Raw genomic sequence first — 121,896 nt, 5'->3', positions numbered from 1 at the left:
TGGAATACTTCTGACCTAGTTTACTTAGTTTGTGACAGCTTATTCCCAACACATTACATTTTGAGTAGAGATGAGCGAAGTTACAGTGATTCGATTAGTCACGAACTTCTCGGCTCGGCAGTTGCTGACATTAGCCTGCATAAATTAGTTCAGCTTTCAGGTGCTCCGGTGGGCTGGAAAAGGTGGATACAGTCCTAAGAGACTCTCCTAGGACTGTATCCACCTTTTCCAGCCCGCCGGAGCACCTGAAAGCTGAACTAATTTATGCAGGCTAAAGTCAGCAACTGCCGAGCTGCGAGGTTCGTGACGAATCGAATCACTGTAACTTCGCTCATCTCTAATTTTGAGTAACCTTCAGTTGAATATTTGCAAATCCAAGTCTGGTAGCATTTTCTCCAAAATGAAACCGCATTGAGTAATCGAAGTTCAATTGGTAAAATTATCAGTTATCCAGAGTGTTTCAGGAATCATGTTTCTAATTCTAAAGATCACCCAAAAAAAGAAACCTGTACAATGCAAAAAAATTATTTAAAAGTAGGAGGAGGTGCTGCGAATATAGAAGAATGTGTAACGAACCCAGAGCCAGGTTAAAGAATAAGTAACCAATGATTAGTTATAAATATTGCTAGTAATTAGGTTTATCACCTAAACAGATATACAAGAGGTTTTCATACATACTGACACAATTGGGCCACACTGCGGATGTTGGAAACAGAGTCAGATAATATCTACATTGCTTTTGTTTCATAGATTTTCTTGAGGTTTTTATATTATACATATGCTCATATATTTACAGAAATTAGATATTTTTCTATTAGTTATTTTATCATGAGTCAACCTTTAGATTAATCGTTGTGCAAAAAGTCTATTATCATAAGAAGAATTTTTCAGCTGCTGGAGTTTCTGCTCTTCTTGAACAGCTTCATTAACTGCCGGAACCTCTCTTCCACCTGAAAATATATATAAAAAAAATGTTATTTTGTCTGTACTGTGATGTAGTATGGCTAGGTGCATTACAAGTACAAAAACATTTCAGCATATATTTTTTAATTCATAGGCTGCATCAGTGTACAGTGATAGTCACAAGAGTTTTAACCGCTTATAACCGCTTAACCGCAATAGACAAATATACGTCCTGGTGCCTTGGTACCTATACACACACCAGAACATACATTTACGTCTTTGTACATGAAGACAATGCAAGATCTGTACTCTCTTCATGCACGGCAGACCCTGGCTGTTATCAGTAGTTGTAAACCCGCTAATAATGGAGGACATCAGTGATCACGCCGATGCCAACTATTTACCCTTTAGATGCCTCGATCAATACTGGCATCTGTAGCATATCAGGGGCTTTGTAAGACACGTCAGACCACCTGCAGCAAAACTGGAGGTTTCCTCACCTGCTCCAAACCGCTCTTCTGCAGTCTTCTTCTCTGGTCTGCCTTCTGGCTGGCCAGAGAAGTAGATCACAGAGAATACTGATAAGTGCTATGCTGAACAGTATTAGCAATTAAGTAATTTCTATAAATAGTCCGCTACAAGGGACATAAAAAAAAAAAAGTTTTAAAAAGTGTGCATATGCATCTCCCCGATAAAAATTTCAACTACCACTTTTTTTCCATTTTAGAAAAAAAAAAAAAATTTAACATTTGGTATCAGCGTACGGGTAAATGTCCAAACTATTTAAACAGGAAAAAAATTGCTGCTTTTTGGTCACATCACATTCCAACAAAAATTTTATAAAATGTCCCATACACTAATAAAAAACAAAAACAAACTACAGATCACAGTGAAAAAAATTAACCCTCATACATGGAAAAATTAGAAAATTATAGGGGTCAGAATAGGGCAATGAGTTTATATATAATATATATATAAAACTCAATGTGTGAGAGAGTGTGTGTGTGTGTGTGTTAAAAAGTTAAAATGATACCCTACTTATATAGGTTGGATATTGTCGTACTTCGGAAAAAAATCATAACAACATGCAGGAAAATATATATGTTAAAAATTCTCATCTTCTAACCCCTATAATTTTTATTTTTCCGTGTACGGGCCGGTATGAGGACTCATTTTTTGCGCTGTGTTCTGAAGTTTTTATCGGTACCATTTTTGTATTGATCGGACTTTTTGATCGCTTTTTATTCATTTTTTCATGATATATTTTTATAGTTCGGACATTTCCGCACGTGGCGATACCACATGTTTATTTTTATTTACAGTTTTTTTTTTTTATGGGAAAAGAGGGGTGATTCAAACCTTTAGTGAAAGGGTTAAACGACCTTTGTTAACTATTTTTTTTTCCACTTTTTTTTGCAGGACTATAGCTCCCATAGGGTCCTATAACACTACACACACTGATCTTTTACCCTGATCCCTGCAAAGCCATAGCTTTGCATGGATCAGTGACATAGGGGCTCGATTGCTCAAGCCTGTAGCTCAGGCTTGGGACAATCAAACCCAGATCTGAAGCGGCGGAGACAGGTAAGGGGACTTCCGCTCGCGTCCTAGCTGAGCGGGACATCGCGATGTCCCGATCAGCCCGACTGATCTGCCAGGAAGCGTTTACTTTCACTTTCAGACGCGGCGGTCAACTTTGATCGCCGCGTCTGAAGGGTTAATAGCGCGTGGCACAACGACCGATGCCGCGCGCTGTTAGCCCAGGGTCCCGGCTATGAATAGCAGCCGGGACCGACCCGGTGTGATGCGGGGTCACGGTGTGACCCCGTTTTATACACCGGGACATTGTGACCCGACATCTGCCATTGAATGTGAAATAAACAAGAACTCCTGTGCCACCAGCCTCTGACCACCTTGCTACATCCCTGACCACGCTCCTGTGCCGCCAGCCCTGACCTTTTGCCTGTCCTAACTATGAACTTGCCTTATCTTTCCTGTGCCATGCTACACCTCGGCAGCCTGTGTGGACGAGTCATATCAGGGGTAGCGACCTGGGTGACTCTGCTCCCTGGTACGGCCCCCGCCATCATCCACACAGGTCCAGTGGATCCACTTCCCCATCACCAGCCGTTACAGTAAGATCCGGCTATGGATCCCGCCAAGGTGTCTTTGCCTAGTGTCACAGACCTCTCTACAATTGTTGCTCAGCAGTCTCGACAGTTGGTGAAGCAGGCCCAACAACTGAACCAATTGTCTGCCATGATGGAGCAGCGTACGGGTACGCCCTACGTCCTTAAGAAGTTAAGCATTAATAACTCTGGGATGCTTTTACCTATCATTCTAATTCAGAGAGAAAATTCAAAATCTTCATTTTTTTACACTGGCATGTTCTTGTAGACCCAGTTATTGAATTTTTACAAGGGGTAAAAGGAGAGAAATCTTCCTAAAATGTGTAACCCAATTTCTCTCGAGTAAGAAAACACCTCATATGTGTATGTCAAGTGTTCGACGGGCGCAGTAGAGGGCTCAGAAGTGAAGGAGTGACAGTGGGATTTTGGAGAGTGAGTTTTTCTGAAATGGTTTTTGGGGGGCATGTCACATTTAGGAAGCCCCTATGGTGCAAGAACAGCAAAAAAAAAAAAAACCCACATGGCATACTATTTTGGAAACTACACCCCTCAAGGCACGTAAAAAAAGGGTCCAGTGAGCCTTAACACCCCACAGGTGTTTGATGACTTTTCGTTAAAGTTGGATGTGTAAATTATTTATTAATTTTTTTCACTAAAATGCTAGTTTTCCCTCAAATTAAACATTTTTACAAGGGAAAATAGGACAAAATGCCCCCCAAAATTTGTACCCCATCTCCATGTTAGGATGTAAAATACTCTGCAGGCGAACTACAATGCTCAGAAGAGAAGGAGTCACATTTGGCTTTTGAAAAGCAAATTTTGATGAAATGGTTTTTGAGGGGCATGTCCCATTTAGGAAGCCCCAATGTTGCCAGGACAACAAAAAAAAAACCCACATGGCATGCTATTTTGGAAACTACACTCCTAAAGGAACGTAACAAGGGATACAGTGAGCCTTAACACCCCACAGGTGTTTGACAACTTTTAGTTAAATTTGGATGTGTAAATGATTTTTTTTTCTCCCTCACTAAAATACAGTTTTTTGCTCAAATTTTACATTTCTACAAGGGTTAATAGGAGAAAATGCCCTCCAAAATTTGTGACCCCATTTCTTCTGAGTATGGAAATACCCCATGTGTCGAAGTCAAGTGCTCTGCTGGCGCATTACAATGCTCAGAAGAGAAGGAGCGCCATTGAGATTATGGAGAGAGAATTTGGTTGGAATAGAGGTCGGGGGGCTTGTGCATTTACAAAGCCCCCCGTGGCGCCAGAACAGTGGACCCCCACATGTGACCCCATTTTGGAAACTACACCCCTCCACAGAATTTAATAAGGGGTGCAGTGAGTATGTACACCCCACTGGCATTTGACAGATCTTTGGAACAGTGGGCTGTGCAAACGAAAAATTAAATTTTTCATTTTCACGGACCATTGTTCCAAAAATCTGTCAGACACCTGTGTGGGGGGGGGAGGTAAATGCTCACTGCACCCCTTATTACATTCCGTGAGGGGTGTAGTTTCCAAAATGGGGTCACATGTGGGGGGGGTCCATTGTTCTGGCACTATGGGGGCTTTGTAAACACACATGGCCTGCAATTCCAGACAAATTTTCTCTTCACAATCCCAATGGCGCTCCTTCTCTTCTGAGCATTGTAGTTCGCCCGCAGAGCACTTTACATCCACATATGGGGTATGTTCTTACTCAGAAGAAATGGAGTTACAAATTTTGGGGGGCTTTTTTCCTATTTTCCCTTGTGAAAATGAAAAATTTAGGGTAACACCAGCATTTGAGTAAAAAAAACAAAGTTTTCATTTTCCCATCCAAATTTAACGAAAATTCGTCAAACACCTGTGGGATGTTAAAGCTAATTATACCCCTTGTTATGTTCCGCGAGGGGTGTCGTTTCCAAAATGGGGTCACGTGGGTATTTATTTTTTTGCGTTTATGTCAGAACCGCTGTAAAATCAGCCACCCCTGTGCAAATCACCAATTTAGGCCTCAAATGTACATAGTGCGCTCTCACTCCTGAGCCTTGCTGTGTGTCTGCAGAAAATTTTATTCCACATATGGAGTATTTCCGTACTCAGGAGAAATTGCGTTACAAATTTTGGGGGTCTATTTTTCCTTTTACCTCTTGTGAAAATAAAAATTATGGGGCAACACCAGCATGTTAGTGTAAAAAAAAAAAAAAAAAAAAAAAATTATATTATATATATATATATATATATTTTATATATATATATATATATATATATATATATATATATATATATATATATATATATAATATAATATAATTTTTTTTTTTTTTTTCACACTAACCGGCTGATGTAGACCCCAACTTTTCCTTTTCATAAGGGGTAAAAGGAGAAAAAGTAGTGCAATTTCTCCCGAGTACGGAAATACCCCTATGTGGCCCTAAACTGTTTCCTTTAAATACGACAGGGCTCCGAAGTGAGAGCGCGCCATGCGCATTTGAGGACTAAAATAGGGATTGCATAGGGGTGGACATAGGGGTATTCTACGCCAGTGATTCCCAAACAGGGTGCCTCTAGCTGTTGCTAAACTCCCAGCATGCCTGGACAGTCGGTGGCTGTCCAGAAATGCTGGGAGTTGCTGTTTTGCAACAGCTGGAGGCTCTGATTTGGAAACACTGCCGTACGATTTTTTTTTTTTTTTTGGGGGGGGGGGGGGGGGGGGGACAGTGTAAGGGGGTGTATATGTAGTGTTTTACCCTTTATTATGTGTTCGTGTAGTATAGTGTTTTTAAGGTACATTTGCACTGGCGCAGGTTTACAGTGAGTTTACCGCTAGGAGTTTGCGCTGCGGCAGAAAATTTGCCACGGCTCACACTTGAAGCAGGAAACTGTAAACCTGCCTGTGTGAATGTACCCTGTACGTTCACAGTGGGGGGCAAACTTCCAGCTGTTGCAAAACTACTTTTGCAACAGCTGGAGGCACACTGGTTGGAAAACCTTCAGTTCTGTTACCTAACTCAGTATTTTCCAACCAGGGTGCCTCCAGCTGTTGCAAAACTACAACTCCCAGCATGTACTGATCACCGAAGTGCATGCTGTGTTGTGCAACAGATGTAGTTGTGCAACAGTTGTAGGTACGCAACTACAACTCCCAGAATGGCGAGACAGCTGTTTGGGCATGCTGGGATTTGCAGTTTTGCAACATCTGGAGGGCTACAGTTCAGAGAACACTGCACAGTGATCTCCAAACTGTGGTCCTCCAGATTTGCAAAACAACAAATCACAGCATGCCCAGACAGCAAACTGCTGTGTGGGCATGCTGGGAGTTATAGTTTTGCAAGATCTGGAGGACTACAGTTTATAGATCACTGCAAAGTGATCTCCAAACTGCAGCCCTCTAAATCTTGCAAAACTATAAATCCCAGAATGCCCAAACAGCTGTCTGGGCATGCTGGGAGTTGTAGATTTGCAACATCTGGGGGGCTAGTGTTTAGACAGCACTGTATAGTGGTCTCGAAACTTTAGCCCCTACCCCCCACTACTCATTGGCTTCCGTAGTATTCACCAGGGAGCCACACGTCATCGCCGCAGCACAGGTAAGGGAACATGACCTCCGCCGGTCACGCTACAGTTCCCCCGCTTTGCCCGGAGTACCGTCGGTGGGCCGAACCGGGGAACCGAACTTTAAACACCCCCCCCCCCCCCCCCCCGCGATCTGCTATTGGTCATCGCTTCTTGACGACCAATAGCAGGGATAGGAGGGGTGGCACCCCTGCCACTTAACTCCTATCCCTTTAGGGGGACCGGGGGTGTCTTGGACACCCCCCCGATTCCCCTGATTTTCCGGGTCACCGGACACCGGTATGACCTGGATCCGAAAATCGTCGGTCTGAATTAACAGTCGATTGCCGGCATGGGGGGGGGGTTGGGTCAGGACCTCCCTGGGCATATGCACAGGATGCCTGCTGATAGATATCAGCAGTCATCCCGGTCCAGTCCCTGACCGACTAACGGCAGGGACCGGAATTTCCGTGGGCGTATCCATACACCCTCCGTCCTTAAGGACTCAGGATGCGTCCTGAAGAGGTTAATAACTCTGAGATGCTTTTACCTTTCATTCTGATTCCAAGATAGTTTTTTCGCGACATATTCTACTTTATGTTCGTGGTAAAAAAATGTTGATACTTGCATGCATTTCTGCTTATGAGGAAAATGAATATTCCAAAAAAAATTATATATTGATTCACATATACAATATGTCTACTTCATGTTTGCATCATAAAATTGACATGTTTTTCCTTTTGGAAGACAGAGGGCTTCAAAGTATAGCAGCAATTTCCAAAATCAAAATTTTTCAGGGACCAGTTCAGTTTTGAAGTGGATTTGAAGAGCTTCTTATTAGAAATACCCCATAAATTACCCCATTATAAAAACTGCACCCCTCAAAGTATCCAAAATGACATTCAAAAGGTTTGTTAACCATTTAGGTGTTTCACAGGAATAGCAGCAAATTGAAGGAGAAAATTAAAAATCTTGAATGTTCTTGTAGACCCAGTTTTTGAATTTTTACAAGGGGTCATAGGAGAGAAATCTTCCTAAAATGTGTAACCCAATTTCTCTTGAGTAAGGAAATACCTCATGTGTATGTCAAGTGCTCTGTGGGTGCACTAGAGGGTTCAGAAGGGAAGGAGCGACAGTGGGATTTTGTCGCATTTAAGAAGCCCCTATGGTGCAAGAACAGCAAAAAAAAAAACACATGGCATACTATTTTGCAAACTACCCCCTGAAGGAACGTAACAAGGGGTACAGTGAGCCTTAACACCCCACAGGTGTTTGACGACTTTTCGTTCAAGTTGGATGTGTAAATGATTATTTTTATTTTTTTTTCACTAAAATGCTAGTTTTCCCCAGTTTTTGCTCAAATTTTACATTTCTACAAGGGGTAATAGAAGAGATGAAGTTACAAATCTTGGTGGGCATTTTCTCCTGAGTATGGAAATACCCCATGTGTGGAGGTCAAGAGCTCTGCTGGCGCACTACAATGCTCAGAAGAGAAGGAATCACATTTGGCTTTTGGAAAGCAAATTTTGCTGAAATGGTTTTTGGGGGGCATGTCGTATTTAGGAAGCCCCTATGGTGCCAGAACAGCAAACTAAAAAACCTACATGGCATACTATTTTGGAAACTACACCCCTCAAGGAACGTAACAAGGGGTACAGTGAGCTTTAACACCCCACAGGTGTTTGACGACTTTGTTAGTTGGATGTGTAAATGGAAAAAAAAAAAAAAAAAATTCCACTAAAATGCAGTTTTTTCCCCAAATATGACATTTTTACAAGGGGTAATAGAAGAAATAGGGATACAAATTTTGGGGGTCATTTTCTACTGAGTATGGAAATAGCCCATGTGTGGACGTCAAGTGCTCTGCTGGCGAACTACAAAGGAGAAGCGCCATTGAGCTTTTGGACAGTGAATTTGTTTGGAATGGAAGTCAGGGGCCATGTGCGTTTACAAAGCCCCCCGTGGTGCCCCCGCACGACCCAATTTTGGAAACTACATCCCTCACAGAAATTAATAAGGGGTGCAGTGAGTATTTACACCCCACTGGCGTTTGACAGATCTTTGGAACAGTGGGCTGTGCAAATGAAAATTTAAATTTTTCATAGAACACTGTTCCAAAAATCTGTCAGACACCTGTGGGGCGTAAATGCTCACTGTATCCCTTATTACATTACATAAGGGGTGTAGTTTCCAAAATGGCGTCAAAATGGGGGGGGGCATTGTTCTGGCACTTTGTAAACACACGTGGCCTTCAATTCCAGACAAATTTTCTCTTCAAAAGTCCAATGACGCTCCTTCTCTTCTGGGCATTGTAGTTCGCCCGCAGAGCACTTTACATCCACATATGGGGTATGTTCTTACTCAGAAGAAATGGAGTTACAAATTTTGGGAGGCTTATTTTGTCATTTTTAGCAGCTTCCGTTTCTACGCAGTGCACTTTTCGGTAAAAATTATGCCTTATCTTTATTCTATAGGTCCATACGATCACAAGGATACCCAATTTATGTAGGTTTTATTTTACTACTTTTACTACTACATGCACCAACATTTGTATGTTTAAAATTGTCATCTTCTGACCCCTATAACTTATTTTTTTGCATACGGGGCTATATGTAGTTTTGATAGGACTTTTTGATCGCTTTTTTATACTTTTTTTAGGGTATACAAAATGACCAAAATACGCAATATTGGACTTTGGTATTTTTTTACGTATACGCCATTGACTGTGCAGTTTAATTAACGTTATATTTTTTTTTTATTGTTTGGACATTTACGCACACGCTGTTATACCACGTTTATTTTTATTTACATATTTTTTTTAAATGGGAAAAAGGGGCGATTCACATTAATTTGTTGTTTTTACACTTTTTTTTTAGTCCCCCTTTGATTGCATATACTGTTCAATGGTATGCCATAGCATAGCATTGATCAGTGGTATCTGCGCTCGATTGCTTCAGCTGCCTGGAGAAACGAGGGACAGATCGAACGGCAAGGAAGCAGGTACGGGCCTTCCCGCCGTCCTCTCAGCTGATCGGGACCTCCGCAGAGCTGCCGGGAATGTTATTTATTTATTTATTTTTTTATTTAATTGAATTTTTTTAAATTTATTTTTCCACATTTTAGATGCTGTGATCAACTTTGATTGCGGTGTCTAATGGGTTAATGCCAGGTATCACTGCCAAAAGTGATGTCCGGCATTAGACACGTGTCCCGGCCGTTGATCACCTCGTTATGACGCAGAGTCAGCTCATGCGTCCTTAACAGGTTAAGGAGCAAGTTAAAAGGAGATTTTTTTTGTAGTCTTTTTTTGTAGACTTCATTGGGGGACACAGAGACCATGGGTATTATGCTGCTGTGCTCTAGGAGGCGGACACTAGGGGAAAAAAAAAATAGATGTCGCCTCCCAGCAGGATATACCCGCCCACAGGCACTGAGCTAATCAGTTGTGTCACAAAGCAGTAGGAGAAGCCAAACCACAAAAAGGAGAAAATGTCCGAAGGACATCAAAAGTCACGGAAATCGTAAAATGGGTGGGTGCTGTGTCACCCGTCCTGGCATGAGAGCAGAAAACACCTCTGATGAAGACATAGGATCACCGAGGCCTGGCTAAAACACGGAACAGAGAGATAAGGAAACCCCTAATACAGAGATTTGTCTAAAAGGCAAACATGGCGAGGAAACGACACTTCCAGAAGAGAAACGCGCCGGAGAGGCTTAAAGGGAGAGCCTTGACACAAGGCCAACTACAACCATAGGACAGAGGCTGAGGCGAGAGAACCACAAAAAAAAATAAAAAAAAATAAAAAAAAATAAAAACACAGCTGAGCACGCCCAGCAAGAAGGCAAGACTCAGAAGGTGGAAACCAGAGCCGCTAGAACAGACAAAGAGAGAAATCAAGACTCATGTACTGTCCTGAGCACACGAAGAAACCGGCCAGGAAGAAGGCTAGGGTAAGATGCACCCACCGACAACCTGAACCGAAAGGTCCAGACCCAAATTCTCAATCCTAAGGCCACCTCGTGAAAAACTGGGTGGAAGAGAGAACCTAAGAGTACGCTGCCTAGCAAGAGAGTGGGAAAGAACACATGACAAGGTGGACCACGCCAGTCGGCGACATGCGAAATGGCCAGACTGGGCAACCAGGACAACCAGCAGACCCTCTTCCCAAAGATCCTACTATCCGGGCCCCTACCACTCTGTAGGGAGAAGGAAGAATGCGAACAGATCGTAGAGAAGGAGCAGAGCTATCCGGAACACCACCCAGAGAAACAGAGGATCCCAGATCCAGGAAGAAATGGAGGGACCCTAGAGTCCCAAACCAGGAGAGGCGGAGAACCTCAAGCAGGGAGTGAACACTCCGGCTGATGAGCACCTAGGCCAGGGCAGGATATGGAGCAAAAAACAAAGACCGCCTCTGCAGAGAAACGGCAGAGAAGAGCGGGACCGGAAACCCTGCCAAGGCCGTAGACAAGAACCTCCGGAATGGTGTAAGCATCAGGAAAAACCATCCGGAGCCCAAGGCATGGAAGGGCCACCTGAAAGAGAGCCCAAGGCAAGGAGAGCCTGAAAAGGCAAAATACAGAGGGAGAGGGACCTGAATGACTCTGGGGCTGCCAGGGAAGAGTGACCTACCCTAGGGGAGGATAACGGCCAAGAGAAAAAGGCACTGCTACCCCTAAGGTCACTATGCCGCCCGGCACTCGCAGACGCAAGAGACTAGGGGATAGACAAGGCTGATCAAGCTGGGGATTCCAATGGTCGGAATGGACCGTATGACCGAGAGAGTAACATCCCAGAATGACCGTCTCTAAGAGGAAGACAAAGGGGAACAAGCGAGACATCGACCCACCAAAGCAACAAGGCGAGGTTAAGAAGACATGACCAGGGCCCGGGAAGGCGCCCACCTAGACTGGCGGGCAAGCCCGGTACAACTGATACACTCCAAAAAAGGAGAAGTGACTTTCCACAGCCGAGAATGTCCAGGAACCCTGGAGGCATCCTAAACAGAAAGGCCTCAAGAGGAAGGCCTAGAGACACTAAGCAGAAAGATCGCTGGAGAGTAAGAGCAGAGAACAACAGAGCCTTCACATCCAGAAGGAAGTACAAGGACAAGAAAGAGATACCCTGACCGGGAGAGAGAGGGGGCAGCGTAAGAAGCCAGGGTATGGACCTGGCAAGAACCGACAGAATCCCACCCAAACCAAGAGGGGAAAAAACAGGAACTGCCCCGGCAGGACCAACAAGTGCCCCAAAGAGGGTCATTGCGAAAGCAAGGACGGCAACAGCGGGACAGCAACAGTTGCACCAAATGCAGCAGTACTCCACCAAAAAAGGGGGCAGGAGCGAAATAAAGAAACCTCCAATACTGGGAGATCGAGGGACAACAGCTGCAAAAGCAAAAACAGGAACCGTTCAAGGACCACAAACCTCTTAGAAGAAGAGGAAGCTCGATGGCTGAACCCCAATAGGAGACCCCCCACTAAGCTACCCCCAAGCCTTTAGCGGAAGGGTTCAACAAGATGGCTGAACCAGCCACAGGAGGAAGTATAGAAGTCTGCATTTCTCCTCCTCTTTCAGGCAGAGTGCTGTCAAGCTGTCAAAGACTGCCCATGAAAAAGTGGAAACCCAAGAAACCTCGACATGAATGTCCCTCAGCAATGGCAGAGACACTGCAAACAACTCCACCCATAAGGAAGGAAAAGAAATGGCTGTACTGGCCAGAGCAGGCTCCCTGCCACTGACCCTGTGCTGTGAAAGCTACAGCAGGAAACACTGGCACTGAAAGGCCAATGATATCCCCCCCACCAAGGGGGGGAAAAGGCGGATGCCATTATCATAGAGCACTGGAGGAATAAGCAGGGTCACCTGCTGGATCCCTCGTACTAGAAACCGATCCTACTTCAAACCAATGGGATATCACCCATGTAAGCGGATGCAGCTGCCATAGAAGGGCCATTGCACCTGCAGGGACACAGATAGGTTGTCTCCCACCTGCAGCGGGGGTCGGAAGCACGCTCCCATGGATGCTGGGGAACCTGGGTGCATGGAGGGACACCCACCCCACAACACCCACATGCCGTGGTGCACTAGGACTTCAGCAGTGGATGCGGCAGACATCATGTCCTTCATGGGCATTGCAGAGGGTTTAAAAACAGTCAAGTCTGACATATAGCAGGGTAGCAGGGTACCGAAGCAGCAACCACGGATGTGGGAGATGTCGCAACCTCTATGGATGGTGTAGAGGGTCCATTGTACAGCGGAGTACCGCAACAGCAGCTATGGCAGACTAACGCCCTCCATTTGCGTTGGAGAGGACTACGACCAACCACGAGGAGTCCGCAGAGACTCTGCCCCCTTTAGTCACTTAACCCAGGAAGTGTGACATCGGGACTGCAGTCGAGGACCAGGCAGACGCTGTAAGAGTGGCCGGTGGAGAATGGAACAGGCTGAATGTGACTCCCTGTGCAAACAAGCATCACAGTAGATGTTGTCCATGGTGGGATCTGAACTCAGGACCCCAGCATTGCAAGGCAACAGTGTTAACCACCAAGCCACCGCAGCCCCTCGCGAGCAATGCTGGTTACAGTCCCCAAGTCTGAACCTCCGGCATAACTGCATATGCAAGGGAAAGCGGGGAAAACAAAGGCTACTGTGGAACAGGGGCTAAACGCACCAAGTGCGGACTCTAGGTCTGTGGCTTATGTGAGCATAATGGTACAATGCACAAGGGCTTGTGCTGCAATACACTGATCAAAGGCCAGATATTCCAATATGTGGGGTACACTGAACCTGCAGAAACCGACCAAGGGCGACGGAAGCAAGCTTCAAAATCAGCCCCTGTTCTGAAAAATCCTTTCAATATAAGGTTTCCAGATAGGGGACATATCAGATATTAAACTGATAAGAATAGATACTACACTTGATCTTCGCCAACAATCTGGGGGAAAAAAAAAAAAAGTCGCTGTAATAACTACTTTGGTCACTAGAGGGTAGCCTAACACTTTCAAAGAGAGAGAACAGTACTGAAGGCAATGGAGCCAGTCACAGGAGGGCACAGAGGGTCCGAGAGAAGCCTCTTTTTGCAGCGGTAGGGAGGTAGAGAGTAGGGAGGAATTGCTGGAGGGGAATAATGACTCCTCCAACTAGCAGACAAGGAGCCCGCCAGCTACATGGGGGAGCGGAGACCTGCTGCCGAGTCTCCTGTCAGCATTTAGGAAAAACAAAGTGCGGCAAGGGTATATTGCCGGGAGGGTTGGGGGATTGACAGTCCACCAGACTGTGCCCTCGACAGGGCACCAGGGACCATGAGGGTACCGGCCCAGCACAGCCACTTGTAACGTAAGGTCCCTTACCGTGTAAGGTAAGGTCCCTTACCAAAAGCTGGGGGGCAATCCTCCTTTGAGTGCGGCGGTTGAGATCCTGCTACTGACTGAAGCCAGGAGATTTTTTGCCTAGCAATATCTGGAGGGCAACAGTTTACAGTGGTCTCTAATCTTTAGCCCGCCAGATGTTGCAAAACTACAACTCTCAGCATGCCCAGACAGCCGTTTGCTGTTTGGGCATGCTGAGATTTGTAGTTATGCAAGATCTGGAGGGCCACAGTTTGGAGATCACCGTGCAGTGGTTTCTAAACGGTGGCCCTCCAAATCTTGCATAACTACAACTCCCAGCATGCCCTTTGGCAATCAGTATGGGCTGGGAGTTGTTTTGCAACAGCTGGAGGCACACTGGTTGGAAAATACCGAGTTATGTAACAGAACCTAACTCAAGGTTTTCACACCAGAGGTCCTAACTGTTGCCCCCCATGTGAACGTACAGGGTACATTCACACACGCAGGAGTTTACAGTGAGATTCCTGCTTCAAGTTTGAGCTGCGGCAAATTTTCTGCCGCAGCTCAAACTCCTAGTGGGAAACCCCCGCCAGTGCGAATGTACCCTAACACTACCCTACACAAAATAAAGGGTAAAACACTACATATACACACCAGTACACTGTCCCACCCCCCAATAAAAATGAAGAACATCTCGTACGGCAGTGTTTCCAAAATGGAGCCTCCAGCTGTTGCAAAACAACAACTGACTGTCCAGGCATGCTGGGAGTTTAGCAACAGCTGGAGGCACCCTGTTTGGGAATCACTGGCGTAGAATATTTTTGGTAGCGGAGGCAATTGTAATGCTTGCATCTGGGTCCACCCCTATGCAAATCCCTAATTTAGGCCTTAAATGCACATGGCGCTCTCTCACTTCGGAGCCCTGTCGTATTTCTAGGAAACAGTTTAGAGCCACATATGGGGTATTTCCGTACTCTGGAGCAATTGCGTTTTTGGCTTTTTCTCCTTTTACCTCGTATGAAAAGGAAAAAAATTGCGTTCTACACCAGCCTATTAGTGTAGAAAAATAAATATTTTTACACTAACATGCTGGTGTTGCCCCATACTTTTCATTTTCACAAGAGGTAAAAGGAAAAAAAAAAAAAAAGAAAAAAAAAAAAAAAAGACTCCCAAAATTTTTACGCAATTTCTCCTGAGTAAGGAAATACCCTAATATGTGGGTGTAAAATGCTCTGCCGGCGCACAACAGGGCTCAGGAGTGCACTATGTACATTTGAGGCCTAAACTGGTGATTTGCACAGGGGTGGCTGCTGGTTACAGTGGTTCTGACAAACGCAAAAAAATAAATACCCACGTGTGACCCCATTTTGGAAACTACACCCCTCACGGAACGTAGCAAGGGGTATAGTGAGCCTTAACACCCCACAGGTATTTAACACATTTTCGATACATTTGGACGTGAAAATTTAAAAATTAATTTTCACTAAAATGCTGGTGGTACCCTAAATTTCTCATTTTCACAAGGGAAAATAGGAAAAAAGCCCCCCAAAATTTGTAACCCCATTTCTTCTGAGTATGGAAATACCCCAAATATGGATTTAAAGTGCTCTATGGTGCACTACAATGCTCAGAAGAGAAGGAGCTCCATTGGGCTTTTGGAGAGAGAATTTGTCCAGAATTGAAGGCAATGTGTGTTTACAAAGACCCCCATGGTGCCAGAACAGTGGATCCCACCATATGTGATCCCATTTTGGAAACTACACCCCTCATGGAATGTAATAAGAGGTGCAAGTGAGCATTTACACCCCACAGGTGTCTGACAGATTTTTGAAACAGTGACCCATGAAAACTTTCTGAATGTCATTTTGAACACTTTGAGGGGTGCCGTTTTCATAATGGGGTATTTCTAACAAAGACTTTAAAATTCACTTCAAAACTAAACTGGTCCCTGAATTGACATTTTTGTGGAAAAATAAGAAAACTGCTCCTAAACTATATAAATAAGCCCTCTATGTTTGCATCATAAAATGTATATGTTTGAAAACATTAAAGTAGACATATTGTATATGTGAATCAATATATAATTTACATGGCATGCCCATTTTCCTTACAAGCAGAGAGCTTCAAAGTTAGAAATATGCAAAATTTTTCCATGAAATTTTTTAATTCTTGAATGATGCAAGTATCAACGAAAATTTACCACCAAAGTAGAATATGTCACGAAAAAAAAAAACCTCTCTCTGAATCAAATTCATAAGTTAAAGCATCCTAGAGTTATTAACGCTTAAAGTGACAGTGGTCAGATTTGCAAAAAATGCTCTGGTCCTCTGGTGAAAATGGGCTTGGTCCTTAAGAGGTTAATATTGTTGTTGACCACAAATAATTATTAAGTTATGATATTATTATATCTTCTGACAAAATGGAGGCCTTAGGGAGAGAATATCTTCAAGTCCGGCCCTAGTGTCGAAGATATTCCCAGACAATATAGCCATTTCTCCTCATATAGTCATCGCCTCCCCCTCACATAGCCATTCCATCTCATATAGCCACCCCCCCTTCATATAGCCATTCCCCTGCTCACATAGTTATGTACTGTGTAAGCAGGAGCGCTGAGGACGTCTGATGCACTGGGCCAAATATCACCCATAACAGTCTTGAACTGCAGCCTGTCTTCCCCAGGGCTCAGGAGTGTAAGTGGCTCCGCCCATTACCACTACGACATGAGTGCCCTTTTATTCTCCTTTTGCTGCTGCCGCTACTGTCCTAGCCTAAGCGCCACCACTGTCTTAGCCTGAGCCACTGCAAGAGCCTGACCCGCCGCCGCTGCTGCCTGAGCGGATAAATTATTTAATTTTGACAAGGGCAAAATTAAAATACTGCAATCAGCAATCGCGCTTCGATTGCGATATATCATGCAGGCCTATAAAGGATGTCAACACGTGTTGGAATATCTCCCTTAGAGCAAATAGAATGATTATACAAAACTAAACTATCAATGAGGAAAGTTATACAATAAAGTATCAAATGAGCCTCAATAAGGGCTAAGTCTGGAGTAATACATACCTGATGTGGATATTTATTCATAGATGAAGATAAAAAGAGAAATGTCTTTTTAGAGGGACCAAGCTTTTGACACTCCATGAGAATTGCACGGTCTTCATCTCTGTAATATATACAAGAAATAAGGCTACACAATCACACAAATGCAAAATGACCATTCTAGACAATAGCCTCTGTTGTTCCACTACTGTCTCATGTGAATTGGATATAGATGTTCAAGGCTGCAGGATGCTCCACCAATTGGTGCATTGATAGGATCCTACAACTTAAACTGATTAAAGAGTACATGTCATTTGGAAAAACACGTTCTATTGTTCAGACCTCCGCCGACCAGGAGAACAAGCTAGGAATAGTCTGCACTGCAGCATGCTCCTCTCCCTCTGTGCCACATGATCGAGACACGTAACATAGACTTACATTGCGAGCTTGTCTTGACCATGTGACACGGAGCCTAGAGAGACTACTCTGAGCACAAACTTCTCCCGACTCATTCTCCTGAGCAGTGGAGGTCTGAACACTCCCCTCCCTGATCCAAACTTTCGAAATGTCGCTAGGACATGTTACGTTTTTTCAAACGACAGTGGACATTTAAAAAAAAATTAAATAAAAAAATAAAAGATCTAAAAAGGCCTGAAGCTTAAAAAGAAAAAAAAACTTATTTGTGATGCATAGTCTCACCGAAAAGATTTTTGTCCTTTATGTGAACCTCTCTGGCTTGCAATATTACAGAGAAAAGTGGTATCATCACTACACAAAGGCTTGATACGGTTTCTATATTAGAAAGCTTGAAGCCTTTGAGTGCCGGATCTTTTTTATAAAGCCCGGCCTCAACTCAGCTGACTTGTAGCGCTACTAAATGTTAATTGTTGAGTGACAGCAGCAGTGCAAAAGTTTGTATACAACTTTCCATTTGAGGTTTAAATTCTGAGTGCTAATTCTTCTCAACAAGTGTTGCATAGAGATCAATGTGCATCAATTCTATACAGAGAAATACAGCTCCAAGTATGAGAAAGCTGCATTTAAGGATAACATTTTTTAAACTGTCAGAAACGTACTCAAACTACAAATGTTACAAAAGATTGTAACTTTTTCATAATTTGCTCAAATGCAATTTAACCCCTTAACGACGCAGGACGTAAATGTACGCCCTGGTGAGGTGGTATTTAACGCACCAGGACGTATATATTCATACATCCTATACATAACCGCGAGCATTGGAGTGATGCTCGGATTATGCCCGGCAGGTCTCGGCTGCTTAAAGCAGCCAGCGACCCGCCGGTAATGGCCGACATCCGCGATCGCACAGATGTCCGCCATTAACCCCTCAGATGCCGTGATCAATACAGATCACGGCATCTGCAGCGTTGCGGTCACTAAAATGGATGATCGGATCACTGCTTTTTTATTCCCCAAAAAAATTTGATACATTTATTAAAACGTTTTATTTAAGCAAATATGGTATCAATAAAAAGTATAGATCACGACGCAAAAAATTAACCTTCATACCGCCGCTTATACGGAAAAATGAAAAAAAGTTAAAGATCTTGCGCTTTTTTTTATTTATTTTTTTTAAGCGCAACAGTAATAGAAAAGTATGTTATCATGGGTATCATTTTAATCCCATTGACCCAAGGAATAAAGAACACGTCATTTTTACCCTAAATTGTACAGCGTGAAAACGAAACCTTCCAAAATTTGCAAAATTGCGGTTTTCTGTTTAAATTTCCCCACACAAATAGTATTTTTTGGTTGCGCCATACATTTCAGGGGTGTGGAAATTAAAAAAAAAACTACTTGTCCAAGGGACTAAAGCGGAATACAATTACTTGTCCCTCAAGAAAATCCACTTGTCCTGGTAGATAAAATAATTTCAACCAAAATAGTACGACCCCCCCCGCCCCCCCACTAGACCACCAGAGATAGATATAAGATTCCTTTAGACACTGCTGTCAACTTTAACAGCGGTGATCTAATGGTTTAATAGCGGCCACAGTGATCGCAGTATGCCAGGCTATTAGCGGCGGGAGAGCTGTAGCTAGCTCCTTTTACACCCGAGGCAAGCCCCCCATCTGACCCCTATAATGCCAATTTTTCCATATACAGGGATGAGGGTAATCTTGTGTGACATGATCTGTAGTTTTTATCGGAACTTCACATATATACGCACTTCTTAAAATATTTGAATCACTATTTTTCAGTCTTCATAGGGACTTATATATGGAGTCTTTTGACTGGAAACCACTAAACAGCGCTGTGTTACTGGGGGGGGGGGGTTTGGTTCTGCTTCTCCAGTTTTCGGTGCATTTTATTTACTCTAATTATGTGTCAGAAAATGCTGGAAGTTGCATTTAGTTACTAGATAACTACAACACCCAGCATGCCCTATTACAGCCTATGGTTGTGTGGGTGTTGCAGCATGTTGCACTCTATAGTAGTACAGTTAAGGTTATTGTGTAACATTCTGGGAGTTGTAGTTTTGGTTCGGGTCAGCTGCAGAGCCATAGGCTGTGTCAAGGAATACTGGGAATTACAGTTAGGAACTACAACACCCAGCATGCCCTGATACAGCCTATGGTTGTGTGGGTGTTGCAGCATGTTGCACTGTATAGTAGTACAGTTAAGGTTATTGTGTAACATTCTGGGAGTTGTAGTTTTGGTTCGGGTCAGCTGTAGAGCCATAGGCTGTGTCAAGGAATACTGGGAATTGCAGTTCGTAACTACAACACCCAGCATGCCCTGATGCAGCCTATGGCCCTGCAGCTGACGCGAACCAAAACTACAACTCCCAGCATATTACCCTTTATAGTTCTACAGTTATGGTGCAACATGCTGGAAGTTGTAGTTTTGGTCCGGACGTGTTTGCGTGCATCCGTGGGGCTCTTGATTGGCGGGTGAGTATGAAGGTGGTGGGATTCTGGGGGTGCAATTTAGTGCGGGTGGCCAGAAGCCACTAAAAATAAATAAAATTAGATGGCACAACTGGCAGCAGCACTTGTCAGTCCGCCCCTGAACAAAACATACATGTATACACATATCATACATATACATACACCGGCCACTGCCCCCTATATCATACATTACATACACCATACACACCATATATACACATACACTCACACCATAAATATACACCATACATATGCACCCATCATACATACATCTGCCGCTGCCCCCTAGATCATACATTACATACACGCATCACACATACACCATACACACATCAAACATACACTCACACCATACATATGTACAAATCATACATACACCTGCCGCTGCCCCCTATATTATACATTACATACACACATCACACATACACAGACACCATACACACATCATATATACACATGACACATTATACATACACCCGCCGCTGATACACCCCCCTAATCATACATTACATACACACATCATATATACACACACATGACACATACACCATACATATGCACACATTATACATACACCAGCTGCTGATACACCCCACATCATTCACACATCACACATACACGGACACCATACACACATCATATATACACATGACACATACATATGCACACATTATACATACACCCGCCGCTGATACACCCCCCTAATCATACATTACATACACACATCATATATACACACACATGACAAATACACCATACATATGCACACACATACACCAGCTGCTGATACACCCCACATCATTCACACATCACACATACACGGACACCATACACATATACACTTCATATATACACATGACACATACACCATACATATGAACACATCATACATATGCACACATCATACATATACCCCCCATATCATACATTTACATACATATCCAACCACCCTTCCCCCCGCCTGCATGCTCGGCCTCCTCACCTGAGCCGGTGTGAGGTGCAATCCCCAGCCCATGCAGTGCAGTCTCCTCACACACGTCCTCTCCCAGCTCTGTATTTTCCACCGTGAATACTTGAAACCTCCCCGTGATAAATGAAGTCCAGTGTAGACAGAGCAGGGGGAAGGGAGAGGCTGTGTGTGAGGGAGGGAGGAGCTGTGGACGTCCTCATTCTCACAGTCTTCCTGTATTATCATCCTCCGGGAGGGAGGAGGAGGAGGGGGCGTGGCTTAATAATCTCCTGCAGACGTGCGACCTCGGGTTCTGCCCTCGCTCCTGAGATCCCTTCACACCGGCTGGGGTTCTCTGAGCAGCGGCCCCCGGCTACTGAAATCAGCTGAGGGCCGCCACTGCCCCTCCATACACCCTGAGCGCCGGTGTGAGGTGCAGACTTGCATAGGCTCCTGCACCTCACACCGGCATTAAAGAAAAATAAGGGAGAAGTCTGTCTGTCCCTGCTTGACCGATACAGGGCTAAATCTATAAAATAAATCACGTGCCCGGCGCCCAAAACTACTTGTCCTGGGCGTCAGGATTTCCACATCCCTTCTTTTTATGGTAAAGTGAGTGATGGCATTACAAAGGACAACTGGTCACGCAAAAAACAAGTCCTCATACTAGCCTGTGGATGAAAATATAAAAAAAAAGTTATGATTTCTTGAAGGCGAGGAGGGAAAAAAACTAAAACATTAAAATAAAATTGTCGGAGTCCATAAGGCCCAAATGGGTCCTTAAGGGGTTAATAATACACGGCCCACTGACTGACCAGAAATCAGGGAGAATTATCTAGAAGGTAGATGACAGCTCAATATTCATGAGCAGAGCACATGCAGAAAGCTGATGAGTACCAGTCTGTGAAAAGCAACATAAACATCCCTTAGGCAACTTCTACTGTGCAGCCCAGTAACATGCAGCCATTCTGTTATTTCCTGTGGTGTTCTATAGTACACAAAGAACCTAGGATACCTGCATTGGAAGTCTGAGTAAAATGATTAAATAGCCCTGGTTAGTTAAAATATAGAGGATTTGGAGTTCCCTTGGAAATATGTTCTAAATTAGCAGAGCCTTATCTGTGTATATGTAGGTTGTTTGATTGCCGATGCCAATCCATTCATTTTTTTTTTTTATTAAACCCTTAAGGACCGACCGTTTTTCTGTTTTTACACTTTTGTTTTTTCCTCCTTACCTTATAAAAATCATAACCCTTTCAATTCTGCACCTAAAAATCCACGATGGCTTATTTTTTTGCGCCAACAATTCTACTTTGTAATGACATCAGTCATTTTACCCAAAAATTGATTAAATTCAATAACTGGCTTAGTTGTTGAGAAATCCTGTTATTGAATAATTGCCCAATTCATTGTCCGCGGTCAGGAGGCTGAGGCTCTCCGCTCAACCCTCCGATCAGTGTTACCAGTTAGGGGGCTGATGCTCCTCCTAACTGTCTCCTCCCCTGCTGCCATTTTACCTATATTTCCCCCACTAAGCCCATGAGGATCAGTGACCCTCCATTTTCTGCCGCCGTCCGCCGCCACCTCCAGTACTGACACTAGGATGCCATGCTCTACACATACCCCCGTGTGTGTATAGCAGTGTGTGTGTGTGTGTGTATACTACATACACACTGCTATACAAATGGTAGTCTGTGCAGAGCATTGCATCCTAGTCTGTACTACAGACACAAGGGTGCAATGCTCTGTACATACCCCCATGGGTATAGCGGTGTGTATGTATTACATATACACTGCTATTAACATGGGGGTGTGTGCAGAGCATTTGCACCTTAGTATTTGTAGTACTACAGAGTCTGTACTACAGACATGGGTCAGGTGCAATGCTCTAAAGTCTGCACATACCCCCATGTGTATAGGAGTGCTATATAAAAGAGTAAAGTTAAAAAAAAAATAAAAAAAAAGTTAATTACCGTAACTGCTCTCCCAATAAATATTAGCTCCCCCTTTTCCTATTGCTATACAAAAAAAAATATATATATATATAAAATATATATAAAATATATATATAAAATATATATAAAATATATATATAAAATATATATTTTTTTTATTTTTATTTTTTTTACACATATCTGATGCTGCCGCATGGCTAATTGTCTAAACTATTGAAATATTATGAATCTAACATTTTATTTTAATAGTTCAGACAGTTACCCAAATTTACACTGCTTTCTGTACAGGATCATAGATGATGATCCTGTACGGCACCCGGCATAAACGTAAAAATAAAAAATTATAATTTGCTGCTGTTTGGTCACATCACATCCTAGAAACTCTTAATATGGCCATTGTACATCATTTTTCAAGTAGAATCAGCTGAACTCCTTTTTTAGGAATTTTGAAACTTTTTCCGATTAATCGAAAAAATTGATAATTTATAGATTATTAAGAATAGTTAGCTGCAGCCCTACTACTTATATAGGTTTGGATTTGTATTACTTCTGAAAAAAAATCCTAACTACATGCAGGAAAACAAACATTTAAAATTGTCCTATTCTGACCTCTATAACTTAATTTTTCCACGTACGGGGCGGTTTGAGGGCTCATATTTTGTGCCGTGATGTGAAGTTTTTATTGGTAACATTTTTGTTTTGATCTGACTTTTTGATCGCTCTTTATAAAACATTTTTATGGTATAAAGTGACCAAAAATATGCTATTTTGGACTTTGGAATTTTTTTTTGCGCGTATGCCATGGACCGTGCGGTTTAACCAGGGCTGTGGAGTCGGAGTCGAGGAGTTGGACGAAATTTTGGGTACCTGGAGTCGGAGTCGGCAAACAATGCACCGACCCAGACTCCTACTAAATTTAGATTGGAATAAAAAAAAAAAAAAAAAAAAAGCAAGCTTAAATGTCCCGGGACCCCCGGGATTGCCGCTGCGGCACCGCGCTCTCATTACTGCACAGAGCGAGTTCGCTCTGTGCGTAATGACGGGCGATACAGGGGTTGGAGCACCGTTACGTCATGGCTCTGCCCCTCGTGATGTCACGGCCAGCCCCCTCAATACAAGTCTATGGGAGGGGGCGTGGCGGTCTTCACGACCCCTGCCATAGACTTGCATTAAGGGGGCGGGCCGTGATGTCACGAGGGGCGGAGCTATGACATTACGCTGCTCCGTCCACTGTATCGCTCTGTATCCGTCCCCCGAACTCGCTCTGCGCAGTAATGAAAGCGCGGTGCCGCAGCGGCGATCCCGGGGGTAGCCAGCAGTGGGACCCCAGGGATAAGATGTCTAGGGGCGGAGTACCCCTTTAAACATGACTATGGGATTCTACTAGGGAAATCATGTTTTATAATAAATGCCCCTTCATTGATCCTCCCACTGCCCTATCTTCAGCAGCAGATCAGCACATAAACTGTTCAATACAGTAGACTGTTGGCTTTCCACCCAGTACTCCTGTGGTAATGACATGTATGTTACCTTTCTTTCCTTCAAGGAATGTATAAAATACATTCGCATATTAATACAGAGGAGTCGGAGTCAGGGAGTCTGTGTCGGAGTTGGAAGTACAGAAAACTCCGGAGCCGGAACATTTATCTACCGACTCCACAGCCCTGGGTTTAACTATATATTTTTATAGTTCGGACATTTACACACGCGGCGATACCACTTTTTTTTTTTTTTTTTTATGGGAAGTGGGGGGGGGGGGGGAATTCAGCGTTTTATTAGGGAAGGTGTTAAATGACATTATTAACTTTTTTTTTTTTTTCTACACTTTTTTTGCAATGTTATAGCCCCCATAGGGGAATTTAAAGGGGTTATCCAGGAAAAAAAACAGATATCTATCTATCCATCTATCTATCTCAACTGGCGCCAGAAAGATTTGTAAATTACTTCTATTAAAAAGTCTTAATTCTTTCAGTACTTATGAGCTGCTGAAGTTGAATTGTTCTTTTCTAAGTGCTCTCTAATGACACGTGTTTTGGGAGCTGTCCAGAGTATTAGCAAATCCCCATAGGAACTGCACAGAGCAGAATAGGTTTGCTATGGGAATTTGCTTCTATGCTGGACAGCTCCCGAGACACGTGTCATCAGAGAGCACTTGGACAGAAAAGAACAATGCAACTTCAACAACTTTTGATAATTATTGGAAGGATTAAGATTTTATAATAGAAGTCATTTACAAATCTGTTTAACTTTCTGGAGCCAGTTGAGCTTAAAAAAAAAAAAAAAAAAAAAAAAAAAAAAATTAAAAAATTTCGCCACATCGGTCCCAAACAGCTCAACTGAGCTAGACGGTATTTATTTCTCCCGTTTTGGACACCGTGATCAACTTTGATTGTGGCATCTAAAGGGTTAATACCATACATCAGCCCTATCGGCGATGTCCGGTATTCGCAGAGAGTCCCGGTTGCTGATAGCAACCAGGACCCCGCAGATATGAAGCGCACTTCACAGATTGGGAGCTGGCCACGGACGTAGATATATGTTCGTGGTTGTTAAGGTGTTAAAGAACAATTGTGAGCATGCACAGACCGCAATGTACTTGTAAGTTAACTAAATTGTGCAGCATAAAAAGAGAAGTCATATTGCATTTCTGATCGATAAGCTTATACAAAATTCAAGTTTTGAATAAACAAAAAGAAACCCACAGATCTGGCAAGGAACATTTACCTGGTCCAAGAAACAACAACTTCTCCTTTCTTTTTTATGACGTTCTTTGCAGACAAACTAGTTGGAGACACTCTGGAGGAATGAAAGTCTATAGCCCCATCGCTAACAGTTCTTTTGTGTTTCTTTTTGTTGGGATTCTCTAGTTGTAAGTGTTCAGTTTTATTATACTTTGTACCTTTATCCTTATCAGGAGATATTTTTTTACGTTTGGCTAATGGTTTCTCCTCTACTGATTTCCTTTTCTTTGAATTTAGGTTTACAGTATTGACATCAAAGGTTTTCATTGGTAATATGTCAGCAGCAGGAACTGGGCTGCATGTTTCTTCGATATAATGTGTTACATTTTGTTCACAGTCTACATGAGCATGTTCTACAATGTCAGCAGGTAATTTCAATTCAGCTGGGATTTCTCTACTAGGAGGTAACTTAAATACAGATTTGTTTTCTTGGACTGTGAGTTGGGCCTCCTCGGGACTCTTGCTATTAATCACCAAACTCTCTGTAAAACTTGTTAAATCTTTGTGATCTGGATGGAGCAGTATGCAGATATTCTGTGCTTCTGATTGTGTGTCCAGACTTGAATCTAGATTGAGTTTTCTACCTTCCTCTGCGTTTACAGATTTTGAGGCAGCATTACCAGTCCCTTCTGGTGAGCAGTCAGAAACTGGAGAGCTAGAAGACACAGCACGCCTTATTTTAACAATAAAGTGGTCATTCGATTTTTCCATTATAACTGCCTGCATGGGTTCACTTGGATGGTACTGAAAGCTACCTGCTTCCCCAGTATCTTCTAAAGATCCAATGCTTGAGTTATCAGAATCCAAAGTTAGATGGATGTCTTGTTCTGTTGCATCTTCTTCATCCAATACTGACCCCTCACAACACTTTACATCAACTTCTGATATAGACTCTGCATCACAAACTGGCCTAAGGAAACTAAGATGAGAATCTGATTTCAAAGGGGAAGGAACCGTCAAAGACACAGCCAGATCTTCCATAAGAATTGAAGAAAATGATTTGAGGCGATCATCAGAGCCACTTAAGGACTTGCTGGAAGAGGCACTGGTAGGAATCTCTAACAAACAGCTTTCATCAAAGACATCAGGGTTTAGGACAGTCTCAATACAAGGGAAAGTTTGCACATGTGGAGGAGAGACTGAGAACCAGGGAAAAGACGCTTTGGATGGGGTTTTATTGTCAGACAGGGAATCCACACCATCAAATTTCTGACTAAAAGAAACAGTTTTTTCTGGAGTTCCTAATAGCCATATGCTTTCTGGCATGTTAAGTGACAAGTTATCAGGATTGTGAAGTAAGCTCTTAAAAATGTCTCCCATGTGATCATCACTTACCAAATTAAAGGATAAGCCTGAAGAGTTTTGTTGACTTTTGGAACATTGTTCATTAGACATAGAAGTCTTCACAGGTGATAGATGAGGTTGCTTTGGCGTTGGATTGAAATTGCTAGAAGGGATGTCCACATTCTTAGAGTTCAAACCAATTCCTGTTATCTCTTTTACAAGTTGTTTTTGCATAGCCTTATTGTCATTTTGAGGCTTCATTTTTGATTTTCTTGTTTCACTTTGGAACGCAAGCCGTCTTAAACAGGAGATTGGCTTTGAAGGCGAACGTTCTTTATCCTTACATTTGCTTTTATCATTTTGAGAATGTTTCACAGGATCAGATTTCTGAGTACTGATACAAGCTACTGTATTTTTTTCTCCTTCAATCTTGTCACAAAGTTTCATCATCACTGCTTTAAGGATGTCAAACAAAGAATCAAGTTGCTCCTCCACAAATTTCCAAAGTCTTTTTTTCATATCAATGAGGTGTTGTTCAAAAATCCTGTCTACAATTCCATTCTTTTTTAACTTTTTCAATCTGGTTTCAATGTGCCTACAAAGTTTTTTCTGCAATCTTTCTGGTGATGAACATAAGGTATTCCAGTCTAGACTTCTTATCAGTGTAATAAAACATAATGCCGCTACTTCTAGTACCCGATGGAACTGGGTAAGCGAAAACTGAATCTTAAATTTCATGTATTTCTTTCTTATATGTTTTCTTATTATTCGCAACATCTGTAGAATGTCCTGTACATTTGATGGGATAACTATTTTTAAAATCCCATCAAGGCAGGAGTCTGCACTAAGCTTTCGTCCTTTACTAGTTGGACATGCTGATGCCTTTGGTTGTGTGTCAATTTTAGATTTTTTACTCACAGATTTTTCTGTTGGCAAAATTTGTGTGTCAGGTTTGGACAAAGGCAGTAGTTCATCATCCTTTCCAGACGGGCTTTTAGTCACACTTGTCACTTGGTCAGAAACCAGTTGGCTAGGAATACTTGTAGGCTGGACTGATTGCTTACATATTTGCTCATCTTCACTTAAAATCTCCCCTTCTTCAACTTCATCAGGAGTAGCCACTTTACAGCCAAAGTTTGACTGGTTATCTGGATGACAGTTTTCCTTGTTCAATTCTTCAGATACCAATAAACAGGTGGTTTTGGTGTCTGTCTCTGGCAGCAATTCTATAGTAAAAATGACAGCAATATTAGCATATTGTAACTACAAAACAGACCCTAACTTTTTTTTTCTCTCAAACAATTGGAAACATTTGGGCCCTGATTTAATCAAAATGTTGGAAAAACTAGAGAGATTTTACCTATTACAACCAATCACAGCTCAGCTTTCCTACGGTAACTGGCTCTAGTGAAATGAAAGTTGCGCTGTCATTGGTTACTGTAGGGAAAAATCCCTCACACATTTTTGATATATCAGGGCCACTACACTAAAGTGGATCAATTAATTAAACGGGAAAGCATTTCATTAAGCAAGTAGAGCTGAGTAGAGTGACAAGGTTTTAAAAGAAATTATTCAGTTTAAATCATTACTCTGAGCTTATGACCTGGATGTCAAATCAGTTAGAGGAGTGTTGCCTGGTATATAAAACAAGAATCAAAACAAAAACAGTGGACAATGAGACATCTGGTAGCTCATTCGACATGGTTGGGGGGTCCTCTCTTTGCATTTTCCAAAGTGGATGGCAATGCCCCCTAGAGGTCGCTGGAATAATCCAGGAAAGCAGTAGTGGCATTTGGTGCAATTGGGGGACATCTTATTTTTTTTCCAAAAACACATTTTGCGCAGACATCTGCACAACAATGTGATCAGTCACATGCTTGGGAGAAGTCAGAACAAATAGAACTAAAGAATAGGTACTTGTATTTATGAAACACAACATGTGTGTCACGGAGCTGTGTGTGTGTAATGTAATGTATGTGGTTTAATTCAGTGTGTACAGATAAGTTTGGGAACCTCTGTTCTATCTGATCAGTAGGTATGATTATGACTCCCAGAAATCAACTGTTCGTAGATGATAACCCTGCTGTGGCCGCTGAAAGAAATATAGTATTATAGGACATTCTTTTACATGAAGGGCAATCACACAATGCCTTAAAGTTTGAAACTCCACACCTACAAGGGATTCCAGGAATTGCTTCTTTTAGGTAACATTGGGGGAGATTTAGCAAAGCTGTCTATGTCCTGCATCAATATAGACCAAACTACAGAGGGTCAGGCTGGTCTATTGTGAGCCTAATTTATCAAAAGGTCGCACGGCTCTTGATAAATTCTGTGCACAGACTTCGGGATCTATGCTTTAGCCTGTATTTAAACCTGCTCCAGCATGGTCTGACATTTCAGTGTACCTTCAGCCTATGAGACTTGTCACTGAAAAGTCACTTTCGATAAATTCAGCACCAATGTATTTTTCTGTCTAAAATAGACTAGAATGCATCATGCACTAAAAATCCTCTGAAGCAAAAGTCGAAGAAAAGTCGCACATATTTATAACGACTTTCTGTGCAAAAAATTTAGACCGGAAAAACCAGTCTAAATCCTTTGATAAATATCCCCCATTGTATCTATGTATTTGTGCAGGTCTATTGTTTACTCCTCTCACTTTCAAAAGGAAGTTTTCAACCAGTGCGTTTTTAGGGTACATTCCCTTGTGCCGCATTTTCTTTCTTTCTCATTGAAGTCAATGGGTAGCAAACTCAGCTGCGTATTTTGTTAGCCATTGATTTCAATGGGAAATAATATACGCAGCAGCTAATACTGCATTATTTTATTAACAGTCTTATTATTGGGTATGCTTTCTTAAAAATGTACTAGGCTCACTAAAAATGTGTGGCATGCTCATGGCAGATCTGGGAGCCCCTGGCTACCATATGTGAACATCAGCCTACTGTGATCTTTCTCGCCAATGAGCACTATTCCTCTAACATCTTAGATGCTATGGTCACTATTCACTGCAGCACCTTGGGGTTAATTGGTCTTAACTCTCCTGACAACCAAGACTGCTAGCAGCAGCCTGGGCAGCAGGTGCAAAAGTGATAGCAAAAAAAAAAAAATACAGCAATTCTATTTTAAATACCCTAGAAAGAGTTAATACAGGTCAGTAAAATTATATGTACCCTAACAATAGTGTCACTGAAAAAAAATATATAACTTGGTCCATAAAGGGAGTCTGTCAGTAGTTCTGAACCATTAAAACTACTGACATCCGTATATGACAGTGGTTGTAGTTTGTGGTTAACTACCCCATGCTTTAATTTGATGGATGACATTTTTTACATTTACTATAACAAACATATTGGAAAAGCTAGCATCCTTCTGAAAAGGAATATTTTTGTACACTGCTCAAAAAAAATAAAGGGAACACTTAAACAACACAATGTAACTTTAAGTCAATCACTCTTCTGTGATATCATACTGTCCACTCAGGAAGCAACACTGATTGACAATCAATTTCACATGCTGTTGTGCAAATGGAACAGACAACAGGTGGAAATTATAGGCAATTAGCAAGACACCCCCAATAAAGGAGTGGTTCTGCAGGTGGTGACCACAGACCACTACTCAGTTCCTATGCTTCCTGGCTGATGATTTGGTTACTTTTGAATGCTGGCGGTGCCTTCACTCTAGTGGTAGCGTGAGACGGAGTCTACAACCCACACAAGTGGCTCAGGTAGTGCAGCTCATCCAGGATGGCACATCAATGCGAGTTATGGCAAGAATGTTTGCTGTGTCTGTTAGCGTAGTGTCCAGAGTATGGAGGCGCTACCAGGAGACAGGCCAGTACATCAGGAGACGTGAAGGAGGCCGTAGGAGGGCAAAAACCCAGCAGCAGGACCGCTCCCTCCGCCTTTGTGAAAGGAGCACTGCCATAGCCATGCAAAATGACCTCCAGCAGGCCACAAATGTGCATGTGTACACTCAAACGGTCAGAAACAATCTCCATGAGGGTGGTATGAGGGCCAAACGTCCACAGGTGGGTGTTGTGCATACAGCCCAACACCGTGCAGGATGTTTGGCATTTGCCAGAGAACACCAAGACTGGCAAATTCCCCACTGGCCCCCTGTGCTCTTCACAGATGAAAGCAAGTTCACACTGATCACATGTGACAGAGTCTGGAGATGCAGTGGAGAACGTTCTGCTGCCTGCAAATCCTCCAGCATGACTGGTTGGCGGTGGGTCAGAAATGGTGCGGGGTGGCACTTCTTTGGGGGGGGCCGCACAGCCCTCCATGTGCTTGCCAGAGATAGCCTGACTGTCATTAGGTACCGAAATGAGATCCTCAGACCTCTTGCGAGACCATATGCTGGTGCGGTTGGCCCTTGGTTCCTCCTAATGCAAGACAATGCTAGACCTCATTTGGCTGGAGTGTGTCAGCAGTTCCTGCAAGAGGAAGGCATTGATGCTATGGACTGGCCCGCCCGTTCCCCAGACCTGAATCCGATTGAGCACATCAGGGACATCTCGTCTCACTCCATCCACCAACGACACATTGCACCACACACTGTCCAGGAGCATGCCCAGGCATTGTAGTGAGGTCATATGGGCACGTGGAGGCCACACACACTACTGAGCCTCATTTTGACTTGTTTTAAGGACATTACATCAAAGTTGGGTCAGGCTGTAGTGTGGTTTTCCACTTTGATTTTGAGTGTGACTCCATATCTAGACCTCCATGGGATGATAAAATTTGATTTCCATTGATAATTTGTGTGATTTTGTTGTCAGCACATTCAACTATGTAAAGACAAAAGTATTTCATTCGCATAGTTCATTCATTTAGATCTAGGATGTGTTCTCTTAGTGTTCCTTCTATTTTTTTTGAGCAGTGTACATATATCTTTTTTAACACTTTATTGATATTTGTGCTCGGGGCTTCACACTCGTGCTCGTTATTATGATACATACCTACGATAGGATGTGTTATCTTAGTGTTCCCTTTATTTATTTTGAGCAGTGTATTAAAAAAAAATCATGTGAAAACTGAATTTTGACAACATAGCAGTGTGAGTCCTTGTCATAAAACCACTACCCAGGCATGAAGTCAAAGCTTTAGCAAACAATCTAAGTATACAATTCTAGGGCAGAGTGGGCATAAAAACAAAAATTAAGGAGTGTTGAACACATGCTGGCATGCAAAACTACAGCTAATTCTACAATTAAATAATATTCTACAGTCGTGAATACCTTTATGTAAAATGCTCACTACAGAAGCTTTAGCTGTGCGCTCAAGTGTATGCAGATGAGCTTTAGGCCGGATTGGGCTTTTCAATGGGCTGAGGACTTCTGGAATATGTCTTATAAAGTTTAAGTCAATGGAGCCTTCATCATAGAAACAAGGCTTATTCTCAATTCCTTTTGTGCTTACATTCACAAGGTCAGTATCTGATGATTCACATATACCTTTTGGGATTTCAGTCACATTTGATTTCAGTGGGATTGCTTTGTTGTCTGCATCTTCACTTTGCTCTGTGATACGGCCATCATCTTGAATCGGCTCAGCAGTAATGGACACATTAGGAGTTTCAGAAGTAGGACTTCCGCTGCATCTGTCAATTTCTATAAATGAATCAAGATCAATAAAATCTGAACCATCTGCAAGACTGTGTGTGTCCAACTCTTCCAAACTCACTTTATCCAAATCCGTACAAACAACCTGCTTATTTTCTACAGTCAATTTAGTCAGTAACTCGCTGCTCTCATCAACAGATGATTTTGGTGGCTCTTCATTTAAACCCACTGTTGTGTCTGCAACAGGTTCAGGATGAGACACCAGTCTGGAATCTTCTATAGTTAAAGCTTTTGTTGTAACATCATCCACTGATGCAAATTCACTGTGTCTCAGGTCAGTGTTCAGAGGATGGAGAGTGTCAGTATTGTTTTCAATCACACATAGCTGGGAAGAGCCTTCAGCTACATTTCCCTCAACCTTGCCTTTCATACTAGAGGCATGGGAGAGCACTAGTGTGTCATCAGATGTTTTTTTAGCAGGAGAAAGTGTTAAATTAAGGGTCTCCATAAATGACAATTTAAAGTCCTTTTGGTTGCCAACTACTTCTTTCGTTTTTTCGCTTTTTTTGCTCTTATCGCTTTCTTTAGAATGCAAGCCTTTTTCTTTGCTTGATGACTTAATTATGTCTTTTTCTTTCCCTGGTTGCTCTTTATCCTTTCGGTCATGTCTACTTCTATCTTGTTCATCTCTAGATCTTTTCTTCTCTCTTCTATCACAATCAGACCTTTCGGTTTTGTGTTCATGAGTTGGCTTATTTCTTGTTGAATTTTCAGACTTGCTTGGTTTTGACTCTTTATTTCCATGTTTTGATTCACTGTACTCTGAGGAACGCTTTTCCCTTCTTCCAGAATCAGTACTTTTTTTGGCATCGCTCAGCTCCAGTAACTTATGGGAACCATCATCCTTTGGGGTTGAAAAATGTGTTCTTTTTGACCTTCTTGGCTCTTCATTTTTCTCAGCTGTTCTATGCATTGATTCTGCATTTTTCTCTTTTCCATATGTTCTGGACTCCCTTCTGTGTGGTGATGTGTCATATTTTTTTACTTGTTTTTCTTTAGAATAATCAAGCTCTTTCAACTGAGTTTTTTCTTTATTGGAACCTGAATGGTATTTACGATTCTCTGTCTCACGGCCAACCTCAGACTGTGAATTTCTGTTCTCTTGTGAGGATTCATTTTTTCCACATTTTACAAGTGACTGACATGCCTTTTCTTTTACATCAGAGTTTACTAAATTGGCAAAGTTGGATTTGGATTTTTCCTTTGTTCGATTTCTCTCAGTGTCCTTATTCTGGCTTTCCAAAACCTTTTCCTTTTTATTCTTATTTAGTTCTAAGCAAAGCGGCTCTAACACTTGTGCCTGTAAACAGTGTACTGTGCTCTCCTTACACTTCTTAGCAATCAGGTTTGTTGAAGTACAAGTTTGGCTGTTTTCCATACAAGTCTTCTCCTTATCACAGAGGTTTTTAGAATAGCGATTTATATCTTTAGATTGCAAATTCATGTCTTTTTTTGGCACTCTTTCTGTGTTTCTTCTGTTTTTTGAGAGGTCATCAGTATTAGATTTTGATTTATTTATACTCAATAATGGTAGTGGGTTGGGTATGAAACTGTGGTTCCTTCCTGGAGCACCCAGCCTGTTAAAGATAAACATTATTTAAATGCCATTATTAAAAAATAAAAATAAAATAAAAAAAAGTTAAAAACTTATTGCTAAACACTTTTTAAAAGGAAGCAAAAACCCAAAGTTACCAAATTATAAAGATATACTGAAAGTGGTCTGTCATTTTTATAGCCGGAGTGAGAAACAACGAGACAGATAAAAAAGCAACTAGGAAAAACCTGTTTTGTTGCCCAAAGAAAATATTCACAAGCTAAGCTTTCATTTATTTCAGAGCAGTTTAAAGGGGTACTCCGGCAGAAATTTATTTTTTAAATCAACTGGTGCCAGAAAGTTTAACAGATTTGTAAAATTACTTCTATTAAAAAATTCTTAATTCTTCCAGTACTTATTAGCTGCTGAATACTACAAAGAAAATTATTTTCTTTTTGGAACACAGTGCTCTCTGCTGACATCACGAGCACAGTTCTCTCTGCTGACATCTCTGTCCATTTTAGGAACTGTCCAGAGCAGCATATGTTTGCTATGGGGATTTTCTTCTCTACAGTTCTTAAAAAGGACAGAGATGTCAGCAGAGAGCACTGTGCTCGTAATTCAGCAGAGAGCTCTGTGTTCCAAAAAGAAAGTTTCATCTGTAGTATTCAGCAGCTAAGAAGTACTGGAAGGATTAAGATTTTTCAATAGAAGTAATTTACAAATCTGGTGCCAGAAAGTTAAACAGATTTGTAAATTACCCCATTATAAAAACCCCTCAAAGTATTCAAAATGACATTCAAAAGGGTTGTTATCCCTTTAGGTGTTTCACAGGAATAGCAGCAAATTGAAAGAGAAAATTTAAAATCTTCATATTTTACACTGGCATGTTCTTGTAGACCCAGTTATTGAATTTTTACAAGGGGTAAAAGGAGAGAAATCTTCCTAAAATGTGTAACCCAATTTCTCTCGAGTAAGAAAATATCTCATATGTGTATGTCAAGTGCTATGTGGGCGCACTAGAGGTCTCAGAAGGGAAGGAGCGACAGTGGGATTTTGGAGTTTTTCAGCAAAAAAAAAAAAAAAACACATGGCATACTATTTTGGAAACTGCACCCTTCAAGGAACATGACAAGGGATATATATGGACATTTATCAACGGGTTTAGTCAGGTTTTCTTTACTATAATTGTCGCAACTGCGACTATGCGATTTTTCGTGCGACATTTTGACTGGAAAGCGAGAAAAAGTTTTCCAAAAATTAACTACGTAGTAATAATTTTAAAATGGACTACGGGTAGTCAGGTATTTATTAACTGCGACAGTCGCAACTGCGCAAAAAAAGTCGCAACAGGGTTAAAAATTGTCTAAATTTACTCCAGCTCAAACATGGAGCAGAAAAAGCTACTACCAAAGTAAAAAAGGAAAAACTGCTTACGTGAAAGAAAATGATCAAGAGGCTGAAACCAGTTGATAAATAAGTCACACATAAGCAAAAAAAAAAAGTAAGGAGAAAATTACTAAAAAAAAAAAAAAAAAAAGAATACATAAGCAAACATTGATAAATGTTCCTCATAGTGAGCCTTAACACCCCACAGGTGTTGGATGTGTAAACAAATAAAAAATTCCCACTAAAATGCTAGTTTCCCCCAAAATTTTTTAAAGTGGTAATAGGAGAAAATGTTCCCCAGAATTTGTAACCCATTTCTTCTGAGTATGGAAATACCCCATGTGTGGACGTCAAGTGCTCTGCTGGCGCACTACAATGCTCAGAAGAGGAGGGGCGCCATTGAGCTTTTGGAAAGAGAATTTGCTTGGAATGGAAGTCAGGGGCCATGTGTGTTTGCAAAGTCCTCCGTAGTGGCAGAACAGTGGACCCCCCCACATTTGACTCCATTTTGGAAACTACACCCCTCACAGAATGTAATAAGGGGTGCAGTGAGTATTTACACCCCACTGGCGTTTGACAGATCTTTGGAACAGTGGGCTGTGCAAATGAAAAATTACATTTTTCATTTTCACGGACCACTGTTCCAAAAATCTGTTAGACACCTGTGGGGCGTAAATGCTCACTGTACCCCTTATTACATTACATGAGGGGTGTAGTTTCCAAAACGGGGTCACATGTGGGGGCCCCATAGTTCTGGCACTATGGGGCTTTGTAAACACACGTGGCCTTCAATTCCAGACAAATTTTCTCTTCAAAAGCACAATGGCGCTCCTTCTCTTCTGAGGATTGAAGTTCACCTGCAGAGCACTTTATATCCACATATGGGGTATGTTCTTATTTAGAAGAAATGGGGTTACAAATTTTTGGGGGCTTTTTTTTTCCTATTTTCCCTTGTGAAAAATGAAAAATTTAGGGTAACACCAGCATTTTAGTGAAAAATGTATTTTCTTAATTTTCCCATCCAACTTTGATGAAAATTCGTCAAACACCTGTGAGGTGTTAAGGCTCACTATACCTCTTGTTGGGGTCACATGTGGGTATTTATTTTTTTGCGTTTATGTCAGAACCGCTGTTAAATCAGCCACCCCTGTGCAAGTCACCAATTTAGGCCTCAAATGTACATAGTGCACTCCTGAGTCTTGTGCGTCCGCAGAGCACTTTACGCCCCACATGTGGGGTATTTCCGTACTCAGGAGAAATTGTGTTACAAATTTTGGGGGTCTTTTTTTCCTTATACCGCTTGTGAAAATAAAAAGTATGGGGCAACACCAGCATGTTATTGTTAAATTTTTCATTTTTTTAAACTAACAGGCTGGTGTAGCCCCCAACTTTTCCTTTTCATAAGGGGTAAAAGGAGCAAAAGTCCCTGAGACCCGGAATTGCTGCAAATCGCCGGTGTGAATTCACCGGCGATTTGCGGTGATCGCCAACATGGGGGGAGGGGGGTTGGGGGTTAGTCCGATGACCCCCCCTGGGTATTTGCGATATCAGCAGTCACCCCGGTCCAGCGTAAACCCTGGGTTCTTAACTATCTTTCAGTACAGTTTCAGAAATGCTTGCACATTTGAAATTATTTAATTTCACATACTGCATCAGTAAGTTTTTTTTCTTAAAATGGGACAAATCCTTTCACATATATGAACATTTACTAAACTTAATTTGATGCCAAATAAAAAACAAAATAAAAAAAAGTTTACAGCATGTGAATAAGATTTGTAAATGCTCATTCATGTGCTGTTATCCGAGTATTTGACCTACTCAAAAACTAGGTAAAAACCCAAGTTTTTCAATCTTGTGAGCACTGGCATTACATAGAGGATACTTTCATTTAAAAGAAATCTCTCCCCACGTTTATTTCCTTATTTAAGAAAAAAAATAAAATAAAATAAAAAGTCCTGAACAATTCCTAAAATAAGAAACAAATTTGAAATGTTTACCTCTGATTTAGCTGGTTGATCTCCTCTTCCTTACGTGTAATTTCTACTCTTGCCGTTTTAATAAGGGCAGAAATATTCTTTTTTAAACACTGATTTTCATTTTGCAGACTAGAGTTCTAAAAATGAAAGAAAAAAAAATATATTGTTGTTTAGCACAAGGCAGTATGGTATAAACACCTTATTTCTTTCTTAACCTCACGGGTTTGTCGACACAGCCAATTTAAAATTTTTACGTTTTCATTCTTTTTTCCTTCCTTTTAGGATGCATGGCTCGGGCTCCTGACTCCATACCAAGCCCCCCCAGCTGATTTCAGTAGAAATTAGGTGCTGATAACACTGATCAATGCTGAACTATGGCACAGTATTGACCAGTGTACGAAACTCAAACTTTTATAATAATTCCCTATGGGAGACTTAAAAATAATAAAGTGTAAAAAAAAAAAAAGTTAAGAATTAACCCGTCTTAATAAAAAGTTCGAGACACCCACCTTTTCCCATTTAAAAAAATAAATAAAATAATGTAAACAATAGTTATCATGAACTAAAATTTTTGAACTCTAATTTCAATGTGATATACGTAAAATACCTACAGGGATGTGAAAATGCTATCGCCCAACGCCCAGGACATGTAGTTCCGGGCGCAAGGCAGGGCCGTATCGACTTTATTTTTATAACGCCAGTGTGAGGGGCAGACAGACGGGAGGAGCGGGCGCAGACTTGTATGGGACGCAAGTCTGCACCTCACACCGGCGCTCAGGGTGTATGGATTGGGCTCCTGACCCGAGCCCGCTCCATACCCAACGGCCCCTGGCTGATTTCATATGCCGGGGGCCACCGCTAATAGCCCGGCATGCGGCACTACCTGCAGCCGGCTATTAACCTTTTAGATCACCGCTGTCAAAGTTGACAGCGGAGTCTAAAGGTTTCTTATAACCATCCCTGGTGGATCACCCACCCCCGCAGCGTGATCGTGGGGGTGGGCTAATCCACTATGGAGGTAGCCGGAGGGCTTACCTCTGCATTCATGGCTGCATCCTTAGATCTGCATTTAATTGAGCCTGCTTTGAGCAGGCTCAACCAAATAAACACAGATCAATGGAGTTCAATAGAACTGCACTGATCTGGAGGAATCTAATGATTCCTCCTAATAAAGTGTATTTAAAAAAATAAAAAAAAAAGTTTAATAAAAAAGTTTTAAAAAACACCCATTAACCCCTTCCATATTAAAAGTTCATATCACCCCCCTTTTCCCATTTTCCATATAAAAAAATACGTAAAACATAAAAATAAACATTTTGTATTGGTGTGTGCGTAATTGTCCGATTTATTAAAAAAAATAAACATTTTAGTTCCCCTACGATCTATGGAGTTAATGTAAAAAAGAAAAAAAAAAATATCACAATTGAGTTTTTTTTATGTTTATAGCATCATATACCAGAAAAAAATGAAGTGTTAAAAAAAATCCGATCAATACCAAAATGGTACCTATACATACAGCAGATTATGGCTCAAAAATGTAGCCCTTATACAGCCCAGTATACGGAAAAATAAAAATGTTATAGGGGTCAGGAATTTAATTTTTTTTTTTTTTAAAGAAGAAAAAAAATATTTGGTATTGGTATAATCAGGCCGACCGAAAGTATTAAAATAATGTGTAAGTTTGACCACAAGGTGAATGGCGAAAAAAGAAAACCCCCCAAATTTACGTACTATTTTGATTGAAATTATTTTGTCTACCAGGATAAGTGGATTTTCATGAGGGACAAGTAGATTGTTTTAGTCCCTTGGAAAAGTATTTTTTTTTTTTTTTTTTTTTTCCCACACCCCTGACCTAAGTCCAGAATTGTGTATTGTTGGTCACTTCATAAACCATAGAAAAAAAAATGTATGAAAAGAGATTTAAAAAAAAAAAAAAAAAAAAAGTCTCAAAAAATAAAATAGTTTCCAACAAAAACTAAAGATCATGGCGTTTTTCAGGGGAAAAATGCTGCAGCCAGATGTTAGGAGGGAGTAAATAAGGAAACTCAAAACGCCAAACCCGCTTTTCTTTGTTTTTGGGTTTGGAGTCTTTTTCCTGACCCTGACGTTTTGCTGCAATCTGGCAGTTTTGCCAAAATTGCAGCATGCTGAGATCAGGGCATTTTTTTTTTAAGCAAAAACACCATTGTTTCAGCACCCTCGGAGGGAAGTAGTGATGCATGGCAACACTACTTCTCTCCACATCATTTTCCAGCGCAGCATAGATTTCGCTGAAAAATTTCCCTGAATTGGTCAGGATTCAGCTGTGCTGCGGCTACAGAGCTGGAAACACAGCTGATGCTAAGCAGTAGATATACGTTGTATATTTTTTTATATATAATTATTTTTTCAATGTGTCGTGTTTATTTATTTTATTTTCAGGCTTAGTAGTGGAAGCAGTCTTCTAGACGGAATCCATTACTAAGCTGGGGCTTAGGGTTAGCCCCAAAACACAGCTGGCGCTAACCCCCAAATACTACCCCGGTACCCACCGCCACAGGGGTAACGGAAAGAACCGGTACCAACAACAGGCCCGAAGTATCAAAAATGGGGCTCCTGGGCCTAGGCGGCAACAGGCTAGCATTGTTTAGGCCTGGGAGGGACAGTAAAAGTAACACAAACAAACCAAACAGAGTTCCTTGTATTTTTATTCTCAGCCAGATACCAACCAAGCAGCAACAGAATGACGTTACCAGGGAGGGCGAGGACCATTGCTACTGGCCTTCCCCAGCCTAAATAACACCAGCATGTTACCGCCTAGGCCCATTAGCCCTATTTTTGACATTCCAGGCCTGATGGTACTGGTAATATTTGGAGGTTAGCACTAGCTGTTTTTGGGGCTGACGCTAATCCCAAGCTTAAAAATGGATTCTGTCTATAAGATGGCTTCCACTACTAAGCCTGAAAATTTTATTTAAAAAAAACGCAACACATTGGAAACATTTTATAAGGAAAAAAATAAAAAATAAAAAACACTCCCACAGCCCTAGTTAGCCATTTTATAAAAAAAATATATATAATAATAATAATAATAATTATTATTATTATTATTATTTATTATTATTATTATTATTATAATACAGTTCATCGTTGTAGTCCAAGGAATCGTCTGCATCCATGGATCTAAAACGAGAAGGAAAAAAAAATTTAAAACAAACAAAAAATGGGTTAGTACATTTTTGGCAATCTCCACTGGGAAGAGCACCCATAATGCGATGTCTTTCCAAACAGGGAGATTCCAATTGTTGCAAAACTACTACTCCCAACATGCCCTGAAAGCCTTTGGCTGTCCGGTATGCTGGAAGTTTTAGTTCAGCAACAGCTGAAATCTCCGTTTGCTAAGACATTGCCAGAAAGGTCTGTTCACATTACACAAAACGTACAATGTGAACAGAGCCTCAGATTAACCACCCCTTGTGCCCGTCTGTAGCTACGCCCCCTAATGACATCATCATTAAGGAGCAGACCTACATGGACTCGGCCGGGACAGGAGCCAGGGAGGTAAGTGGACATCTGCTTCTTTACAGACTACATACAGACATCTATAGATGACTTTATATAGTGTATAGCCACTGCCAGTCTAGTGACGGGATTTCTGGCTCCTGTATATAGTATACTATGCACCCCTGTATACTATTCAACCGAGAGAGGCAAGTAGTGATGCTGTACATCACTCCTCACCTCCTTAAACTCTGTGGTCCGGGCGCTCTGCATCCAACCCATGGAGGGGTACTCTGAAGGCAGTAAAAAACTGCCTCAGGGTGAAAAATTGTCTCTTTCCACACACCAGCAAAAACGCCAGAAAAACTGACAAAACAGGAAAAAGCTGTGAGAGTTTTACTGTTTTTTTTCAGGTGTTTAAAAAAATAAAAATAAAATTTTTTTACAGGGTTTTATTTGGAAAATGGGAATAGGGGGTGATTACAATTTTTATTATGGGCCTATTATAAGCTATTCTTGCATCAATATAATGGTACTGCAAATAGCAGTGGCTATCTGCTGATTATTGTGCGGATCCAACTACCTCCCCACCCCATGACGTGCATTTAAGTCACGGGTTGGAAAAGGGTTAGGATAAAAAAAAACACAATTGAAAAAGACTTAAAAATATATATTACTTTACCATGGACTGCATTTCCTTCAGCTTTGCAATAAGTTGTTTCATTTGTCTCTGGCACTTCTCATACTCAGCACTTAGCTGTAAAAAAAAAAAAAAAAAAAAAAAAAAAAAAGTTACCAAGAATTATTCCAATTGATGCAGTTTACAACACTGGCATAATAAACAGCATTAATTGATTATGGAAGGCCCTGTCTCAAGAGGCTTTCCTACAAAGCTCAGTGACTGCATTTGCATCTAGTGGTGACAACAGGGCCATAACAGGCTGATGGCAAAGAAAAAATACTTAATTATGACAACATAGGGGGAAAATTTATCAAAGCCTGTGCAAAGGAAAAGTTTCTCAGTTTCTCATAGCAACCAATCAGATTGCTTCTTTCATTTTGCAGAGGTCTTGTTTAAAATGAAAGAAGTGATCTGATTGGTTGCTATTGGCAACTTTTCCTCTGGACAGGTTTTGATAAATCTCCCCCATAGTGTGATAATTTTCATACACTTCTCATTTTATTTTATATAAGTCTTATTATTACACCACATATAGTTAAACTAAAAATAAAGCAATACATCAGTACATGGCTACATGCTTTCATTTTTTTATGCCAAATTCTGACAGTCATCTGAACGTTCCAGCTGAAATAGACACTCATCAGACCAGGCAACGCTTTACCATTGTCCAATTTTGGCGAGCCTGTGAGAACTGTAGTTTCACTTCCCTGTACTTAGCAAACAGGAGTTGCACCCAGTGTGGTCTTCTGCTGATGTAGCTCATCTGCTTCAAGGTTGGAAATATTGTGCATTCAGAGATTGTACCATGCATACCTTGGTGATAGCAAGTGGTTATTTGAGATACTGTTGCCTACCATATCGAACCAGTCTGCCCATTCTCCTCTGACCTCAACAAGGCATTTTTATCCGCACAGTGCTGCTCACTGAATATTTTCACTTTTTCCAACCATTCTCTGTAACCCTAGAGATGTTTGTGCACTGCTATCCAGGTAGATCAGGAGTTACTGAAATACTGGAGATTTTGCTGTCTTGCCTAACAAGCAATTGAAAAAGTATATTGAATACAATGGTCAGTGAGTGTAAATGAGGAGGATAAAAACTAAGTATTTACATTTCTGTAACTGCCCTACAAGTTTAACTACATTAGATGAATGGAATACCCCTTTAATTATGTTTGCCTGTGGTTTAGGACATGGATTTAGACCAATCCCTCATATATTATACATCTTTTAAAGCGAAATTTAATACATACATCATTGAATGAAGCTTCCTTAGCAGTTCCTTCCTCTGTTAAGATTTCCTCATAAAGGTCCAAACAATTTCTTGAAGGACTGCTTTTTTCAGCTGCTTGCTCTAAAAGAAAAAAAAAGAAAACATGTTTCTATAAAAGGGGAAACAGGTAGCCTTGTTGTAGACCTATATAAAAATGACATCAGTATGTGTCATGTAATCAAATTTATATGAAATAAATCTATACACACACCATTTACATCAGATCGAAGTGGGTCCAATACCTGCAGTGTTCATGCTAGGGGTCAGACCCCCACCAATCTAGTATTGATGGCCCATATAAATAGGATATACAATTTGTATGTATGACGATTCAATATATGTATTTTACAATTTAACCACCTGTAATTAAGTATTTTGCTGTGTCTATTTTGTGTTACAGAAATGTCCTTGCATGTAATTATTTTGCTTGAAAAAAAAAAAAAAAAGCCCTAATGCAAATAGTGCTGGGACATTTTATAACGATAAATAAATAGAAATGTAGTATAAAAATATAAAACAAAATTTATATATATATATATATATATATATATATATATATATATATATATATATATATATATATACACACATATACGGTATATACACACACACACACACACACACACACACACCCCAATATAAGCAGTCATATAAAAAACAGTTACCTGGTAGAGTTACCATGTCTAATCCATCATATATATCAACCGAACTTGCATCACTTTTTGCAGGAGATGCTGTAATGAACAATTGCATTTCAATAAGAAGCAGACTAACAATGTTAGATCATTAAGGATTAAATTAGTGCGTTACCAGTATTGCGTCTGTAGTACTAATGGGTTGTCTTCGAGGTAAAAAAGAATTAAATAACAGTAATTTTGAAAAATATATGCAAAAACAATTACATGGGGTACACATTGATATGTTAACACTCTTCATAGACTTATTGGTATTTTCCAACCAGAAATAAGAATAAAATACTTCATATTTCAAACAGCTGTGGTTTGTCCATATTGTGTCAGAGGACTCAGGGGCTGCTGTAGTGACCATCCTTCTTGGGGGCTCATTGTTGAGAGAGGACAAAGAGCATGTGGAGGAAAGTGGGGTAATCATCTTGTGGATAGGGGATAAGTTGTTTTCCCCAGAGTACCCTTTAAAGTTAATTCCACACACAGCAATACCAAATATTTTATTTTTATTTATTTAGTTTATTTATTTTTATGGAAAAAGGGGGTGATTCAACCTTCTAATATGGAAAGAGGATAATTTATTAGGGGTTAAAGGGAACCAATCATCCGATTTTACCCTATATAACGCTCGGCAAAGCGTTATATAGGGTAAAATCTTTATTTTCACCATTCCCGGGGGATGCTGATGCCCCCAGGGATGGTGAAGATATGAAGTTATAAACTAGTCGTCGTAAGTAGTCACCTGGGCGGGGAGCTCTTCTCATCTACTCCCGTTCTTCGGCCGGGAGCGACGCCCCCTCCGCTTGATTGATGGGCAGCGTCATCGCTCTGCTCCATCTGTTCAGTGAGCGGAACAATGACGCGGCCCATCAATCAAGCGGAGGGGGCGTCGCTCCCGGCCGAAGAACGGGAGTAGATGAGAAGAGCTCCCCGCCCTGGTGACTACTTACGGCGGCAGTGGTGACTAGTTTATAACTTCATATCTTCACCATCCCTGGAAGCAGGAGCGTCCCCCGGGGATGGTGAGGACAACAATTTTACCCTATATAACGCTTTGCCAAGCATTATATAGGGTAAAATCTAATGATTGGTTCCCTTTAATATAAAGGGAACACTTAAACAACACAATGTAACTCCAAGTCAATCACACTTCTGTGAAATCACACTGTCCACTCAGGAAGCAACACTGATTGACATTCAATTTCACATTCTGTTGTGCAAATGGAAAAGAAAACAGGTGGAAATTAGAGGCAATTAGCAAGACACCCCCAATAAAGGAGTGGTTCTGCAGGTTGGGACCACAGACCACTTCTCAGTTCCTATGCTTCCTTGCTGATTTTTTGGTCACTTTTGAATGCTGACGATGCTTTTACTCTAGTGGTAGCATGAGATGGAGTCTACAACCCACACAAGTGGCTCAGGTAGTGCAGCTCATCCAGGATGGCACATCAATGTGAGCTGTGGCAAGGAGGTTTGCTGTGTCTGTTAGCATAGTGTCCAGAGCATGAAGGTGCTACCAGGAGACAGGCCACATCAGGGGACGTGAAGGAGGGCAACAACCCAGCAGCAGGACCGCCACCTCTGCCTTTGTGCAAGGAGGAGCAGGAGGAGCCCTGCCAGAGCCCTGCAACATGACCTCCAGCAGGCCACAAATGTGCATGTGTCCACTCAAAAAGTCAGAAACAAACTCCATGAGACTGGTATAGGGGCCAGACGTTCACAGGTGGGGGTTGTGCTTACAGCCCAACACTGTGCATGATGTTTGGCATTTGTCAGAGAACACCAAGATTGGCAAATTCGCCACTGGCACCCTGTTCACAGATGAAAGCAGGTTCACACTGAGCACATGTGACAGACTTGAGTCTGGAGATGCCGTGGAGAACGTTCTTCTGCTTGAAACATCCTCCAGCATGACCAGTTTAGCGGTGGGTAAGTAATGGCGTGAGGTGGCATTTCTTTTGGGGCCGCACAGCCCTCCATATGCTTGCCATAGGTAGCCTGACTACCATTGGGTACCGAGATGAGATCCTCAGACCTCTTGTGAGACCATATACTGGTGCGGTTGGCCTTGGTTCCTCCAAATGCAAGACAATGCTAGACCTCATGTGGCTGGAGTGTGTCGGCAGTTCCTGCAAGAGAAAGGCATTGATGCTATGGACTGGCTCGCCCGTTCCCCAGACCTGAATCCGATGTCTTGCTCCATCTACCACAGACTGTCCAGGAGTTGGCAGATGCTTTAGTCCAGGTCTGGGAGAACATCTCTCAGGAGACCGCCACCTCATCAGGAGCATGCCCAGGCATTTTAGGAAGGTCATACGGGCCCGTGGAGGCCACACACACACTACTGAGCCTCAGTTTAACTTGTTTTAAAAAAGGACATTACATCAAAGTTGGATCAGCCTGTAGTGTGGTTTTCCACTTTGATTTTGAGTGTGACTCCATATCCAGACCTCCATGGATAAAATTTGATTTCCATTGATTCCATTATTGTGAGATTTTGTTAGCACAGTCAACTACGTAAAGACGAAAGTATTTCATTCGATTAGTTCATTCATTCAGATCTAGGATGTGTTATCTTAGTGTTCCCTTTATTTTTTTGAGTAGTGTACATATATTTTTCTTTTTTAACACTTTATTGATATTTGTGCTCGGGGCTTCACACTCGTGCTAGTTATTACAATACATACCTACCTGTATGGAAGACATTAAACTTAAAGCGGTCAGATTTGTGCCCCTAACCGCGACGGAGGGCACGCCTTTAGTGGACATACCCTGTAATGGATGAATTGAATAAATGGTTCATATGTATGTATAGTATGACTGGTACCGGCATGTACAGAATAACTACTGGCGTAAGTACAGTATGAAGCTACGAGCATATGTACGTTAAAACCACGAGCGCATTCAAAGTATGAATGCAACTAGCGTCTATACTGTGTGTTTTTTTTTTTTGTCATGAGAAATACTAGTGCAGCATGTGCACATATAACTAAGATGAAGCGCATGCATGGCACCATCGTAATGTGGCGTGTTATTGACACATCTGAGTTTAACTCTGAAAGGTGCAACTGTGTAGTGGCATATGCGTGATACAACTGTTATGGCGTATGTAAGAGCTCACTACATAATATGCATGAGACTTATGTGACATACAAAGTAGCAACATATGCCTGTCGGAGGTGACACTCTAAAGTATGAAAGATGTGGGAATAGTATGTACTGTATCCCCATATGCAAGCATGTACTGAGAGGGCTCCACCTGGTAAACGGTCAGGTAACTGGGAACAATCACAAATCTAAATGTATAACGGTTTTCGCTAACCAAAGCAGTTGCCATAAGCAAAAACACCTTAACACGTCTCCCTCTTCGTTACTACAGACAAGCAATGCTAAAGAAGACATCCACTTTGTGTTATGTTCCCTCTGCTGTACCCTCCCAGACCGGGACAGGAAGTAACATGTGAGCCACAGGGGCACTCCCGAACTAGTACACACAGGGGCCCGGCGGGATTTTCCAACAATTCACCTTCTTGGCTGTCTTCACATCCGCAAAACATCACATACGCCCCACCAGTAGGTGCAGGGGCGCAATATACCTCCGCCCCCAACTCCTTAACGCTCTGCCTAGAAGTGCAGGGGACGGAAATTCTTACGCCGCTCGCACGAATACAGCCTAATAGACTTAATACTTATAAGCAATCTATTGATCTAACAAAGAACCTGAGCGCCACCATCATCTATTTTTATATCCATTGAGATGCCCCTGTCAGTTTGATCTAAAAGGTTAAAAAAAATTATCTAGGAATACAAAAACAGAGTGTGGGGCTGTTTTTGAAATCTTTGACAATTCCCTTTAATAGCCGTCATGCCGGGTATTAGCAGCAGCCCCCAGCTACTAAAATCATCATGAAAAGCTCTTATAAAGCTAGTCCATAATTACTTGGGCAGGAAGGTGTTAATATTTGACTTTAAATATGGGATCATAGGATACTTGTACCGACTTTGGCCTTTTTATTTAATTATTCCTGTGGTAGAGAACAGTAAAGCCATTTTGGATATGTGATATATGGATACACAAAACATCTCTGAGAAAAACACTCAATACAGGTATTAGAGCTGTGAATACTAATCTGGTGGACATAACATTGCGTTTCTATGTGTTTACCTACCTTGCGCTCTTATGTACTTCTATATATTGTATACCATCTCAATTAGCTGCAGACAGGCCGGTTTAATTCAATATTTTTAAACTATGATTTTTCTGAAAGCACAGATGTTTCAGAGTAAAATAAGTTCAGGGAGACCTGTCCAGAGGAAAAGTTGCCGAGTTGCCCATAGTAACCAATCAGATCGCTTCTTTCATTTTTCAGAGGCCTTTTCAAAAAATGAAAAGGCCTCTGAAAAATGAAAGAAGCGATCTGATTGGTTGCTATGGGCAACTCAGCAACTTTTCCTCTGGAAAGGATTTGATAAATCTCCACCAATGTGTCTAGATTGCACTGCCTGCACCAGTTTTAAGCAGCCTGTGGTTTAGCCAACAAATAATTGGTGACAGGTTCCCTTTAAAGGGGTATTTAGTAGCATAGGGTGAGATTTATCAACACCTGTTTAGAGGAAGAGTGGTGCAGTTACCCAATCAAATCGCTCCTTTTATTTTTCAGAGGCCTTTTTGGAAATTAAAAATAATCTGCACAGGCTTTGATAAAGTTCCCCATTGAGTTTATGTTTAGGAGTGGTCAGGGCTCTATGAAGAAGAATACAAAAATAAAGAAAATAAAAATGAAAGAAAAAAAAAAGCTTGTTCTTCTCTGCCTCCTATTTACCGATGGTAAAGGTCCCATGTAAATGCGCTTATTGCTCTCCTCTTGAAACATAGAACATGCGCTAATACTCCAAATTTAAGAAGTTTGTGGTAGTCATATGTTGTTGCCTGATATTTCTTAGAATTCCTGTATCACTTACCATAAAGATCCTGAAAATCCATCATATCCTCATCAAAATTCTCTTTATTTATAGACATCTTATGTCTATCCATCTGCAGAAAGGAATAGATGAATATTTTTGTTTAAATTAACAGTAACACTTTAAAAAGAATCTTTTCAGCATCACCAGCACTAACTTGTTGTATAGGCTTGCATAGGCTTGGGTGAAACTGTTCCCCACACCATACCTCTGTTCTGCTGCATTCTTGGATCCTCAGGTAAATGAAAATTACCTGCTTGGTGCACAGGGGGGCATCTTGGCGTTCGGCCTGACTCTTCATAGTAATAACTCCTCCCCTCTACTAAGCCTCTGCAGAGTTGTGCTTCATTCTGCAGCAGAGGAAGAGTTGTCATGGGAAGCTTAAGAACACCCCCACTGCACCAATCAGGTCTTTTGCAAGTACTGAAAAACCGGAATTGTGGAGGAACGGAGCGGGGATTGGTAAGTATGATTGTAACCTGCACTACAAGCCTGTACAAAAGGTCAGTGATACAAGGGGTTTCCTGTAAGAACATCACCACAGAAAACACACAATACCATTCCCGCTTTTCTTGTATCCCCCTCTAGTGTCTAAGATCAATTCAGAAAGTTATATACAAGGATAGGGTGGAAAAATTGTGGTCACTGTTGTGCAAAGTCCTGCTGTGACTGAGGAGAGGGAAAAGTTCTGCTGCTGTTTTGTTGCTAATACTGGGGGAGTAGGGGGTTGGAAGCAGTTGTTTTATGACTGCCTGCTTAGCAAGGGGTTGGTTAGAATATAGTTACTATTGGAAGAGGAGTGCCTGATATGACTACTGAGCGGTGGTAATGTTTCATGAGCCAAACAGTCTACTAGCGACTACATTTGGCCCTTTTCCAAACATGCTTTTATTTTGCTGGACTCAAAAGTTCTAACTGGTGAATAGCTTAGTAATGGGATTTAAAGCATGACTGTCATTAAAAACAACTTCTGACATTTCGATCAGACATGTCAAAAGTTGTTGGTTTCACCAGGTCTCCCTACTGAAGCCCGCTGCGATTGTGAGTTATTAGCCTAGGAAGCATTACACTCAGATTCCTGACTGCTCAAGAGATCAGTCCATTTTTCTGCATAGAAGTCTATGCAGAGAAATGTACGAATCTCTTGGTAAGCCGAGAATAGGTGCGCAATGCAGTCCGTGCCCACAGCTAATAACTTTTGACATGTCTAATCATGTCTTTAATGAAAGAAACTCTTTAAAGGGGATGTCTGTAGGGAACAAAAATAAACCAGCAACACTTACCTTTCCCAATTCCCCTCTGATCACTGCTCCTTACTGGTACCTGTGATTGGCTCAGTAGGCAGTCCCTACAGCAGAAGGAAGTCACAGAAACCAGGAAAAAAAAAAAAAAGTGACCAGCAGAGGACCAGCTCTGCAGCTGGAGGGGACAGGGAGAGGAGAGTATAGCTTGTTTATTATTTTCAACCCCCCCACCCTTGTAGAATATTGTTTGTACCCCAACACTTCCTTTAAAGTGTACCCGTCAGATCCAACAACTTTTTTTTATATATCACTCAGTACCTAATCCTGACCATATACATCTAATTTTTATTACACTTTTAAATTAGCTCACTAGTCTGAAATCCTCTCAAAGGGAGGGGGCGTGGCCTCACTGTGCAGGTCTCCGCCCCCTCCCTCAGTATGCTGTCTGCTCACATCTCCCCTAGCATTAGTAAAACTACAACTCCCAGCTTGTCCTCACTGACAGTAGCGGGACACAAGCTGACAGTGGGAGGATTTTTCCTCCAGCTGTGAGCCCTGCACTCACAGCTGTCAATCAAGGATGTGTGTCCATGACACCTGGACACAGCAGGACAAGTATGTGTCCAAGCAGACAGGGGGGGGGGGGGGGGGGCAGTTGTTTGACTCGGCCGGTGATAGGCTGAAGCTCCGTGTGACGTGCCGGGCTAACAGGAAGTAAGAAGAATACAGCCCGGGAACCGAACACCTGTACCGGAGTGTACCGGAGCTCCGGGGGCTCGTTGGCAGGTAAGAGAAAGTTTGTTTTCTTTTATTTTGCAGCCCGGACGGGATAAAATTAGAAAAGTGCATGCTGGACTACTCCTTTAAGCATTAATAACTCTGGGATGCTTTTACCGATTATTCTGATTCAGAGATTGTTTTTTCCTGACATTCTACTTTATGTTGGTGGTAAATTTTCATCGTTACTTGCATCCTTTCTTGGTGAAAAATCCCCAAATTTCATGAAAAGTTTGATAATTGTGCATTTTTCTAACTTTGAAACTCTGCTTGTAAGGAAAATGGATATTCCAAATAAATTATATATTGATTCACATATACATTATGTGATTATTTATATTTGCATCATAAAGTTGACATGTTTTTACTTTTCGAAGACATCAGAGGGCAATTTTCCAATTTTTCACAACATTTTCAAAATCAGAATTTTTCAGGGACCAGCTCAGTTTTGAAGTGGATTTGAGGGGGGTCTTCATATTAGAAATACCCCATAAATTACCCCATTATAAAAACTGCACCCACCAAAGTATTCAAAATGACATTCAGAAAGTGTGTTAACCCTTTAGGTGTTTCATAGGAATAGAAGTAAATTGAAGGAGAAAATTCAAAATCTTCATTTTTTACACTCATTTTCTTGTAGACCCAGTTTTAGAAATTTTACAAGGGGTAAAAGGAGTAAAAGCCACCCAAAATTTTGTACCCAATTTCTCTCAAGTAAGGAAATACCTCATAAGTGGATGTCAAGTGCTCTGTGGGTGCACTACAAGGCTCAGAAGGGAAGGAGGGACAATGGGATTTTGGAGAGTAAGTTTTTCTGAAATTGTTTTTGGGGGGCATGTCACATTAACCTCTTAAGGACGCAGGGCGTATCCATACGCCCGTGGGAATTCCGGTCCCCACCGCTAGCCGGTTGGGGACCGGAGCCGGATGCCTGCTGAAATTGTTCAGCAGGCATCCCTGCATATCGCCCAGGGGGGGTCATTATGCCCCCCCCATGTCAGCGATCGCCGCAGATCGCTGGACAATTCAGTCCAGCGATCTGCGGCGATTCCGGGTCAATCGGGTCTCCAGTGACCTGGTGACCCGGAATTACTGGCTGTTCGGGACCGTCTCTGGCGGCCCCGAACAGCCAGAGCCTGCAGGGGTGAGGTGGCACTGGTGCCACCTCACGATCGCCCTGATTCGTCGGCCGGATTACCGGCCGACCAATCAGGGCGCCTGCTGCGGGTGTCACTCCCGCACCCGCTCCGCCCCTCTTCCGGAGGGCGTGAGCGGGTGCGGGAAGACGACCCCGGGTGCTGGGGACCCCGATCACCGGCGTCAATGTTGGGATCGGGGCCCCAGGAGCGACGGCGGCGGCGAGGGACAGCCTGCGATGCAGCAGCAGCAGGAGGTGAGTTACAGCCTCCTGCTGTTGCTTAGCAACAGCTCCCAGCATGCAAAAAGGGCATGCTGGGAGCTGTAGTTATGCAACAGCAGGAGGCAGACCACCACAACTCCCAGCATTCCCTTATGGGCATGCTGGGACTTATGGTTTTGCAACAGCAGGAGGCACATTTTTTCTATGGAAAAGTGTACCTTCAGCTGTTGTATAACTACAACTCCCTGCTTGCACAAACAGCTAAAGTGCATGCTGGGAGTTGTAGTGGTGCATCTGCTGGTTGCATAACTACAACTCCCAGCATGCCCGTTGGCTGTCGGTGACTGCTGATAGTTGTAGTTTTGCAACAGCTGAAGGCACACTGGTTGTGAAACACTGAGTAAGGTCACAAATTCCGTGATACATAACCAGTGTGCCTACAGCTGTTGCAAAACTAAAACTCTCAGCATGTACAGTCTGTCAGCGCATGCTGGGAGTTGTAGTTTTGCAACAGCTGGATGTCCCCCCCAATGTGAATGTACAGGGTACACTCACATGGGCGGAGGCTTACAGTAAGTATCGGGCTGCAAGTTTGAGCTGCAGCAAATTTTCTGCAACAGCTCAAACTGCCAGCGAGAAACTACTGTGAACCCCCGCCCGTGCGACTGTACCCTAAAAACACTACACTACACTACCACAAAAAATAAAATAAAAAGTAAAAAAACACTACATATACACATACCCCTACACAGCCCCCCTCCCCTCCCCAATAAAAATGAAAAACGTCTGGTACGCCACGGTTTCCAAAACGGAGCCTACAGCTGTTGCAAAACAACAACTCCCAGTATTGTCGGACAGCCGTTGACTGTCCAGGCATGCTGGGAGTTTTGCAACAGCTGGAGGCACCCCGTTTGGGAATCACTGGCGTAGAATACCCCTATGTCCACCCCTATGCAATCCCTAATTTAGGCCTCAAATGCGCATGGCGCTCTCACTTTGGAGCCCTGTCGTATTTCAAGGCAACAGTTAAGGGTCACATATGGGGTATCGCCGTACTCGGGAGAAATTGGGCTTCAAATTTTACCCTTTTTAAAAATGTAAAGTTTTTGGGAAAAGAAGCATTTTAGGTAAAAAATTTTATTTATTTTTTTTACATATGCAATAGTCGTGAGGTATTAAGGTTCACTTAACCCCTTGTTACATTCCCCGAGGGCTCTAGTTTCCAAAATGGTATGCCATGTGGGCTTTTTTGTGGTCCTGGCACCATAGGGGCTTCCTAAATGCGGCATGCCCCCAGAGCAAAATTTCCTTCAAAAAAGCCAAATGTGACTCCTTCTCTTCTGAGACCTGTAGTGTGCCAGCAGAGCACTTTTCACCCCCATATGGGGTGTTTTCTGAATCGGGAGAAATTGGGCTTCAAATTTTGGGGGGTATTTTCTGCTATTACCCTTTTTAAAAATGTAAAACTTTAGGGAAACCAAGCATTTTAGGTAAAAAAATATATATATTTTTTTACATATGCAAAAGTCGTGAATCACCTGTGGGGTATTAAGGTTCACATTACCCCTTGTTACGTTCCCCGAGGGGTCTAGTTTCCAAAATGGTATGCCATGTGGGGGGGTTTTGCTGTTCTGGCACCATAGGGGCTTCCTAAAGGTGACATGCCCCCCAAAAACCATTTGACGCTCCTTCCCTTCTGAGCCCTCTACTGCGCCCGCCGAACACTTTACATAGACATATGAGGTATGTGCTTACTCGAGAGAAATTGGGTTTCAAATACAAGTAAAATTTTTCTCCTTTTTACCCCTTGCAAAAATTCAAAAATTGGGTCTACAAGAACATGCGAGTGTAAAAAATGAAGATTGTGAATTTTCTCCTTCACTTTGCTGCTATTCCTGTGAAACCCGTAAAGGGTTAAAACGCTGACTGAATGTCATTTTGAATACTTTGGGGGGTGCAGTTTTTATAATGGGGTCATTTATGGGGTATTTCTAATATGAAGACCCTTCAAATCCACTTCAAACCTGAACTGGTCCCTGAAAAAAAGCGAGTTTCAAAATTTTGTGAAAAATTGGAAAATTGCTGCGGAACTTTGAAGCCCTCTGGTGTCTTCCAAAACTAAAAACTCATCAATTTTATGATGCAAATATAAAGTAGACATATTGTATATGTGAATAAAAAAAAATTATTTGGAATATACATTTTCCTTACAAGCAGAGAGCTTCAAAGTTAGAAAAATGCAAAGTTTTCTAATTTTTCATCAAATTTTGGGATTTTTCACCAAGAAAGGATGCAAGTTACCAAAATATTTTACCACTACGTTAAAGTAGAATATGTCACGAAAAAACAAACTGAATCAGAATGATAACTAAAAGCATTCCAGAGTTATTAATGTTTAAAGTGACAGTGGTCAGATTTGCAAAAAATGGCCGAGTCCTTAAGGTGAAAAAGGGCTCAGTCCTTAAGGGGTTAAGGAAGACCCTTTGGTGCCAGAACAGCAAACAAACAACAACATGGCATACTACTTTGGATACTACACCCCTCAAGGAACGTAACAAGGGGTCCAGTGAGCCTTAACACTTCACAGGTTTTTGACGACTTTTCGCTAAAGTCGGATGAGTAAATTAATTAATTTTTTTTTTCACTAAAATGCTGGTTTTCCCCCAAATTTTACATTTTTGTAAGGGGTTATAGGAGAAAATGCCACCCAAAATTTGTAACCCCATCTCTTCTGAGTATGGAAATACCCCATATGTGGAAGTCAAGTGCACTGCGGGCGCACTACAATGCTCAGAAGAGAAGAAGTCACATTTGGCTTTTGGAAAGCAAAATTGTGCTTAAATGGTTTTTGGGGGGCATGTCGCATTTAGGAAGCTCCTATGGTGCCAGAACAGCAAACAAGCAAACCAAAAAAAAAAATAATTGCATACTATTTTGGAAACTACACCCCTCAAGGAATGTAACAAGGGGTACAATGAGCCTTAACACCCCACAGGTGTTTGACAAATTTCCGCTAAAGTTGAACAGGAAAATGAAAAATTTGATTTTTTACACTAAAATGCTGATGTTACCCCGAATTTATCATTTTCACAAGGGGTAATTGGAGAAAAAGCCTCCCAAAATGTGTAACCCCATTTCTTCTGAGCATGGAAATACCCCATATGTGGATGTAAAGTGCTCTGCAGGCAAACTACAATGCTCAGAAGAGAAGGAGCGCCACTGAGCGTTTGGTGAGAGAAGTTGGAATAGAAGTTGGGGGCCATGTGCGTTTACAAAGCCCCCCGTTGTGCCAGAACAATGGACCCCTCCACATGTGACCCCATTTTGGAAACTACACCCCTTACAGAATTTAATAAGGGGTGCAGTGAACATTTACACCCCACTGGAGTTTGACAGATCTTTTGAACAGTGGGCTGTGCAAATGAAAAATTTTATTTTTCATTTTCACAGACCACTGTTCCAAAAATCTGTCAGACACATGTGGGGTTTAAATGCTCACTGTACCCCTTATAACATTACGTGAAGGGTGTAGTTTCCAAAATGAGTGCCCCTAAGCCAAAAATTGAGTGCCCCTAAGCCTCTTGACAAAGCCGCGTCTTGCGGCGAAACATGTCGAGGGGGGCATAGGATAGGTTTTTTAATATACAGTGTAGACTCCTCCACTAACCGTGTGTACACTGCAGGTACACACAGGTAGATAATAGGTGATGCCTGGCTGGCACAGATAATTAATAATACAGGAGGAGAGATACACTGCAAATTTTAACTCCTTTTTTGTTGGTGTTTTGAAATTAATAAAGATTATACCTTTCAACAAATATATGGGAAATATAGGGAATTAGTGGATCACTTCGGTGATCTTTTGGTGAATTGGTTTAAATAACCCTCCATATATTGGTCCGCAGTTGGATCATATAGTTTCCAAAATGGGGTCACATGTGGGGGGTCCACTGTTCTGGCACTATGGGGACTTTGTAAACACATATGGCCTGCAATTCCAGACAAATTTTCTCTTCAAAATCCCAATGGCGCTCCTTCTCTTCTGAGCACTGTAGTGCGCCAGCAGAGCAATTTACATCCACATATGGGGTATGTTCTTACTTAGAAGAAATGGGGTTACAAATTTTGGGGGGCTTTTTTCCTATTCTCCCTTGATGAAAATGAAATATGTAGGGTAACACCAGCATTTTAGTGAAAAAAATTTTCAATTAATTTTCACATCCAACTTTAGCGAAAATTTGTCAAACACCTGTAGGGTGTTAAAGGGGTACTCCGGTGAAAACTTTTTTTCTTTTAAATCAACTGGTGGCAGAAAGTTAAACATATTTGTCAATTACTTCTATTAAAAAATCTTAATCCTTCCAGTACTTATTAGCTGCTGAATGCTACAGAGGAAATTCCTTTCTTTTTGGAACACTGATGACATCACGAGCACAGTGCTCTCTGCTGACATCTCTGTCCATTTTAGCAACCATGCATAGCAAATGTGTGCTAAGGGCAGCATGGTGGCTCAGGGGTTAGCACTGCTGCCTTGCAGTGCTGGGGACTTGGGTTCAAATCCCACTAAGGACAACAATAAATAAAGCGTTATTATTATAATAACGTCAGCAGAGAGAACTGTGCTCGTGATGTCATCAGAGAGCATTCCAAAAAGAAAACAATTTCCTCTGCAGCTAATAAGTACAGGAAGGATTAAGATTTTTTAATAGAAGTAATTTACAAATATGTTTAACTTTCTGCCACCAGTTGATTTAAAAGAAAAAAGGTTTTCACCGGAGTACCCCTTTAAGGCTCACTATACGCCTTGTTACGTTCCGTGAGGGGTGTAGTTTCCAAAATGGGGTCACATCTGGGTATTTATTGTTTTGCGTTTATGTCAGAACCGCTGTAAAAATCAGCCACCCCTGTGAAAATCAACAATTTAGACCTCAAATGTACATGGTGCGCTCTCACTTCTGAGCCTTGTTGTGCGTCCGCAGAACATTTTACGCCCACATATGGGGTATTTCCGTACTGAGGAGAAATTGTGTTACAAACTTTGGGGGTCTTTATTTTTTTCCTTTTACCGCTTGTGAAAATTAAAAGTATGGGGGCAACACCAGCATGTTAGTGTAAAAATTAGGGATCGACCAATATAGTTTTTTTAGGGCCGATAATTTATACCGATATTCCGCTATAAGTTATCGGCTATTTATTCCCCCCGCGACACCGCTGCAGATCATTGATTTAAAGCGGGCGCTTTAAATCAATGCACTGCAGTGGCTTTTGCGGTGCCATAGGCCGCCACCCGCTTCTCTCCCCCTGCCTGTCCGGGGGTCCTCCCGAGTCCTATCACCGCCACGACAGGGCTCCAAAGCGAGAGAGCGCCATGCGCATTTGAGGCCTAAATTGGGGATTTGAATCCGCCACAAAAATACCCCACGGCAGTGTTTCCCAAACAGGGTGTCTCCAGCTGTTGCAAAACTCCCAGCATGCCTGGACAGTCAGTGGCTGTCCGGCAATACTGGGAGTTGTTTTTCAACAGCTGGAGGCTCTGTTTTGGAAACAGTGCCGTACAAGAGTTTTTTTTTTTTTTATTGAGGTGGGGGGGGGGGGGACTGTGTAGGGGTATGTGTATATGTAGTCTTTTACTTTTTATTTTGTGTAAGTGTAGTGTAGTGTTTTTAGGATACATTCACACGGTTGGGTTTACAGCGAGTTTGAGCTGCGGCTGAAAATTTGCCGCATCTCAAACTTGCAGCCGAAAACTCGCTGTAAACCCACCCGTGTGAACGTAACCTGTACATTCACATGGGGGGGGGGGGCAAACCTCCAGCTGTTGCATAACTACAACCCCCAGCATGCACAGACTACCAAAGGGCATGCTGGGAGTTGTAGTTGGAACTCCAGCTGTTGCAAAACTACAACAAACTACAACTCCCAGCATGCCCTTTGGTAGGAGGTGAACAGGACTCACCTTCTGCTGTATCCTGCCACCGGGACCGATCCTGCTGCTCCTGTTACCGCCACTGATCCTGAGGTGACCCCTGCCGGACCAGGGCAAGGTAGGAGACCCCCGTCGGTGCCGATCTCCGCTCCGATCGCCGTCCTGATGACCGCCCAGCAGGTCCGTGAGTGGTCGGTCTTTCCGACCGATCAATCACGTGATTGTGAAGCAGCACCCATGCCACCTCATTCCTGCTGGGTATGGCTGTCCGAGACAGCCCCATTCACCCTAATTTTTCGGGTCACAAGAGACCCGATTGATCCGGAATCGCAGGTCTGAATTGACCGGCGATTTGCCGCGATCGACGACATTGGGGGGACCCCCCTGGGCGATATGCCGGGATGGCTGCTGATAGATATCAGCAGTCATTCCGTTCTGATCACCGCGTTCAGAGACGCGGTGATCAAGGAAAGCTGCGGCGTAAATGTACGGCGCTGTGCACTACGTACTTCTTAGCAGCGCCGTACATTTACGGCGCATGTCCTTAAGGGGTTAAAGCATTTTTTGGGGGCCTAGGGCTCTTTTCACACAACTTTTTAGTGCGTTTGGCGGGGGGTATATGTCAAGGTACTCCCGTATAGCTATGTCACATTAAAGTGGTGTAGAAAGAGCTTTAATATTTAATGGACAATCTTCAGCGTATACTGATTATGAAGCGTTACTTGCTGTCAAGTAGGTCACAACAATATAAACAAGGCCTGAATGGTGGAGTGCTGACACCCGGCAGCAGCGTTATTATTGTTGACTAATCATTTTCATCATAGGTAGTCAACAACACTTTTTCAGTGACTAAAACTAAATAAAAACTAAGTTATGATGACTAAAACAATAACTAAAATGTATCAACATTTAGTCAACTGACTAAAATTAGTCAGCCTTTTGGCCCTGGTCTTTCAGCTGTTGGTGCATGACAAGTCACACTCTCAGCTAATCGCTGGCCAATGCGATATCCCACCCCGGTTGGAGATAGGCTGAGTGGCAGTGTGTTATAATGGGTCCAGGGCACCAGGGAAAAGGCTGGGCCCATTACAAGACACTTTTGCTCAGCATATCATAGTTTAGGAAGGACATCACTGTGGCCTGGCGATTAGTTGAGCGCAATGTGACATGTCTTGTACCAAAGGCCCGAAGAAGACCATGGCTGGAGGATGGGAGAGCGATTCCAGCTGCACAAGGAGAGCGGCAGATGGTAAGTCAAAGTTTACAGTGGGGGAAAAAAAAAAGTATTTAGTCAGCCACCAATTGTAGAAGTTCTCCCACTCAAAAAGTTTATAGAGGCCTGTAATTTTCATCATAGGTATACCTCAACTGTTGGAGAAACTGCTCATTAAAACATCTTCCTATATCTCTGGGTAATGCCCTACGAGCGCGGTCTGGGATTTTTTTTTAAATTGTTTTCCTTATAGCAGTGTAAAATTCTGAAACTAAAAAGCCAGTCACAATAATATAATATAGTAATAATACTAGCAGAGTTGCTAGTATTACATTGCCCGGTCTTCCTACCTAAATCTTGTGGAAAAGGAAAGGCTACAATGATGTTCTTTTCTTCATACCCCATCCTTATTTCCTGACCTTTATATCCTGTGGTCATATCCAGTATTCATATTCAGTCCTGATATCCCGACCTCACAGCTAAACCTTATACCTTGACCTCACACCCTGTAATCATATCACATTCTCATATGCTGTCCTCATATCTTGACCTCACATTCGGTCATCACATGCCGTTCTCATACAGTGGGGCAAAAAATTTGTTAGCCACCAATTGTGCAAGTTTTCCCACTTAAAAAGATGAGAGAGGCCTGTAATTTTCATCATAGGTATACCTCAACTATGAGAGACATAATGAGAAAAAAAATCCATAAAATCACATTGTCTGATTTTTAAAAAAATTGATTTGCAAATTATGGTGGAAAATAAGCATTTGGTCACCTACAAACTAGAAAGATTTCTGTCTCTCACAGACTTGTAACTTCTTTAAGAGTCCCCTCTGTCCTCCACTTGTTACCTGTATTAATGGCACCTGTTTAAACTTGTTATCAGTATAAAAGACACCTGTCCACAACCTCAAACAGTCACACTCCAAACTCCACTATGGCCAAGACCAAAGAGCTGTCAAAGGACACCAGAATCAAAATTGTAGACCTGCAAGTGGTGTCTAAATGATCACAAGTACGGTGAACCACACGGGGGGGACCTGCAGAGAGCTGGGACAAAAGTAACAAAGGCTACCATCAGTAACACACTACGCCGCCAGGGACTCAAATTATGCAGTGCCAGACGTGCCAGTACATGTCCGGGCTCGTCTGAAGTTTGCTAGACAGCATTTGGATGATCCAGAAGAGGATTGGGAGAATTTCATATGGTCAGATGAAACCAAAGTAGACCGTTTTGGTAAAAACTCAACTCGTCGTGTTTGGAAGAGAAAGAATGCTGAGTTGCATCCAAAGAATACCATACCTACTATGAAGCATGGGGGTTGAAACATGCTTTGGGGCTAGTTTTCAGCAAAGGGAACAGGACGACTGATCCGTGTAAATGAAAGAATGAATGGGGCCATGTTTCATGAGATTTTGAGTGAAAACATCCTTCCATCAGCGAGGGAATGGAAGATGAAATATGGCTGTGTCTTTTAGCATGACTGGGCAACAAAGGAGTGGCTTTGTAAGAAGAATTTCAAGGTCCAGGAGTGGCCTAGCCAGTCTCCAGATTTCAACCCCATAGAAAACCTTTAGAGGAAGATGAAAGTCTGTGTTGCCCAGCGACAGCCCCAAAACATCACTACTCTAGTGGAGATCGGCATGGAAGAATGGGCCAAAATATCAGCAACAGTGTGAAAACCTTGTGAAGACTTCCAGAAAACGTTTGACCTCTGTCATTTGCAACAAAGGGTGTATAACAAAGTATTGAGATTAACTTTTGTTATTGACCAAATACTTATTTTCCAATTTGAAATTTTTTTTTTTTTTTTTTTTAAATCAAACAATGGGATTTTATGGATTTTTTTCCTCATTATGTCTCTCATAGTTGAGGTATATCTATGATGAAAATTACAGGCCTCATCTTTTTAAGCGAGAGTACTTGCACAATTGGTGGCTGACTAAATACTTTTTTCCCCCCACTGTATGATTTTTATTCCGGCAGCCCGAACATATAGGAGAAATAAACATTTTCACTGGCGTTCGTATTTCATAGCTAGATTTTGTTGGTTGGCTAAAATGACAAACTAAATGTCATTTTAGAAAAGCCTTTGACTAAAACTAAATAAAAATTTGCTGTCAAAATGAACACTGCCTGGCATTCTGTATACTGTGTAGTAGCCATGCTATGTTCAGCACCTTAGCTCCCATTCACATCAATGGAGTATCACAAAACTCAGGAGATACAGTATTTGCCTCTAGTGTTATTGTACTATATAGACATATGTAAACAACCTTCTAAACTTCACAGAACAGACCATATTGTGACAATTCATACCAGTCTATAATAAACAAGAGTCCGAGAGTAGGGAACACTGGGAGATGTAGTTCCACCACAGATGAGGAACCCCATCAGTGCCCAATCGCGTAGCTGCTTCTAGCCTAAAAGCTGGGACCTGATTGGTTACTCTGCTTCCATTTTAATAAACCCTTACTTCGTATCTAGTAATAGGACACACATACTGGTGTAGTAATATTATACGGAGACATTCCATCTATTTACCAATACAGTGCGAGCAGGAAACAGTTATTTACATGTCTACACAATGCTTACGGCCTGCAGGCTACACTCACCCTGTTTCAAGTCCCCTCAACCACAGCAGGTGGAGGCCCTCTTTCTCCTCCCGTCATCGGTCAGCTGTCCACCGTTCACCCTCCCAAGTCTTCAGACCCGCATACAGCAACTTCGCCCCCCCCCCCCCTCCCGGCAAAACCGGCCTCCCCCCCTTCGCAACCCCACACTCGGGCATCCAATCAGAGAGCACGTAATGACGTTGTCAAAGCGACGTACCTTAGTCGCGCCCACTGTGTACAGTTTCTTTGGCGGGAAGGCTTGTCTCAGTCACAGAGGCAGCGATTACTGTGTGCTGAGCACGCCTCCGTACTGTAAGCGAGCTGTCAGCTGACTGTTCATACCTGGCAGCTCAATATTCACTGTAATACAGGAGAGCACGTGGAAATAGGTTTTGCAATCTGTGGCAGCACAATTATGTTCACATTCAGAAACCTTGCATGTGATGTTACCTCAGGGTGAGCTCACATACCCAAGCTGCGTTTTAATGTCTTTGTGGAGGCAAACCCTGCCCCGATAATACTCACTGCTTCATAGGGATCAATGATGTACCAACACTACAGCTGTGTGAACAAGGCCTAAAAGCGCAGAATAAGGATGCTTTTATGGCCTGTAGGAAGAAGCCCCCTATAAATGTGTTTAGTGGTTTTCTGACTATTCATGACTCCTGAGGTCAGAAGTCTCCCGAAAGAAAACAACATATATTGAGGGACATTTATGGTTGTTTGCTTTGGTAAGCGAGTTCTTTAGTCATTTTTTTTTTGCTTTAGTTTTGCTTATGTGAGACATTTATAATACCAACACAGGGGGTTGATAATTATGGCTCACATAAGTAAAAACCAATAAATAACCAATTTGTAACCCTACCTCGAGTTGCAGCTGTGAATAAAATGTGCAATATATATATATATATATATATATATATGTATGTTTGTAAAAACAAAAATTTTTACCACTTTTTTTTCCCCTAAATGTACTAACCCATTTTTGGTTTGTTTTTTTCTTCTCATTTCAGATCCGTGTATGCAGAGGACTACTTTGGATTCAGTGGACTACAATGACCAGCTTTGGTTTAATATTAAAGGGGTACTCCGGCCCTAATACATCTTATCCCCTATCCAAAGGATAGGGGATAAGATGTTTGATCGTGGGGATCCCACACCTGGGGACCCCTGCAATCGGTCATTCAGCACCCACCTTTGCGAGCTCTCTGCAGCGCTGGCTCCGAGTGTGCAGCGTGACGACCACGGGGCCGAAGTATCGTGATGTCACGACTCCACCCTGTGTGACGTCATGCCCCGCCCCCTCAATGCAAGTATATGGGAGGGTGCGTGATGGCCTGAGAATAAAAACAGGGGGAACCACACAAATTTTTCATAAATACTTAAATAATAATTTTAAAAAAACGCATAGGGTTTCCCCTATTTTTATTCTCAGCCAGATACCAACCAAGCAGCAACAGCCTGGGCAAAGACCATTGTTACTGGCCTTCTTCAGCCTTAATAACACCAGTCTGTTACCGCCTAGGCCCAGGAGCCCCATTTTTGACGCTCCAGGCCTGTTGGTACCGGCACCCCTGTGGCGATGGTACCAGGGTATTAATTGGGGGGTTAGCGCTAGCTATTTTGGGGCTAACGCTAAGCCCCGGCTTAGAAATGGAATCCTCCTAAAGGAGGGCTACTAAGCCTGTAAAGAAAAAAAAACATGTTTAAAAAGCTTTTATTCCAAAAAATCCCCCCCCCCCCACAAGCCCTTGTTAACCATTTTATTAACATTAAACAAAAAATAAAAAAACACTGGTCATCGACATATTCCACCGAATCCTAAGTAGTCCACAGGATACACTGATCTGAAATGAGATGGAAAAAAAAAAAAACACAAAAAAATATTGTCACCCGCCTGCACATCTTCCGCCTGTGAAGCACGACTTCAACTCCCAGCATGTCCTCACTGTAAGGGCATGTTGGGAGTTGTAGTACTGCAATAGCTAGCGGTGGTAGATGCAGGCAGGTGGCCAGGGAGCGGAGCTGCTCAAAAAGTCGCTCTAAAGTCTGCTTGCTTTTTGTGCGACTTTCTAAAAAACGCTGTGAAAGGCAAGTTTGTAAACCAGGTCTGACCTGGCTTAGACTTGCGACTTTTTAAGGGGGTTTGCAACTTTTTTTTTTTTTTTTTTTTTTTTTTTTTTTCTTCTTCTTCCTACGTGCGACTTTTGCACTTGATAAGTTCCTGACCACTGCAAAGTGAAAGCTGAATATAACTTAGGTAGGGCTGATTGGTACTTTATGCTTACCCACAAAAATCGCACAGAAGATTGCTTAGGCGCACATGCAACTTTTGTTAAAAAAAACAAAAAAACTCTAAATCCTTTCTTAAATCTCCCTCATAGAAACTCATGGCGTACCACTTACGCAATGGCCAAGTCTCTCTAACCTCTCAGTTTACAGTCACTTCCACAGCAAATAGCCCTCAATGGCCTACAGTTAGGCTTTGTTCACATGCTGTATTTGTAAGTGTATTTTGAAGCGTATAATATTCTCCATATAACTGTATGTATTACTTTTCAAAATGTACCTATTTTATATACCATGACAAAAAAATAAAAAAAATTGAGATAGAAATTAGTGATTTCTGCAAAACCCCGCATGCAGTTATGTCTATGGCAGGCATGTAAATGATTACAGGTGTGGTCTGATTAGACACTGGGTATTTCCACCAGATAGCTTAAAGTGCTTCCCCTGCTGTCCTAAAATAAGGCTCTTAACTCCTTAAGGATCAAGCCCATTTTCACCTTATTTTTGCGTTTTCATTTTTTCCTCCTTGCCTTCTAAAATCCATAACTCTTTTATATTTCCATCTACAGACCCATATAAAGGCTTGTTTTTTGCGTGACCAATTGTACTTTGTAATGAAACCTCATTTTACCATAAACTGTACGGCGAACCCAAAAAAATATTTTTTTAGGGAGGAAATTTAAATGAAAACCACAATTTTGCACATTTTGGAGGGTTTCATTTTCACACTGTACAATTTACGGTAAAATTGACAAGTTCTTTATTCTGTGGATCAATACGATTAAAATGATACCCATGGCTAGATACTTTTATATTTTTGTACCGCTTAAAAAAATCAAAAACTTTTTGTACAAAATCAGTAATCTAAAATCGCCCTATTTTGACCACCTTTAACGTTTTCATTTTTCCATATATAGGGCGGTATGAGGGCTCATTTTTTGCTCCGTCATCTGTAGTTTTTTCGATATCACATTTGCATATATAAAACTTTTATATAATTTTGTATTAATTTTTTGGGAATAAAATGTGACAAAAAAGCAGCATTTTTTGCCTTTAAAATTTTTTTTACGTTTACGCCGTTAACTGTACAGGATCATTAACATATTTTGATAGTTCGGACATTTATGCACGCGGCCATACCAAATATGTTTATGAAAAAACATTTTTACGCTTTTTGGGGGGAAAATGGGAAAAACTGACAAGCATTCAGAACAAAAAAATGATTTTTTTTCAACTTTTTATTTTTAAATTTTTTCAACTTTTTTTTTTTACACTTTTTATGTCCCCATAGGGGACTATCTATAGTAATCATTTGATTGCTAATATTGTTTAGTGCTATGCATAGGACATAGCACTGATCAGTATTATTGGCTATCTTCTGTTCTGGTCTGCTCGATCTCAGACCAGAGCAGGAGATGACGGGAGATGGACGGAGGCAGGTGAGGGGACCTCCGTCTGCCATTACAGATGATCGGATCACCGCGGCAGCGTACAGATGTACTGATCACGGCATCTGAGGGTTTAATGGCGGACATCCGCACGATAGCGGATGTCGGCCATTACCGGTGGGTCCCAGGCTGCTGATAGCAGCTGAAACCTGCCGTGTATGACGCGAACACCGCTCCGATGCTCGCAGTCATACACAGGATGTAAATGTACGTCCTGGTGCGCGAAGTACCGCCAAACCAGGACGTACATTTACGTCCATGGTCGTTAAGGGGTTAAAGCCTTCGTTTGGGCAGTGTACCTAGCTCTAGAGATACACAAGCATTGTACTCCGTTATCTCCAATGCTCCCATAAAGAATGGAAGAAGTGTATCCAACTGTACGAAGAGATACATTAAAAGGGTACTCAACTAGAAAACATTGTTTTTAAAAATCAACTGTTGTCATTAAGGCTTCTTTCACACTACAAAATCCTCCGTTTTTAAACATCCGTAGGAAGATCCGTGTGAAAATCAGCTGAATACGGCAGTAACAAAATTCTATACGTCCGTTAGAAAATCCCATTATAGTCTATGGGATTTTCTAATATCCGTATGAATCCGTTATAGTCAGTTATTGATAACGGACGTTAGTTTGTTACGGAAGATAGTTACGGAAGGAATAGTTCATGAACCATTTCAGGAACTATCTTCCGTAACAAACTAACGTCCGTTATCAATAACGGACTATAACGGATTCATACGGATATTAGAAAATCCCATAGACTATAAAGGGATTTTCTAACGGACATATAGAATTTTGTTACTGCCGTTTTCAGCTGATTTTCACACGGATCTTCCTACGGATGTTTGATTTTGTAGTGTGAAAGCAGCCTAAGTTAAACAGATTTGTAAATTACTTCTATTAAAAAATTGTTATCCTTTCAGTACTTATCAGCAGCTGTATGATCCACAGCAAGTTCTTTTCTTTTTGAATATCTTTTCTGTTTTACCACAGTGCTCTCTGCTGACACCTCTCTCCATGTCAGGAACTGTACAGAGCAGGAGAGGTTTGCAATGGGGATTTGCTTCTACCCTGGACAGTTTCTAAAATGGACAGAGGTGTCAGCAGAGAGCATTGTGGTCAGACAAAATGTTTTCCAGTGGAGTGCCCCTTTAAGCACTCACCATACTCTTCTTTGTTGCTGTCATCAGTTTATTGATACCATATTTTCTGGCGTATAAGACGACTGGGAGTATAAGACGACCACCAACTTTTACAGATAATGTCAGAACCTATAGGGTTAAAAGGTTCTGACAGGTTCTTTGTTTATTTTGTTGCCAGGTTACACCTAGCTGTCTAGCTGGTCAGCTGACCGCTTGATGAGAGAACTGCTGGGTTAGGGTGCGTTCACACGCTCTTTGTTTTTGTGGGGTTTCCGCTGTGTATTTGAAAGGGGCGGGCTCTTCTCGGCTGTCCATAGCAGATTGGCCGCGGCGGAATTTATGCTGCGGAAAATCCGCCACAGTCCCTACTGACTTCAATGGGGCTTGCGGCGGATTTTCCGCAGGGTAAATTCCTCCGTGGAAAATCTGCTACGGATAGCCTAGAAGAGCCCGCACCTTTTTTGCGTAAAACCGGCAAAAACAATAAGCATGTGAACGCACCCTTAAATAGGCAACCCGCAGGTGCTCTCATCAAACGGTCAGCTGACCAGCTAGACAGTAAGTTGTAACCCGGCAACAAAATAAATAAAGAACCTGTAAGAACCTTTTAACCCTATAGGTTCTGACAGTTAAAATATAGAGTTTGAGATATACTCGCCGTATAAGACTACCCCTCTACCACGGTGTATGTTAACTTACCAGTGATTGGCTGGTTGTTGTATACAAAGCCTGCTTGGATTGGCCTGCCCTCCCTGTCTCCAAGACTATCAGAGCGGTACATGCGGTACATACACCCATCTGGCCCACCCTTGTATCCTATTAGCGTACCTCCTTCTCTGTCTCTCAGATCTCGCACATGCGCCACCCTTGTATCCCATTATCATACCTCCTTCTCCGCCTCTCTGATCTCGCAAATGCCCATCAGCACTGCCTGTCAGATTTTGCACATTCACACCTGCGCCACCTCAGATCTCGCACATGCGCCGCTTCACTGCAGTCCTCAGGAGCGAGATCTGAGAGGCAGAGAAAGAGATATGGTAATAGGATACATACAAGGGCGGGCCCGGATGGGTGAAAGATGCATGTAGTATTGTGCAGTGGTCGACATGCCCCCTCAATGCAAGTCTATGGGAGGGGGCATGTCGACCACTGCAAGATACTACATGCATGTGACATCACAAGGGGTGTGGCTGTGATGTCACAACCCCCCCCCCCCCAGCCACAAAATGTTCTGAATGCTGGGGCAGTGGAGTACCCCTTTAAGTACACAGCATTGTTCCCCCACACTAGGTAGGCAGCATAGTTCCGCCACACTAGGTAGGCAGCATAGTTCCCCCACACTAGGTAGGCAGCATAGTTCCCCCACATTAGGTTGTCAGCATAGTTCCTCCCCCCCCCCCCACACTAGGTTGTCAGCATAGTTCCCCCACATTAGATTGTCAGCATAGTTCCCCAATATTAGGTTGGCAGTATAGTTCCCCCACATTAGGTTGGCAGTATAGTTCCCCCACATTAGTTTGCCCTATAGTTCCTCCCACATTACGTTGGCAGTATAGTTCCCCCAATATTAGGTTGGCAGTATAGTTTCTCCCACATTACGTTGTCAGCATAGTCGCCCCCCCCCCCCATTTTATGATGGCAGTATAGTTCCCCAGCATTAGGTTGACAGTATAGTTCCCCCACATTAGGTTTTAGTTCCCCCACATTAGGTAGGCAATGGACGCCACAGACATACAGCCTTCAGCCATATACAGTGTATGGCTTGAGGCCGTATGCTTGTGTACTGCCCCACTCCAGTGCTCCTCCGGTCAGGGGTCATAGCAGTAGGTCCCGGGACCTGAGGAACGGTGGTCAGAGCAACAAAGATGATGTGCCGCTGGTAATTTACCATGCGCACGTCCTCCTCCTAGCTGCTCCGCTCTGCTGTGTTTCTATGGGCGCACGCATGGGACGTCAGTGACGTCCCTCCATGCGCTACCTCCCAGCGGCCCCTGCGTTTTTTAACCCCTTAAGGTCTCAGGGTTTTTCCGTTTTTGCACTTTCGTTTTTTCCTCCTTACCTTTTAAAAATCATAACCCTTTCAATTTTCCACCTAAAAATCCATATTATGGCTTATTTTTTGCGTCGCCAATTCTACTTTGCATTGACATTAGTCATTTTACCCAAAAATGCACGGCGAAATGGAAAAAAAAAATCATTGTGCGACAAAATTGAAGAAAAAATGCCATTTTGTAACTTTTGGGGGCTTCCGTTTCTACGCAGTGCATAGTTCGGTAAAAATAACACCTTATCATTATTCTGTAGGTCCATACGGTTAAAATGATACCCTACTTATATAGGTTTGATTTTGTCGCACTTCTGGAAAAAATCATAACTACATGCAGGAAAATTTATACGTTTAAAAATGTCATCTTCTGACCCCTATAACTTTTTTTATTTTTCCACGTACAGGGTGGTATGAGGACGCATTTTTTGCGCCGTGATCTGAAGTTTTTATCGGTATGATTTTTGTTTTGATCGGACTTTTTGATCACTTTTTATTCATTTTTTAATGGTATAAAAAGTGACCAAAAATGCGCTTTTTTTGACTTTGGAATTTTTTTGCGCGTACGCCGTTGACCGTACGGTTTAATTAATGATATATTTTTATAGTTCGGACATTTACGCATGCGGCGATACCACATATGTTTATTTTATTTTTTTTTACACTGTTTTATTTTTTTTATGGGAAGGGGGGTGATTCAAACTTTTATTAGGGAAGGGGTTAAATGACCTTTATTAACACTTTTTTTTAAAAAATTTTTTTTTGCAGTGTTATAGGTCCCAAAGGGACCTATAACACTGCACACACTGATCTTTTACACAGATCACAGGCGTGTATTAACACGCCTGTGATCAGTGTTATCGGCGCTTGACTGCTCCTGCCTGGATCTCAGGCACGGAGCAGTCATTTGCCAATCGGACACCGAGGAGGCAGGTAAGGGCCCTCCCGGTGTCCTGCCAGCTGTTCGGGACACCGCGATTTCACCGCGGCGGTCCCGAACAGCCCGACTGAGCAGCCGGGTCACTTTCACTTTCGCTTTAGAAGCGGCGGTCATCTTTGACCGCCGCTTCTAAAGGGTTAATACCGCACATCGCCGCGATCGGCGATGTGTGGTATTAGCCGCAGGTCCCGGCCGTTGATGAGCGCCGGAACCGACGCGATATGATGCGGGATCGCGGCTCGATCCCGCTTCATATCGCGGGAGCCGACGCAGGACGTAAATATACGTCCTGCGCCGTTAAGGGGTTAAGTTAACGCGGGGCCGCAGAAAGGTAACCGGGACATCCTTGTGTCCTGAAAAGATCTTTTGGGACACAGGGATGTCCCGAATGTGACGGGGGAAATTAATCTCAGCCGGGACGCACAGGGTATGGATAATCCATATCCCAGGCATCCGGCTGACTGCAACACATGCCCTATAAGACGACTCCCGACTTTTAGAACATTTTCCTGGGTAAAAGTCATCTTATATGCCGGAAAATATGGTACTTGCTTCTGGTACACTTCAGCTAGATTGCAGAACAATTGCAGCGAAGGGGAGAGGGACATCAGACTATTTCACGTCGGAACGATGCTAGAACCTAGTTAAAGGAGTACATATGGGTCTGTAGATGGAAAAGAGTTATGGCAAAAATCTAAATTAGCTGTGTCCTCAAGGGGTTAAAATCTTAAATCACCCCCCACAATATCTGTTACTGTTTCCACTCTTGGTAGGCAGTGATATATGTGCTGTAATTGAATATTTTAAACCCCCCTCTCCCGCCATACTTTCACCTATTACTGTCTCCTGTCTTTATTCATAGTACAGAGCCCATACACAGCTCAGACTTACTATGGATCTTAAAAGACCTGCGATGACATCGTCAGGAGTCCTAGCCTATAGGAGTCATCGCAGGTCCTAGCAGGTCAAAGGTAAGTCTGTGTGATGTCTATGTACTCTCTGCAGCCTGGACAGCTTTAGTACTATAATCACACTACTGTATTTTGCCGCGATTTGCTCAAAATTGCAAAAGTTTTACCGCGATTTTGCGCAAATTACAGCAAAATGCAGTAGCGTTAGTATTGTCCTAAAGCTTTTCAGGGGGCCCCCTTTTCGATGGGGGCCCTGGGCAACTGGCCAGCCCTGGATATAATGAAAAATTCTATTTTAGATTACACCAACTCACATCCTAAACATGTTCAAGGAGCCATACCATACAGCCAATACCTCCGCTTGAAGAGAATTAATAATGATATTTCAGTTTATATACAACATGGTAAAAAAAAAAAAAAAACCTGAAAGAAGATTTGTGTTTGCATTCCACAACACCCCTATGAATAATGCCATAAAATCTGCCATATAGAAAAATTGGTTCATGTTGGAATATGATAAAGATATACAAGATACAGCAATATTAAAACCAATCATAACTTTCAAAAGAACAACAACGATAGGTTTTATTAAAAACAGAATTAGACAAAATAAGAGAAAACAAAAAACATGATTAGATAGTACAGCACCACAAAGTAATTATTCTTGTAAAAACTGTACATTCTGAGAGCAAAACTTAGCTACCGTATATACTCGAGTATAAGCCGACCCGAGTATAAGCCGAGACCCCTAATTTCAACCCAAAATCCCTGGAAAAGTTATTGACTTGAGTCTAAGCCTAGGGTGGGAAATACATCATCCCCCCCTGTCATCATTCAAACCCCCGTCATTAACATCCTCATCATCATCACCGCCTGTCATCATCCAGACCCTCATCATCATCACCTGTCATCATCCCACACCCCCCCCTTCATCATCCCCACCCCCTTCATCATCATCCCACACACCCCCCTTCATCATCCCCACCCCCCTTCATCATCCCCTTGTCATCATCCCACACCCCCCCTTCATCATCCCCTTGTCATCATCCCACACCCCCCCCCCCTTCATCATCCCACACACCCCCCTTCATCATCCCACACCCCCCCTTCATCATCCCACACCCCCCCCCCTTCATCATCCTCTTGTCATCATCCGCCCGCAGTGGTCTTCAACCTGCGGACCTCCAGAGGTTTCAAAACTACAACTCCCAGCAAGCCCGGGCAGCCATCGGCTGTCCGGGCTTGCTGGGAGTTGTAGTTTTGAAACCTCCGGAGGTCCGCAGGTTGAAGACCACTGCGGCCTTCGACATCATCCAGCCCCCTCTCGCCCCCCTTTAGTTCCGTACAGTACTCACCTCCGCTCGGCGCTGGTCCGGTCCTGCAGGACTGTCCGGTGAGGAGGTGGTCCGGTGGCATAGTGGTTCCGGGCTGCTATCTTCACTGGGGGCGCCTCTTCTCCGCGCTTCCGGCCCGGAATAGAGGCGTTGCCTTGACAATGACGCAGAAGTACGTTGGCAATGAACGTACCTCTGCGTCGTTGTCAAGGCAACGTGACTATTCTGGGGCCAAGCCCGAAGCGCTTAGAAGAGGCCTCCCCGGTGAAGATAGCAGCCCGGAACCACTATCCCACCGGACCACCTCCTCTCCGGACAGTCCTGCGGCACCGGACCAGCGCCGAGCGGAGGTGAGTACTGTACAGAACTAAAGGGGGTGAGAGGGGGCTGGATGATGTCGAAGGCCGCAGTGGTCTTCAACCTGCGGACCTCCGGAGGTTTCAAAACTACAACTCCCAGCAAGCCCGGACAGCCGATGGCTGCCCGGGCTTGCTGGGAGTTGTAGTTTTGAAACCTCTGGAGGTCCGCAGGTTGAAGACCACTGCGGGTGGAGAGTTCACTCGAGTATAAGCCGAGGGGGGTGTTTTCAGCACGAAAAATCGTGCTGAAAAACTCTGCTTATACTCGAGTATATACGGTAATAAGGTATTCACACTAGGCTGTTTTGATATAAAACATGTCATATATTGCATTGTCTGTCCGTGCGGCCTGTTTTTTATAGGGAAAACTATTAGAAATGTATTTAACCTTAAGGACACAGACCATTTTGGCCTTAAGAACACAACCAATTTTATTTTTGCTGTTTCGTTTTTTCCTCCTCGCCTTCTGAAATCCATAACTCTTTTATATTTCCATTCACAGACCCATATGAGGGCTTGTTTTTTGCATGACCAGTCGTATTGACATTCATTTTATCCTAAAATGTTTGGTAAACTGAAAATAAATATTTTTTTGTGAAAGGAAATTTAAACGGAAATCACAATTTTGCAAACTTGGGGTTTCGTTTTCATGCTGTACACTTTACGGTAAAAATGACATTGTTACAAACTGCGCTCCGGCCGCAAGCACCGGCCGTGAGCACAGTGTCCCCGACCACCGGCGGGGCCGGGATTTGCATCGCGGGACGCACCTGCATGCGAATCCCGGCCCGTCACTCACCTCGTCCCACTCCTGCAGCTCTCTCACTCTCTCCGCTCCATCGCTGAGGGTGGAGCTTTGAAATTTAAAGGGCCAGTATGCCCATAATTAGTAAAAGCACCTGACAGTGAGTTGTTGCACCTCCCAGACCCCTGCCGGATCTTCAATGCCTATTGCCTGAGAGAAAGCATTCCCTATTGCCTGTTTTGCCATACCCGTGTATCCAGACCTTCCTGCTACTTTTTTTGACTACGAACCTTTGCCGCCTGCCTTGACCTTCTGCTACATTGACTACGCTAGAGCCTCCTCCTTCGGTACCTCGCCTTGCCCAGTTACCTGTGAGGTCGAGCCGTGTCGGGGGTAGCGACCTGGGTGTCGCCTGCCACAGCAAGCCCATCCTGCCTTCCGGCGGGCTCTGGTGAAGAGCAGTGGCACCTTAGACTCCGCTCCCAATACAGTCTGAATCATCAGCCACACAGGTAGAGGATCCACATCCAGTTCCGTTACAGTAAGATCCAGCCATGGATCCCACTGGGGTTCCTCTGCCTGACAACACGGATCTTGCTTCTATCGTGGCACTTCAGTCACAGCAGTTGGCCCAGCAAGCACAGCAGCTTAACCAGCTATCCGCCATGATACAGCAGTTGCTATCTGCTCAGCAGCAACCGCCACAGCCTCCTCCAGCTCCAGTACAGCCTCCCGCTGCTGCAGTCTCCTCCGGAACCAAACTCTGTTTTTCTCTTCCAGAGAAGTTTAAGGGGGATCCCAAGTCCTGTCGTGGTTTTGTGACGCATTGCTCCATGCACATTGAACTCATGGAGGACCAGTTCTCCACGGAATGAGCAAAGGTAACCTTCATCATCAGTCTCCTATCTGGTAGGGCCTTGGCCTGGGCAACTCCGCTGTGAGATCGCAGTAATGCTATCACTACCAATCTCCAGGCATTCCTGATGGAATTTCGCACTGTCTTTGAAGAACCTGCCCGAGCTTCCTCCGCTGAGACGGATTTGCTGAGTCTTTCCCAGGGCAACTCCACTGTGGGCGAGTATGCCATCCACTTCCGGACCCTGACGTCGGAGTTGTCTTGGAATAATGAAGCTCTCTACTCTACTTTCAAGAGAGGATTATCAAGTCAAATTTAGGATGTCCTCATTGCCTGGGAATTGCCATCTAACCTGAATGAACTTATACAATTGGCATCCCAAATTGATATCCTTTTCTCTGAGCGATGAGAGGAACTACGACAAGAAAGGGAATCTGCACGACCTCGGCGTTTTCCTCTTCTAGCACCAGTTTTCCAGCAACCACCGCAACCTTCTATGTTGCCTCCTGCAGAGGAGGCTATGCAGGTGGATCGGTCTTGCCTGACCCTGCAGGAAAGAACTCGCTGACGAACCGAAAATCTATGCCTATACTGCGCCAGTGCAGACCACTTCCTTAAGGATTGTCCTCTGCGTCCACAGCCACAGGGAAACGCTCGCACCTAGGGTTTGTGGGAGAGGCCTCCCTAGGTGTGAGTTCCACCTCTCCACGCTTAAATCTGACAGTTCAGCATCTTCTGCCTTCTAAAGAGATCATCTCCGTTCTGGCTTTCCTTGACTCTGGCTAAGCGGGAAACTTTATTGATGCCTCCCTAGTCCATAGGTATCATCTGCCGGTGTCCCGCCTCTTAAAACCACTGTATATCTCTATGGTCAATGGAGAAAACTGGACTGTACCGTGCTATATCGCACAGAACCATTATCTATGCAAGTCGGAGTCTCCCATAGGGAGAACTTGTCTTTCTACGTTCTCCCACATTGTACTTCTCCTCTATTGCTTGGCCTGCCGTGGTTGCAACTCCATCCTCTGCAGCTTGATTGGAAAACTGGAGAAGTTCTTCACTGGGGCCCGTACTGCAACCACCACTGTATACATATACGTGTGACCAAGTTGAAATCTTCGTCTAGTCCTCTGCCAGGTTTACCTTCGTTCCTCCAGGACTTTGCTGATATCTTCAGTGAAAAGCAAGCTGAAGTCTTGCCTCCACATCGTCCTTATGCTTGGCGTCCCAGGCCAAGTCAACTTACATCCAGGAGAATCTTCAGAAGGGGTTAATCAGGAAATCCTCTTCTCCTGCCGGAGCCGGGTTCTTCTACGTGGAAAAAAAAGATGGGTTGATGCGTCCTTGCATCGACTACCGAGGACTGCTAAAATAACACTAAAAAAAATCGTTATCCCCTTCCTTTAATCTCGGAGTTGTTTGATCGGCTACGAGGTTCCAGGATTTTCCCCAAACTGGATCTTAGTGGTGCCTATAATTTGATTCATAGAAGGGGACAAGTGGAAGACTGCATTTAATACTCGAGATGAACATTTTGAGTACCTTGTAATGCCATTCGGACTATGTAATGCTCCAGCAGTCTTCTAGGAGTTTGTCAAAGACATTTTGCGGGACCTTCTCTACTCCTTTGTGTCGTTGTCTATTTGGATGACATTCTCATCTATTCGCCCAATCTCCACACTCATCGTCTCCATCTCTGTTAAGTTTTACAGTGTCTCCGAGACAACCAACTCTATGCAAAACTTGAAAAGTGTACTTTTGAAAAGACCAGTCTACCGTTTCTGGTGTATATTGTTACGAGTCAAGGACTACAAATGGATCCTAACAAATTATCTGCTGTACTGGAGTGGCCTCAACCTTCTGGTCTGAAAGCGATTCAGGGCTTCCTTGGCTTTGCCAATTATTACCAGCAGTTTATTCCCCACTATTCCACCTTGGTTGCCCCCATCGTGTCTCTCGCCAAGAAAACTGCCAATCCGAAGGTCTGGACTCCAGAGGCCGAGGAAGCCTTCAAGCACTTAAAGTCTGCCTTTGCTTCTGTTCCGGTGTTGTGAAGACCGGATCCGGACAAGCCGTTTACTTTGGAGGTGGATGCATCTTCAGTTGGTGCAGGAGCAGTCTTGACACAAAGCTCTTCCAAGGGTAGGACTGTGACTTGCGGATTTTTCTCTAAGACTTTCTCTCCAGCGGAGAGAAATTATACTATAGGAGATCGTAAGCTTCTGGCTATTAAGTTGGCCTTGGAAGAATGGCGACATCTCTTAGAGAGCTCAGTGCATCCAATAACCATCTACACGGATCACAAGAATTTACTCTATCTTCAGTCTGCTCACCGTCTAAACCCTCGACAGGCTTGCTGGTCCCTATTCTTCTCCAGGTTTAACTTTTTTATTCATTTCCGTCCAGCAGAGAAGAATCTTTGGGCTGACGCTCTATCAAGATCTTCTGAAGTACAAGACCTGGAATAACACCTTCAACATATTGTTCCTCCTGATCGTCTTATTTCTGCAGCACCAGCAAGTATTCAGCATCTGCCCCCTGGGAAGACTTATGTATTGTCACGATGCCGGCTGGCAGGAGGTGGATCCTCTGTGCCAGAGAGGGATTGGCGTGGACCGTGCTAGTGGACCGGTTCTAAGTCACTACTGGTTTTCACCAGAGCCCGCCGCAAAGCGGGATGGTCTTGCTGCGGCGGTAGTGACCAGGTCGTATCCACTAGCAACGGCTCAACCTCTCTGGCTGCTGACGATAGGCGCGGTACAAGGGAGTAGACAGAAGCAAGGTCGGACGTAGCAGAAGGTCGGGGGCAGGCGGCAAGGTTCGTAGTCAGGGTGGATAGCAGAAGTTCTGGTACACAGGCTTAGGACACACAAAACGCTTTCACTGGCACAAGGCAACAAGATCCGGCAAGGGAGTGCATGGGAGGAGGTCAGATATAGTCAGGGACCAGGTGGAAGCCAATGAAGCTAATTGGGCCAGGCACCAATCATTGGTGCACTGGCCCTTTAAGTCTCAGGGAGCTGGCGCGCGCGCGCCCTAGAGAGCGGAGCCGCGCGCGCCAGCACATGACAGCAGGGGACGGGAACGGGTAAGTGACCTGGGATGCGATTCGCGAGCGGGCGCGTCCCGCTGTGCGAATCGCATCCCCGACGGCCATGACAGTACAGCGCTCCCGGTCAGCGGGACCGACCGGGGCGCTGCGGAGAGAGAGACGCCGTACGCGCTCCGGGGAGGAGCGGGGACCCGGAGCGCTAGGCGTAACATGTATCTCCTCGTCTGAGACTCTGAATCTTGAAATGGGGTCATTCCTCTCTGTTGGCTGGTCATGCCTGTATCCATAAATCCTTGCAACTAATATCCAGACAATATTGGTGGCCCACTCTGAAACGGGATGTCATAGACTTTGTTAGTTCCTGCTCATTCTGTGCCCGGGTAAAAAAAAACACGTGCCAAGCCAGCCGGTCTTCTACATCCTTTACCTGTTCCTGTCTTGTGTTCAGTGTTAATTGTGTTCTATAAATATATCCTGTGTATCTGGCATTCCTATTACCTGTCCATGGGACTTCATGTCTACTGGAGGTTTTGCATAGGGAATGCGTATATTCCCGATTAGCGACAGATCCCTGTCTCTGGTATATTGGGACTTTGTGTCTTCTGGATGTTCTGGGGGATTATGCTATATTCCTGTCTGTCCCTAAAGTCTGTTTACTTATCCATTTTCCTATCTGGTGTTTTGAACTCTGTTTATTATTATTTATTCTTGATTTCAGATCTTTGGAGTTCTGTACATGACTACTGATCTATAGTGTCCTCCGTTCACGAGCACAGATGTTACGCCGAGCGCTCCGGGTCCCTGCTCCTCCCCGAAGCGCTCGCAGCGTTTCTCTCCCTGCAGCGCCCCGGTCAGACCCGCTGACCGGGAGCGCTGCACTGACATTGCCAGCGGGGATGCTATTCCCATAGCGGGACGCGCCCGCTCGCGAATCGCATCCCAAGTCACTCACCTGTCCCAGTCCCCGGCTGTCATGCTCTGGCGCGCGCGGCTTCGCTCTCTAGGGCGCGCGCGCCAGCTCTCTGAGATTTTAAGGGCCAGTGCACCAATGATTGGTGCCTGGCCCAATCACCCTAATTAGTTTCCACCTGCTCCCTGGCTATATTACCTCACTTCCCCTGCACTTCCTTGCCGGATCTTGTTGCCTTAGTGCCTAGAGAAAGCTACTACTGTGTTTACCATTACTGTGTTCCTGACCTCCTGCTATTACCATTGACTACGAACCTTGCCGCCTGCCCCGACCTTCTGCTACGTCTGACCTTGGTCTTGTCTACCCCCTTGTACCGCGCTTATCTCAGCAGTCAGAGAGGTTGAGCCGTTGCCAGTGGATACGACCTGGTTGCTACCGACGCTGCAAGACCATCCCGCTTTGCGGCGGGCTCTGGTGAAAACCAGTAGCAACTTAGAACCAGTCCACCGACACGGTCCACGCCAATCCCTCTCTGGCACAGAGGATCCACCTCCAGCCTGCCGAATCGTGACAGTAGATCCGGCCATGGATCCTGCTGAGGTCCCCCTGCCAGTTGTCGCTGACCTCACCACGGTGGTCGCCCAGCAATCCCGACAGATCGCCTATCTAAGTCACCAGCTGTCGCAAGTGTCCACCATGTTACAGCAACTTCAGTCGCAGCTACAGCAGCTGCAACAGCAGCCACCATCTCCTGCACCTCCTCCGCAGCGAGTGGCCGCTCCTAACCTCCGCTTGTCCCTGCCGGACAAATTTCATTGGGGACTCTAGACTCTGCCATGGTTTCCTGTCACAATGTTCCCTACATTTGGAGATGTTGTCGGACCAATTTCCTACAGAACGGTCGAAGGTGGCTTTCGTGGTTAGTCTCCTGTCTGGGAAGGCTTTGTCTTGGGCCACACTGCTCTGGGACTGCGATGATCCTGTCACCGCCACTGTACACTCCTTCTTCTCTGAGGTTCGCAGTGTCTTCGAGGAACCAGCCCGAGCTTCTTCTGCCGAAACTGCCTTGTTAAACCTGGTCCAGGGTAGTTCTTCTGTAGGCGAATACGCCATCCAATTTCGTACCCTCTCCTCTGAATTATCCTGGAACAACGAGGCTCTCTGCGCGACCTATAAAAAAGGCCTATCCAGTAACATCAAAGATGTGCTGGCCGCACGAGAAATTCCTGCCAACCTGCATGAACTTATCCATTTGGCCACCCGCATTGACATGCGTTTTTCTGAAAGACACCAGGAACTCCGCCAGGAAAAAGACCTTAATCCCTGGGCACCTCTCTCACGTTATCCCTTGCAATCTACCCCTGTGCCTCCCGCCGAGGAGGCTATGCAAGTGGATCGGTCTCGCCTGACTCTTGAAGAGAGGTCTCGCCTGACTCTTGAAGAGAGGTCTCGCCGTAGGGATAAAAATCTATGTCTGTACTGCGCTAGTACCGAACATTTCTTGGTGGATTGCCCTATTCGTCCTCCACGTCTGGAAAACGCACGCACGCACCCAGCTCACGTGGGTCTGACGTCTCTTGGTACGAAGTCTGCTGCTCCATGTCTCACTGTGCCCGTGCGGATTTCTCCTTCTGCCAACTCCTCCTTCTCTGCCGTGGCCGTCTTGGACTCTGGTTCTTCTGGAAATTTTATTCTGGCCTCTTTGCTTGATAGGTACTGCATCCCGGTGACCCGTCTCATCAAGCCGCTCTACATTTCTTCGGTCAACGGAGTCAAGTTGCACTGCACTGTGCGTTACCGCACAGAGCCCCTGCTTATGAACATTGGACTGCATCACGAGAAAATTGAATTTTGGTTCTGCTCATCTGCACCTCTGAAGTCCTCCTCGGTCTGCCATGGCTCCAGCATCATTCTCCCACTCTTGACTGGACCACCGGGGAGATCAAGAATTGGGGTCCTGCTTGCCGCAAGAAATGCCTCACGTCTGCTCCCAGCCCCGTCTGTCGAGCCTCAGTGTCTCCTCCTGTGCCTGGTCTCCCCAAGGTCTCCTCATAGCCCCCGTCCTGGTGACACTCTGCCTCGTGCCAAGCCTCACCCTCTGCCCCCCCTCCCCATTCCCACTCCTTCTGAACTGTCTGCCGTTCATGAGTATACCCAGGACTTCACTGTCCCCCAGAAGGAGACTCTACTATCGCTCCCAATGTCCTCGTCCCATGTGGAGCAACACCCCGACAAAAAGAGGGGGAGACCTGGGGGGGGGGTACTGTTACGCCGAGCGACGTTTCTCTCCCTGCAGCGCCCCGGTCAGACCGGCTGACCGGGAGCGCTGCACTGACATTGCCGGCGGGGATGCGATTCGCATAGCGGGACGCGCCCGCGAATCGCATCCCAAGTCACTCACCTGTCCCGGTCCCCGGCTGTCATGCTCTGGCACGCGCGGCTCCGCTCTCTAGGGCGCGCGCGCCAGCTCTCTGAGATTTAAAGGGCCAGTGCACCAATGATTGCCTGCCCCGACCTTCTGCTACGTTTGACCTTGCTCTTGTCTACTCCCTTGTACCTCGCTTATCTCAGCAGTCAGAGAGGTTGAGCCGTTGCCAGTGGATATGACCTGGTTGCTACCGCCGCTGCAAGACCATCCCGCTTTGCGGCGGGCTCTGGTGAAAACCAGTAGCAACTTAGAACCGGTCCACCGACACGGTCCACGCCAATCCCTCTCTGGCACAGAGGATCCACCTCCAGCCTGCCGAATCGTGACAACAGATCTATAGTGTCCTCTGTTCACGACCACTGAGTCCTCTGTTCATGTCCGATGATCTATAGTGTCCTCTGTTCATGTCTGCTGATGGTGTCCTCTGTGCTGCTCACTGATCTGTGTCCTCTGAACTTAATCTGTAATAGAGTTCTATGTTACTGTTATGTTTCTGGTTTGTAACCGACTATTTATTAGTATGTGTTTTTATCTTCTACATCCTTTACCTGTTCCTGACCTGCCCTGGACTAACATTGCAATGGACTTTATTACAGACCTTCCTCCTCCTAGCGGCAATACAGTCATCTGGGTAGTTGTGGACCGATTTTCTAAGATGGCTCACTTTGTGCCCTTGCCTTGTTTACCATCTGCACCACAAGTCGCTAAATGGTTCCTTTCCCATATCTTCCATCTCCATGGATTACCGACACATATTGTTTCTGACCGGGGAGTCCAGTTCGTTTCTAAATTCTGGAGGGCACTCTGCTCACATCTTCAAGTTAAGCTGGATTTCTCCTCTGCCTATCATCCCCAATCTCACAGTCAAGTTGAGGGGGTGAATTAGGTTTCGGGAGATTGCCTTTGCCACTTTGTTTCTGCCCGCCAAGACGACTGGGCCAATCTACTACCCTGGGCAGAGTTTTCGTACAACCATATGGAGACAGAATCCTCAGGAACTTCACCCTTCTTTGTAGTCTATGGACTTCATCCTTGTCCACCTTTATCCTTGTCCTCACCCTCCGGTGTCCCTATGGCTGATGAACTTGTACGGAACTTCTGCTCCATCTGGAAGAAGACTCGTCTCTCCCTTCTTCGTGCCATGACCCGTATGAAATTTCAAGCGGACAAGAAAAGGCGTCCTCCTCCCTAATACTCACCCGGGGACAAAGTGTGGTTATCATCTAATTGCATCCGCTTCAAAGTACCCTGTTACAAACAGGGTCCACGCTATTTGGGTCCTTACAAAATCAAGAAACACCTAAATCCAGTGGCTTATTCTCTTCATCTCCCTTCCTCCCTTCGGATCCCAAATTCTTTTCACGTCTCCTTCTTGAAACCCGTCATCTATAACCCCTTCTCTAAAAAGGACGTTTCTCCTACTCCCATCTCGGGGACCTCAGATGTATATTCAGTCAAAGAAATTCTGGACTCCAAACTCATCAGAGGAAAACATTTCTTTCTTGTAGATTGGGATGGGTTCGGAACAGAGGAGAGGTCTTGGGAACTACAGGATAACATCCTAGATCAGGATCTTCTCAAAAGGTTCTTGAGCCGTAAAAAGAGGGGGAGACCAAAAAGAGGGGGGTGGGGGTAATGTTACACACTGTGCTCTGGCCGAAAGCACAGGCCGTGAGCGCAGTGTCCCCATGTCCCCGACAGCCGGAGGGGCCGGAATTCGCAGCTCCGGCGCGTGTCCCCATCCCCTAGGACACGCGCACGCCGGAGCTTTGAAATTTAAAGGCCCAGTACGCCCATAATTAGTAAAAGCACCTGACAGCACATTATAAGTTGTTGCACCTCCCACACCCCCCTGCCGGATCTTCAGTGCCTATTGCCTGAGAGAAAGCGTTCCCTATTGCCTGTTTTGCCATACCAGTGTATCCAGACCTTCCTGCTACGTTTTTTGACTACGAATCTTTGCCGCCTGCCTTGACCTTCTGCTACGTTGACTATGCTACAGCCTCCTCCTTCGGTACCTCACCTTGCCCAGTTACCTGTGTGGTCGAGCCATGTCGGGGGGTAGCGACCTGGGTGTCACCTGCCGCATCAAGCCCATCCTGCCTTGTGGTGGGCTCTGGTGAAGACCAGCGGCACCTTAGACTCCGCTCCCCGATACGGTCCGAGCCATCAGCCACACATGTAGAGGATCCACATCCAGTTCCGTTACAGACATGTTTAAAATGATACCCATGGTTACATATTTTTCTATTATTGTACTGTTTTAAAAAAAAAAAAATCTCAACTTGTTTTTACAAAACCAGTACGTTTAAAATTGCCCTATTTTGACTACCTCTAACATTAAAATTTTTCCATAAACGGGGATGTGTGAGGGCTTATTTTTTGCGCCATGACCTGTATTTTTTTAGTACCACTTTTGCATATATGTGACTTTTTGATCACTTTTTATACATTTTTTTGCAACATGATGTGACCAAAAAGCAGAAATGTTGGACTTTTTTTTTTTTTTTACGTTTACGCTGTTCACCATAGGGGATCATTAACATTATATTTTAATAGTTCAAACATTTACGCAAGCTACCAAACATGTTTATTATTTATAATTTTTTACACTTTTTTATTAAAATAGGGAAAGGGGGTGATTTCAATCTTTATTGGGGGAGGGGATTTTTCAAATTTTTTTAAAAACTTTTTTTTTACATTTATTTTACACTTTTTTAGACCCCATAGGGGACTATTTATAGCAATCACTAGATTGCTTATACTGTTTAGTACTATGCATAGGCATAGAACTGATCAGTATTATCAGCGATCTTCTTCTCTGGTCTGCTGGAAGGCAGATCAGAGCAGAAGACACCGGGAGGCAGACGGAGGCAGGTGAGGGGACCTCCATCCGCCATCTTGACTGATCTGATCCCCGAGGCAGTGTTGCGGGGGCGATCAGATCAACCATTTTAAGTGCCGCACTGTATTGATCACGGCATCTGAGAGGTTAATGGCGGATATCAGCGTGATCGCTGATGTCCCCATTACCGGCAGGTCCGCAGCTGCTGACAGCAGCCGGGACCCGCCATGAATGAAGCGAGTGCAGCTCCTGCGCTCACTTCATAGCCGCGCCGTAAATGAACGGCACTGTGCGAGAAGTACCTCGCTGCAGCTTCTTACATTTATGGCACATAATCAGAGAAAACTGCTATTCCCTTAAAACAGGCATAGGTGCCACTAGATTTATCAAACATATGCAAGAAGTATATGCTGCTAATCCGGCATTAGTAAAATTTGCCGGATTAGAACATTTGATAACGGTGGATAAAGGAATTGATCATGATACACTCTTATTAAGGAAAGAAGCTGCAAGGATCAGCCACCAAAATACACTAGGCTCACTTGGCCTCAATGAGCATAACAATCTCTCCTTTTGTCTATAAAACAGGTCATAATGTGATTTTTAGTGTTCACTTTTATATTTTTCCACACCCCTCACCATTATGCATATAAGCACTAATCACCTGTTGGAACTTTAGACCGGAAGAAGCGTAATTTCGACGTGAAAGTACTGGAGTACATTAGAACGGGAGAAAATCCCTATAGCAAACATCTCCAGCTTGGAAAGTCTGTGGTCACACTGTGACTTCTGTGGTCACACTGGAAAGAACTACTCAACTTCCTCTGGAGCATACAGCAGCTAATATGTACTAGAAGAGTTGACATTTTTAAATAGACATAATTTAATATCTGTGTAATCATTGAATTGATGTTTTCTCCAGAGTACCCCCTTTTCTCGTAAGGTGCCCCAGTGTCTAAAACAGATAATAGTCCAGATTTATCAATCTGTCTAAAACCAAAGGTGTCTGGTTTTGCCCACAACAGCCAATCACAAATCAGGTTTATACCTAATGAGCTCAGGTAACATCAAAGCTGACCTGTGATTGGTTGCTATGGGCAAAACTAGGCAGTTTTAGTTTCAGACTGATAAATCTCAGCCAATAAATGTGTTTTAGATAAAGGCTTGCTGCTCTGCAACAAAAGTTTGGTACAATTTAAGCCAAAATATAAAACAATCTAGACTGATAAATCTGAGCCCAAATTTGTTTTAAATGTAAATAGGCATTGCCTAGTATGTGGATATCATCATCCTGTTCTGCAAGCTGGTTTGGGAAAAGCCAGCGAAAGGTGGATCCCGGTATCAAGTAGTAATGCTGGCAGTTGGCAACTGCCAGCATTCTCACTCCCAGCACTTACATTTGCCAGGGCCCGGTCCGTGCTTCTGTCATGTCTGTATTGGACTGTGTTCACACACAGCTATTGGATTTGCTGTGTGTAAACAGTTTTATGTTTCCCAGCCAGGGAATAGTTAACGTCTCTGGCTTTTTCAGCCTCTGTTAGCCAATAGCCTTTAGGGTATGTCTATTTAAAGGACATCTATAGTGCAAAATAACTTCCGAAGGACAGGCGATAAGTTATAGATCGCGGGGGGTCCGAGTTCTGGGGCCCACCCGCGATCTTCGGTACGGGGCCGCGGCAATATACAGGATAGGGGGCGTTTCGTCCCCGCATGACGCGGCGGCCGACATGCCCCCTCCAAGAATCCCATAGAGATACATGAAGGGGGAGTGTTTGCCGCGGCTTTCTGCTGGGGACTAAACTTCACTTCCGGCAGACTGCCGCGGCCCCGTCCAGGAGATCCCGGGGGGGCCCCAGCGTTCGGACCCCCCACAATCTATAACTTATCCCCTATCCTTTGGATAGGGGATAAGTTATTTTGCGCTGGAGTACTCCTTTAATGTCAGCCCAGTCTAGCCTCTGGGCTGGTTATTGAGACCATGTCTTCATTTCATCCTGACTTCATTTACTAATGGACTTTCTGATGTCTAGCTGCTAACATGCTGCTAATGGACGCTGGGTGAAACACTTCTTATTTGAGCTTTTAATCTACTATCTCTGTTTTAGATTGTACTTTGCATTTTCTGGTTTTAGCCATGTTAGGTGGCATGCTCTGAGTGGATTTTAAGCTGTGTTTGTTTAGTCGGTTTTAGGATGTGTTGTTTATCCTTTCTGCTATGTGTCTGTTCACACTGTGTTTTCTCTTGTATCCGTTAATGTGAAGTTCTGTGTTTTATATTTCTGGTTTCCTACTGGGCCAGCATTCTGACCACACTGTGGAGTGTGCCGCTCGCCAGTAGTCTATTTGGATTTATTATTAATGGCTACATTGTTAGTGGAGTGGAGTGTCCAGTTTGTGTGTCCAGTGTGAACAGTGTCCCATGTTAGGCATCCCTGTTTATGCTCCATGGGGACATACTTGTCTATTGGAGGTGTTCGGAAGGGATTGCGATTTATCCTGTCTTGTGTTCAGTGTTAATTGTGTTCTATAAATATATCCTGTGTATCTATCATTCCTATTACATGTCCATGGGGACTTCGTGTCTACTGGAGGTTTTGCATAGGGAATGCGTATATGCCTGATTAGCGACAGATCCCTGTCTCTAGTCCATGGGGACTTTGTGTCTTCTGGATGTTCTGGGGGATTATGCTATATTTCTGTCTGTCCCTAAAGTCTGGTTACTTATCCATTTTCCTATCTGGTGTTTTGAACTCTGTTTATTATTATTTATTCTTTATTTCAGATCTTTGGAGTTCTGTACATGACTACTGATCTATAGTGTCCTCTGTTCACGACCACAGATCTATAGTGTCCTCTGTACACGACCACTGAGTCCTCTGTTCATGTCCGATGATCTATAGTGTCCTCTGTTCATGTCCGCTGATAGTGTCCTCTGTGCTGCTCACTGATCTGTGTCCTCTGAACTTAATCTGTAATAGAGTTCTATGTTACTGTTATGTTTCTGGTTTGTAACCGACTATTTATTAGTATGTGTTTTTATTAGGCCCCTGCACTTTAGTTCAGGAAGGGACTGGCGCCTGGTTGTCGATCCACCAATTAGGGTGGATGGGCAAGTAGGCAGGGAGACCAGTTTTAGGGTCAGTTTAGGGCTTTGTTTCTTATACTTGGTGTGCGCACCCAAAACTCCACCTGTTTTGACTTAGGATCTCCTTTAAAAAAAAGTACCTGTCATCAAATAAACTGTTCTCAACTACCTAAGGCTATGTTGCCTAACTACTCCTAACACCCCTCCTGCCCTTAAAAACAATTTCAGAGGTGTCTGCAAAGAGCACTGTGGTCAGACAGAAAGGAAATTCAAAAAGAAAAGAACTTCCTGAGGAGCATACTGCAGCTGATAAGTACTGGAAGGATTAAGATTTTTAAATAGAAGTAATTTACAAATCTGTTTAACCCCTTAAGGACTCAGGTTTTTTCCGTTTTTGCACTTTCGTTTTTTCCTCCTTACCTTTTAAAAATCATAACCCTTTCAATTTTCCACCTAAAAATCCATATTATGGCTTATTTTTTGCGTCGCCAATTCTACTTTGCAGTGACATTAGTCATTTTACCCAAAGATGCACGGCGAAACGGAAAAAAAATCATTGTGCGACAAAATCAAAGAAAAAACGCCATTTTGTAACTTTTGGGGGCTTCCGTTTCTACGCAGTGCATATTTCGGTAAAAATTATGCCTTATCATTATTCTGTAGGTCCATACAGTTAAAATGATACCCTACTTATATAGGTTTGATTTTGTCGCACTTCTGGAAAAAATCATAACTACATGCAGGAAAATTTATACGTTTAAAAATGTCATCTTCTGACCCCTATAACTTTTTTATTTTTCCACGTACAGGGCGATATGAGGGCTAATTTTTTGCGCCGTGATCTGAAGTTTTTATCGGTATGATTTTTGTTTTGATCGGACTTTTTGATCACTTTTTATTCATTTTTTAATGGTATAAATAGTGACCAAAAATGCGCTTTTTTTTTTACTTTTGAATTTTTTTGCGCATACACCATTGACCGTATGGTTTAATTAATGATATATTTTTATAGTTCGGACATTTACGCATGCGGCGATACCACATATGTTTATTTTTTTTTTTTTTACACAGTTTTATTTTTTTTATGGGGAAAGGGGGGTGATTCAAACTTTTATTAGGGAAGGGGTTAAATGACCTTTATTAACACTTTTTTTTTCATTTTTTTTGCAGTGTTATAGGTCCCATAGGGACCTATAACACTGCACACACTGATCTTTTACACAGATCACAGGCGTGTATTAACACACCTGTGATCAGTGTTATCGGCGCTTGATTGCTCCTGCCTGGATCTCAGGCACGGAGCAGTCATTCGCCGATCGGACACAGAGGAGGCAGGTAAGGGCCCTCCCGGTGTCTGGACGGGACACCGCGATGTCGGTCCCGAGCAGCCCGACTGAGCAGCCAGGTCACTTTCGCTTTAGAAGCGGCGGTCAGCTTTGACCGCTGCTTCTAAAGGGTTAATACCGCACATCGGCGCGATCGGCGATGTGTGGTATTAGCCGCGGGTCCCGGCCGTTGATGAGCGCCGGGATTGACGCGATATGATGCGGGATCGCGCCGCGATCCCGCTTCATATCGCGGGAGTCGGCCCAGGACGTAAATATACGTCCTGCGTCGTTAAGGGGTTAACATTCTGACACCAGTTGATTTAAAAAAAAAATTTCCAGTGGAGTACCCCTTTAAAAAGCTTTGTATCACACCTTTCTTCTTGCTCACATAGTGCAATTTTCCAGCAGGAGAAAGTGGGCTTTACCCAGTAGGCATGACATCACTGAAGCCTGCTGTGGGACCACTTCCACCCTCATATTGTTGCAGCATTGTGATGAATAGAAGACCTCAGGCTCTGTGCATGTTTCAGTCTGTGCAGGTTTCAGTGAGGCTCTCCTTCAGCTGTCTGTTTGTGCAGCGTTCTTTGAGAATCTGTGGCGCTTTCACTTTCTGAAAGTTGGCTGACTACATTTACCTGCCTGAATACTTGGTGTCCCACACTGGTTCCATCTGGCATCTCCAAGCACCGAAGATCAGCTTCTGCATCTTAGAGTGGGATAAAGGGTGAAAACCCAGGGGGTGCTTAGACTTCGCTCCAGAGAATGGCCCTAGACCAAACTGGTTGGTAGCGCATTGGATCCACACCTGTTGTTTGTTACACAGGTTCAGTAGGGGATATAGCTCAGTTGTAGAGCGCATTATTTACATTTGTGAGATCCTGGGTTCAATCCTGAGAATCTCCATTCTTTTCCAATAACTGGCACATACATTAGGCCAGCAAACACTTTCAAGTTCAGAGCAAGGTGGTACCCAAGAAATGTGAATGAATGAAGTTTTTTTTTTGTTCTTTATTTGCATAATACATAGTAAAGTAGGGTTACCCTGCTGACTGAGGACTTTGATAAAATAGCTCAAGTCTAAGTTAAAGGGGTAATCCGGTGGCCAATGTGTTTTTTTCAGTTTCTACTTACCCTTGCAGGTGAGTTTCTGTTACGCCGAGCGCTCCGGGTCCCCGCTCCTCCCCGGAACGCTCACAGCATTCTCCTATTCGCAGCGCCCCGGTCAGACCTGCCGACCGGGTGCGCTGCGATAATGTTCCCAGCCGGGATGCGATTCGCCATGCGGGACGCGCCCGCTTGCGAGGCGCATCCCGACTCGCTTACCAGACCTGTTCCCCGTCTGTGCTGTCCCGGCGCGCGTGGCCCCGCTCCCTAGGGCGCGCGCGCGCCGCGTCTTTGCGATTTAAAGGGCCGGTGCGCCACTGATTGGCGCATGAGGTTTTATCAGTATCTTCACCTGTGCACTTCCCTACTTATACCTCACTTCCCCTGCACTCCCTTGCCGGATCTTGTTGCCATTGTGCCAGTGAAAGCGTTTCCTTGTGTGTTCCTAGCCTGTGTTCCAGACCTCCTGCCGTTGCCCCTGACTACGATCCTTGCTGCCTGCCCTGACCTTCTGCTACGTCCGACCTTGCTCTTGTCTACTCCCTTGTACCGCGCTTATCTCAGCAGAGAGGTTGAGCCGTTGCCGGTGGATACGACCTGGTTGCTACCACCGCTGCAAGACCATCCCGCTTTGCGGCGGGCTCTGGTGAATACCAGTAGCAACTTAGAACCGGTCCACCGACACGATCCACGCCAATCCCTCTCTGGCACAGAGGATCCACCTCCAGCCAGCCGAATCGTGACAGTTTCCTTGTTATCTCTGGTCTCGTGCTTGCTCTTTGTTTGTCTTTCTACAAGTGTGTCCATGTAGTGTAGCATCTATTTCTGTTTTGCATTTGTTTTAGAAACTACAGCTCCCAGCATGCCTTGTAGCCTGTCTCCTCTTTCAGTGCCCTGCCCAACTTGTTTTCCATTGCCGCCCAGCCCTGTTTGTGGGCAGCTTTTTTTTTTCTTTCCACTTTAGCACTCCCTTTCCCTGCTCTGCTCATTAGTATACTCATCCCACCCTCACTGTCAGCTTCTCACCCCACAGTCCCCACATCAGGGAATGAATTGACAGTGGGGGGAACTTATCATATGTGATCCGCGGGCACTGCTCTACTTCTCCCCCTCCAACGAATTGTCATCCACACCGCGCTGTCCCCACATTAGGGAACTAATCATATGTGACCCGCGGGCGCTGCTCTGCTTCCTGCCCTTCCCCCCCCTCCCCCTCCAACGCGATGTCCCCGCAAGGGTTAAAGGACATCTGTACTGATTAATTTTACATATTCCTGTGCCCGGGCTGCAAAAATAAACAGAATAAACTTTGACTCACCTTCTTGCATTCCCCCGTTGCTACGGTAACAACCTCAAGGTCCTCTGCTGCGATCCTCATTCTGCTTCCTGATGACGGGAACGTCACAGAGCTGTCAGCGTATCACCGGCCGCAGTGATGTCCCGCCTCGGCCGGTGATAGGCTGAGCGCACTGTCATGTAAGGAGCCGGCTGGCTCCTTACATGACAGTACGCTTAACCTATGAGCGTCAGCGTATCACTGGCCGCTGCAATGTTTCGCCTCGGCCGGTTATAGGCTGAGCTCATTGTCATGTAAGGAGCCGGACAGTGCGCTCAGCCTATCACCGGCCGAATCGATGGCCGGCTCCTTACATGACAGTGACAGCCTATCACCGGCCGAGGCGCCTCTGTGACGTTCCCATCCCCAGGAAGCAGCATGAGGATCGCAGCAGAGGACCGTGAGGTCGTTACCATAGCAACGGGGGAACGCAGGAAGTTGAGTCAAAATTTATTTTGTTTATTTTTGCAGCCGGGCACAGGAATAAGTTAAATTCATTAGTACAGATATCCCTAGCGGGGACATCGCTTTGGGGGGGGGGGGAGAGGGGGGTAGGAAGGGCAGGAAGCAGAGAAGCGCCCGCGGGTCACATATGATTAGTTCCTTAATGTGGGGACAGTGCGCTGCGGATGACAATTCATTGGAGAAGGAGAGCAGTGCCTGCAGGGAAAAGAGGTCAGTAAAAAACATATATGCTGTGGACAGATGTATAACATGTGAGTTACAAAAGTGCTAAACTTGCTACAAACACGCTAGATAACCATAAAACTGTGGTACCAGAGTACCCCTTCAAGGAAAATGAATTCAGCTGTAGCCCCCAAATCTACCTCCTTAGTGTGCATTCATACCACATTTAGCTAATACGGTCACTGGATCATGCGGGGAAATGTCAAAATCGGACGCTGCCGCATCCTCCCCGGACCCGGCCTGCATCTCATTCGTTTGAATGAGCCACCTGGAGTCAGAAAGTACTTCTCTGTGCTCTCTCCTGTCCTATCAGATTTATCGTCCGACTCCTCGACTCCGACTCCACAGCCCTGTCTACCATCCATATTTCACTATAAAAATTGTATATTAGAGCTGCTCAATGTCCTGGCTTATAAAATCATGGCTTTGTCCAAGATGAAGCACAGGCATAGACATAGGGGGAGATTTATCAAAATCTGTCCAGAGGAAAAGGTGCCCAGTTGCCCATAGCAACCAATCAGATCACTTCTTTCCTTTTTAACAAGACCTCTGCAAAATGAAAGAAGCAATCTGATTGGTTGCTATGGGCAACTCAGCAACATTTCCTCTGGACAGGTTTTGATATATCTCCCCCTATGTCTATGCCTGTGCTTCATCTTGGACAAAGCCATGATTTTATAAGCCAGGACATTGAGCAGCTCTAATATACAATTTTTATAGTGAAATATGGATGGTAGACAGGGCTGTGGAGTCGGAGTCGAGGAGTCGGACGAAATTTTGGGTACCTGGAGTCGGAGTCGGCAAACAATGCACCAACTCCGACTAAATTTAGATTGGAATAAAAAAAAAGCAAGTTTAAGTGTCCCAATTCACAAAAAGTTATAATTAATGACTTCTCCACTTTAAGAATAAAGACCAATGCATGCAGTGCCTCACGTAACGCTGTTTCAGGGAACCCATGGGTAACCTAGCTTCTCACTGATAATGTGTTTTGCAGGACTAGAGACACTTTTATAAGTGAAGGGAATGGAGGGTCAATAGTTAAAGACTGAAGCTGTAAACCATTGGAAAAACTGCTGCCATTCAGCCCCCCGGGATCGCTACTGCGGCACCGCGCTATCATTACTGCACAGAGCGAGTTCGCTCTGCGCATAATAACGGACAATACAGGGGCCAGAGCATCGTTACGTCACGGCTCCGCCCCTCGTGATGTCACGGCCCGCCCTCTCAATACAAGTCTATGGGAGGAAGCGTGGCAATCGTCACTCCCCCTGCCATAGACTTACATTAAGGCGGCGGGCCGTGATGTCACATGGGGCGGAGCCATGACATCACGCTGCTCCGTCCCCTGTATCGCCCATCATTGCGCACAGTGCGGTGCCGCAGCGGGACCCGGGCGATCTGACATCTTATCCCCTATCCTTTGGATAGGGGATAAGATGTCTAGGGGTGGAGTACCCCTTTAAACTTTAAACATGACTATGGGATTCTACTAGGGAAATCATGTTTTCAAATAAATGCCCCTTCCTGGATCCTCCCATTGCCCTATCTTCAGCAGCAGATCAGCACACAAACTGTTCAATACAGTAGACTTTTGGCTTTCCACCCAGTAGTCCTGTGGTAATGACATGTATGCTGCCTTTCTTTCCTTCAAGGAATGTATAAAATACATTCGCATATTAATACAGAGGAGTCGGAGTCGGGGAGTCGGAAGTACAAAAAAAAACTGCGGAGTCGGAACATTTATCTACTGACTCCACAGCCCTGATGGTAGAGACATGAAAATTACATGTACATGATCTTTATTAGGTACTGAGTAACATAACAGTTTTGACTTTTTTGTGGGATCTGACAGGTACGCTTTAACCCCTTAAGGACAATGGACGTACTCCTACGCCCCCGTTTCTGAGTCCTTAAGGACCGAGGATGTAGGAGTACATCCTGTCCATTCCCAGCCCCCCGCCGCTAGCCGGAGGGGAGCCGGTGTCCGATGCCTGCTGAAATCGTTCAGCAGGCATCGCGGCATAACGCCCAGGGGGGTCATTATGCCCCCCATGTCGGCGATCGCAGCGCATCGCTGGTCAATTCAGACGAGCGATGCGCTGCGATTCCGTTCTCCGCCGCTCGCCGGGCGGGGATCGGAGCTGGATGTCTGCTGATTTCTATCAGCAGACATCCCGGCAGTGTGCAGGAGGAGGTCCGGAGGACCTCCTATACCTGCGATCGCTGCAGGACGCCGGTAACTACTTACCGGCGTTCTGCAGCGGTTCCGGGTCATCAGGGTCACGTGTGACCCTGTGACCCGGATATAGATGGTGACTGGTGGTGTAGTATACACCACCAATCACCATCCATGCTGTACTGGGGGCTGGCATTGTGGCCACCCCCCTCAGTACAGTTGTGATTGGGTGGCCAAAGTGGCCACACCAATCACATAGTAATGGGAGGGGATGGTGGGGGCTAGGAGCACGTTGCTCCATTCTGCCCACCATTCCACAAAGATCTGGTGTGCAGGACGGAGCCCCGTGCTGCCCACCATCCCCTGAGTCCAAAAAAAGTGCCCCTTGCCCCCTTTCTGTGGCCCCTTGGCACAGAAATCGCCAGAGATAGCTTTAGATTAGGTAGGGACAGGTTAGGGTTAAAAAAAAATAGTTTTTTTTTTGTCTTTTTTTCAGCGTACCTCAGTGGGTGTCCTTGGGTCCGTAGCACCTTTAGCTGCGTGACCCCGGCCCTGCTGGGTCGCTGCGGTCTGCCGCCAGCCTTTTTTTTTTGGCGCAGATCTTTTTTTTTTTTTCACTAAGCGTGTGTGCGGACCCTCTTAGTTATAAAAGAGCGGTCCGCCACCGTTTGTTAAAGCCCACCCGCCGCTGATCAGTACCGTAGTACTGATCAGCGTTTTTTTGTGGTGCCGGCGCTTTTTTTCGGGTTTTCTAGAGTGTTCTTGCACCCATAGGCGGTCCGTGCCACCAGTAGCAGGCGTGTACTGTGTGGCCGGACCTTACCTGTGTGTGTGCGGCGTGCCTCACCGCTGTCGGTGATTTATCACTGATCAGCGTTTTTTTGGTGGTACAGGCACTTTTTTCGGTTAACGCGGTTTATTTTTTGCACCCATAGGCGGTCCGTGCCACCAGTAGCAGGCGTGTACTGTGTGGACGGACCGTACCTGTGTGTGCAGCCTGTCCCACCGCTGTCTGTGATTTATCACTGATCAGCGTTTTTTTGGGGGTTCAGGTGGGTGCATTTTTTTCGGGGTAAAGCGTTTTTTTATTTTATTTTTCGTTTTTTTTTGTGTGGGGGTCAGTGGCCAGACCCCTCACTGACTTCTGCGCCCCCTGCCACCACAATCGCTAATCAGTGCGCACACCACTGATTAGATAAACGCTTTTTTTTGGCGCAGGGCTTTTTTGCGCTAGAAGTCCCCCCCTTTTTTTTTTTTTAAAAAGGCTCCTTTTTATTTTATATTTTTTTCTGTTAGGGCGGGTTAGTATAGTTAGGTTAGGTTAGGGAGGGTTAGGGCGGGTTAGGGAGGTAATATCGCACCACACCACACGCAGCACACACACCAATAAAGTTCCCCCCCCCCCCCACACACACACACACACACACCCGTATCCACATTAGAGTAGGGAAATGGCCCGCAGAGTGTTTTCGGCGGAGGAGGCATATGACCTAATTGCCTCCGACACCGAGAGCGGCTCAGAGGACGATGAAGACCCCACCTTCCTTATTTCATCGTCCTCCTCATCATCTAGTTCTGATGATGAGCCACCAAGGCGGCGGAGACGCCGCCGTGCGGTGCCGCAAACCTCCTCTGCCCTTGACCCTGTGCCCCATGCTGTTACGCCGAGCGCTCCGGGTCCCCGCTCCTCCCCGGAGCGCTCGCTACACTCTCCCCGCTGCAGCGCTCCGGTCAGATCCACTGACCCGGGGCGCTGCGATTCCGCTTCCAGCCGGGATGCGATTCGCGATGCGGGTAGCGCCCGCTCGCGATGCGCACCCCGGCTCCCGTACCTGACTCGCTCTCCCTCGGTCCTGTCCCGGCGCGCGCGGCCTTGCTCCCTAGGGCGCGCGCGCGCCGGGTCTTTGCGATTTAAAGGGCCACTGCGCCGCTGATTGGCGCAGTGATTCCAATTAGTGTCTTCACCTGTGCACTTCCCTATATCACCTCACTTCCCCTGCACTTCCTTGCCGGATCTTGTTGCCATTGTGCCAGTGAAAGCGTTTCCTTGTGTGTTCCTAGCCTGTGTTCCAGACCTCCTGCCGTTGCCCCTGACTACGATCCTTGCTGCCTGCCCCGACCTTCTGCTACGTCCGACCTTGCTTCTGTCTACTCCCTTGTACCGCGCCTATCTTCAGCAGCCAGAGAGGTGAGCCGTTGCTAGTGGATACGACCTGGTCACTACCGCCGCAGCAAGACCATCCCGCTTTGCGGCGGGCTCTGGTGAAAACCAGTAGTGACTTAGAACCGATCCACTAGCACGGTCCACGCCAATCCCTCTCTGGCACAGAGGATCCACTACCTGCCAGCCGGCATCGTGACAGTAGATCCGGCCATGGATCCCGCTGAAGTTCCTCTGCCAGTTGTCGCTGACCTTACCACGGTGGTCGCCCAGCAGTCACAACAGATAGCGCAACAAGGCCAACAGCTGTCTCAACTGACCGTTATGCTACAGCAGTTACTACCACAGCTTCAGCAGTCATCTCCTCCGCCAGCTCCTGCACCTCCTCCGCAGCGAGTGGCCGCTCCTGGTCTACGCCTATCCTTGCCGGATAAATTTGATGGGGACTCTAAGTTTTGCCGTGGCTTTCTTTCCCAATGTTCCCTGCATCTGGAGATGATGTCGGACCTGTTTCCCACTGAAAGGTCTAAGGTGGCTTTCGTAGTCAGCCTTCTGTCTGGAAAAGCCCTGTCTTGGGCCACACCGCTCTGGGACCGCAATGACCCCGTCACTGCCTCTGTACACTCCTTCTTCTCGGAAATCCGAAGTGTCTTTGAGGAACCTGCCCGAGCCTCTTCTGCTGAGACTGCCCTGTTGAACCTGGTCCAGGGTAATTCTTCCGTTGGCGAGTATGCCGTACAATTCCGTACTCTTGCTTCAGAATTATCCTGGAATAATGAGGCCCTCTGCGCGACCTTTAAAAAAGGCCTATCCAGCAACATTAAAGATGTTCTGGCCGCACGAGAAATTCCTGCTAATCTACATGAACTTATTCACCTAGCCACTCGCATTGACATGCGTTTTTCCGAAAGGCGTCAGGAGCTCTGCCAAGATATGGACTCTGTTCGCACGAGGCGTTTCTTCTCCTCGGCTCCTCTCTCCTCTGGTCCCCTGCAATCTGTTCCTGTGCCTCCCGCCGTGGAGGCTATGCAGGTCGACCGGTCTCGCCTGACACCTCAAGAGAGGACACGACGCCGCATGGAGAACCTCTGCCTGTACTGTGCTAGTACCGAACACTTCCTGAGGGATTGTCCTATCCGTCCTCCCCGCCTGGAAAGACGTACGCTGACTCCGCACAAAGGTGAGACAGTCCTTGATGTCTACTCTGCTTCTCCACGTCTTACTGTGCCTGTGCGGATGTCTGCCTCTGCCTTCTCCTTCTCTACTGTGGCCTTCTTGGACTCTGGATCTGCAGGAAATTTTATTTTGGCCTCTCTCGTCAACAGGTTCAACATCCCAGTGACCAGTCTCGCCAGACCCCTTTACATCAATTGTGTAAACAATGAAAGATTGGACTGTACCATACGTTTCCGCACGGAGCCCCTTCTAATGAGCATCGGATCTCATCACGAGAGGATTGAACTTTTGGTCCTCCCCAATTGCACCTCGGAAATTCTCCTTGGACTTCCCTGGCTTCAACTTCATTCCCCAACCCTGGATTGGTCCACTGGGGAGATCAAGAGTTGGGGGCCCTCTTGTTCCAAGGACTGTCTAAAACCGGTTCCCAGTAACCCTTGCCGTGACTCTGTGGTTCCTCCAGTAACCGGTCTCCCTAAGGCCTATATGGACTTCGCGGATGTTTTCTGCAAAAAACAAGCTGAGACTCTACCTCCTCACAGGCCTTATGATTGTCCTATCGACCTCCTCCCGTGCACTACTCCACCCCGGGGCAGAATTTATCCTCTCTCTGCCCCAGAGACTCTTGCCATGTCTGAATACGTCCAGGAAAATTTAAAAAAGGGCTTTATCCGTAAATCCTCCTCTCCTGCCGGAGCCGGATTTTTCTTTGTGTCCAAAAAAGATGGCTCCCTACGTCCTTGCATTGACTACCGCGGTCTTAATAAAATCACGGTTAAGAACCGCTACCCCCTACCCCTCATCTCTGAACTCTTTGATCGCCTCCAAGGTGCCCACATCTTTACTAAATTGGACTTAAGAGGCGCCTATAACCTCATCCGCATCAGAGAGGGGGATGAGTGGAAAACGGCATTTAACACCAGAGATGGACACTTTGAGTATCTGGTCATGCCCTTTGGCCTGTGCAACGCCCCTGCTGTCTTCCAAGACTTTGTTAATGAAATTTTTCGTGATCTGTTATACTCCTGTGTTGTTGTATATCTGGACGATATCCTAATTTTTTCTGCCAATCTAGAAGAACACCGCCAGCATGTCCGTATGGTTCTTCAGAGACTTCGTGACAATCAACTCTATGCCAAAATTGAGAAATGTCTGTTTGAATGCCAATCTCTTCCTTTTCTAGGATATTTGGTCTCTGGCCAGGGACTACAAATGGATCCAGACAAACTCTCTGCCGTCTTAGATTGGCCACGCCCCTCCGGACTCCGTGCTATCCAACGCTTTTTGGGGTTCGCCAATTATTACAGGCAATTTATTCCACATTTTTCTACCGTTGTGGCTCCTATCGTGGCTTTAACCAAAAAAAATGCCGATCCCAAGTCTTGGCCTCCTCAAGCGGAAGACGCCTTTAAACGACTCAAGTCTGCCTTTTCTTCGGCTCCCGTGCTCTCCAGACCTGACCCTTCCAAACCCTTCCTATTGGAGGTTGATGCCTCCTCAGTGGGAGCTGGAGCTGTTCTTCTACAAAAAAATTCTTCCGGGCATGCTGTCACTTGTGGTTTTTTTTCTAGGACCTTCTCTCCGGCGGAGAGGAACTACTCCATCGGGGATCGAGAGCTTCTAGCCATTAAATTAGCACTTGAGGAATGGAGGCATCTGCTGGAGGGATCAAGATTTCCAGTTATTATTTACACCGACCACAAGAACCTCTCCTACCTCCAGTCTGCCCAACGGCTGAATCCTCGCCAGGCCCGGTGGTCTCTGTTCTTTGCCCGATTTAATTTTGAGATTCACTTTCGTCCTGCCGATAAGAACATTAGGGCCGATGCTCTCTCTCGTTCCTCGGATGCCTCAGAAGTTGAACTCTCTCCGCAACACATCATTCCACCTGACTGCCTGATCTCCACTTCTCCTGCCTCCATCAGGCAAACTCCTCCAGGAAAGACCTTTGTTTCTCCACGCCAACGCCTCGGAATCCTCAAATGGGGTCACTCCTCCCATCTCGCAGGTCATGTGGGCATCAAGAAATCTGTGCAACTCATCTCCCGCTTCTATTGGTGGCCGACTCTGGAGACGGATGTTGTGGACTTTGTGCGAGCCTGCACTATCTGTGCCCGGGATAAGACTCCTCGCCAGAAGCCCGCTGGTTTTCTTCATCCCCTGCCTGTCCCCGAACAGCCTTGGTCTCTGATTGGTATGGATTTTATTACTGATTTACCCCCTTCCCGTGGCAACACTGTTATTTGGGTGGTCGTTGATCGATTCTCCAAAATGGCACATTTCATCCCTCTTCCTGGTCTTCCTTCAGCGCCTCAGTTGGCTAAACAATTTTTTGTACACATTTTTCGTCTTCACGGGTTGCCTACGCAGATCGTCTCGGATAGAGGCGTCCAATTCGTGTCTAAATTCTGGAGGGCTCTCTGTAAACAACTCAAGATTAAATTAAATTTTTCTTCTGCATATCATCCCCAGTCCAATGGACAAGTAGAAAGAATTAACCAGGTCTTGGGTGATTATTTGCGACATTTTGTTTCCTCCCGCCAGGATGACTGGGCAGATCTCCTTCCATGGGCCGAATTCTCGTATAACTTCAGAGTCTCTGAATCTTCCTCCAAATCCCCATTTTTCGTGGTGTACGGCCGTCACCCTCTTCCCCCCCTCCCTACCCCCTTGCCCTCTGGTCTGCCCGCTGTGGATGAAATTTCTCGTGACCTTTCCATCATATGGAGAGAGACCCAAAATTCTCTCTTACAGGCTTCATCACGCATGAAGAAGTTCGCGGATAAGAAAAGAAGAGCTCCTCCCGTTTTTTCCCCTGGAGACAAGGTATGGCTCTCCGCTAAATATGTCCGCTTCCGTGTCCCTAGCTACAAGTTGGGACCACGCTATCTTGGTCCTTTCAAAATTTTGTGTCAAATTAATCCTGTCTCTTACAAACTTCTTCTTCCTCCTTCTCTTCGTATCCCTAATGCCTTTCACGTCTCTCTTCTTAAACCACTCATCCTCAACCGTTTTTCTCCCAAATCTGTTCCTCCCACTCCTGTTTCCGGCTCCTCGGACATCTTCTCTGTCAAAGAGATCTTAGCTTCTAAAAAGGTCAGAGGGAAAACTTTTTTTTTAGTGGACTGGGAGGGTTGTGGTCCTGAAGAGAGATCCTGGGAACCTGAGGACAACATCCTAGACAAAAGTCTGCTCCTCAGGTTCTCAGGCTCTAAGAAGAGGGGGAGACCCAAGGGGGGGGGTACTGTTACGCCGAGCGCTCCGGGTCCCCGCTCCTCCCCGGAGCGCTCGCTACACTCTCCCCGCTGCAGCGCTCCGGTCAGATCCACTGACCCGGGGCGCTGCGATTCCGCTTCCAGCCGGGATGCGATTCGCGATGCGGGTAGCGCCCGCTCGCGATGCGCACCCCGGCTCCCGTACCTGACTCGCTCTCCCTCGGTCCTGTCCCGACGCGCGCGGCCCCGCTCCCTAGGGCGCGCGCGCGCCGGGTCTTTGCGATTTAAAGGGCCACTGCGCCGCTGATTGGCGCAGTGATTCCAATTAGTGTCTTCACCTGTGCACTTCCCTATATCACCTCACTTCCCCTGCACTTCCTTGCCGGATCTTGTTGCCATTGTGCCAGTGAAAGCGTTTCCTTGTGTGTTCCTAGCCTGTGTTCCAGACCTCCTGCCGTTGCCCCTGACTACGATCCTTGCTGCCTGCCCCGACCTTCTGCTACGTCCGACCTTGCTTCTGTCTACTCCCTTGTACCGCGCCTATCTTCAGCAGCCAGAGAGGTGAGCCGTTGCTAGTGGATACGACCTGGTCACTACCGCCGCAGCAAGACCATCCCGCTTTGCGGCGGGCTCTGGTGAAAACCAGTAGTGACTTAGAACCGATCCACTAGCACGGTCCACGCCAATCCCTCTCTGGCACAGAGGATCCACTACCTGCCAGCCGGCATCGTGACACATGCTAGTATGAGTCCCCCTGGCGCTCATACTAGTGTAGCCCCCCTGCCAAGGTCACTGATACATCGTACCAGAGAACTTGACTGAGCTGAGCCAGCGGACCACGAGCCCGTGATTCCTGAATTTGTTGGCGACTCAGGAATCAAAATTAACATCGCCGGGTTCACTGAAAAGGACTTTTTCGGTCATTTTTTCAGTGACAACTTTGTTAATTTGATGGTTACACAGACGAATCTGTACGCCCAACAGTTCGTCGCCGCTAACCCAGGCTCACTTTTAGCTAGACCCGGCGGCTGGACTCCAGTCGATGCAGCCGAAATGAGGACCTTTTTGGGCCTCGCGCTGCATATGGGTATAGTTAAAAAACCCAGTGTCAGGCAATATTGGAGTGGGGACGTCTTTTGCCAGACACCCCTCTACAGTATGGCCATGGCACGCTCCCGGTTCGAGGCCATTCGGAGATGTTTGCATTATGCTGATAATGCGGCATGTCCCCCCGAACTGATCCCGCGTATGACCGCCTATATAAAATCAGGCCGGTCATCAATCACTTCGGGGCCAGATTTTGGGAGGCCTATGTCCCGTGCGGGAGGTCTCTATTGATGAGCCTCTCATCAGCTTCAAGGGGAGACTCAGCTTCCGGCAATACATCCCGACCAAGCGGGCGCGGTATGGCGTGAAGATGTATAAACTTTGCGAGAGTACCTCCGGGTACACTTGCAAGTTTATAGTGTATGAGGGACGAGATTCCCGTTTTGAACCCCCAGAATGTCCCCCCACTCTGGGTGTTAGCAGGAAAATCGTTTGGGGCCTTTTGCATCCATTGCTAGATAAAGGTTACCACCTTTACGTGGATAACTTTTATACTAGTATCCCTCTCTTCACATCCCTCGCCGCCAGATCCACGGTCGCTTGTGGGACAGTCCGGAAGAATCAAAGAGGCCTTCCGCCCCATCCCCTACATGCTCCTATCCCCCGGGGTGAGTCCCGTGCCTTTTCCCATGAGAACCTGTTGTTGGTCCGGTATAAGGACAAGAGGGATGTCCTTATGCTCACCACAATTCATGGGAATGGCAGAACCCCTGTCCCTGTGCGAGGTACCGCGGGACCGGTCCTCAAGCCCGATTGTATTCTGGACTACAATCGGTATATGGGGGGAGTTGATCTTTCTGATCAAGTCCTCAAGCCATATAACGCCATGCGGAAAACACGTGTATGGTATAAAAAGGTTGCGGTCTACATGGTACAGGTTGCCATGTACAACTCTTTTATACTGAACCAGAACGCTGGCAACACAGGGACATACCTGGAGTTCCAAGAGGTAGTTCTAAAGGCCCTCATCTTTGGTGACCGCCAAAGAGCGGGTCAGAGCACCTCTGGAACTTTAGGTCCCCGGATCGTCCCCGGCCAACACTTTCCAGGTGTGATCCCCAACACTGGAAGGACGGGACGAACCCAGAAGAAATGCAGAGTGTGTCACAAGAAGGGGAGACGGAGGGACACCACCACTCAATGTGACACTTGCCCCGATCATCCGGGCCTCTGCATAGGCTGCTTCAGGGAGTATCACACTTCCATGGAGTACTAAATTTTCCATCCTTTGCCCTAATTTTCATTCCCCAGAATTCGGCTCCAATGTACCAGTCCAGGGTACATTGACTTCCAAATTTTAAACCAAAACACACCCCCAAAAAACAAATCCTTTTTCCCAATAGCCCAATATCTTTTTTTTTTTTTTTCTTCCCCCTAAAAAATGGGTCATGGGACACAGAGTCAACAGCATTGGAGGTTTGCAGTTGCCTCAAATGCGCAACGCTCTCTCTCCCCACCTGAGCGGGTTGCGCATTTGAGGTAACAGAATAGGGACGGCCCCACACATCCCCTTCCCAGAATGATGATTCAGAGTATAGGGTTTGGGACGGGCATCATTTTTACTTTTGGCTGTACTCTGGGTATTCATTCTGGGAAAATAATTGGCATATCAGTACTAAAATTGCAATTTTCTTCCCCCCATAGTACTCTTCATCCATTCCTGGAAAATAAATGAAGGGAACACCCGTCTGTTCCAAATCTCCACTTCACCCTATACACCTTCCCTAGGGGGTGTACTGTTTGTAGTATTCTCACATATGGATGTTCCTTTCTTGTATTTTCCTCTGAATGTATGTAACTGTTAGGTCCGTAACAAACATCCGCCTCAAATGCGAAGAGTTCTCGCTGAGCTCTGTCATATTTCCAGGCGACAATTCGGAGTCACATGTTAGTTGTTCCCAGAAAGATGAAGCAGAGCATAGGTTGAAAATTGCAATTTTCAAAAGCTACCCTTCATCCATTCCTGGAAAATAAATTTAGGAAACACCTGTGCATTAAAAATGTCCTCTTTACCCCTATACCCATTCCTCAGGGTGGGTACTTTCTGTAATGGTGTCACATGTGGGTGTTTCATTTTTGTATTTTCCTCGGAATGTATGTAACCGTCAGCTACTGATATGCCAAAGGCCACAAATACAAAGTGACCTCTATGACTTCTGAGCCTTGTTGTGCGCCCGCCCAGCACGTTACCCCATATGTGGATGTATTTTTATAGTCAGGGGGAAAAGCCCTCCAAAATTTGTAACCCAATTTCTCATATTATGTTAATAATTGGGTAACCCCAGCATTTTACTGTAAAAAAATCAAATTTTTCAATTTATCGCCCACTTTAAAAAAAAACAAAAAACTGTGAGGTGTTATTTCCCGCTGTACCCCTTGTTACATTCATTGAGGGGTGAAGTTTCTAAAATGGTGTCACATGTGTTTTTTTTTTCCTGTTGGGGGCTTTATAAATGCACATGACCCCCGACTTCAATTACAACAAAATTTTCACTCCTTCTATTCTGAGCATTGTAGTGCGTCCACAGAGCAATTTACATCCACATATGGGGTGTTTTTTTTCTCAGACAAAATTGTTCTACAAATTTTGGGGGCCTTTTGCCCTATTACCCAATGTGAAAATGAAACATTTGGGGTAACACTATCAATATAGTGCAAAAAAAATCTAATTTTTCACTTTTACGGCCCACTGTTCAAAAAACCTGTGAGGTGTAAGTACTCACTGTAACACTGTTATGTTCCCCAAGGGGTCTAGTTTCCAAAATGGTATGCCATGTGTTTTTTTTTTTTTTTACTGTCCTGGCACCATAGGGGCTTCCTAAATGTGGCATGCCCCCAGAGCAAAATTTGTAACTCCTTCTCTTCTGAGACCTGTAGTGCGCCAGCAGAGCACTTTTCACCCCCATATGGAGTGTTTTCTGAAGCGGGAGAAATTGGGCTTCAAATTTTGGGGGGTATTTTCTGCTTTAACCCTTTGTAAAAATGTAAAATATTTTGGTAACCAAGCATTTTAGGTAAAATTTATTATTTGTTTTTACATATGCCAAAGTCGTGAAACCCCTGTGGGGTATTAAGGTTCACTTTACCCCTTGTTACGTTCCCCGAGGGGTCTAGTTTCCAAAATGGTATGCCATGTGTTTTTTTTTAGCTGTCCTGGCACCATAGGGGCTTCCTAAATGCGACATGCCCCCAGAGCAAAATTTGCTTCAAAAAATCCAAATGTGACTCCTTCTCTTCTGAAACCTGTAGTGCGCCAGCAGAGCACTTTTCACCCCCATATGGGGTGTTTTCTGAATCGGGAGAAATTGGGCTTCAAATTTTGGGGGGTATTTTCTGTTTTAACCCTTTGTAAAAATGTTAAATTTTTGGGAAACCAAGCATTTTAGATAATTTTTTTTTTTACATTTGCAAAAGTCATGAAACCCCTGTGGGGTATTAAGGCTCACTTAATTCCTTGTTACGTTCCTCAAGGGGTCTAGTTTCCAAAATGATATGGCATGTGGGGGGTTTTAGCTGTTCTGGCACCATAGGGGCTTCCTAAATGCAACATGCCCCCCAAAAACCATTTCAGAAAAACATACTCTCTAAAATCCCCTTGTCGCTCCTTCGCTTCTGAGCCCTCTACTGCGCCCGCCGAACACTTTACATAGACATATGAGGTATGTGCTTACTCGAGAGGAATTGGGCTACAAACACAAGTAAAAATTTTCTCCTTTTACCCCTTGCAAACATTAAAAAATTGGGTCTACAAGAACATGCGAGTGAAAAAAATGAAGATTTTGAATTTTCTCCTTCACTTTGCTGCTATTCCTGTGAAACATCTAACGGGTTAAAACGCTTACTGAATGTCATTTTGAATACTTTGGGGGGTGTAGTTTTTGCGGTCATTTATGGGGTATTTCTAATATGAAGACTCTTCAAATCCACTCCAAACCTGAACTGGTCCCTGAAAAATATTGAGTTTGAAAATTTTGTGAAAATTTGGAAAATTGCTGCTGAACTTTGAAGCCCTCTGGTGTCTTCCAAAAGTAAAAACACGTAAATTTTATGATGCAATCATAAAGTAGACATATTGTATATGTGAATCAAATTTTTTTTTATTTTGAATATCCATTTTCCTTACAAGCAGAGAGCTTCAAAGTTAGAAAAATGCAAAATTTTCAATTTTTTTCATCAAATTTTGGGATTTTTCACCAAGAAAGGATGCAAGTTACCATAAAATTTTACCACTATGTTAAAGTAGAATATGTCACGAAAAAACAATCTCGGAATCAGAATGCATTCCAGAGTTATTAATTCCAGAGTTATTAATGTTTAAAGTGACAGTGGTCAGATTTGCAAAAAACGCTCTGGTCCTTAAGGTATAAAATGGCCTGGTCCTTAAGGGGTTAAGGCCAAAACAAGTTTTCCATTTCGTAAGGAGACAGTACGTTTTGGCTTTGAGGACAAAACTAATTTAAAATTTTGTGTTTTTGTTTTTCCTCCTTGTCTTTTAAGAGCCATAACTTTTATTTTTTGATCCACAGTGCCTTATGAGGGCTTGTTTTTGCACGACCAATTGTACTATGTATTGACAACTTTCAATTTACAATAAAAATACAGTACAAAAATATATATATATATTTGTGGGGAGAAATAAAAATAAAAAAGTGGCTAATTTTGCACCGTGATCTGTAGTTTTTATCAGTACCATGTTTGCATATATGTGTGACTTTTTATATATTTTTTTTCTGGGATGTGATGTGACCAAAAATCTGTATATTTTGACTTTGTCTTTACGTTTACTGTACAGGAATTTTTTTTAAGCCTCCCTAGAATGGCATCATTACAAAACAAAAAAAAAAGTAGACTTACCGCCTACCGCTTCCATTCCCCGCTGTGTTCCGCTTCCGGCGTCTTGTGCTCAACTTGTAGTCAGCTTTTGAGCCTATGATGCCATGTGATAATGCTGTATAATATGCTTTTCTTACCTCTTTGTGCCCCTTTGTCCCATTTTTATGCATGGGACCCACAACCAAAAGTGCATTCTTTTTTTTTTTTTTCAACAGTGTTTTATTAATACAAAACAAGAAAATACAATACAATACAGTAAATAAAGAGGTATACCCTCCATTACAATGTGAGACCAAATGGAATGTTCATAGCTGAAGGCAAATGCATCAGTGGTAAGGTCAATCAGAAACAATATTAACGGTGCATTGATGGCCCCAATTAGTCTCCATAGTCATCAATGTCTTTTTCCAGCTAGCGACAATGTTCCGACTCTTGAGAATATGCAGGAGTACTGTATCTGCAGAGATGATGAGGGTCTATAACTGTCCTTTTATTTCCCATTTACCCTCCCAACAAAACCATCCCAAACTGACCTACGATGAGGACTGCGAAGTCCCCCAAAGAACAACGTAGCTAAATATAAAAATATACCAAAAATGTAGCATTATCATAAGTGTGATATAAGCAGAATGAATAAAGTAGTAGGATCACAAATGTCCATAGACATCAGAGAGAGAAGATAGAACAGACTCGAGAAAGAAAAAGAAAAGAAAGTCGGAGATGAAAGAGATGACAAAGATGTCATCATAATGTGATAAATAGAAAAGGGAAAGGAGAGATACAGAGACCTATTGCTCGCTGATTCGTACAGATTCATATTACTTCCAACCTCCCCAACATACCACTAAGACTATATTGTTGGGAAGATATGCGTGTTCAATAATAAGATCTCTAGATCTAGAAGAATTTGTCGGCACTTTTTTTCAGTGTTTCACAAGGTGTCTAACCGATCTATAAAAAGGAAACCCTTCATCATATCTATTACCTGTTTAAGTGTGGGAACCTCTTTTTGTAACCATTGTCTAAGTAGGCATTTGACCGTAGCCATCAGCATCAAATGCACCCCAGCTGTATACTGAAGTGATAAGGGTACGTAATGAAAAACCATGCTTCACGGGGTAAGTGGAAGCTCAACCTGCCATACAGTCCTAATATACTCCTCTACTTCTCGCCATAGCGAAGGTACCTGGGCAATCCCATAGGGCATGAAGAAGGGGAGCCCTGTCCAGGTTAATTTTCGGGCATCTACGAAGATAATGGGTTGGGCATCCTTAGAAGAAAGATTATAAGCACATGTGGCCTTGTGAAGAATACGGAAGTGAATCTCCCTCTATGTTTCATTCATCATAGCTTTCCTAACTTGTCTCCACCCTAAGAGCAGTTTAGTTCGAATATCTGGGTCTCCCAACTTCTTACCCCACAACCCAAACACTGTGTTCTGCAGGAGATGCAAAGTGGCTTGTTTTAGGTAAAAGTATATGTCTGACAGTTAAGAGTCTATTGCCCATAAAGCTCTGAAAAAAAGGTTACTTGGAGAAGTATTCACGGCTCCTTGGAAGTAAGAGCACATAGGTTCTCAACTGGAAATACTGGAAGTAGTGACAGTTCGGCAATGTGTATTTCTCCATAAGTGTATTCCAAGCTAGTAGGCACCCGTCAGTGTCTGTAAGCACCTGCATCACTAGATTAATCCCCTTAGACCTCCAGACATCAAAAAGTTTATTATCCATGCTGTGACAACTTGCGCTCTGGCCACTCCCTCTGGCCGTGAGCGCATTGTCCCCTTCTGGCCCCCAGCCGGTGGGGCTAGGATTTGCATCGCGGGACGCGCACGCATGCGGGCATTTACTGTTGTCTCTGACCTTTCCCATTCCATGCAGCCAGAGACAATAGGGAATATTTATCAAAACCTATGTAGGGAGAAAAAATGGTGCAGCTGTCCATAGCAACCAATCAGATTGCTCTTTATTTTTAAAGAGGCCTGTTAAAAATGAAAGAAGCAATCTGATTGGTTGTTATAGGCAACTGCACCACTCTTCCCCTACATAGGTTTTGATAAATCTCCCCCAATGTGTCTTAAATCCTTAAAGGGGTTATCCAGGAAAAAACTTTTTTTTTATATATCAACTGGCTCCAGAAAGTTAAACAGATTTGTAAATTACTTCTATTAAAAAATCTTAATCCTTTCAGTACTTATGATCTTCTGAAGTTAAGGTTGTTCTTTTCTGTCTAAATCCTCTCTGATGACACCTGTCTCGGGAAACGCCCAGTTTAGAAGCAAATCCCCATAGAAAACCTCTTCTACTCTGTGCAGTTCCCGAGACAGGTGTCATCAGAGAGGATTTAGACAGAAAAGAACAACCTTAACTTCAGAAGCTCATAAGTACTGAAAGGATTAAGATTTTTTAATAGAAGTAATTTACAAATCTGTTTAACTTTCCGGAGCCAGTTGATATATATATAAAAAAGTTTTTTTCCTGGAATACCCCTTTAACCCCTTCATGACCCAGCCCATTTTCACCTTCATGACCTGGGCATTTTTTGAAAATCTGACCACTGTCACTTTAAACATTAATAACTTTGGAATGCTTTTACTTATCATTCTGATTCCGAGATTGTTTTTTCGTGACATATTCTACTTTATGTTATCGGTAAAATTTCACTGATATTTGTATCCTTTCTTGGTAAAAAATCTAAAAATGTCATGAAAATTTTGAAAATTTAGCATTTTTCTAACTTTGAAAGTCTCTGCTTGAAAGGAAAATGGATATTCCAAATAAATTACATATTGATTCACATATACAATATGTCTACTTTGTGTTTGCATAAAAAAATTGACAAGTTTTTACTTTTGGAAGACACCAGAGGGCTTCAAAGTTCCGCAGCAATTTTCCAATTTTTCTCAAGATTTTCAAAATCGTAATTTTTCAGGGCCCAGTTCAGGTTGGAAGTGGATTTTAAGGATCTTCATATTAGAAATACCCCATAAATGACCCCCCCAAAGTATTCAAAATGACATTCAGTAAGTGTTTTAACCCTTTAGGTGTTTCACAGGAATAGCAGCAAAGTGAAGGAGAAAATTCTAAATCTTCATTTTTTACACTCGCATTTTCTTGTAGACCCAATTTTTGAATTTTAAAAGGAGGGGTAAAAGGAGAGAAATCCCCATAAAATTGGTAACCCAATTTCTCTTGAGTAAGGAAATACCTCATATGCGTATGTAAAGTGTTCGGCGGGCGCAGTAGAGGGCTCAGAAGGGAAGGAGCGACAATGGGATTTTGGAGAGTGAGTTTTTCTGAAAGGGTTTTTGGGGGGCATGTCCCATTTAGGAAGCCCCTATGGTGCCAGAACAGTGGACCCCCCACCACATGTGACCCCATTTTGGAAACTATACCCCTCATGGAATTTAATAAGGGGTGCAGTGAGCATTTACACCCCACTGGCGTTTGACAGATATTTGAAACAGTGGACTGTGCAAATCAAAAATTTTATTTTTCATTTTCACAGACCACTGTTCCAAAAATCTGTCATACACCAGTGGGGTGTAAATGCTCACTGCACCCCTTATTACATTCCGTGAGGGGTGTAGTTTCCAAAATGGGGTCACATGTGGATATTTATTGTTTTGCGTTTGTCAGAACTGCTGTAACAATCAGCCACCCCTGTGCAAATCACCTCAAATGTACATGGTGCACTCTCCCTTCTGGGCCTTGTTGTGCGCCCCCAGAGCACTTTGCGCCCACATATGGGGTATCTCCGTACTCAGGAGAAATTGCGTTACAAATTTAGAGGGTCTTTTTTCCCTTTTACCTCTTGTGAAAATGAAAAGTATAGGGCAACACCAGCATGTCAGTGTAAAAAATTTATTTTTTTACACTAACATGCTGGTGTAGACCCCAACTTCACCTTTTCATAAGGGGTTAAAGAAGAAAAAGCCCCCCAAAATTTGTAAGGCAATTTCTCCCGAGTACGGCGATACCCCATATGTGTCCCAAAACTGTTGCCCTGAAATACGACAGGGCTCCAAAGTGAGAGAGCGCCATGCGCATTTGAGGCCTGAATTAGGGATTTGCATAGGGGTGGACATAGGGGTATTCTACGCCAGTGATTCCCAAACAGGGTGCCTCCAGCTGTTGCAAAACTCCCAGCATGCCTGGACAGTCAATGGCTGTCCGGCAATACTGGGAGTTATTATTTAGCTGGAGGCTCCGTTTTGGAAACAGTAGCGTACCAGACGTTTTTCATTTTTTGGGGGGAGGGGGGCTGTGTAGGGGTATGTGTATATGTAGTGTTTTTTACTTTTTATTTTAGGTTAGTGTCAGTGTAGTGTAGTGTTTTTAGGGTACAGTCACATGGGCAGAGGTTCACAGCAAGTTTGCCGCTGGAAGTTTGAGCTGCAGCGCAAAATTTGCGCCATCTCAAACTTGCAGCACTCACTGTAAACCTCCGCCCATGTGAGTGTACCCTGTACATTCACATTGGGGGGAGGGGGCAAACATCCAGCTGTTGCAAACTCCGAGCATGCCCTTTGGCTGTCCGTGCATTCTGGGAGTTGTAGTTTTGCAACAGCTGGAGGAACACTGGTTTGGAAACACTAAGTTAAGTAATAAACTTTCAAGTGTTTTGCAACCAAAATTAGTGTTTCCAAACCAGTGTGCCTCCAGCTGTTGCAAAACTATAACTCCCAGCATGCATGGTCTGTCAGTGCATGCTGGGAGTTATAGTTTTGCAACAATTGCAACAGCTGGAGGCACTGAGGTAGGAAACGGACAATGTTTCCCAACTAGTGTGCCTTCAGTTGTTGCAAAACTACAACTCCCAGCATGCCCAGACTGCCAAGGCATGCTGGAAGTTGTAGTTCGGCAATATCTGAAGGATCAGATGTTGCCGAACTACAACTTCCAGCATGCTTGGGCAGTCTGGGCATGCTGGGAGTTGTAGTTTTGCAACATCTGGAGGTCCACAGTTTGGAGACCACTGTATAATGGTCTCCAATCTGTGCTCTTCCAGATGTTATAGAACTACAACTCCCAGCATGCCTGGACAGACTGAGCATGCTGAGATTTGTAGTTTTGCAACATCTGGAAGAGCACAGATTGGAGACCATTATACAGTGGTCTCCAAACTGTGGACCTCCAGATATTGCAAAACTACAACTCCCAGCATGCCCAGAAAGCCAAAGGCTGTCTGGGCATGCTGGGAGTTGCAGTTTTGAAACTCTCAGAGGCAGCAGTGAGATCGCTTTACGGCGATCTCACTGCTGCCAATGAAGATGCCGCACTGCTGCCGGAAACTCACCTCCGGGACGCAGCGCAGCCGGGACCGCACGGAGGACGCCGGGACCGCTTGGGACACCGCTCCGACGGGTAAGTGACGCCGGGGGACGGGTCAGGGACACTTAGCAGAGCGGTGTGTGTCCCGATCCCCGTGATCGGGACTCACACACCGCGCTGCTAAGTATTCTGATAGCGAAACGCTGCTATCAGCTAGTCAGATTTGACCAGCTGATAGCAGCGATCGCTGGGGGGGGGGAACAAAACCCCCCGTGGTCGCACGGTAAGATGGCTGGCTATCAGTGATAGCCACCATCTTTCCGGGCGCTGCGGGATGCCGCGAGTAGCGGCAGTAATGTCCATGACGTACCTGTATGTCATGGGTCGGGAACAACTTGCCACCCATGACGTACAGGTATGTCATAGGTCGGGAAGGGGTTAAGGACATAGGATGTAAATTTAAGTCTTGGTGCTTAACGCTCCAGGACGTACATTTATGTACTGTACATGATGCAAGCACCGGACCGGTGCTCACATCTTTCACGACAGGTCCGGTTGCTATCAGCCGCTATGCACCCGCCGGTAATAGTGGACATCAGCGATTGCACTGATGTTCACCATTAACCCCTCAGATGCCTTGTTCAATACAGATCATGGCATCTGCGGTCGTTTGAATGGATGATCGGATCGGCCACGGCGCTGCCGCGGGGATCTGATCATCCAACGTGGTGGCCAGAGGTCCCCTTACCTGCTCCAACAGTCAAAATAAAGTAAAAAAAAAGTTTTTAAAAGAGTCAAAAAGACCCTCTCCCAATAATAATTTTAATGTCCTTTTTTTCCCCATTTTATCCCAAAAAGCATTAAAAAATAATAGTAATAAACAATAAAAATATAATAATCCTGTTAATGATCCTGTTCAGTGAACTGCGTAAACGTAAAAAAAAAGTCCCAAATTTCTACTTTTCTTGCAACATCACATTTCAAAAAAAAAAAAAAGTTTATAAAAATCTATTTAAAAGTTACATATATATTTAAATTGGTACCGATAAAAAGTACAGATTATGGCACAAAAAAAAAAAAAAAAAAAAAAGAAGATCCCTCATATGTCCCCGTATAAGGAAAGTAAGAAATTTATAGGTTATCAAAATTGGGTGATGTTAAACATACTAATTTTGTTAAAAAAGTTTGTTAAAAATGTTTTTTAAAAGCAGTACAATAATAGAATAGTATATAATCAAGGGTATCATTTTAATCGTATTGACTCCCAGAATTAGGAAAATGTGTAATTGTTACTGTAAAGTGTAAAACGTGAAAACGAAACCTTCCAAAATTAGCAAAATTGCGGTTTTCTATTCAATTTCCCCACACAAATATTTTTGGTTGCACCATACATTTTATAGTAAAATTTGTAATGTCATTACAAAGGACAATTGGTCGCACAAAAAACAAGCTCTCATATGAGTCTGTGGATGAAAATATTAAAAAGTTATGATTTTTAGAAGGCGAGAAGGAAAAAAATTCAGCGATGTCCCGCTTTGGCCGGTGATAGGCTGAGTGCACTGTCCCAGGCAGCAGGGAAAAGGCGGGGCCCAGGCTCCTTGCATGACAGTGCGCCCAACCTATCATCGGCCGAGGCGGGACATCGCTGCGGCCGGCGATACGCTGAGCGCAGTATGACTCACCATCCCCAGGAAGCAGGAAGACCAGCATCGGGACGCCGATATCAGCGCAATGGAGGAACGTCAGAAGGTGAGTTAAAGTTTGCTTTTGGTTTTTGCAGCCCGGGCACAGAGTAATTACATTTTTTTTACTACAGTTCTCCTTTAACCCCTTAAGGACGCAGCTCATTTTCACCTTAAGAATGCAGCCCTTTTTTGCAAATCTGACCACTGTCACTTTAAGCATTAATAACGCTGGGATGCATTTATTTTTCATTGTGATTCCGAGATAGTTTTTTCGTGACATATTCTACTTTATGTTAGTGGTAAAATTTTGTCGATACTTGTATCATTTCTTGGTGAAAAATTCTAAAATTTGATGAAAAATTTGAGAATTTTGCATCTGGCGCACTACAATTCTCAGAAGAGAAGGAGCGCCATTGAGCTTTTGGAGAGAGAATTTGGTTGGAATAGAAGTCGGGGGCCTTGTGCATTTACAAAGCCCACCGTGGTGCCAGAACAGTGGACCCAAACCGCATGTGACCCCATTTTGGAAACTACACCCCTCACAGATTTTAATAAGGGGTGCAGTGAGCATTTATACTCCACTGGCGTTCGACAGATCTTTGGAACAGTGGGCTGTGCAAATGAAAAATTAAATTTTTCATTTTCACGGACCACTGTTACAATAATCTGTCAGACACCTGTGGGGCGTAAATGCTCACTGCACCCCTTGTTACATTCCGTGAGGGGTGTAGTTTCCAAAATGGGGTCACATGTGGGGGGTCCACTGTTCTGGCACTATGGAGGCTTTGTAAACACACGTGGCTTCAATTCCGGACAAATTTTCTCTTCAAAAGCCCAATGGCGCTGCTTCTCTTCTGAGCATTGTAGTTCGCCCGCAGAGCACTTTACATCCATATATGGCGTATGTGCTTACTCAGAAGAAATGGGGTTACAAATTTTGTGGGCTTTTTTCCTATTTCCCCTTGTCGAAATGAAAAATTTAGGGTAACACCAGCATTTTAGTAAAAAAAAATTTTTTTTTCATTTTCCCATCCAAATTTAACGAAAATTCGTCAAACACCTGTGCGGTGTTAAGGCTCTCTATACACCTTGTAACGTTCGGTGAGGGGTGTAGTTTCCAAAATGGGGTCATGTGGGTATTTATTTTTTTGTGGTCCTGTCAGAACCGCTGTAAAATCAGCCACCCCTGTGCAAATCACCAATTTAGGCCTCAAATGTACATAGTGCACTCTCACTCCTGAGCATTGTTGTGCGTCCGCAGAGCATTTAACGTCCACATATGGGGTATTTCCGTACTTTGGAGAAATCGCATTACAAATTATGGGGCAACACCAGCATGTTAGTGTAAAATATTTTTTTTTTTTTACACTAACCAGCTGATGTAGACCCCGACTTTTCCTTTTCATAAGGGATAAAAGGAGAAAAGTTCCCCAAAATTTGTAACTCGATTTCTCCCGAGTACGTAAATACCCCATATGTGACTCTAAACTGTTTTCTTGAAATACGACAGGGCTCCAAAGTGAGAGAGAGCGCCATGCGCATTTGAGGACTAAAATACGGATTGCATAGGGGTGGACATAGGGGTATTCTACACCAGTGATTCCCAAACAGGGTGCCTCAAGCTGTTGCTAAACTCCCAGCATGCCTGGACAGTCAGTGGCTGTCCGGAAATGCTGGGAGTTGTTGTTTTGCAACAGCTGGAGGCTCCGTTTTGGAGCTTTTTTATTCTTATAAGGGGTGTATATGTAGTGTTTTACCCTTTATTATGTGTTAGTGTAGTTTAGTGTAGTGTTTTTTGGGTACATTCAAACCGGTGGAGGTTCACGGTGAGTTTCCAGCTAGGAGTTTGCGCCGCCACAGAAAATTTGCCGCAGCTCAAACTTGAAGCAGGAAACACACTATAAACCCGCCAGTGTGAATGTACCCTGTACATTCACATGGGGGGGGGGAGTCGAAACTCCAGCTGTTGCAAAACTACAACTCCCAGCATGCCCAGACAGAAAACTGCTATGTGGGCATGCTGGGAGTTGTAGTTTTGCATGATCTGGAGGTCCACAGTTTAGAGACCACTGCACAGTGATCTCCAAACTTTAGCCCTCTAAATCTTGCAAAACTACAAATCCCAGCATGCTCAAACGGCTGTCTGGGCATGCTGGGAGTTGTAGTTTTGCAACATCTGAATTGACCGGCGATTTCCGGCTGATCGCCGACCTGGGTGGGTCTCAGGACTCCCCTGGGCATATGCGCGGGATGCCTGCTGATAGATATCGGCTAGCAGCGGGGACCGGAATTCCCACGGGTGTACCCATACGCCCTATGTCCTTAAGGACTCAGGATGCAGGGCGTATGCATATGCCCTGCGTCCTGAAGAGGTTAAGGGGTTAAGTCACAGTGTCTCCAGGGGGCATGGCTATGCTGCGGTGGGTGGATAGCATTACTTGCTTTTTTTTCTATCTTTTTAAAGGCCTTTTCAAAATGAAAAAAGCAATCGGATTGGTTGCTATAGAAACTGCTCCACTTTTCCTCTACACACATTTTGATTAATCTCACGCATTGTCTTTGGCTGCATGGAATGCTGAGAAAGGTTAGAGACAACTGTACGGCGTTAGAGTCACTTAGCGCACAGCGCCATACATTTACGGCACAGCTGTGACGCGAGCTCGTGCTGATGTCTGCCATTAACCCCTCAGATGCTGTGATCAATACAGATGACAGTATCTGCGGCACTTATAATGGCTGATCTGATCACTCGCGGCGCTGCCGTGGGGATCAGATCAGCCAAGATGGTGGACGGAGGTCCCCTCACCTGCCTCTGGCCATCTCCCGGGGCCTTCCAGCAGACCAGAGCAGGAGATCGCTGATAATACTGATCAGTGCTATGCCCTATGCATAGCACTGAACAGTATTAGCAATTTAATGATTGCTATAAATAGTCCCCAATGTGGACTAATGAAAGTGTAAAATAAATGTAAAAAAAAGTGAAAAAGCCCCTCCCCCAATAAATTTTAAAATCATCCCTTTTCCCCATATTAACACAAAAAAGCATAAAAAAGACGCAAAATAATGAACATATTTGGCATTGTTGCATGTGTAAATGTCTGCAAAAATTTTTGACTTTTTTCTGTTGCGCCCCCTACCCCCCTCCGGCTTCTGTTGCGCCTTCTCCGGCTTCTGTTGCGCCCCCTCCCGCTTCTGTTGCGCAACCCCTCCCCCCCCCAGCTTCTGTTGCGCCCCCGCCCCTTTCGACTTCTGTTGCGCCTGCGGCCGGCCAGGGTCTGAGAAGGGACACAGCGCAAGTGAAGTTTCTCCACAGACCCACGCAGGAGGATGTCACTCGTCAGGCTGCCGGCGGAGAGAATCGCTGTGCAGGCCAGGTAAGTGTGTTTGTGTGTGTGTCTGTCTGTGTGTGTCGGGGGGAGACTATGCTACCTTATGGGGGAACCTGTGAACTAATGTGGGGAACCTGTGACCTAATGTTGGAAAACTGCTACCTATTGTGGGAAAACTGCTACCTAATGTGGGAAATCTGCTACCTAATGTGGGGAAACTGCTACCTAATGTGGGAAAACTGCTACCTAATGTGGGAAAACTGCGACCTAATATGGAGAAACTAGACTACCTAATGTGGGGAAACTGCTACCTAATGTGGGGAAACTATGCTACCTAATGTGGGGAAACTATGCTACCTAATGTGGTGAAAGTATGCTACCCAATATGGAGAACATACTACCTAATGTGGGGAATCTATGCTACCTATTGTGGGAAAACTGCTACCTAAGGTGGGGAATCTATGCTACCTAATGTGGGGAAACTATGCTACCTAATGTGGGGAGACTGCTACCTACCTAATGTGGGGGAATTGCTGCCTACCTAATGCTTTTTGTCCCCCCCCCATCCCCCCTGGCAGCAGCACCCTCATCATCCACAAGCAACACCCCCCCAGCAGTAGCACCCCCATCAGCAGATCCTGCTGGTGGATGATGGGGGTGCAACTGCCAGGAGGATGATCCTGCTGGTAGATGATGGGGGTGCTACTGCCAGGAGGATGAGCCTGCTGGTAGATGATGGGGGTGCCACTGCCAGGGGGGGGCAGTAGTAACCTCACCATCCACCAGCAACACCACCAGTCCCCCCCCCCCCACACCCCTTGGTAATAGCCTCAGCTAATGGCTGATGAGGAGTGCTACTGCTGTTGTGGTATTGTATTCGGAGGGTGCACTGTATGGCAAGGTTATATTCAGGGGGCGCAGTGTGTGGTAGTATATTTAGTGGGCGCAGGTGTGTGGTAGTATATTTAGAGGGTACAGTGTGTGGTAGTAGTATATATTTAGAGAACGCAGTGTATGGTAGTATTGTATTTAGAGGGTATGGTATGTGGCAGGTTTATATTCAGAATGTACAGTGTGTGTTAGTATTATATTCAGAATGTACAGTGTTTGGTATTATATTCAGAGGGTACAGTGTGTGGTAGTATTATATTTAGAGGGTACAGTGTGTCATAGTATTATATTCAGTGGGTACAGTGTGTCATAGTATTATATTCAGTGGGTACAGTGTGTGGTAGTATTATATTTAGAGGGTACATTGTGTCATAGTATTATATTCAGAGGGTACAGTGTGTGGTAGTATTATATTCAGAGGGTACAGTGTGTGGTAGTATTATATTCAGAGGGTACAGTGTGTCATAGTATTATATTCAGTGAGTACAGACTGTGGTAGTATTCTATTTAGTGGGTACGGTGTGTGAGAGTATTATATTCAGAGCGTACGGTGTGTGGAAGGTTTATATTCAAAGAGTGAAGTATAGTAGTATTATATTTAGAGGATACAGTTTCTGGCAGGTTTATATAATTGTTTTCATATAGAGGATCAGAATCTGCTGGCATAGTGAATACCACTGCTTACGACAGTGCTCTCTGCTGACACCTCTGTCCATTTTAGGAGCTGTCCATAGTAGGAGCAAATCCCCATAGCAAACTTATCCTGCTCCAGGCAGTTCCTGACATGGACAGAGGTGTCAGCAGAGAGCACTGTGGTCAGACTAGAAAGGAAATTCAAAAAGAAAAGAACTTCCTCTGTAGTATACAGCAGCTGATAAGTACTGGAAGGATTAAGATTTTTAAATAGAAGTAATTTACAAATCTGTTCAGCTTTCTGGCACCAGTTGATTTAAAAGAAAATGTTCTCCAGTGGATTACCCCTTTAAGTCATTCTAGGAGCTGTAGTTTTAAATGGTGAAAACTTCTTTAGCGCTTCCCATTCTGTGACAATTTGAATATTTTATTATTATACTGGAATTTTTCACAATGTGCCACACCAGTCGCGTCTGTCACAACAGGCTAAAAACTTACTTTAGGGTGGGGGGTAGGTATGGGATGACACCATTATATACTGTGCCGGGTGACACCAACCATAGCATTACTTTTTTCGGAGACCTTTTTAACCCCTTAACGACGAAGGATGTATATTTACATCCTCCGCCGGCTCCCGTGATATGCCGCGGGGTCCCCGTGGCATATCGGGTCGGTCCCGGCGGCTATCAACGGCCAGGGACCCGCGGCTAATACAGGACATCACCAATCGCGGTGATGCCCTGTATTAACCTTTCAGACGCGGTGATCAAAGCTGACCGCCGCGTCTGAAGTGAAAGTGACCTGGCTGCTCAGTTGGGCTGTTGGGGACCGCCGCGGTAAAATAGCGGTGTCCCAAACAGCTCGCAGGACACCGGGAGGGACCTGCCTCCTCGGTGTCCGATCGATGAATGACTGCTCCGTGCCTGAGATCCAGGCAGGAGCAGTCAAGCGCCGATAACGCTGATCACAGGCATGTTAATACACGCCAGTGATCAGCATAGGAGATCAGTGTGTGCAGTGTTATAGGTCCCTAAAGGTCATTTAACCCCTTCCCTAATAAGAGTTTGAATCACCCCCCCTTTTCCCATAAAAAAAATAAAACAGTGTAAATAAAAATAAAACATATGTGGTATCGCCGCGTGCGTAAATATCCGAACTATAAAAATATATTGTTAATTAAACCGCACGGTCAATGGCGTACACGTAAAAAAAAATCCAAACTCCAAAAAAGCACATTTTTTTTCACTTTTTATACTATTAAAAAATGAATGAAAAGTGATCAAAAAGTCCGATCAAAACAAAAATGGTACCGATAAAAACTTCAGATCACGGCGCAAAAAATGAGTCCTCATACCGCCCTGTACGTGGAAAAATAAAAGTTATAGGGGTCAGAAGAGGACATTTTTAAATGTATATATTTTCCTACATGTCGTTATGATTTTTTCCAGAAGTACGACAAAATCCACCCTATACAAGTAGGGTATCATTTTAACCATATGGACCTACAGAATAATGATAAGGTGTAATTTTACTGAAATATGCACTGTGTAGAAATGGAAGCCCCCAAAAGTTACAAAATGGCGTTTTTTCTTCGATTTTGACGCACGTTTTTTTTATTTTGTTTCGCCGTGAATTTTTTGGTAAAATGACTGATGTCCCTGCAAAGTAGAATTGGTGACGCAAAAAATAAGCCATAATATGGATTTTTAGGTGGAAAATTGAAAGGGTTACGATTTTTAAAAGGTGATGAGGAAAAACGAAAGTGCAAAAACTGAAAAACCCTGCGACTTTAAGGGGTTAAAAATAAAAGCAATCTGATTGGTTGTTATTGGCAACTTCACCACTCTTCCTCTACACAGATTTTTATAAATCTCCCCCATATATGTACACTGTGATAGTGATGCCAAGACTTACAGTAGGGGAAATGTATCAAAACATGCGCAAAGGAAAACGAGCAGTTATCCATAGCAACCAATTAGATGACTTCTTTTATTTAAAAAAATGCTTTTGAAATAAATGAAAGAAGCAATCTGATTGGTTGCTATGGGCAACTGCTCCAGTTTTCCCTCTGTGCCCGGCTTTATCATGCACACATCAGTGTATGTATGCAGAAAGCAGAGATGAGTGTGTGTCCAGTACATAGGAGAGCCACAGATGATCAGCCCATCGATGCTAAAATAAAAACACTACAACAGGGGCCTCGTGGAGAAACCTTTTAAAATCCTCCACAGGGTTACATGGTCCCTGCTCGCTTATATTCGATCTTCTGTGCGGTGTCTTCCGCTGTTTTTGAGGTTGTACTTTAATAAAGAAATAGTTTTTACTCAGTTCACACTAAAGTCAGGAATCAACAGCGTTTCCATACAAAGAAAGGAAACCGCATGGTGCAGGGTCCTATGACTGCATCCTGCAACCCTCAAATTATCCATCATTCCCTGTGACTGACCCCGGAAAGTATTCCGCAGCCGTCCCGCCTCTCCAGGCCGGTGTCGCACCGGTGATGACGTATTGGCGCTCCCGGAAGTGCTCCGCGCTGCCGAGTTTCCCCACGTGTGGAGCAGTGCTGGTGTTTGTTGTGCATGCACGGCCGCTCTTCGGCCTGTTCCTGTGAGCCGTGTTCCCGACATGGAGCACTTCCAGCTCAGTCTCTCTGGCCTGACCGCCATAGCCCAGAGAAGCGGCGGAGAACTCAGCCAGTACTTCACCAAGCAGGTGAGACAGAACAATACTGCCCGGACCGACACTCACACACGGAGAGCCGCGCCGCGCCATGGGGGAGGGGGAAGCCCTTAGGATGCAGCTGAGCCCATTATCACTATGGCTAGAGGCGCACGTGTGGGCAGGAGACGCGCGGCTGCTTTGTTTGGCGCTACTGAGGGATCCCGCCCTGCGCGCCTTGTCTGAACGAGGCTTCGTGTACATAGAGATGACCTGCTGTGCCTACAATAGTGCAGCTCACATCCATCCGTGCTATAGCTCATGCCTGGCGCTTCTGCTGGTCATGTGACCTCCCTGCCGGTCAGGACAGGCACCTGCTTCCCCCCCCATACACACGGCTGCCCGCAGGAGTTACACCACATGAATACAATAATATACATCTGATTTACCCTTAGCAACCAGCTCAGCTTTCATATTACCACACAAATTAAAGAAATGGAAGCTGAGCTGTGATTGGTTACAATTAGGAAATGATTGGGCAAAATGATCATTGTTGCTGGATGAGCTGTAGTTTTAAGGTGTCACTGTCACTTAATTGTGTTACACTATTTTTTATAGGTTCAGAAATGTAAAAAGTTTAGATCAAACTGGGTCTCGGTCCTGAGACATGCTGCAATCATCAGCGCTCCTTATTCCTTGGTGGGCCCCTATGTCCGACTTAGTCACTGCATAGACCAGTGTTTCCCAACCAGGGTGCCTCCAGCTGTTACAAAACTACAACTCCCAGCATGCTCGGACAGCCTTCGGCTGTCCGAGCATGCTGGAAGTTGTAGTTTTGCAACAGCTGGGGGCACCCTAGTTGGGAAACACTGGCATAGACTAAAGCAATGAATGTGTCGGATTTAATTGACAGCCGGGGAGTGAAGTGTGCTGCCACTTATTTCCCTGGCTTATTACTCATGATCGCAGCAGGTGTCAGGACTGAAACCCAGCATGATCCAAAATTTTTGGCATGTCAATTTTTTCAAATTACAGTAGTTCTTGACTTCACACTGTCGCTATTGTTAACATATTGTTTTAAGGGTGGGAGAAACCAAAAATTCTCTTTGCTTTGTGCGTTAACCCCTTAAGGACCGGGCCCATTTTGGCCTTAAATGGGCACTGTCATGAAGTAAAAAAATTGATATGTTGTAGTACTTTAGTACTACAACAAATCTCTAATATACTTTAACCACTTAAGGACACATGACGTTCTCATACGTCTCCATTTCCGAGTCCTTAAGGACACATGACATATGAGAACGTCATGTGTTTTACCGGCCCCCCCGCAGCTATCTGGAGCGGAGCCGGCGCCCGATGCCTGCTGAAATCGTTCAGCAGGCATCGGGGCATATCGCCCAGGGGGGTCATTATGACCCCCCATGTCGGCGATGGCCGCAGATCGCTGGACAATTCAGTCCAGCGATCTGCGGCGGATTCCGGGTCAATCGGGTCTCCAGTGACCCGGAATTATTGGCTGATCGGGGCCGTCAGAGACGGCCCCGAACAGCCAGACCCAGCAGGGGTGAGGTGGCACTGGTGCCACCTCACGATCGCCCTGATTCGTCGGCCGGATTACCGGTCGACCAATCAGGGCGCCTGCTGCGGGTGTCACTCCCGCAACCCGCTCCGCCCCCTCTTCCGGAGGACGTGAGCGGGTGCGGGATGTGCACCCCAGGTGCTGGGGACCCCGATCCCCGGCGTCAATGTTGGGATCGGGGCCCCAGGAGCGGCAGTGGCGGCGGAGACGACGAGGGAGTGACCTGTGCGGCGAGGATCGTTGGAGGTGAGTGACAGCCTCCTACTGTTGCTTAGCAACAGCTCCCAGCATGCAAAAAGGGCATTATGGGCATGCGGGGACTTGTAGTTTTGCAACAGCTGGAGGCACATTCTTTCTATGGAAAAGTGTACCTTCAGCTGTTGTATAACTACAACTCCCAGCTTGCACAATCAGCTAAAGTGCATGCTGGGAGTTGTAGTGGTGCATCTGCTGGTTTCATAACTACAACTCCCAGCATGCCCGTTGGCTGTCGGTGACTGCTGAGAGTTGTAGTTTTGCAACAGCTGAAGGCACACTGAGTTAAGTAGCAAACCAGTGTGTCTCCAGCTGTTGCATAACTACAATCCCCAGCATCCCCAGCCAAAGTAGTATGCCTCCAGCTGTTGCATAACTACAACACCCAGCATGCCCTTCCGCTGTCCGTACATGCTGGGGGTTGTAGCTTTTGCAACAGCTGAAGGCACACTGGTTGCAAAACACTGAGTTTGTTACCAAACTCGGTGTTTCACAACCAGTGTGCCTCCAGCTGTTGCAAAAACAGGGTACACTCACATGGGCGGAGGAT

The 121,896-nt window shown here is 44.4% G+C and overlaps 2 protein-coding genes and 1 non-coding gene across 5 annotated transcripts in view; 1 reads left to right on the top strand and 2 right to left on the bottom strand.

The window, feature by feature from the left end:
* Nucleotides 1–270: 270 nt before the first annotated feature.
* Nucleotides 271–61,843, bottom strand: CASP8AP2 (caspase 8 associated protein 2). Of its 3 annotated transcripts, none has more exons than XM_056566111.1 (10): nucleotides 61,746–61,843; nucleotides 48,389–48,461; nucleotides 43,406–43,474; nucleotides 42,721–42,821; nucleotides 41,469–41,543; nucleotides 37,328–37,443; nucleotides 32,024–33,984; nucleotides 25,481–28,007; nucleotides 16,968–17,067; nucleotides 271–950 (listed from the first exon to the last, which is right to left on the bottom strand). In XM_056566111.1, the coding sequence occupies exons 2-10, from the start codon at nucleotides 48,459–48,461 to the stop codon at nucleotides 888–890; spliced, it is 5,085 nt and encodes a 1,694-aa protein (XP_056422086.1). In that variant the 5' UTR covers nucleotides 61,746–61,843; the 3' UTR covers nucleotides 271–887. The 3 variants fall into 3 exon arrangements, with proteins under 3 accessions (XP_056422086.1, XP_056422085.1, XP_056422087.1); XM_056566110.1 differs by lacking the exon at nucleotides 61,746–61,843 and adding an exon at nucleotides 61,529–61,690; XM_056566112.1 differs by lacking the exon at nucleotides 61,746–61,843 and adding an exon at nucleotides 61,529–61,690 and having other exon boundaries at nucleotides 32,240–33,984.
* LOC130363356 (U2 spliceosomal RNA) lies at nucleotides 13,333–13,526 on the bottom strand. Its single transcript, XR_008891798.1, has one exon. It is a non-coding gene; the product is annotated as a U2 spliceosomal RNA (small nuclear RNA).
* Nucleotides 61,844–119,086: 57,243 nt separating the features above from the next.
* Nucleotides 119,087–121,896, top strand: part of MDN1 (midasin AAA ATPase 1) — a gene marked incomplete in the record, with an annotated part of 346,772 nt that continues 343,962 nt past the window's right edge. Inside the window, 1 exon segment of the mRNA XM_056566109.1 lies at nucleotides 119,087–119,566. Coding sequence (XP_056422084.1) covers nucleotides 119,480–119,566 — 87 coding nt within the window.

This window comes from Hyla sarda, chromosome 3 (genome assembly GCF_029499605.1).
Source record: "Hyla sarda isolate aHylSar1 chromosome 3, aHylSar1.hap1, whole genome shotgun sequence".
Classification (NCBI taxonomy): domain Eukaryota; kingdom Metazoa; phylum Chordata; class Amphibia; order Anura; family Hylidae; genus Hyla; species Hyla sarda.
The sequence above is the reverse complement of the archived record's forward strand: the minus strand, read 5'-3'. Positions and strand labels throughout refer to the sequence as shown.

What these genes read in the sequence shown, in the direction of transcription:
- CASP8AP2 (XM_056566111.1), bottom strand. Translation starts at nt 48,461, where the DNA reads ATGGATAGACATAAGATGTCTATAAATAAAGAGAATTTTGATGAGGAT. An exon ending in GGATTTTCAGGATCTTTATG is followed by an intron (nt 43,475 to 48,388) that starts GTAAGTGATACA and finishes TGTTCATTACAG; the next exon opens with CATCTCCTGCAAAAAGTGAT. An exon ending in TGAATAAATATCCACATCAG is followed by an intron (nt 951 to 16,967) that starts GTATGTATTACT and finishes ATATATTTTCAG; the next exon opens with GTGGAAGAGAGGTTCCGGCA.